The sequence below is a fragment of the Pistacia vera genome, unplaced genomic scaffold (assembly GCF_008641045.1).
Source record: "Pistacia vera cultivar Batoury unplaced genomic scaffold, PisVer_v2 Contig461, whole genome shotgun sequence".
Taxonomy (NCBI): Eukaryota; Viridiplantae; Streptophyta; class Magnoliopsida; order Sapindales; family Anacardiaceae; genus Pistacia; species Pistacia vera.
In genome coordinates, this window is record NW_022196292.1 from 123,958 (window position 1) to 251,567 (window position 127,610).

Consider the following 127,610-nt stretch of genomic DNA (forward strand, 5'->3'; position numbering starts at 1 on the left):
AATCGATACAATGTTGACATAGCTTAGATGTTATTTAGCTTATGATGACCAATTACAACTCTTAACAGTTTCTTAGATGAGCTGTGGATCGTCACTTGGAATATTAATTTTGGTTTTTAACCATCTTTACAAGCGGTGAGAATGTAAAACCCACTCTAGTTTTCGTCCATTGATTTCAAGTATTTATGGCCGTTTATTTTGAGGACAATAATTATGTCAACCAGAGTGGAGTGCAAGTGCCCTTTCAATCTAAATGACCTGACTATTTGATTGATCACTAAAACAAAATCTTGTTGATTTTATGGGATGCTAAAACCATGCTATAGTACAAAGATAATATCCAATATTCTAGAGTGAAAGATGAACAATGTTTTTCTTAACTGAACTGATGACATATACCTACGTCATCGAGGATTTTCTATGTAACATTTGGTTTATATTAGTCTTTTGGAGTCACCACATGAATCTGCACCGATCCATCTAAAATACATCAATCTACACAACCCTTCCAATAGTCGCATCATATAAAGTTATAGATTTCTTGTGTTGATAAAGGGCTACAATTCTAACATGAAACTATGAAAGTCTAGCAAAAACTGGGTACCTCACACTAAATAAGCTTTAGTTTTGTTGATCTCTAGTACCGAGAATAAATATCTGATATTTGAGTGATGACGTTTCTCCGACACATTTCAAATAAGCAATTAAATCAACATAGTCAGCCAAGGCCAGTGAATAAGCATAACCCATGTGTTGTAACTCTTAACAAAATTAATCAGCTTGCAAAGTCTAGCAATTAACAATGATGCTGATGTTTCTATCTTATGGACCACCCACCCCATTAATGATGTAATCCTCTATTAATAACACCCATCACATTCTTCACCTTCTACTCCAATGCGCTACAACTTCTACTTGCTTCTACATCCCTAAAATTATTGGACAATTTCATTTGATAAATCCAAATCTTAATGCGTCAATCTGCTCAGGCGGCGCCTATATATTCTATGATGATCATAGTTCAGTGTGCAATGTTTGTATTTTCTCTAATAGTACCGTGCATATTTTCTAACCCAAATGCCAAGTCCTTAAACTTGTTCATTAGTTTGTCTCAATCTCTTAGTTTACGCAAGTTGAAAAGATTGTCATCGTCTCTATCGTTTGGTTTAATATTCTTGCCTTTATTTAGACAAAGTTTTAAGGATGCCGAAATTAAGGACCACAGGTTACAGACCTAGATGATATTTTCTGCCTTCTGTTGCCACAAATTAAACTTAAAAAAGAATTCATTTCTTTAGTCACCACAGTATGCTGGTATGGGTGTAACACACAAGGGGATATTCAGAATCCATTTCCACTCTCGTTTCAATGCAGAACTTAGGGCCACATGCATGAATGTATCTAGTTGTTAAAAAAATGCCCCCTTCAGCATTCATTGTTGTCCACGACGGAAACTTTGGCACATAAAAGGCAATATCTATGAATTCATCTAACATGTATTCCAAACCTCTCTTATTACTCTAGATGAATTTATAGATATGCCTTTGGAATACATGTTAGATGAATTCATAGATATTGCGTTTTTGTGTGCCAAAGTTTCTGTCGTGGGACAAACAATGAATGCTGAAGAGGCATTTTTTCAACAACTAGATACACGCATGCATGTGCCCTAAGTTCTCATTGAAACGAGGAGTGAAATGGATCTGAATCATCCCCTTGTGTGTTCATCCATACCTTCGTATTAGAGTATGCTATGTGCACTAACAAAATTGTACTAATCCAAGTACTAACAATTGAAATTTTGGAAAAAAAAAAAAATTAGTTTTTGGGGGAACTGACATGGCAATAAAGAGTTTGCCACGTCAGTTAGTACTTGGGTTAGTATGATTTTGGTTAGTATACATAGCATTATTCATCATCACATTATTATTGGATTTTATAACATCCTTTAAAGATGTAAAGAAATGTATTTTTATAAAATATTCATCAGTTTTGACCTACCCTTTTGAAGATGAGAAACAAATGAATAAGAGCTTTTAGAAAGTCTTTATTTATACTTGAAATTTGCTTCAAGGAGTACTTTTCATATTCACTGGTACCTCATATTCAAAGGTAAAAATCTTATTGGAGAAAAATTCAGCCACAGAAAAAGCTCCATAGGTAAAATTTATCTACATGGGCCCATGACCAGTCCGGGGCGTATAAAAACTCATGGGCCTAAAACTGGTCTTTGAGGATTTGGACTCAGGCTCGGGATTGCCTGGCCTTGCCCACCTCTAAATTTATAACATTCGAGACCATATCTTTTTATCATATCAAAATATTAATTATTTGATTAAAAACCAATTTAAAAAGAATAAAAGAAGAAACTATTCATACTCTCCAGTATTTTCTTAGACATTAAATATTATGCCATATTTGGTTCCTCTGAAAGATCTACACATTAAATCAGTCTCAACAAAACGAGTTAAAATGTTTGATTCTAAGATAATACTTATTTAAAATACCAAACTTGATGCCCAATAAAAGTTGGCCTAGTTTGTACTTTGCGATTACTAGTGTTTCATCTTCACCTCTTTTATTTTCCTTTTTTTCTTCTTTCGCTTCTTTTTTTGTTGGACTTAAAGCAGGACACGAAGCCTCCATTCCAGCTTTTGCCTCTAGCAAGAACATCTGGAACCTCATAGTTTAAACCCTGAAAGTTTTAATAGAGAAATAAATATATAAGAGCGTAAGTGGGAAAATCAAAACTGTTGGAATTGGAAGCAATATACTCTAACACTTTACTGAAGGAAACAATAAACTCTCATTATTTTTCATTAATTTTTAACTACTTTTATACAACAAAGGAAATACTACTTCTACTTCAAAACAGATTCTATTTCCTAGTAGATACAAGCAAAACTCTCTATGAACTAATATTCCTAATCAAGTTCTACTTCCCTAATTTGACTCAACCAAATCTCTTATGATAAGAGTTATTCTAAAACTAGAATACTAGAAAACAGGAAAAGAATAAACTGGAACTTTGCGGTACAGGACGCTCGCCGCGGCCACCATCTCCATCGTCGTAGCTGTCTCTTCTTCATGGTTCAGCGTTGCTCTTCCGACCAGTTCTGTCACTGGAGCGATCGGTCATCCTTTTCCTTCGTCACTTTCTGCAGCTTCCCTTCTGCCAACACAATTTCAAGCTCTCCAAAATAGGTTCACACTTTAACACTCCTCCTTGAACCTTTTTGTGCCCATCCCAAGCAAGTTCTTCAATATTCAATCTTGTTTTGGCAAAATCTAGTGAAGATATTTGCTGCTTGAACTTCAGAGCAATAATACTCCAGCTTGATTTCCTTTGATTTTCAGCTTCACGAACAACATGGTACTTTAGGTTATGTGCTTGGTTCTTCCATGTTGGATCGGATTTTCCGCAATGAAATAGCGGTTTTATTGTCACATGCAATCACAGTTGCATCCATTTGCTCCTCTCCCAAGTCTTTCATTAACTTCCAGATCCAAATTGCTTGATAGTGGTAGTTGGCTGTAGCGACATTTTCGGCTTCTACTGTGCTTTGCGCCACAATCTCTTGTTTCTTTGAACTCCTACAGAATACTCCGAACCAACTGTAAAGCATTACCAATAGTCCTTTTCATATCGTTAACACTTCCAGCCCAATTGCTTTCAACAAATCCTTTTAGCCTCCCTCCTCAATTCTTTTGAACATACTTCATGGTCCTGGTTCCCTTTGGTACCTTAGAACTCTCTTCCCAGCAGTGAGGTGTTCTTCACTTGGTTCCTACATAAATCTAGATAAAAGATTAGTTGCAAATACTATATCCGGTCTTGTTGCCGTCAAGTACATTAAGCTCCCAGCCAAGCTTCTATAGCTTCTTCACATCACCTTTTCTCTCCCCATCAGCTTTCATGAGTTTTAAGTTCAGTACTAGAGGAGTTGCTGTAGGTTTGCTATACTCCATTTTAAATTTCTAAGAATTCCTGAGCTACTTCTTTGACTATGAAAAAACCATCTTCCACTTGGTTCACCTCTAAACCTAAGAAGTAGTTCATTCTTCCCGAGTTACTCATCTCAAATTCCTTCATCAAGCTTCGTTTGAAGTCTTGAATTTCTTCTTTTCATTGCCCGTTACTAACAAGTCATCCATACAAGAGAGACAATTCAGGTTCCTCCACCTTGCCTTCACGTACAACGTTGCATCATTCGTACTCCTCCTAACTCCTTGACCCTCAAACCAAGAATCAATTCGGCTATACCATGCTCTGGCGCTTGTTTCAACCCATATAGAGCCTTTGCAACTTGTGCCCTTCTTTCTTTTCCATGGACGACAAACCCCTATGTTTGTATATAAATCTCCTCCTCAAGCTAACAAAGAAAGGCCGACTTGACATCTAGATGAAGTATCTCCAACTTCCTTTGGGCAGCTAATCAATCAAAAGCCTTACGGTGTCTAGTCTAGCAATCGGTGCAACGTATCAAAATAATCCACTCCAGCCATTTGCGTAACCCTTCACAACTAATCTAGCTTTCAACTTTGTATCGTCCCATCCGGATTCAGCTTAGTTCTATACCCCATTTCACACCAATCACTTTTTTCCTTTTGGTGCATCAACAAGCTCCCACGTCTTGTTTTTTTCAATCATAGCAATCTCACTTCCATGCATTTATCCTCCTTGCTCAGGCATGCTTCATCAAACAATGTTGGTTTTAACATGGCACTATTACATCTTTGATAGATATCATCAAGTGATCTAATACCTCTCACTCCATATCATCCACCTCTTCATTTTCTTCAATGTTTTCCTTTAAGGACTCTTCAACTTGCTCCTCCTTTTTTGCTTCCAACTCCATGATGCTTCTTCGTCAAACACCATATCTCTACTCACTGAGATCTTCTTCGAATTTGGGTTATACACCCTGTTCCTTTTGCTTGGCTACTTATCCCATGAACAGTACCTTTTCTGCTTTCTCATCAAGCTTGCTTCTCTTCACTTCAGGAATCCCCATGTAGCAAACACAACCAACACTTAATGTGTTTGAGCGATGGTTTTACCTCCACTCCAACTTCACAGTTTTTTTGTTCTCTACAACTTTTGTGGCAATCTATGTTAGTAAATAAATTGCAGTATTCGCAGCTTCAGTCCAAAACTCCTTAGGCAATTTTTTTTTTCACAACCAAGCAACGAGCCTTTCCATGACAGTCATATTTTTCCTTTCGGCTACTCCATTTTGCTGTGAGGAATAGCTCACGGTGTATTGAGTTGAACTGCATTATTTGCACAAAAGAGTCAAATTCGGTAGAAGAAAATCTTTGCCATTGTTAGTCCTCAAACATTTTAAGATTCCACTTTGGGTTTCCACCTGCTTTGAAACTCCTAAACACACCAAACACATCAGATTTTACTTCAAAAAGTATATCCACGTCATCCTTGTTGCATCATCAATGAACAAAAGAAAATATCTACCTTCATTAGGGATGGCGTCTTCATTGGTCACAATAAATCTAGGTGAATCAATTCTAACCTCTCCTTGGCTCTTCAAGTTGCTGAACTTGGAAAATGTACTCTATGTTGCTTCCCTAGTTGACAACTTTCACACACCTCATTACAAACCCCGATAGTAGGAACATCTTTCACCATATTTTTCTACAAGCGATTTTAATTGAATTGAGATTGAAGTGCCCCAATCGTTTATGCCATAACAATGGCTCATTCTCCACCCTACTACAAAGGCTTTGACATCCATAGAGCTCCAATTTACTACAAAACTCCTGTTTTTCATGGCACACACATAAAATTACCACCACTAGGATCTTTTATCTCACATTTATTATCAGCAAATTCAAGCCTAAAACACTTTTGCATTAATTGCCCTACCCTCAATAAATTTGATCTAAGTCAGGTACTAAAAGAACACCAGTGATAAATTTAATATCTTTGTTGTTGGTACAACTATGGTGCCCTTTCCCTTGATGAAACTCTATCTCCATTGCCAAGTTTGACCATCCCTTTCATGTCTTCCAATGCGTGAATATTTCTCCCTTGCCAGTCATATGCTGAGTGCATCTACTATTGATAAACAAGAGCTTTCTTGTTGTTGAACATCTGCCATCAAGCGGTAAACAACAAGTCTTCTTCATCTTCCTTCCGCAAGATTTACCTTGTTGCTGTTGTGATTGACTGGATTACTTGATGTGTTTCTTCTTTTGATCACAATCTTTCTCCAAGTGACCAGGTTTACTTAGGACCATCATGTCTTTGAGGAATCTCTCTTCTTTTTAATAATAATCAGCTTCTGCATGACCATTTCGCTTGCAATAATTACAAAGGATTGACCTTTCTTCTTACAATCTCCCTGCCCTTACCAAGTTTTTCCCGTTTCTCTGAAATTTGGTTTTGATCACAGCCTTTGTTTGAAACACTCTAACCCGCTCTCATTTCCTCATCTTCCTCCTTTGTTCTTGTGCTTCAAAGCACTTACAATCAGCCCATTGACATTGATTTAATATCCCTGAAATCTTCAAGAGATGAAATCTTGGACTCGAACTTTTTCGGCACACTCACCAGAACTTTTTCGACTAACCCTCATCTGGAAGATTTCGCCAAGATTCTGTCATTTCATCAATCTTCATTAGCCTATCAGAATATTGTGATACACTCTCTGTCTCTGACCATCCTCATACTGTCGAGTTTCGCTTCAACGTGACTATCTATCTTCATGTTCCTGTGTCTTCTCAAAACCTTGATACTCTCTTCTGCAACTTATCCCAAATCTCTTTTGCGATAGTGCAGGCAATGATCTTCATAAGATGTCTTCAGTCACGCCGATGTAGGTATGATAGAGCCCTTGCTCTTTCCTATCTGCTGCCTTTTGTAACTCCATCTGAGCGATCGTTGGATCCTCTGGCAGTTCTTGAAAGTCTCCTCCTGTCTTGGTGACTTCCCCAAATCAGCAGCCTGTAGAAACCCCTACATCTCTCACCTCCAAATATAGTGAGATTACCTGTGAATATAGGATTTGTGGCATTGAATATGATGGAGCCTCTTCTTTTCAGATTCTTCTCTCTTAAGTGTATTTGCTCCCCTCTTAAGAAAACTCCGCTCTATACCAATTGTTGGAATTGGAGCAATATATCTAACACTTTTACTGAAGGAAACAATGAACTCTCATTATTTTTCATTAATTTTTACTACTTTTACAACAAAAGAAATCCTACTTCTACTTCAAAAAGATTCTACTTTCCTAGTTAGATACAAGCAAAACTCTTATAACTATATTCCTAATCAGTTCTACTTCCCTAATTTGACTCAACCAAATCTCTTATGAATAAGAGTTATTCTAAACTAGAATACTAGAAAACGAAAAAGAATAAGCTGGAACTTTGCGGTCCAGGACGCTCGCCCGGCCACCATCTCCATCGCCGTACTATTGTTCTTCTTCACGTTCAGCAGCTCTTCAACGCTCGCTGCAACGACCAGTTCTGTCACTGGAGTGTAGTTTCTCTTTTTTCCGTCGTCACTTTGCTACAGCTTCCCACTTCTGCCAACGACACTTCAAGCTCTCAAAATATGTTCACACTTAACAAAAACAATTGAATATCAATTAATAAGTTAGAAATTGGAAAATCTTACCTGGTCCATCTAAAGAGTAAACAACTATGATGGAATCCAGTGCCAATAAATCCCCGCCAGAGTCGAATACAACAATTCATTAGACTGCCAAGAAAAATATGAAGGCAAGACCTAGGTTGCTTTGGAACTACCTAGGGAAAGCCTAGTTGCCTTCCTTGAAACATTTTCAAAATAGGATTTCCTTCCATTCCTTTTGTGTGATGTACTGAGAAAGTCCAATATAAGTAATTAGAACACAATAAAAAATCTAAAAATGTCTGAACTGTAGGTTTGGAAGATAGAGGCGTACCTTTACCTAATCAAGCAAGCCATCCGCAAGATTGGGAAGATGTAAACTATCAGAATAGCCAGATCTTGGAACCATAGTGGTCCAACAGTTTGGAAAGCTGGAACTTTCTTTGTCATAATTGAATCTATTAGGGGAGGAGGAAGTTACTAGATGACAAGAAACACTAAAGTAAAAGATTAAGTTTAATTAATTATTTGATGGATATTATTAGAAAACAAAATCTTACCGCAAAGTAAAGGGTGAGTGAAGTTAAACATTAATCATCGAGCCAAATATTGACTAATATTTCTGCAATTCTAAGTTTCAGTTAATAAACAGATGTGTGAAAAAATAAAATTCACAAGTGGAGAATGAAACACAAAAGTCATGTAAACAAAAAGAAAATTGTTAAAAAAATACTTACTTTGTAAAATACACGAACAGGAGCACTTGTACGTAGACATTACCTAGAGACATACCGCTCTTCACCTGCAAAGCAAAAGAAAATTGTTAATGTATCACAAAGAATATTTTTTGCACTACATCAAGCCTCACTGTATCACATGGAAAGTCTAGTGTGAACAAATCTCCTATAAGAACTTTCTACAATAGCACAACATTTTGGTCATAGATTCCACCATCCTAGTTTAAAAAATCTACCTAGATGTTGCAAACTGACGAATGACCACAATCTTTGCACGTCCAGCATTGAGTGCAGATAGCAATTTCAAGGATTTAGCAATTTATAACACAGATAGAAGAAACAACCATGATACCTGATGTATCAACCATTGCAGGAATCCTTCTATTGTTGAACCACTGACTGACAGAGCAAACATGATAGCAAAGATGCGCATCTATAATATAAAAGTAATGTCAAAAAAGAAATAGTTGTGGTGGAACCAAAAACGACACATGAGTAAGAGAAAACCCTTCGTAATGAATACTATATATCTTTCATGTTATTGGGGCTGCTAGTTGTAACCAAAAGTGGAACTGTTTCACTCCGTATCAACATAGTAGTCAAACAATGGAAACCCACTTGATAAACTTAATAATCATACACCATCGAATAGGGAAAAAAAAAAAAAAATCCATGGCACTCTGAAAACCTTGCCAGTACTTAGCTAAATAACAAAATATGACTATTGCATTTTCAAAGAGCAATTCTTTAGTTACAAATTTATTATATTAAAGAGCAAATCCAACATATTCCACAATAACCTTAAACTAGCTAAGGCCTTAACATGCATTCCATTCGGATATCAACTAAACAAATGCAAATGATTCCTTACTAGTCAAAGCCGTGAAGTCATGTACCATACTGATCGGCTGCATCACTTCGACAGGAAGGAAAGAATCAGTAGCAGCAACAATAGTTTCATTGGCAACCGAGTCTGGTTAACAACCGCTTGTAAACACGTTCCCCAAACTATCTCTGACATTACTGGACATGGTCTGACAGTAAGCAGAACCAGCACTTGGCACAAGAACAGAGTGCATAGTTCTTGCACCGGGGACAAACAACTAATCCATACAGTTTGCTTCCAAAGAACCTTGGCTGAGACAAAGTTTCGTTAAGAGTTCTGTTTGCGATCGTGAAGATGATGAATGTACTGACTGAAGGATGCTTAACTCGAGCATAAGCGTTGCTCTTGTCAGAGGCTACGGAGATAAGCAGGGCTATAGAAACAACACCTTAAAGAACAAAATAAAGAAATCAAATAAGTTAGAAAACTAAAGTAAAAACATAAGATGTTAGAGGAGGTTGCATAGAGCCAATTAATTATGTAGAATTGACTCTTTATAATATGTTTTTAATCAATAAAATGTCAGAATTGACTCTTTATGATAATGTTTATTAATCAAAAAAGACATTTTTATTTTATTCGTGTAAATCATAATTGTGTGTATTGATATATATGTCCTTAGAATGGGTAGTTCGTCTGAAAGCATAGCTCGATCAGAAGTATGGAAAGCTTGATGTGAGAGCATAGCTCGTCAGAAAGCATGGAGAACTTGAATGAGAGCATAACTCGATCAAAAACATGGAGTTGCTGTGATCTGAGAGCATTGCTTGATCAGAAAGCATAGAGGGCTATCTGAGAGCAAGCTCGATTAGAAAGCATGGAAAGCTTGATCTAGAGCATGACTCGATCAAAATCATGGAGAGCTTGATCTGAGAGCACGATCCGATCAAAAAGCATATATAGTTTGATCTGAGAGCATGCTCAATCAGAAAGTATGAGAGCTTGATCTGAGAGCATTTCTCGATCAGAAAGCAGGGAGAGCTTGGTCTGAGAGCATTCTCGATCAGAAAGCATGGAGAGCTTGATCTGAGAGCATAACTCGATCAGAAAGCATGGAGAGCTTGATCTGAGAGTATGACTCGATCAGAAAGCATGAGAGCTCGATCTGAAGCATAGCAGAGCAGAAAGCATGAAGACTTGATCTGGAGCATTGCTCGATCAGAAAGCATGGGAGCTTGATCTGAGAGCATAGCTCGATAGAAAGCATGGAGAGCTTGATCTGAGAGCATAGCTCGATTAGAAACATGAAGACTTGATATGAGAGCATTCTCGATCAGAAAGGCTTGGGAGCTAGAGACTATGAGCTCTTTTAATATGAGAGATTTAAGCCGTGATCGGAGTGATTGGCACGCGATCTGAATCTGAATATCAAGTGATCTAGCATGCATTTGGCGATCTGGCCACGTGATCTGAGAACTCTGATTTGGAACATGCTTAGTATTTTGATGATAACTTGAGCTGTAGACCTTATATTTGGGATGATTCTTGGACCTTCGAAAAGCTAACCAAGGGCTACAATTCTTATGTTTACCACTTATCTAGATTCAGACTTTATCCTACTCAGATTTTCACATTTGATGACATGATTCTAGATTAAGAAGTGGGATTTTGTGAAGAAGTTAAGACTTGAGGGAAAAACATTGAGAGCTGTTGTGAATCAGGCCCTTCTTCTAGCGCCAAAGTGTTGATACAAAAACTCTCAACCAACCGAGAATTCCGATTGACCCTGTCGGAACCGAATGGATGTGCGTGTGATTGGATAACTAGCAGTGGATAAATAATAAGCAATAAAGTAAATGCAAGAGATTTTTAAAGTGGTTCAGCAAGTTAGAACTTGAGCTTACATCCACTGTTATCTTATGTTTTTGAGAGTTTACAAAGAATAGTATAATTCATAAGAAAATTTCCTTGAACAATTGCCCAGCCCTTCTTGAAAACAAGGTATGATGGGTTTATATAACACCCATTTACATGATAGAGTTGAGATAAGATTCAAATACGTAGGATTATGAATTGCATGATCTTCGCTACCTTAGTTGGAATCTAAGTCAATCTGAAATCTTCCTTCCAATGAGTTAATCTAATGTCTTCTCTCCTAATAGGGAATTATCCTCTCCAGATTGACCGCACAAAGTATGATTACTTAATTCATTATAATATCATTATAGTATGATCACATAATTAATTATAACCATTACATAATGAAATGATTATTTAACTATTATAAACATTATATTACTACATTAGTACGATATTTATTAAATGATTAGAAATTTAATTATACATTACTTATAAACAAATGATTACTTAATAATTATAACATTCATTATAAATATTAGTAAATACTTAATTAATAATTGAAAATTTAATTAATTATAATATTACATTAAAGATTATAGTATGATTACTTAATTCATTATAACATTACATTATAGTATGATCACACAATTAATTATAACATTACATATAAATGATTACTATTATTATTATGAATTTATATTTAAACATTAGTATTTATACATTATACAATACTAATTAAATTATTAGAATTTAATTATATAGCATTACATTATAAATTTATAGTATGATTATTTAATTAATGATTACTGATTAATTCTAAAATTATATTATAAACATTAGTACAATACTAATTAAATTATTAGAAATTATTAATTAAAACATTAACTTTAATTAAATATTACTTAATTAATATAACATTACATTAGATTATAATCACTTAATTAATTATAATTTTAACATTTTAAAACATTAGTAATTTACTATATTAGTACACTCTTAATTAATGATAAAAATTAATTAGTTATAATATTACATTATAGATTTATAGTAGATACTTAATTAATTATAATATTTCATATAAACATTAGTATACTTATTAAATGATTAAAATTTAATTAATTATAATATTAATTATAGATTTATAGTATGAGTTTTTTATTATTGTTTGTGTTTTGGTTTTTGATTGACGAATTTTATGAATTGTGATGAATTGATTGAATTCAAGTGTTGCCTAGAGATTAGAGGATTTATGAGTCACATTGGATACAATGAATGAGTAATCAAAATTTGTTAGGGGTGTATTTGTAAACTTTTAAGGATTTTTTGTCATTTTTAAACAATAGGGGTATTATTTTTTATTTACCTGAGAAGGAACCGGAACTGATTTTAGATTCCGGTTCCTTGAATTTAAGAACCTGACTGTATTGTGCGGTTCCGTTTCGGTTCCTTTTTTTAGGAATCTGCACTGTTGCAATTCTGGTTTCGGTTCTGAAAAATGCAGGTACCAAACCTCACCCCTAGATTTGGCTTGATTTCGAAGAAAGAATTTCGGATTTAAAGGGTTTCAGATAGGCTTGGTTTGCCCTTATAATTGAGGCCAAAGCCTCTTGCATTGTGGTCTTGTGTCTTCCTATATTTCAGTCAGGCCCAAATTGGAGAAAAATTTAGAAGAAATTTAAGACGAGAGAACAGAGAAGAGAGAAAAAGACTGGACTTGACCGGTCATATGGCAGTTTATAGTAAATTCCAAATAGACCACTAAGATTGTGTTTCCATCGATAAAAACATATTGAACAGGGGTGTATGTATAAGTCAAACTGGCGAAAAGTGAAAGAGATACCAACATTACTATAGGTTATCAGATGCACATTACTTTGCTTCTTGTTCCTAATATCATCCAAGACTCTGATGTCTCCAAATGAATTTGCACCTTACTAATCACCGTTCTCACGATTGTTTGCTTTTCTCGTGCAAAATTGAACATGGGCTCATAGTTTATAGTTATGGGTGGGCTTTTTGGATCGTTTCATTCTATTCGGTTGTTACTTTACGATGCCTATTAGATTTCAAAAAATAAAACCGAACTGAACTGAAACCAGTTAACCGAAAAAGATCGTTACGGTTCGAAAAATTCAAAAAACCGATTTTCGTTTGGGAAAAAATAAAAAGGATTAACCGAACCGGTTTTGACAAATATATATATAAAATATATTATATTCATTCATTTCTATTTGTATCAATTTTTATGTATTGTTAGTAGTGGTCAATATGTAATGAATGCATTTAATTTTTATTTATATGTATTGTTTATATTACAATTTAATTTAGAAAAATAAAAAATAAGTTTTATAAAAAAAAAGGAAAAACCGGTTCAAACTTTAACCGCTTTTTTTTAAGTGTTAACTGTTTTTTAACCGATCGTTTTTCCTTAAACGGTTTGTTTGGTGTCAAGAATTTTTCAAAACCGATAAAATGGTTAACGCTTTTGAACACCCTAAATTGCTAAAAACAGTGGTGGGGTGGTTTTGTTTTTCTTCAGGAATCTACAGTGATGGGCTATCTGGGCCGTTGATCTGGGGTTTGAAATTTCAGTAAGGAGTTAGGCCGTTGGATTGGATTGCAGCATAACAACCTTTTCCTCTCCTGTTGTCACCTTTTGCAATACAAATACAACATTATATGTAACAGCTTATGTTTTTCTTTTCTTTTCTATCTCCAAACCTTTCTCACATCTCACCCACTTTGCAACCCTAATTCAAAATTGAAACCTCTTAAAATCCAGAAGTTCCCCACTTTATTTTGAAACTTTGGTTTTCGAAAATGGGAATATGATCTTTAGTCTATTCATGAGAATATTCAATCCCTCGAATTAAAGGAGTTTGATCACTTATTAAGGTCGATGAATATTTTATAAATTCTAAGCCTCAAAGCTATAATGCAAAGTCCAATCATGCTCAACCAACTTTTAACTAACATTTTCACTTTGATGGCTCTATCAAAATTGACTTAAAGGCAGTGGACCTTCTGTCTAAGAAGTTGTTAGATTGAAAAGATATGGAAAGTGTAGCTAACTGAAGGGAAGCCATTAGCTGATATTATGACAAGTGTCAAAACACCTGTCCAGTTTTTGTAACTATTTCCTTTGGTGGTTTTTCTTAAACCCTATCACTGATGTGGTCTGTTCTTCTTCACTTTGATGATCGTGAGATGGGAATATTGATATAGCATTGACATGGACCTCATTATCTTCAACATTTGGTCAATTTGATCTATTATGTTGTATTTTTGGAATATAATTTTCTTTGTAATTGCTCTCTTCGACTTAAACACAGACTTATAGGTATAATAACTCAGTAGCTAAATGATTTGTTATCACCTACAACGCGAGTCAAGAGCATCTGTTAATTGGTGTAAGGTTTGTAATTGTTTGACTTCCAAAGACAAATTTTGGGGTGGTCAAGGAAGGATTCGTTCAAATTGTGATTGTGACATAAATAAATTTACATCTTTATTTTTATTACCAAGTTAATAATGAAAGAATCAATTCAATTAATTAATGTAGTTTCATTATTTAACCAACACCTAATGATAATTATGTTCTGCATGTGATGATTCTAAATTGGATTAATACTGCTATTAACCTACCGAAATGTGCCTTGGCAAATGGTGGTGTAAGATTTATATATATTTGTGTTGCAGAATAAATAACAAATCAAGTGGCGCAGCGGAAGCGTGGTGGGCCCAACCCCCAGGTCCCGGATCGAAACCTGGCTCTATAAAAGAGTGCTTCTGCCCATCTTTTTTTTTTTTTTTTTTGGAGTCGCATATTTGTTGACATAGTCTGAGGAATATGAGATTCCTCTTCTATATAATGAGTTAGACCTATCATTTATTAAAGGATTTACTGAAAAAAGAGAAGAACAGGTCCTGCTTCAACATGTGCAATAACTTTTATCATTGATGAATAAGAAGTCTAACAATCCTATACGATTTTATACATTTGAAGTTATTGCTACAAAGGAGATACAATAAAAATATCTCCACTTCCCTTACAGGAACTATCATTTTTGTCATCATGACAGTAATTTATCAGATTAAGAACGGTCCTTATTTGTTTCTTCATCACAAATACTGAAAATTTACCAACATCAATCAAGATTTCGAGTAATTTATTCGTATCATTCTTTTCTGTTTAATCTTCAAAGAACTTGCAATAGGATCAACTTGAAGGGACTACAGAAAGTTCCAACCGCCCTGTCCATTCTTCACCTGGCTTCAAAGTGATTGGTTTTTCAATTGCTGCCCCATCAGCGCAAAGCATCTGTTTGAATTCTTCATCTCCAAAATCCACCATGGATTTTGATTTCTTCTCCCATGGATTCCATACCACTGAGTAAAATCCAAAGAATGAAGTCAACGTTTGTCATGCTTTCCAATTTTGGGTTGGGGTGGGATAATAAGTGAGGTTTAGTATTACCTAAATTGATAGAATGTCATATGCAGATATGCTTTTCTTTGGTGGGTACTATAAGCTATTAAAGACTACCAATATAGTTTGGCTTCAACATGAGTAGAGAAAAGCTTACCGACATCTGGGAGTCCTTCTTTGCGTATAGTAAATGTCCGTTTTCTTTCATGATCAAATATTGCAATCACATCTTTCGAATTAAGATAAACCCGATCAACCTGCAAAATTGGAAAGCATCTAAAAAAGTGAGAACTTTCTGCAGCAGCACTGATGAAGTATAGTCATGCACATCTATGAGATCTATATAATGTGGTTGCATATAGAAGTTCCTTTTCCTATTTTATCACCAGAAGGTTCCTTTCTAATAAGCTTTTAAATATTACCTCAGATTCAAATGTTAAGGCATCTCCTTGTTCGGTGAAACGTTCCTTTTGACATAAGTTATCAAGATAGTCAAGAGTCTCCAGCCCTTCTATCCGCACTTCACTGTTAGAACAAATAATATGCTTTATTAGTGCTGATCATCATTATACAAGGTTTACTGAAGCTTTAGCAGTATTTCCATCCCTAACAATAGCTTCCAAAATAGATGCTTAAAAGTAGAATCAATCATATTACCACTATGAATATTCATATATACCTGATATCAGAGATGGAGAAATATGTATGGTAGGCAATTGAGAAACTAAATGGCTTGCAATTGATATTCCTGATGCGTGAAATCATTGTAAGATACCCATCGGCTGCCAATGACACCCTAAGACGAAACTCTAAACTGTGAAGGACAAATCCAGTCATTACAATTAAGTACAACTTGACAGAATAATTAGTCAAATAATTTTGGTGAGCAATTGGTCCAGGCTCTACTGTTCAACATTATGCAGGTTAGCATCTTTGAGATGTACTCAATTAATTTGCAGGCGCATAATGGTTTGTAGCTATATAGTTAGATCTACCTGTGTGGCCAGGTCTTCAAATCTTCTTCAGATGACTTAAGCAGCAGATCAACATACGTCTTTCCAAGGGAATCACTGGGATGCAAAGGTGGTGGATTGTCATCAATGACCCAAATCTTGTTCCTGGCAAACCCATGTTGCTCTAGTGATCCTCGGTTCCCAAACTAACACATATTGGAGAGCAAACTCACAAATTAGGCATGTCAAGACTATGACAAAACTAATACATTTGAGCATCAAAATACCTGTGGAAAGCATATGGGTATTCCTCCTCGCACTGCATGTGGCGGCTTGAAGATTGCCTGGATTTAATAGAATTCATAGACAGAAGAGACAAGAAATTGGAAAATCAGTTAATGTTTATAGGATTTATAAGATATATCATGCTTTGACACAATAGTAAAATATCACCCACCTGGAATACCTATACTACAAATTAAGTTACAATGAAATGGAAAATAGAAAATTCAGAAGTTTACCTTAGTACTTGTGAATAACAACTCTTCTCCCCTGTCGGTTCTCCATGAGAGCACCTGTCCTCCATGTAAGCTAATCTGGAAAGATGTCACAGCATCAACTTATGAATCAGAAGATGTATTTTTCTAAGCTAGCCAAAGCAGCAATTGGCAGTCAGAATTTTATAACCGAATGAGTTGGAAAGATTACAAGATTAAAATGAGTAAAAACTAAAGAGGAAAAAGATTCTGACCGTTGCAGAAGCCCCTCGAGGGTTCCGAAGCACAACCTGACCGATTCCATTTCTATCCTTGGTAACTTCAACTGCTGGTCTCTGATCATTGGCTGCCCCAGAATGATTCATAGTGAAAATACAATAAGGACAATATAAGAGGAAACAAACAAGACAGAACTCTCTCGCCCTCCTTCTCAATCCAAAACACAATGATTGAAGCAAACTTTGGAACTCCAAAAAGAAATGGCCTGGGGATTGGTTGGATCTACTGAGTAGTACAAGAGTTTTTGTGATCGAATCCGGTTCACATCAGGTGGGAAATGTTTTGGCCTAAATTTGTGAGCTTGAAATATTAAAAAGAGGGCTTTGCAATCACTCAAGCAGTTGAGAAATCTGAACTTGCCCCAACACTTTTCTTGTGACACACCAATATTGTCGTGAAATGAAACTGAAATTCCAACTACTTTTTAGTCTTTCTTCACCGCCAAAAACACACGTCTCCTCAAAGACTCGGTCTTGGTAATATGATTTCCTTTGCAAACTACCCAGAACTCACTTTCAAACATTATCAATATCTATCAAAGCAACAGAAAAATAGAGAACGAAGACGACCAACAATAATAATTACCCAGATAGACAAAACCTCTTTCAATGTCAAGATAGAAACCAAACAGCGGTTCCAATAAGGCTAACAGTGGCTCTAATAAGCCTAACAGTGGCTAATTCGCACTCAAATTCCTTCAACTGCCCTACCAAATTGTCCTACTGGATTTCTCAATAGACTACAAAGAATACCAAACTGTCCTACTGGATTCTTCATCTTTTTGTCCTGTATTTTTAAATATCAAACATACTTGTCTACTCTACCTAAAGCCTTGAAGATTATACTGTTTATACTATTATAGCATACTTTGGAAGAGCTAGGCCCTCCTCATAAGGAAGAACACTTTTTTGTTTAATTGAAAAACTTCATTGTTATTTATTTTTTTTGAAAGGAAAAAAAAAGTCTATGCTAGGCAAAGTATAGGCTGATGAACAAAGTGATACAGTGAGAACATAAATTCCATGTTATTGATTCTACTCATCATAATTGGGAAAATAGGCTAAATAATTTATATACTATACAGTACTTGAAGAATGCGTCCAGTTTTTGTTCTCCACTCTACCAATAAAGAAGCACCAAAAGCAAAGAGTTATAGTTATGTTGAACTTGATAAAGGTTCAACCAACATGCATAAGAACCAGGGAAATGCTTGACATTCATTGACTCATATGTACACATATCTCTCAGAGTATTTAGTATTTTATCAGATGCCAAAGAAACAAAAGATTATCACTAAAATGGATTTGAATCAAACATATAAAACTGCTTTAAAAGCACTTGCATAATAGAAATTGGATAGGCATGAGATACGCTCTAGCATAGTGGCTCGAATCCACGAACAATGAATAACGAATGCACGAGAAGATGTCGAATTCACGACGAAACAATTCACAAAGGAATCATCAAGAAATTTTATTTAAAAAAAATCATTCATCATTGTTTGTAGAATAACAAGCCCATTTATGCTAAACTAATCCTAATGTTACTAGAACAAGAAATAAGAAAATCCTTATATTATGTATCATTAGAACAAGGAATTATATAATAAGAAAGTAAGGTTTAACTAAATTGAAACTTCCTATATAAACAAAACTCCAAACGAAATGAAGAAACTACTTAAATTCCTAAAATGAAACCCTAAATAACTAAGAAAGGGAAACAACGGGGAATCATAATTTAACCATAATTTTCCTACATCACCAAAGGACTCAATTGCACAAATTCACTTCCACCTTTTCACAGACATCACTCCATCAGATCTGATGTGACTTGATGCTGTGAAAAATATACGCCATCAGATCTAATGGAGTGATGTCTGTGAAAAAAACATTATAGACCATGCCATTTTGATAGACATAGGACCTTTGTACCAGGTAAGTTGGTGAGCAAACACAGATTTCCATTTGTCTAGGGTTTTGAACCATCGGAGAAAAGTCATCAAAGAGCGTAATTCAGGGGTTGAAGTTGACTGGTATTGCGAAATTATTTTCAACATATGATGGATCGGGAATTGAATGGCAATGTGGTATTGGTGTAACATATACCAAAAGAACCATAATAATTCTTCTGGAAATATGATATCAAGACCTGGAGGTAAACAAAAGATTTTTGAAAAGGGAGAATCTGGATGGACCCCTAACATATCATACATGGATTGACTACATTTTTCAATGCATTAAAGTTGGTAAGAAAACATGAGGGTGGTAGCATTTTCATCAATGGTACGAGTTCGAACAAGGTCATCGAATTCAGGAGGGACGTCTGGAGTATGGTTTAGTAAAGAGGATGATGAACAGGAACTAGACTGGATTAATGGTTGGAACATGAAACATGGAAGAGGTTTGGATCTAGGGTTCATGAAACCAACTTGCTTCGATTTAGGTCTGGATAAATAATCTGCAATGGTGTTGGTGCGACCTTTGATATGCTGGATGGTGAAGGAATATTTACTTAACCATTCTGCCCAGCGAAGTAACTGCTGATGCGGAACCTTTTTCTTGTGGAAACGTAGCATTTGATCAAAAGACTTTATATTCGTTTCAACAAAGAAATGATGTCCAACAAGAAGGAATTCAAACCTTTCAATGGCACTTTTTACTGCTAATACTTCCTTGAAAGTAGAATGATAATGCTACTGGTGTGGTTTGAATTGTCCACTCTGGTATCTGCACAAATGTCGTACCTTGTCCTCATCTTGTTCAAAAAGCACTGCACCCCAATGAGTGTCACTAGCATCCGTCTGAAGAATGCGTTTCCCTGAAGAAGGAATCTTCAACCGCTGTGTATGGAAGGATGCGCGCTTGAGACTCTTGACTGCATTTGTCTGCTTTTCAGACCACTCTTGAGGATTCTTCTTAAGCATCTGGGAAAGTGGAGTAGTGAAACGAGAAATGTTGGGAATGAAACTGTGCATGTAATTGGCAATTCCCAAGAATTGTTGAATTTCTTTCTTGGTTGTGAGAACATCTGGAATTTTTGCAATTCATTAGCAATATGAGGCTGAAGATCATACTTGCCATCAACAATCACCATACCAAGAAAATCAATCGTTGTTTTTCCTAACTACATTTTCTTCTCAGAGAGCATGATACCATAAGTGTGGATGATATCAGCAAAGTCACGAAGAAGACGTCTATGAGATTCCTCATCTTTTGAAAAGAGAAGGATATCATCGATATAAATGAGACATGTATGCAGAAGGGGAGCAAAAATCTTCGTCATGGCTTTCTGAACCAGGGAAGGAGCGACTTTAAGTCTAAAAGGCATGACTGTCCACTGGTAGTGTTGATTAGGAATGCAGAAAACAGTCTTATGACGATCATCAGGATGAATTCCAAGTTGCCAAAAGCCAGCTTTGAGATCAAATTTGGAAAACATCTTTGCATTATGGAGAGTTGCAAAAAGAACTTGTCTGGAAGGCAGAGGAAATTTATCATCACGGAGAAATAAATTCAATGGCTGATAATTAATAACAAGTCTAAGTTTTCCTCTGGCCTGTTCTGCCCATTCATTGACATAAAAAGCTTCACATGCCCATTGAGAGTCTGTGGGTTCAATCAATCCTTGAGATAAAAGTTGAGTACATTCTTGTTGAGCTAGATTGAGATGTTCTGGTGATTTGCCGGAATGACTAGCTTTAGTGGGATTGATATATTCGCTCTTGATGAATGGAAGACAAATAAAGAAATCCGAATTCTTCCATAATGGATGAGCACATTTAGTGAGAAAATCAGCATGAGAATCTGCGCAAGAGCGAGAAATAAGCTGGGTCTTGATCTGCTCAATAGGATTGCTTTCAATCTGGAATAAATTAGGCTGAGTGGTCCAGGATTGGAAAAACATCTTGTACCGAACACCATCAGGGAGGATTCTAAGTTTATTGAGTTTAGAGTAAACATCAAAACCTAGAACCATATCTTTGCCAGGTAGATCGGAACCAAGAACTTTATGAAAAGTGAAACATCCTGGGAAAATTTGGATTTTAATGGGTTTGCTGATCAGATGAGTAGTGAAAGTCTCACTATTAGTAGTGTAGAATATTTCCTGATGAGGTTTCCACTGAGAGGCTAGAAGGATCTTAGGGTTGATAATAGTACGAGTAACACCAGTATCAAAAAATGCTATGACTAAAACAGGATTTGAGTACTTTGTGGGGAAGATCTGGACTTTTGCTGTAGGTATGTGACATGAGAAGGCTAATGATGGAAGGGATTGTGGTGCTTGTTGGATATGGTAGAAATAGTGACAATCATCTGAATCAGAGAACTCAGTATCAGTGGCTGCAAACTAGAAAATAGTGTCTGAAGTGGGTTCTTCATCCATGGAAAACCAACTTTCAACATCATCATTAGAAAAAGTTTATATCTGTGAGCTGAGAAAGTTGTTGCATGATTTTGATTGACTGCTTGGGCTTGTTTGGACAAGTTTTGGCAAAATGACCGGGGTGTTTGCACAAATAACACCGATTACACCGTTTGCCTCTGCGTTTCCTTTTCCGAAGAAACTTGCGATGCTTGAAGTGTCGAAATTTATGTCAAGCCGAAGCATTAGGTGGAGAAAACCTGATGCGTCTAGAATGAAACTTCTTCTTGGTAGGACAATAACATAAGCGATCTGATTTGCATTTGATCTGCAAGTCTGGTCGTTGACAAACCTTTGTCAGCTGTTTAGAACGCTTCAGATACTCATAAAAAAATTGTTTTTGAGAACAGAGCTTTTCCAGAGCAAGAATAACAAACTGATAAATTTCGCCAAGAGAAGTGGATCCAAGTTGTTTGTTCTGGGACTGCATAAGCTTGGTTGCTTCATGACTTAGGGATTCAGGAATTGGTGCCAAAAAGGCTTGCTTCATGTTAGGATCATCCATACCCCTGTTGTGTCGTTTGCAACAACTACTAGCAAGTGCACTAGTCTCAAGTAATATAGTATAATAAAATACAGGTTATCATACCCAAGGGATTGCGTAAACAAGTACTGAAATATTATTTAATCTTAACTTTATCTAGATAATCAAAACTTAGAATGGTGATCTTTAAAACTGAAAATATTAAAATCTAAAATATTAAAAACAAATTGCAGTAAAACTAAAATTAAGAATTCAATGAGAGAAAACGGCTAAGACTTCAGGCTCATCTATAACTTCTCTACACCGCTCAATTTACTATGGTCAATGAATTTATTTAATTAATGTGACAACGGGATTTCCTAGGTTAACCAATATTCTCTCTCAAGCAATATTAATTCTACTTCTATTTCACAACCTAGATATCTCTATATAGATTTAATGAAATAGATGAGCATTTAGCTTTGTGAAATCCTCTAGCTTTCAGCAAAAGTTAATTCTGCCTATGACTATTACACGTATCAATTCATATATCTCTATATCTAATTAATCCATGGCCTATATTACTAGAGCACTCATGTGAGATCTCCTCTCGGTCTCAATCACACAAAACAATTCTATCAGAAATTGATCAAGTTCCTAATAGCATTAAGCACATAATATAGACTCATCATTAGAAAAATAATTCACTGACCAAAAAGTAAAAGATTGATCACAGATCCATAAATTGACTAACCCTAGTTTTAGCCTGGGAAAATTAGTTCATAATAAAAGAAACAAGAGTAGAATCCAAGAAATAAATCATATTGAAAAAGTAAAATTAAACTCTTTGATGAATTTTGTTCTTGATTCTCCTTTCTCTTTTGTTATACAATAATCTCCCTTCAAGAATAGGTAAAATTCGGCCCCCTAAGGAGTAATCTTAATCATCCTTAAATACCCAAAAGAGTTCTAAACGAAAAAGGAAAGAAAAACTAATAAAAACCCTAAAAGTGCTCGACACAGCCCAGGCCATGTCTAAATGTACGTCAACACAGCCTAGGCCGTGGTGTTTCCTGTCCTCGTTATTTTATCTTCATTCCACCACCACGGCCGTGGTAAACCACCAAAGCAAGGCCATGGCTTTCAAACTTGTCAGCAAATCTCAATTTCTTCAAGCTTTGAGTTCCAATTTCATTCCAATGCTCCAATCTACTCAATTGATGCCTGAAAATTATAAAATTCTCCAAATCAATAGCTAACCATTCATATTTCAAACTTAACAAAAACTAACATAAAAACACATAAAACAAATGAGAAATTAACTAGAAGGCTATAAAAACAAACCTAAAAATACTAAATTTATGCAACTTATCAACCCCTAAGTATATGATATCGTTTTACCATCTCTTTGTAATGTCTGTCAAGATCTTTCTTTTTTAGAGAACAGTATCGCATCTTAAAATATTCTTCTCTGGCTTGGTTCTTATAAAGGTGAGGTAATCCACAGAATTCATCATACAGAAGATACAGAGCTTGGTTAATATATGGCATTTGGATGAACAAATTTTGTCTATACTCCTGAAGACTTATCCACCAATCATGGAGAATGCCACCAAATCTAGCTGTAAACTACATAAGTACAGTGGAGACTTAGGCATTAGGTTTCAGCATCTCAACTTGTAACAAAGCCTGAAATTCATACATCCAAGTTCTCCATTTGTGTGGAGGAAGATCATCAACGGTAAAAGTGTGGAGCTTTGCCGAAGTTGTATAAGAGTCACGTTCAGCCGTAGTATGACGAGGTTGTCGATACAGAGGCGGAGAGTCTGGAATGAAATCATCACCTTCAGGTATCTCATCATCGACCTCAGAAACAACAGGTGGTCTTGACGATTTAGGTTGATGGGTCATCAGTTGGGGATAAACATTAGGATGTTGATCAGAAGTATTACTGTTAGAGTCAAAGCCATTTTCAAATGATTCATCAGTCGAAGGTATATCAGCTTCTGCTTCTGATTCTGATTGGAAGGTAGATAGAGAATCTTGGTAAATACCCGAAACGGCAAGACGTTGCCTTTTTGCCATGTCTCTAAAAAAAGAGCTCATAAAATTGGAAGAGACGGGATTTTCTGAAGAGTTAGGATTAGTAGAAGGTTGGCGGTCTTCCATCATCATTATGTGCATTGGAGCCTTATCCTTAGATAAAGGACGATGCGGTTTAGGAGATGGAGGATCTGAGTGACTAGAAGAGAAAGAGTCAGGAATATCAGCGGATGGGGTCTGCGGTCTAGCAGAATACTTTTCTCGCTTCTTTTGTTCCCATTCCAGCTTGAGCTTTTCATCACATTCTTTACAGAGCTTGGCATATAACTGTTCAGTGTTGCCAAAAGCTTGAACAACACTAGAAGATATATGAGGAGAGACCAAAGGTTGGCTAATTTTTGGGAAAGGGGAAAAAGAGGGTTGTGGCCATGCTGTTGTGGAGTCAAAAGGGTTTGGTACCAATGACATTTCAGGGAAAGTCTGTGGTTGTCTGAGTTTTTGCTTAAGATATTCTACTGAAGCGAGGCCATTTGGGTTTTTAATGACTTCATTTCTGCTTTCTTCTGGAGAAACTGAGTTGAGTAGCCATGAGAGGTGCTGACAATGTAATGGTTTTGTTTTAGGCTAAAGCATTTTCAGTCAGCTAATTGAGAACTGCTCCAGCTTGAGAGAGTTTGGGTGTAGATCCATCAGACTATATACCTTTGGAAGGAACCACTTTTGGTTATTGAGTAGCAGTTTCTTGAAGAGAAGGAAAATCTGTGTCATAATGGAAATGTTGTCATGTCTTTGTGGGCTCAGGGAATTGGATCATCATAACGGACTGAACAGGTGGAGTATGAGCAAGGGGTGAATGGATTGGTTTATTTTCTTTGGCAATCCATTTGAGAGACTGTTGATAACATGATAAAGGTTGTTTGAAGTAAGGTGATTTAGCAGGTTTGGATAGTTGTAAAGGCATTTGGGTTTAGGTTTCGGAGGGATGTCCCATGAGGGATTAATGGATGGTGAATCTTTCTTGGCTGGTAGAGAATATTTGACATAATAGTCAAATTTACTAGACGGTTAACCAAGAAGACCAACTTCAGGATCATGGTCTTCAAATCGGGAATGAAGATCTGTTTAACTGCAGCGAGCTGTCTGTTTTTTCTGTTTGAAATAGTTTCATCTTGGAAGTTAATGCTCATCTATTTCCCAAATAGGATCATCATGGCATTCCGAGCATTGGCAGTCAAGATCAAATGGAGTATGACTAGTGACTGGATCATATTGATGATAAACAGGAGCACCAGATTGTTGAAATGAATGAATGGAAAGTCCAGGTTCCCGTATTGCTGCAGTGGGTATAACCGGAGTAATCATGAATTGAGTTTGTCGAAAACTCAAAGGTGGAGCACTGGGAGTTGCTGGAGACTTAAATCTGATAGTTGTTGTTCTGTCACTGTTATCATGCATGGTAGATTCTGTAGAAATCACCGGAGTTTCTTTTTTATTAAGAGACTCGTAACTCTTCACCCAAGAGTCGGGTAACAATTTAATCAAATCATCTCTGGAAATTTGCCTGTGAATATTGATGCAGTGAGGAGTATTCTGAGAGTCAATAGTAAGGAGCAGTGCATCATTAGTTGTAGGGATAGCGAGATCAAGAGCATGGTCTTGGATTCGCCAAACCATTTGGTAATGCAAAGTAGCTGCAATACACCTTGGATTTAAATTTGCACCAACGATCTGTAATTGAACTTTAAGAGCCTTTGAGTAATGAACATCAGAGAGGGACATGTTAAAATTAGGAAACAATGTCATAATGACTGTCCCAACATTCAAAGTTGTCTGTGCTGTCCTTATACAAGCATGTTGATATTGACAAATCTAGTGTTCAATAAAGCAATTCGAACAGAGACTGGGAGTCCTTTTTTGCCATGATAAGATAGGGCAAGCCGGATAGCGCCAAAGTGTACATGAGAGTATCCGTCACGGATCCATTGAGTAATGGATTCTTGAGGGATTTCCAAAGTGACATATTGTTCTTGGGTTGTGGTTGGAATTTGACACTTATCAAAAGTACTAGTCTGGACATACTCTTTGACTGGCTTTCTGGAAGGTCTGACAAGAGTTTTAAAGGTTTTAGACAAAGAAGACGAAGACTTGGAAAAGGCTGTATAAGGATTTACAATGGGAGGGATAATGTCTTGGATTTTTTGATTTTCTAGGATATAAGATATTTCATACAAACTGTCTACCTTAGAAGAAGATCTAGATAAGCTAGTATTTATGGGAGCAGTAAACGTAGATAAAGCTGAAGAGGATTCCATATGCGTAAGTTCAACCTCTTGGATGTGTAATATCACCTCAAATGATAAGGATAGCGCAGGACCCAAATATTAAACATAAAATCAAACATAACTTATTAAACAGAGAAATAAAACATAACCAAAACTTAAAGGAGCCAATATCCGAGGGGAGGTAATCCTCCGCACATGCAGAAATTGGAATCGATAAGGAGCTTAAAGAAGCCAACATCCAAGGGGAGGTAATCCTCCGCACACGTAGAGAATATTTATTTTTAACTATGGATAAATAAATAAAACCTTCTTTCTCGTCGACCATTCCAACAAAGAGAAGTCAAGAGAGCAGAAAATATGCAGAAAGTAAACTGCACAACTATAATATTATAATCAGTTTTGGTATTATTTTTCGTTCTTAATAATTCATTTAAATGTAGTATTCAAGTCCAGTCGCTATTGTCGGAAAAGTACGATGGGTTTTGTGCAAGGGTTAGCCAATTGACTCAGACAACATCATTGTCGAAGCATTCTTCAACTTGGTCTACCCCAATAGCAGAGACACGTGCCCATCTCTCAAACAAGCCCCTGAACACTGCAGCCATGCGTTTCCCTGATCGTTCATCTCTTGCCTTAACCGTCAGTATCTCTTTTCTTATTCTTTAATTTTTTTTTTTTTTTTAATAAAATCTTTCAATTTCATGATGCCTTGTTGAATTTGTGCAGTTTATCATCTAAATAAAAAAGTTTATAAAATTTTTATGACTTCAATATTGATTTGGGTGGGTGGAGGAACTTAGAAAGTGTAGGAGTTCAATCTGGTTTCCTTTTGAACTTGTTTAATTCTTTTTTCAATAAAGAATTGCAGTTACCACGACAATGCATTTGTTATTTCTCATGCTTTGCACATTGTAAACATGCTAAATTTTACCTCAACTTTCCACTTGTTGGAGTGGTTCTTCAAACATCATGTTAAGACTCACAGCATCAATGGCATATTATTTTCAAATTGCAAACTAGTTAATTGTATTTCTCTAATAAGTAACAAAAGATTCAATCTAAAAAGAGTTATAGAAATTGATGAGTACACCTACTATGTTTGTGTTAATTTATATTTTAAACATCATACACTTTGATATTCGCTCAAGTTTACGCCTAAATTCTCGTTTTCACATTTGATAGGTTTTATATAGTCAATCTTCGTAGTGCTTTTATTGATTCATTATTTTAAAGTTATTTAGGTTGCTAGTGATTTGAGGGATTTGTAGTGAGTATGATAGTGATGGAGTTTCGTTAGTGAGAAAAAAGTATATGAATCGATACAAAGTGTTGACATAGCTTAGATGTTATTTAAGCTTTATGATGACCAATTACAACTCTTAACAGGTTCTTAGATGGAGCTGTGGATCGTCACTTGGAATATTAATTTTGGTTTTTAACCATCTTTACAAGCGGGTGAGAATGTAAAACCCACTCTAGTTTTCGTCCATTGATTTCAAGTATTTATGGCCGTTTATTTTGAGGACAATAATTATGTCAACCAGAGTGGAGTGCAAGTGGACCCTTTCAATCTAAATGACCTGACTATTTGATTGATCACTAAAACAAAATCTTAGTTGATTTTATGGGATGCTAAAACCATGCTATAAGTACAAAGATAATATCCAATTATTCTAGAGTGAAAGATGAACAATGTTTTTCTTAACTGAACTGATGAACATATACCTACGTCATCGAGGATTTTCTATGTAACATTTGGTTTATATTAGTCTTTTTGGAGTCAAACCACATGAATCTGCACCGATCCATCTAAAATACATCAATCTACACAACCCTTCCAATAGTCGCATCATATAAAGTTATAGATTTCTTGTGTTTGATAAAGGGCTACAATTCTAACATGAAACTATGAGAATAGTCTAGCAAAAACTGGGTACCTCACACTAAATAAGCTTTAGTTTTGTTGATCTCTAGTTACCGAGAAGAATATATCTGATATTTGAGTGATGACGTTTCTCCGACACATTTCAAATAAGCAATTAAATCAACATAGTCAGCCAAGGCCAGTGAATAAGCATAACCCATAAGTGTTGTAACTCTTAACAAAATATAATCAGCTTGCAAAGTCTAGCAATTAACAAATGATGCTGATGTTTCTATCTTATGGACCACCCACCCCATTAATGATGTAATCCTCTATTAATAACACCCATCACATTCATTCACCTTCTACTCCAAAATGCGGCTACAACTTCTACTTTGCTTCTACATCCCTAAAATTATTGGACAATTTCAATTTGATAAATCCAAATCTTAATGCGTCAATCTGCTCAGGCGGCGCCTATAATATTTCTATGATGATCATAGTTCAGTGTGCAATGTTTGTATTTTCTCTAATAGTACCGTGCATATTTTCTAACCCAAATGCCAAGTCCTTAAACTTGTTCCATTAGTTTGTCTCAATCTCTTAGTTTACGCAAGTTGAAAAGATTGTCATCGTCTCTATCGTTTGGTTTAATAATTCTTGCCTTTATTTAGACAAAGTTTTAAGGATGCCGAAATTAAGGACCACAGGTTACAGACCTAGATGATATTTTCTGCCTTCTGTTGCCACAAATTAAACTTAAAAAAGAATTCATTTCTTTAGTCACCACAGTATGCTGGTATGGGTGTAACACACAAGGGGATGATTCAGAATCCATTTCACTCCTCGTTTCAATGCAGAACTTAGGGCCACATGCATGAATGTATCTAGTTGTTAAAAAAATGCCCCCTTCAGCATTCATTGTTTGTCCCACGACGGAAACTTTGGCACATAAAAAGGCAATATCTATGAATTCATCTAACATGTATTCCAAACCTCTCTTATTACTCTAGATGAATTTATAGATATTGCCTTTGGAATACATGTTAGATGAATTCATAGATATTGCGTTTTTGTGTGCCAAAGTTTCTGTCGTGGGACAAACAATGAATGCTGAAGAGGGCATTTTTTCAACAACTAGATACACGCATGCATGTGGCCCTAAGTTCTGCATTGAAACGAGGAGTGAAATGGATTCTGAATCATCCCCTTGTGTGTTACATCCATACCTTCGTATTAGAGTAATGCTATGTGCACTAACAAAATTGTACTAATCCAAGTACTAACAATTGAAATTTTGGAAAAAAAAAAAATTTAGTTTTTGGGGGGAACTGACATGGCAATAAGAGAGGTTTGCCACGTCAGTTAGTACTTGGGTTAGTATGATTTTGGTTAGTATACATAGCATTATTCATTCATCTAACATATATTATTGGATTTTATAAACATCCTTTAAAGATGTAAAAGAAATGTATTTTTATAAAATATTCAATCAAGTTTTGACCTACCCTTTTGAAAGATGAGAAACAAATGAAATAAGAGCTTTTAGAAAGTCTTTATTTATACTTGAAATTTGCTTCAAGGAGTACTTTTCATATTCACTGGTACCTCATATTCAAAGGTAAAAATCTTATTGGAGAAAAAATTCCAGCCACAGAAAAAGCTCCATAGGTAAAATTTATCTACATGGGCCCATGACCAGTCCGGGGCGTATAAAAACTCATGGGCCTAAAACTGGTCTTTGAGGATTTGGACTCAGGCTCGGGATTGCCTGGCCTTGCCCACCTCTAAATTTATACATTCGAGACCATATCTTTTTATCATATCAAAATAATTTAATTAATTTGATTAAAAACCAATTTTAAAAAGAAAATAAAAAGAGAAACTATTCATACTCCAGTATTTTCTTAGACATTAAATGATTATGCCATATTTGGTTCCTCTTGAAAGATCTACACATTAAATCAGTCTCAACAAAACGAGTTAAAATGTTTGATTCTAAGATAAGTACTTATTTAAAATACCAAACTTTGAATGCCCAATAAAAGTTGGCCTAGTTTGTACTTTGCGATTAGCTAGTGTTTCATCTTCACCTCTTTTTATTTTCCTTGTTTTTCTTCTTTCGCTTCCTTTGTTTTGTTGGACTTAAAGCAGGACACGAAGCCTCCATTCCAGCTTTTGCCTCTAGCAAGAACATCTGGAACCTCATAGTGTTAAACCCTGAAAGTTTTAATAGAGAAATAAATATATAAGAGCGTAAGTGGGAAAATCAAAACTGTTGGAATTGGAAGCAATATACTCTAACACTTTTACTGAAGGAAACAATAAACTCTCATTATTTTTCATTAATTTTTAACTACTTTTATACAACAAAGGAAATACTACTTCTACTTCAAAACAGATTCTACTTTCCTAGTTAGATACAAGCAAAACTCTTATGAACTAATATTCCTAATCAAGTTCTACTTCCCTAATTTGACTCAACCAAATCTCTTATGAATAAGAGTTATTCTAAAACTAGAATACTAGAAAACAGGAAAAAGAATAAAGCTGGAACTTTGCGGTACAGGACGCTCGCCGCGGCCACCATCTCCATCGTCGTAGCTGTCGTCCTTCTTCATGTTCAGCGTTGCTCTTCAGCGACCAGTTCTGTCACTGGAGCGATCGGTCATCTCTTTTTCCTTCGTCACTTTGCTGCAGCTTCCCACTTCTGCCAACAACAATTTCAAGCTCTCCAAAATAGGTTCACACTTTAACACTCCTCCTTGAACCTTTTTTGTGCCCATCCCAAGCAAGTTCTTCAATATTTCAAATCTTGATTTTGGCAAAATCTTAGTGAAGATATTTGCTGCTTGAACTTCAGAGCAATAATACTCCAGCTTGATTTCCTTTGATTTTTCAGCTTCACGAACAACATGGTACTTTATGTTGATGTGCTTGGTTCTTCCATGTTGGATCGGATTTTCCGCAATAGAAATAGCGGTTTTATTGTCACATGCAATCACAGTTGCATCCATTTGCTCCTCTCCCAAGTCTTTCATTAACTTCCAGATCCAAATTGCTTGATTAGTGGTAGTTGCTGTAGCGACATTTTCGGCTTCTACTGTGCTTTGCGCCACAATCTCTTGTTTCTTTGAACTCCTACAGAATACTCCAGAACCAACTGTAAAGCAGTATCCAATAGTCCTTTTCATATCGTTAACACTTCCAGCCCAATTGCTGTCAACAAATCCTTTTAGCCTCTCCTCCTCAATTCTTTTGAACCATACTTCATGGTCCTTGGTTCCCTTTAGGTACCTTAGAACTCTCTTCCCAGCAGTGAGGTGTTCTTCACTTGGTTCCTACATAAATCTAGATAAAAGATTAGTTGCAAATACTATATCCGGTCTTGTTGCCGTCAAGTACATTAAGCTCCCAGCCAAGCTTCTATAGCTTCTACCATCAGCCTTTTTCTTCCCATCAGCTTTCATGAGTTTTAAGTTCAGTACTAGAGGAGTTGCTGTAGGTTTGCTATACTCCATTTTAAATTTCTTAAGAATTCCTTGAGCATACTTCTTTTGACATATGAAAAAACCATCTTCCACTTGGTTCACCTCTAAACCTAAGAAGTAGTTCATTCTTCCCGAGTTACTCATCTCAAATTCCTTCATCAAGCTTCGTTTGAAGTCTTGAATTTCTTCTTTTCATTGCCCGTTACTAACAAGTCATCCATACAAAGAGAGACAATTCAGGTTCCTCCACCTTTGCCTTTCACGTACAACGTTGCATCATTCGTACTCCTCCTAACTCCTTGACCCTCAAACCAAGAATCAATTCGGCTATACCATGCTCTTGGCGCTTGTTTCAACCCATATAGAGCCTTTTGCAACTTGTGCACCTTTTCTTCTTTTCCATGGACGACAAACCCCTTATGTTGTTGTATATAAATCTCCTCCTCAAGCTAACCATTAAGAAAGGCCGACTTGACATCTAGATGAAGTATCTCCAACTTCCTTTGGGCAGCTAATGCAATCAAAAGCCTTACGGTGTCTAGTCTAGCAATCGGTGCAAACGTATCAAAATAATCCACTCCAGCCATTTGCGAATAACCCTTCACAACTAATCTAGCTTTCAACTTTTGTATCGTCCCATCCGGATTCAGCTTAGTTCTATACACCCATTTCACACCAATCACTTTTTTCCTTTTGGTGCATCAACAAGCTCCCACGTCTTGTTTTTTTCAATCATAGCAATCTCTACTTCCATTGCATTTATCCATCCTTTGCTCAGGCATGCTTCATCAAACAATGTTGGTTTTAACATGGCACTATTACATCTTTGATAGATATCATCAAGTGATCTAATACCTCTCACTCCCATATCATCCACCTCTTCATTTTCTTCAATGTTTTCCTTTAAGGACTCTTCAACTTGCTCCTCCTTTTTTTGCTTCCAACTCCATGATGCTTCTTCGTCAAACACCATATCTCTACTCACTGAGATCTTCTTCGAATTTGGGTTATACACCCTGTATCCTTTTGCTTGGCTACTATATCCCATGAACAGTACCTTTTCTGCTTTCTCATCAAGCTTGCTTCTCTTCACTTCAGGAATCCCCATGTAGCAAACACAACCAAACACTCTAATGTGTTTGAGCGATGGTTTTACTCCACTCCAAGCTTCACAAGGTGTTTTGTTCTCTACAACTTTTGTAGGCAATCTATTTAGTAAATAAATTGCAGTATTCGCAGCTTCAGTCCAAAACTCCTTAGGCAATTTTTTTTTTCAGCAAACAAGCAACGAGCCATTTCCATGACAGTCATATTTTTCCTTTCGGCTACTCCATTTTGCTGTGAGGAATAGCTCACGGTGTATTGACGTTGAACTGCATTATTTGCACAAAAAGAGTCAAATTCGGTAGAAGAAAATTCTTTGCCATTGTTAGTCCTCAAACATTTTAAAGAGGTTCCACTTTGGGTTTCCACCATTGCTTTGAAACTCCTAAACACACCAAACACATCAGATTTTAACTTCAAAAAGTATATCCACGTCATCCTTGTTGCATCATCAATGAACAAAAGAAAATATCTACCTTCATTTAGGGATGGCGTCTTCATTGGTCCACATAAATCTGAGTGAATCAATTCTAACCTCTCCTTGGCTCTTCAAGTTGCTGAACTTGGAAAATGTACTCTATGTTGCTTCCCTAGTTGACAACTTTCACACACCTCATTACAAACCCCGATAGTAGGAACATCTTTCACCATATTTTTATCTACAGCGATTTTAATTGAATTGAGATTGAAGTGCCCCAATCGTTTATGCCATAACAATGGCTCATTCTCCACCCTACTACTAAAGGCTTTGACATCCATAGAGCTCCAATTTACTACAAAACTCCTGTTTTTCATGGGCACACACATAAAATCTACCCCACTAGGATCTTTTATCTCACATTTATTATCAGCAAATTCAAGCCTAAAACACTTTTGCATTAATTGACCTACCCTCAATAAATTTTGATCTAAGTCAGGTACTAAAAGAACACCAGTGATAAATTTAATATCTTTTGTTGTTGGTACAACTATGGTGCCCTTTCCCTTGATTGAAACTCTATCTCCATTGCCAAGTTTGACCATCCCTTTCATGTCTTCCAAATGCGTGAATATTTCTCCCTTGCCAGTCATATGCTGAGTGCATCTACTATTGATAAACCAAGAGCTTTCTTGTTGTTGAACATCTGCCATCAAAGCGGTAAACAACAAGTCTTCTTCATCTTCATCTTCCGCAAGATTTACTTGTTGCTGTTGTGATTGACTGGATTATGCTTGATGTTGTTTCTTCTTTTGATCACAATCTTTCTCCAAGTGACCAGGTTTACTGTAGGACCATCATGTCTTTGAGGAATCTCTCTTCTTTTTATAATAATCAGCTTCTGCATGACCATTTCGCTTGCAATAATTACAAAGGATTTGACCTTTCTTCTTACAATCTCCCTTGCCCTTACCAAAGTTTTTCCCGTTTCTCTGAAATTTGGTTTTGATCACAGCCTTTGTTTGGAAAGCAACTTCTAACCCGCTCTCATTCCTCATCTTCCTCCTTTGTTCTTGTGCTTCAAGAGCACTTATCAAGTCAGCCATTGACATTGATTTAATATCCCTGAAATCTTCAAGAGATGAAATCTTGGACTCGAACTTTTTCGGCACACTCACCAGAACTTTTTCGACTAACCCCTCATCTGGAAGGATTTCGCCCAAGATTCTGATTTCATTCACAATCTTCATTAGCCTATCAGAATATTGTGATACACTCTCTGTCTCTGACATCCTCATACTGTCGAGTTTCGCTTCAACGTGACTATCTTCATGTTCCTTGTCTTCTCAAAACCTTGATACTCTGTCTGCAACTTATCCCAAATCTCTTTTGCGATAGTGCAGGCAATGATCTTCATAAAGATGTCTTCAGTCACGGCCGATTGTAGGTATGATAGAGCCCTTGCTCTCTTCCTATCTGCTGCCTTTTGTAACTCCATCTGAGCGATCGTTGGATCCTCTGGCAGTTCTTGAAAGTCTCCTCCTGTCTTGGTGACTTCCCACAAATCAGCAGCCTGTAGAAACCCCTACATCTTCACCTTCCAAATATAGTAGAGATTACCTGTGAATATAGGAATTTGTGGCATTGAATATGATGGAGCCATCTTCTTTTCAGATTCTCTTCTCTCTTAAGTGTATTTGCTCTCCCTCTTAAGAAAACTCCGCTCTGATACCAATTGTTGGAATTGGAAGCAATATACTCTAACACTTTTACTGAAGGAAACAATGAACTCTCATTATTTTTCATTAATTTTTAACTACTTTTATACAACAAATGAAATACTACTTCTACTTCAAAACAGATTCTACTTTCCTAGTTAGATACAAGCAAAACTCTTATGAACTAATATTCCTAATCAAGTTCTACTTCCCTAATTTGACTCAACCAAATCTCTTATGAATAAGAGTTATTCTAAAACTAGAATACTAGAAAACAGGAAAAAGAATAAAGCTGGAACTTTGCGGTCCAGGACGCTCGCCGCGGCCACCATCTCCATCGCCGTAGCTATTGTTCTTCTTCACGTTCAGCACTGCTCTTCAACGCTCGCTGCAACGACCAGTTCTGTCACTGGAGTGATTAGTTATCTCTTTTTCCTTCGTCACTTTGCTACAGCTTCCCACTTCTGCCAACGACAACTTCAAGCTCTCCAAAATATGTTCACACTTTAACAAAAACAATTGAATATCAATTAAATAAGTTAGAAATTGGAAAATCTTACCTGGTCCAATCATAAGAGTAAACAACTATGATGGAATCCAGTGCCAATAAATCGCCTGCAGAGTCGAATACAACAATTCATTAGACTGCCAAGAAAAATATGAAGGCAAGAGCCTAGGTTGCTTTGGAACTACCTAGGGGAAAGCCTAGTTGCCTTCCTTGAAACATTTTCAAAATAAGGATTTCCTTCCATTCCTTTTTGTGTGATGTACTGAGAAAGTCCAATATAAGTAATTAGAACACAATAAAAAATCTAAAAATGTCTGAACTGTAGGTTTGAAGCAGATAGAGGCGTACCTTTACCCTAATCAAGCAAGCCATCCCAGTCAAGATTGGGAAGATGTAAAAACTATCAGGAATAGACAGATCTTGGAACCATAGTGGTCCAACAGTTTGGAAAGCTGGAACTTTCTTTGTCATAATTGAAATCTATTAGGGGAGGAGGAAGTTACTAGATGACAAGAAACACATAAAAGTAAAAGATTAAGTTTAATTAATTATTTGATGGATATTATTAGAAAACAAAATCTTACCGCAAAGTAAAGGGTGAGTGAAGTTGAAACATTAATCATCGATGCCAAATATTGACTAATATTTCTGCAATTCTAAGTTTCAGTTAATAAACAAGAATGTGTGAGAAAATAAAATTCACAAGTGGAGAATGAACACAAAAGTACATGTAAACAAAAAGAAAATTGTTAAAAAACTACTTACTTTGTAAAATACACGAACAGGAGCACTTGTACGTAGACATTACCTAGAGACATACCGCTCTTCACCTGCAAAGCAAAAAGAAAATTGTTAATGTATCACAAAGAATATTTTTTGCACTACATCAAGCCTCACTGTATTCACATGGGAAAGTCTAGTGTGAAACAAAATCTCCTATAAGAACTTTCTACAATAGCACAACATTTTTGTCATAGATTCCACCATCCTAGTTTAAAAATCTACCTAGATGTTGCAAACATGACGAATGACCACAGGCTTTACACGTCAAGCATTGAGTGCGGATAGCAATTTATTAACCAAGATAGAAGAAACAACCATGATACCTGATGTATCAACCATTGCAGGAAATCCTTCTATTGTTGAACCATGACGCAGAGCAAACATGAATAGCAAAGATGCGATCCATATATAATATAACAAAGTAATGTCAAAAAAGAAATAGTTGTGGTGGAACCAAAAACGACACATGAGTAAGAGAAAACCCTTGCAGTAATGAATACATATATACTTTCATGTTAGTTGGGGCTGCTAGTTGTAAAACAAAAGTGGAACTGTTGCACCTCCGTCTCAACATAGTAGTCAAAACAATGGAAACCCACTTGATAAACTTAATAATCAATACACATCCGAAATAGGGAAAAAAAAAAAAAATCCATGGCATCTCTGAAAACCTTGCCAGTACTATAAGCTAAATAACAAAATATGACATATTGCATTTTCAAAGAGCATATTCTTTAGTTACAAATTTATTATATTAAAGGAGCAAAATCCAACATATTCCACAATAACCTTAAACTAGCTAAGGCCTTAACATGCATTCCATTCGGATATCAACTAAACAAATGCAAATAGTTCCTTACTAGCTAAAGCCGGTGAAGTCATGTACCATACTGATAGCATGCTGCATCACTTCGACAGGAAGGAAAGAATCAGTAGCAGCAACAATAGTTTCATTGAGCAACCGAGTCTGGTTAACAACCGCTTGTAAAACGTTCCCCAAACTATCTCTGACATTACTGGACATGTGCTGACAGTAAGCAGAACCAGCACTTGGCACAAGAACAGAGTGCATAGTTCTTGCACCGGGGAACAAACAACTAGATCCATACAAGTTGCTTCCAAAGAACCTTGGCTGAGACAAAGTTTCGTTAGGAGAGTTCTGTTTGCGATCGTGAAGATGATGAATGTAACTGACTGAAGGATGCTTAACTCGAGCAATAAGCGTTGCTCTGGTCGAGAGGCTACGGAGATAAGCCATGGCTATAGAAACAACACCTTAGAAGAACAAAATAAAGAAATCAAATAAAGTTGAGAAAACTAAAAGTAAAAAACATAAGAATGTTAGAGGAGGTGCTATAGAGCCAATTAATTATTGTAGAATTGACTCTTTATAATAATGTTTATTAATCAATAAAATGTCAGAATTGACTCTTTATGATAATGTTTATTAATCAATAAAAGACATTTTATTTTATATCGTGTAAATCATAATTGTGTGTATTGATATATATGTCCTTAGAATGGTAGAGTTCGATCTGAAAGCATAGCTCGATCAGAAAGTATGGAAAGCTTGATGTGAGAGCATAGCTCGATCAGAAAGCATGGAGAACTTGATATGAGAGCATAACTCGATCAAAAAACATGGAGTGCTTGATCTGAGAGCATTGCTTGATCAGAAAGCATAGAGGGCTTGATCTGAGAGCATAGCTCGATTAGAAAGCATGGAAAGCTTGATCTAAGAGCATGACTCGATCAAAAATCATGGAGAGCTTGATCTGAGAGCACGACTCGATCAAAAAGCATAGATAGTTTGATCTGAGAGCATTGCTCAATCAGAAAGTATGGAGAGCTTGATCTGAGAGCATTTCTCGATCAGAAAGCATGGAGAGCTTGGTCTGAGAGCATTTCTCGATCAGAAAGCATGGAGAGCTTGATCTGAGAGCATAACTCGATCAGAAAGCATGGAGAGCTTGATCTGAGAGTATGACTCGATCAGAAAGCATGAAGAGCTCGATCTGAGAGCATAGCAAGAGCAGAAAGCATGAAGAGCTTGATCTGAGAGCATTGCTCGATCAGAAAGCATGGGGAGCTTGATCTGAGAGCATAGCTCGATAAGAAAGCATGGAGAGCTTGATCTGAGAGCATAGCTCGATTAGAAAACATGAAGAGCTTGATATGAGAGCATTGCTCGATCAGAAAGCTTGGGAGCTAGAGAGCTAGTGAGCTCTTTATAATATGAGAGATTTAAGCACGTGATCTGAGTGATTTGGCCACGCGATCTGAAGCTGAATATCAGAGTGATCTAAGCATGCAATTTGAGCGATCTGGCCACGTGATCTGAGAACTCTGATTTGGAACATGCTTTAGTATTTTGATGATAACTTGAGCTGTAGACCTTATATTTGGATGATTCTTGGACCTTCGAAAAGCTAACTCAAAGGGCTACAATTCTTATGTTTACCACTTATCTAGATTCAGACTTTATCCTACTCAGATTTTCACATTTGATGACATGATTCTAGATTAAGAAGCTGGGATTTGTTGAAGAAGTTAAGACTTGAGGGAAAAACATTGAGAGCTGTTGTGAATCAGGCCCTTCTTCTAGCGCCAAAGTGTTGATACAAAAATCTGCACCAACCAGAGAATTCCGATTGACCCTGTCGGAACCGGAATGGATGTGCGTGTGATTTGGATAACTAGCAGTGGATAAATAATAAATGCAATAAAGTAAATGGCAAAGAGATTTTTAAAGTGGTTCAGCAAGTTAGAACTTGAGCTTACATCCACTGTTATCTTATTGTTTTTGAGAGTTTACAAAGAATAGTATAATTCATAAGAAAATTTCCTTAGAACAATTGCCCAGCCCTTCTTGAAAACAAGGTATGATGGGTTTATATAACACCCATTTACATGATAGAGTTGAGATAAGATTCAAATACGTAGGATTATGAAATTGCATGATCTTCGGCTACCTTAGTTGGAATCTAAGTCAATCTGAATATCTTCCTTCCAAATTGAGTTAATCTAAATGTCTTCTCTCCTAATAGGGAATTATCCTCTCCAGATTGACCGCACAACAGTATGATTAATTAATTCATTATAATATTACATTATAGTATGATCACATAATTAATTATAACCATTACATAATGAAATGATTATTTAACTAATTATAAACATTAATAATTTACTACATTAGTACGATATTTAATTAAATGATTAGAAATTTAATTAATTATAACATTACATTATAAACAAATGATTACTTAATTAATTATAACATTCCATTATAAATATTAGTAAAATACTTAATTAAATAATTGAAAATTTAATTAATTATAATATTACATTAAAGATGTATAGTATGATTACTTAATTCATTATAACATTACATTATAGTATGATCACATAATTAATTATAACCATTACATAATGAAATGATTATTTAACTAATTATAAACATTAATAATTTAAAATATTAGTAAAATACTTAATTAAATAATTGAAAATTTAATTAATTATAATATTACATTAAAGATGTATAGTATGATTACTTAATTCATTATAACATTACATTATAGTATGATCACACAATTAATTATAACATTACATAATAAAATGATTACTTAATTAATTATGACATTATATTATAAACATTAGTAATTTACTATATTAGTACACTGCTTAATTAATGATTAAAAAATTAATTAGTTATAATATTACATTATAGATTTATAGTATGAGTACTTAATTAATTATAATATTTCATTATAAACATTAGTACAATACTTAATTAAATGATTAGAAATTTAATTAATTATAATATTAAATTATAGATTTATAGTATGATTGTTTAATTAATTGTTTGTGTTTTGGTTTTGATTGACGAATTTTATGTGAATTGTGATGAATTGATTGAATTCAAGTGTTGCCTAGAGATTAGAGGATTTATGAGTCACATTGGATACAATGAATGAGTAATCAAAATTTGTTAGGGGTGTATTTGTAAACTTTTAAGGATTTTTTGTCATTTTTAAACTAATAGAGGGTAATTGATTTTTTATAAGATACCTGAGAAAGGAACCGGAACCTGCATTTTAGATTCCGGTTCCTTGAATTTAAGAACCTGTACTGTATTGTGCGGTTCCGGTTTCGGTTCCTTTTTTTAGGAATCTGCACTGTATGATTCTGGTTTCGGTTCCATTGAAAAATGCAGGGTACCCGAAACCGCTCACCCCTAGATTTGGCTTGATTTCGAAGAAAGAATTTCGGATTTATAAGGGTTTCAGGATAGGCTTGGGTTTGGGCCCTTATAATTGAGGCCCAAAAAGCTGCTTTGCATTTGTGGGTCTTGTGTCTTCCTATATTTCAGTCAGGCCCAAATTGGAAGAAAAATTTAGAAGAAATTTAAGACGAGAGAGACAGAGAGAGAGAGCAAAAAGACTGGACTTGACCGTGTCATATGGCAGTTATAGTAATATTCCAAATAGACCACTAAAGATTGTGTTTCCATCGATAAAACACATATTGAACAGGGGTGTATGTGATAAAAGTGCAAACTGGCGAGAAAGTGGAAAGAGATACCAACATTACTATTAGGGTATATCAGATGCCACATTACTTTGCTTCTTGTTCCTAATAGTCATCCAAGACTCTGATGTCTCCAAATGAATTTTGCACCTTACTAATCACCGTTCTCACAATTGTTTGCTTTTCTCGTGCAAAATTGAACATGGGCTCATAGTTTATAGTTATGGAAGTGGGCTTTTTTGGATCGCTTTCATTCTATTCGGTTGTTACTTTACGATGCCTACTAGAGGTATTCAAAAAAATGCAAAAACCGAACCGAACTGGAAAACCAGTTAACCGAAAAAATGATTCGGTTACGGTTCGAAAAATTCAAAAAACCGAATTTTCGATTTGGGAAAAAATAAAAAACGGTTAACCGAAACCGGTTTTTTGAACCGGTTATATATATATATATATATATATTAAATAAAAAAATAATTTCATTTCGGACTTTTATTTGTATCAATTTTTAATGTATTGTTAGTAGTGGTCAATGGATATGTATGAATATTTAATTTTTATTTAGCTATGTATTGTTTATATTAACAATTTAATTTAGGAAAAAATTAAAAAGAATAAGTTTTATAAAAAAAAAAAGGAAAAACCGGTTCAAAACTAATTAACCGCTTTTTTTAAAGTGGTTAACTAGTTTTTTGGTTAACCGAAAAATCGGTTTTTCCTTTAAACTGGTTTGATTTTGGTTCAAAAATTTTTCAAAACCGAAAAATCGGTTAACTGCTTCTGAACACCTCTAAATTGCCTATAAAACAGTGGTGGGGATTGGTTTTGTTTTCCCAGGTCAGGAATCTACTAGTGATGGGCTATCTGCGGCCGTTGACTCTGGGGTTTGAAATTTCAGTAAGAGAGTTAGGCCGTTGGATTGGATATGCTAGCATAACAACCTTTTGTCCTCTCCTGTTGTCACCTTTTGCAATACAAATACAGACATTATATGTAACAGCTTATGTTTTTCTTTTCTTTTCTATCATCCAAACCTTTCTCACATCTCACCCTACTTTGCAAACCCTAATTCAAAATTGAAACCTCTTCAAAATCCAGAAGTTCCCCACTTTATTTTGAAACTTCTGGTTTTCGAAAAATGGGAAAATAATGATCTTTAGTCATATTCATGAGAATATTCAATCCTCGAATTAAAGGAGATTTGATCACTTAATTTAAGGTCGATGAATATTTTATAAATTCTAAGCCTCAAAGCTATAATGCAAAGTCCAAATCATGCTCAACCAACTTTTAACTAACATTTTCACTTTGATGGCTCTATACAAAATTGACTTAAAGGCAGTGGACCTTGCTGTCTAAGAAGATTGGTCGAAGATTGAAAAGATATGGACAAGTAGTAGCTAATGGAAGGGAGGCCATTAGCTGATATTATGACAAGTGTCAAAAAACCCATGTCCAGTTTTTGTACACGTAATTTCCTTTGGTGGTTTTTCTTAAAACCTTATCAAAGTGTTGCAAGTACTTGAATGTAGGTGACTGATGAAATTTGTTTGTTCAATAGAGGTATTATCATTAGTTCAACAACTATTATTGTCATTTGAATTATCAAATTTAGTCTCTTCCATTTTAGATGGGGAATATTGATATAGCATTGACATGGACCTCATTATCTTCAACATTTGGTCAATTTTGGATCTATTATGTTGTATTTTTGGAATATAATTTTCTTTGTAATTGCCTCTCATGAGACTTAAACACAAGACTTATAGGTATAGCTAACCTCAGTAGCTAAATGATTTGTTATTCAACTACAACGCGAGAGTCAAGAGCTAATCTAGTTAATTTGGTGTACAGGTTTGTAATTGTTTGACTTCCAAAACAAATTTTGGGGTGGTCAAGGAAGAGATTCGTTCAAATTGTGATTGTGACATAAAATTTACATCTTGTTATTATTTTATTACCAAGTTAATAATGAAAGAATCAATTTAATTAATTTAATAGTAGTTTCATTATTTAACTCAACAACTAATGATAATTATGTTCTGCATGTGATGATTATAAATTGGATTATATACTGCTAATTAACCATTTAACCTTTACAGAAATCGTGCCTTTCGGCAAATTGGTGGTGTAAGATTTATATATATTTGTATTGCAGAAGTAAATAACAAATCAGAGTGGCGCAGCGGAAGCGTGGTGGGCCCATAACCCACAGGTCCCAGGATCGAAACCTGGCTCTGATAAAAGAGTAGCTTCTGCCCATCCATTATTTTTTTTTTTTTTTTGGAGTTCTGCATGATTTGTTGACTATAGTCTGAGGAATATGAGATTCCTCTTCTATAGTATATAATGAGTTAGACCTATCAGTTATTAAAAAGGATTTACTGAAAAAAGAGAACAGGTCCTGCTTCAACATGTGCAATTACTTTTATCATTGATGAATAGAAGTCTAACAATCCATATACGATTTTATACATTTGAAGTTATTGCTACAAAGGAGATACAATAAAACAGATATCTCCACTTCCCTTACAGGAACTATCATTTTTGTCATCATGACAGTAATTTATCAGATTAAGAACGGTCCCTTATTTGTTTCTTCATCACAAATACTGAAAATTATACCAACATCAATGCAAGATTTCGAGTAATTTATTCGTATCATTTCTGTTTAATCTTCAAAGAACTTGCAATAGGATCAACTTGAAGGGACTACAGAAAGTTCCAACCGCCCTGTCCATTCTTCACCTGGCTTCAAAGTGATTGGTTTTTCAATTGCTGCCCCATCAGCGCAAAGCATCTGTTTGAATTCTTCATCTCCAAAATCCACCATGGATTTTGATTTCTTCTCCCATGGATTCCATACCACTGAGTAAAATCCAAAGAATGAAGTCAACGTTTGTCATGCTTTCCAATTTTGGGTTGGGGTGGGATAATAAGTGAGGTTTAGTATTACCTAAATTGATAGAATGTCATATGCAGATATGCTTTTCTTTGGTGGGTACTATAAGCTATTAAAGACTACCAATATAGTTTGGCTTCAACATGAGTAGAGAAAAGCTTACCGACATCTGGGAGTCCTTCTTTGCGTATAGTAAATGTCCGTTTTCTTTCATGATCAAATATTGCAATCACATCTTTCGAATTAAGATAAACCCGATCAACCTGCAAAATTGGAAAGCATCTAAAAAAGTGAGAACTTTCTGCAGCAGCACTGATGAAATATAGTCATGCACATCTATGAGATCTATATAATGTGGTTGCATATAGAAGTTCCTTTTCCTATTTTATCACCAGAAGGTTCCTTTCTAATAAGCTTTTAAATATTACCTCAGATTCAAATGTTAAGGCATCTCCCTGTTCGGTGAAACGTTCCTTTTGACATAAGTTATCAAGATAGTCAAGAGTCTCCAGCCCTTCTATCCGCACTTCACTGTTAGAACAAATAATATGCTTTATTAGTGCTGATCATCATTATACAAGGTTTACTGAAGCTTTAGCAGCATTTCCATCCCTAACAATAGCTTTCAAAATAGATGCTTAAAAGTAGAATCAATCATATTACCACTATGAATATTCATATATACCTGATATCAGAGATGGAGAAATATGTATGGTAGGCAATTGAGAAACTAAATGGCTTGCAATTGATATTCCTGATGCGTGAAATCATTGTAAGATACCCATCGGCTGCCAATGACACCCTAAGACGAAACTCTAAACTGTGAAGGACAAATCCAGTCATTACAATTAAGTACAACTTGACAGAATAATTAGTCAAATAATTTTGGTGAGCAATTGGTCCAGGCTCTACTGTTCAACATTATGCAGGTTAGCATCTTTGAGATGTACTCAATTAATTTGCAGGCGCATAATGGTTTGTAGCTATATAGTTAGATCTACCTGTGTGGCCAGGTCTTCAAATCTTCTTCAGATGACTTAAGCAGCAGATCAACATACGTCTTTCCAAGGGAATCACTGGGATGCAAAGGTGGTGGATTGTCATCAATGACCCAAATCTTGTTCCTGGCAAACCCATGTTGCTCTAGTGATCCTCGGTTCCCAAACTAACACATATTGGAGAGCAAACTCACAAATTAGGCATGTCAAGACTATGACAAAACTAATACATTTGAGCATCAAAATACCTGTGGAAAGCATATGGGTATTCCTCCTCGCACTGCATGTGGCGGCTTGAAGATTGCCTGGATTTAATAGAATTCATAGACAGAAGAGACAAGAAATTGGAAAATCAGTTAATGTTTATAGGATTTATAAGATATATCATGCTTTGACACAATAGTAAAATATCACCCACCTGGAATACCTATACTACAAATTAAGTTACAATGAAATGGAAAATAGAAAATTCAGAAGTTTACCTTAGTACTTGTGAATAACAACTCTTCTCCCCTGTCGGTTCTCCATGAGAGCACCTGTCCTCCATGTAAGCTAATCTGGAAAGATGTCACAGCATCAACTTATGAATCAGAAGATGTATTTTTCTAAGCTAGCCAAAGCAGCAATTGGCAGTCAGAATTTTATAACCGAATGAGTTGGAAAGATTACAAGATTAAAATGAGTAAAAACTAAAGAGGAAAAAGATTCTGACCGTTGCAGAAGCCCCTCGAGGGTTCCGAAGCACAACCTGACCGATTCCATTTCTATCCTTGGTAACTTCAACTGCTGGTCTCTGATCATTGGCTGCCCCAGAATGATTCATAGTGAAAATATAATAAGGACAATATAAGAGGAAACAAACAAGACAGAACTCTCTCGCCCTCCTTCTCAATCCAAAACACAATGATTGAAGCAAACTTTGGAACTCCAAAAAGAAATGACCTGGGGATTGGTTGGATCTACTGAGTAGTACAAGAGTTTTTGTGATCGAATTCTGTTTACATCAGGTGGGAAATGTTTTGGCCTGAATTTGTGAGCTTGAAATATTAAAAAGAGGGCTTTGTAATCACTTGAGCAGTTGAGAAAACTGAACTTGCCCCAACACTTTTCTTGTGACACACCAATATTGTCGTGAAATGAAACTGAAATTCCAACTACTTTAAGTCTTTCTTCACCGCCAAAACTGCCAGCAACGCACAAGTCTCCTCAAAGACTCGATCTTGGTAATATTGATTTCCTTTGCAAACTACCCAGAACTCACTTTCAAACATTATCAATATCTATCAAAGCAACAGAAAAATAGAGAACGAAGATGACCGACAATAATAATTACCCAGATAGACAAAACCTCTTTCAATGTCAAAGCTAGAAACCAAACAGCGGTTCCAATAAGGCCAACAGTGGCTCCAATAAGCCTAACAGTGGCTAATTCGCACTCAAATTCCTTCAACTGCCCTGTTTCAAACAAAGACAATTATGACCAAAGCCGTTATGTGAATATGTCTACCAAATGGGAAGAAGAATTCTAAGGCAGCAACTTCTTAACTAAAAGTTTGAAAGGTCAAGAAAATGTTTCTGAATAAAGACTCATCCAATATCTGGTCCGCCTTTATCCCAAAAATAAAGAAACAATTGAAAGGTCAGATTTTGAAGAGATCATTATAATATCATCCTCATGTATATCTAAGAAGGTGATTTGACTGATAATTTTTTGGTATTTCTTTTCTGTACGAAATTATTAAAATATTTTTAACAAAAAAGAAAAAAAAAACACTCTGCGTTGAAAGTGGAGGTGCGGTGGCTTCATCACCTGATGTAGACTCCAGTCTGAACATGCGACCATGATTAACTGAATTAACTACCCTTTGAAAAATAAATAAAAAATACAAAGTTTTGGTGCCAGAAGATTCCGCATTTGCGATGTAACTTCAAATTTTGGAAGTTTTCTTCGATAAAACCAAATCCATGCGTCAATTTTGCTCAGGCGGCGCCTATAATATGTATTTCTATGATGATGATCATAGGCCAGCATGCGATGTTTGTTTTTTTCTCTGATAGTAGCGTGCATATTTTCTAACCCCAATGCTAAGTTCACGAACTTGTTCCATTAGCTTGTCTCAATCTCTTAGTTTACGCAAGTTGAAAAGATTGCCATCATCTCTATCGTTTTGTTTGATTATTCTTGACTTTATTTAAGCCAAGTTTTAAGGATGCCGAAATTAAGGACCACAGGTTACAAACCCAGATGATATTTTCTGCTTTCTGTTGCCACAAATTAAACTTCAAAAAGAACTTAAAAGGAAAATCAAAACTGAGGAGTCAATGTTATCTAATTGAGGATGATTCCTTTCTTAGTCAACACAGTACGAAGGCATGCATGTAAGCACAAGGTTCAATGCAGAACTTAGGGCCATATGCATGTATCTAGTTGTTGAAAAAATGCCCCCTTCAGCAGTCATTGTTTGGCCCACGGCAGAAACTTTGGCTCACAAAAAGGCGATGTCCATGAATTCACCTAACATATATTCCAAAGGTGGGCAGATTATAAACATCCTTTAAAGATGTAAAAGAAAAAGTATTTTATAAAATATTCAATCAAGTTTTGACCTAACCTTTTAAAAGATGAGAAACAAATGTAATACTAAAAGCTTTTAGATTATTTCTACTTGGAATTTGCTTCAAGGAGTACTTTTCATATTCACCGCTACCTCACATTCAAAGATAAAATCTTATTGGAGAGAAAATACCAGCCATAGAAAAAGCTCCATTGGTAAAATTCAAAAGGCATTTAATTTAGAAACGCAACAAAGTCCACATGGGAGTACTAAGAAATTAGACGACAAAAAAGTACCAGACCTTTGAAATATTAATAGCTTTTTGTGCTGCCACGACATTCATCTGTTTGCAAAGCAAGCGAAGTGAGGTGCACAAAAGTACAAACGTTTCTTGCACATCACGTGAAAAATCAAACAAACTTTTGTTAAGCTTTGTCATTTACAATGGTTGACAGTAACTTATCAGACTCTTCTATCACCAAGCAAAACTCTTCAATAAATTTAATGAGAATCAAGTTGGAATACAGAGCCATTACAATACACCTTGTGTGAATTCTTTCAAACTTTACAAGGATTGCATCTATGTTACCTGATTCTGGAGCTTTCGGTGGAATCCTATAGTGTACGGGTATTTTTTCTCACAAAATTCTCTTAAATAAAAAATCCAAGCTTGTACCTGAAATAGACTTTTGGCAGGTGTCGATGCTGTATTCTTCATTTCATCGCAAACAGGCATTCAACATAACGGACAAAAGAATGGCCTCGGTAAATATACCAGCTATGTTACAAGTTAATTGGCAAGGCAGATCACACAGCTGCACATATGGCTCCTGGAATATTAAAAACGTTAAAAGTACTTTTTACATAAAGCTTGTTAATTTTTTGGCATTTATTCTACTTGAAAGAGACCGTTTGTCTTCCTTTGAAAATCAATGCATCTTGTGCATAATATGTGTGTCGGTGTCTTTATGGATGTGCATATGTATGTGGAAATAGAGATAAACCTGGTGACCGGGCATAGCAGCAAAACTTCCAGTCATTAACATATGACACGTCAAGCCCAATAAACCATGATCCAGCACTGATATCATCATGTGCATATGTTTGAAGAAGAGATCTGCAACACCAAGATTGGATGGTCAATGTGGTCTAGCCTATCATGTCTGTGTTTCTGAGTAGCATATAATACCGATATAGAGACAGTATCAAAAAGTGGAGTAAATTGCACCTGTTAATTGAAATAAACTGTCCCAAAGCTCGTGAAAAGGCAAACATGTCACTTGCAGCATGTCGAAAGTATCTAAACCATCAAGAACATGTTATGTGATCGATATAAAATGCATATGAAATTGCAAAATTTCAAGAACAAGTAGTCACATAATTGCCATTTCAAGTGATGCATGTAGATTAATAATGCATCTAACAACAGTGCGACACTCCTGTTAATATTTTGTTATCCATGGAACACAAGATCTCCGCACAGCAAATTCATAAGTTTCAGTGGTTAATAATATGTCCTTTATGTTACTTCAACAGAGTAATTCCTAAGTTGGATTGCAGTGATAATCATATACCATAACAGAGCAATTTCCTGAATGACAAAAATACCCCTTAAATTTTACAACCAGCCATGCCCAATGCTTCCCTATCAGCAATGAACCAAAATTTAAAGTCATCGATATGAACACACTGAATGTCACCACCTAGGATGACTCTTAAAAGAGCTATTCTTAAAGGCAAATGATGCACAACAAATATTTTCCTCACTTCATCTGTCCCAACAAACATTCATGAGTGTCAGAGTGCCAACTCTTGTCTATTCCAAATACCGCTTCATTATGATCCCTAATTTTTCCTAGAATAAATTTTCTTATGCTTAAAATATTTCACAAAATTTAAATCTCCAAGAAATATCAAGGTACTTTACAAAATAAGACGATGAAGCATACTTCAATTAGATGAGAACAGTATTAATTTTTTTTAAGATGAACCAAACAACTACCAGCAATAAATATGCAGAAGCATACAGACAACTAGAATTGTCGCCTTAAAGATTCACAAGCAAGTCACTCTCATCTCAAATTGAAAGCCTTAATACAACAGAACTATCACACTAAAAGGAGCAGCATAAACTATTAAACCGTATTATGTTTACATACCCTTTTCCATCACCAAATTTCCACCAGTCTGGTTCATACCATTGGTTGGTCCTACAAACATAGATAACATCAGTAGTATAAATAACACTAAAATTAAAAACTACCACTTCATTTCTGAAACAACTAATAGCAAATTGTGACATTTTGAGGAACTCACGGCTCAGAGAATACTTTGCCTGATTTCATGCATCCAATATAAACACGAGGTTCACCCAAATGCAGAGAAAGCATGGCTCCCAGGGCATCTGTATGACAAATGAAGAAGAATCTATATGAACAGTAAGGAAAGCAAACAGCTTGTTGAGTTTCACACAATTTCCCCATTTTTAAAAAATAGCATTCATTTTTCATTTCTTTTCCTTTTGGCCTTTCAAAATATATCCAGTATGTATAGACTTGTTTCCCTTTCCTTGGTTTTTTTATTCTTTGTGGATACTTGGTCCACAATAGTATAGATCTATCTTTTTACTTCAAACCAAAGTTTATAGTTTCTTATCAAAAAATAATTTCCACGTGATGAAAAGAGGAGCAACCTAGAGTTTCAATCAACGGCTTCAGATAAATATGTTCACAGGAAAGCATAACCTTGTTCATTATGTGATGAAATGATTAAGGACTACATACCAATATTAACATAAACATCATCATTGACTTTAGCATAAAACTCAGCATCCCAGTTCTCCACAGCATGCACAAAGAAAGATTTTATCTTCCTTGAACGCTCCTCAGGTGTCTCCACCTGACCATCCTGCACAAAAGAAAGAAAGAAAATGCCATGTTAATTTTCACTCGTTCAAATTTGCACGCTAAAGCATATTAAATACTCTTTCAATAAATGAGATAATTACCAGAATATTTAAAAATGTTAATTGGGGGTCATTAGCAGACTAGAAAAAGAGAGAGTATGGAAGCCATATATGTTTATGGATATGCACACATATGCTGCACAAACATAGAAATGAGAAAAAGGGTAAAGGGCTGACATGGCTTAAATGCTATTGCGAGTTAGTCTGGTTCATAGGTTTTTGGTTCTTATAGGCACAAGCTCAAAAGTATCAACAGTTTAATGTAAAAGATACCTCTTACAAGCAAAGTATCAAAGAAACTACATTTTCACTTAGGAAAATGTGAAGCTACTTCAATGATCCAGCATGAGGATTTATCAAAAGTTTAAACCCCAGTAAATAATCTTGAAATAACTTCAATTAACCAGTTGACATACAAGAACAATGAAGTCGTTGTTCTGCCTATTTTCATCGTCAATCTCCCTGTCTGAAACGTTTCCACGATTTGCACTGCAACATGTATGTATAATTTTAACTTAACAGAAAACAATTTTTTTTTCTAGTGTAGATAAAAATCACAAAAAGAGAGACCTTCTTCCGACAACAAATCGCACAATTATACCCTTTTCAACCTCCAGTTTTCTTAAAGTTGCACCTGCACATATAGCATCTCTAGATTAACTAGTACTTAAAGCAATTAAGTTGACATTTATGGTAGCAAGATACTTGGGGAACTTATGAATTTATGAACAATTTGAAATTCCATTGAATAATCATTCAGATAACAAGCAATGCCACTATACCAGAAAAGAATCCATCGTTTCAGTCTAAACATAAATCAATGGACAACTTACATGTAATAAAAGTGTACCTCACAAGCTTAAACAGGAAAGGTATGACAACGAAGAAAGTGAAAGTGTGATGAGACTAACAATACCTTGGTATATAGGAGGAAAAATAAGGGCGCAAACAGAGGATTGAGGGACTCAGGTCAGGCTTTGAGCGTGATGGAGGGTGGTTTTGGGTTTATGGGAAAGTGACAAGTGGCAAATGCTGAGTGGTTGGGGAGCTGAATTCAGTTACAACAATAGAGCACGAAGAATAAAAGGCAGTGGGAAGGATCTGTGGAGGAGGGAATTTTGTAGAGGGAAGGGATTTGGCGAGATCCTGGCTCTCGAAGTCCAGTGGGTTCTTATTGTTGGCAGAATCATCCTGGATGAGCTGCTTTTCTGGTTTAATTGATTATTGCTTTATTTGAGTTGTAAAGAATTGTTATCTTAATAGAATTTAATTTGATCTGTCATTGAGTACAATTATCAAATCTGTCCAGCATTGTTGTGTTCCACTGAGAGTAGTATTTTGATTAGAATTGGTTGACTGAAAATTCTGGGTTGATAACCAGCAGAATTGAAATAATCTGGGAAGTGTCTGTGAGTTGAGCGTGACAGAGGTAGGCCAGGTTTCTATCAAAGTGCAAGTATAACTGGTGTCTATTCATTAGAAAGGATGAACAGACTATATAATACTTAAAATTTATTCTAAAACCTCATAACCAAAAAGTGGTTTCTAGAAGCCGAGAAAGGTATTTTTCCAAAATTCAAAATACAAAGCCAAAAATTAGAACAAATAAACAATTAAAGTCCAAAATAAAGATAATAGTTTACAAAAATATTCTAACAAAGAAACTGCGAAGAAACAAGGAAAGTTACCAGTTGGCATCCATGCCTTTCGAATTGCATCTCTATTTTTCTTGCGGCCAAATGTTGTGATTATTCCTATAACAGCCAAAAGCCTTTTCTTAGAATTTTTGTCCTCTTTCTGAGGCAAGTGATTCGAAACAAAACCTTCCTTTCTAGCTTCAGCCAACTCCATCTGAAGGGCTGATAACTTTTTGCGTTGTTCCCTGACAAACAAAAGAACCATCACCACAACCTTAATACCACAGTTCATCATACTTGACCCAAAAATATTAAAAATAATAATAATAATAACAAGAAAACTACCTGCAGCTTATAATTCTTAGTGTATCATCAACAGATACGGCAGATTGATTCTGAAGTTGATTAATAAGAAAAATCAGTGACATTATCAATTTTTTCTATAAAAATAAATCAACTCAACAAACAAAGTCCAGTTATATACATATCAATATCCCATTAAAACAAATTTGATATAAACTAAATCATCATCAAAATTTTCAATAAAAAAGCAACAAATAATATTACCAGACCAATTCTCTTATCAAGCTCTTTAACTAAATACTCCCTATTCTCCGCATCTTGCCACAAGCTATATAACCAAACACATTCTCATCAAACATTCTTCAAACTTAAAACTCCCAAGAACTTGGAAATAACAAAACGTATATAAATATGAAATTGAAAACTCACCGGCTAGCAACGTAAATTGTAGCCATGGAGGCGAACATGGCTAGCATAAGACCTGCGACTCGAGACTCAAAAGCCGAGTTCGATAGCCGGTTACTGGATCCCCGGCTTTGCATCTCTTCTATATTTGATTATATACACAGAAAGAGAAAAAAAAGAATTTTAAACAATTCTCATGAATATTTTTCTACGTAAATTTGTGCGTTAGATCTAGAGGAAGAGAGGCGTTTGAGATTTTTGAATCTGAAAATGATGAGTGTTTGGTCGATGAATGAGACATCGTACTCATCGATTAAATTGTTTTTAGTTGAGATAGTGTTTTCCGGTTTCATTTACATGTGTTAACTTTTAAATTAACGTGTAAATTGTTTTCATTAATTAATGGGAATAAGCCAATATTGGTAATAATTAATTAATTATCAATTTTCGTCTCATTAATCATGCATTTATGACATTTAAGCAGGATTAGTGGATTTACGAGTATTGAAGTTGATAAGAGAAAATCCAAACAGGGTTTGGAAGATGAAATGGGCGCTATCATTTTGATGGTTCCATCCGGATCCAAAACCCATTGGGCCGGGTTGGTTACCCGCTTAGTCTCCACTAAAAATTGGAAGCTTTCATAAGGGAAGTTTCCTTGTAAACTTATGTCTCTCCACTAAAATTTGGAGGCTTTCATAAGGGAAGTTTCATCATAATAGTCTATTGCATATGAGAGAAAATTATGAGCTATCCGTCACAGATCCCATATTGAAAGTGTATTAGGGAGGTTTTGGGCTTATAAAATGAGAGTTCCTCCACCTAATGGATTAGTCTTTTGAATGTAAAATTTTCAACTCAACTTAGGTATCAAAGCATATCTATACCCGATCCGTCTTTCAGTATCCCACCAAACGCCCATGCATAAGGATATCCACATGTGATAGTGGATTCACTCAAGTGAAATATGGTACCAATAGTAGCATTTTATTTTATGACTAAATCTAAAATAACTCGTGGTAATCAATCGTTAGTGTCATGCCAATGCGCATGACATAAACACGCTTTATAATTGGTTAGTTGTACATCTTTATAAGATATAGATTATTAAACCCATGTGAAGGGATATAGAATATTAAACCTTATTTCATATATGCTATTAGATTAATCTTTGCATTAATTTCTTAAGTGACCCTTATAGTTGATTTAATGGGATATAATAACATTTAAAAATATCAATATTATTAGTTTTATGATATTATGATAATCATGTATTACTTCAAATTTCCGATTTAAATCATATTTTTCTTTTAGATGAGAGAAATCATGTTAAATTACTCTCACAAAAATAATGCCCTTATATTTCGTCAGAGAAATTATACTCACATAAGCCGCTAAAATAATGAACTGATGGGTATTTATGTTATTATTTATATAAAGTAGGCTACTCTTATAATTTAAAAAAAATATTGAGGAACTTATGTAATTTAGAATACTATAGGGGAGATCAACAATATTTCCAAAAACATAAGGAAGCGTTCGGATCCGGAAGATATTCCAAAAAAAAAAAAACAAATAAATAAATAAAAAGAAATAATGGACAAACAAACAAGGGACTCGTGATCATAATTCGCTGATATCCAATTATATCAGAGTATAAAAGCAAAACTCATCTTCACTTGTACAGTCTATAACGATCGGAGGAACTCGAAACTCTTCTCTGATTTTGATATCAATCACATCGAAGATCCGCGAAAATGAACGACGCAGATGTCTCCAAGCAGATCCAGCAGATGGTGCGGTTTATCCGCCAGGAAGCCGAAGAGAAAGCCAACGAGATCTCCGTTTCCGCTGAAGAAGTAAGCCGATCTAGTTCACCGTTATTTTCTATTAATGTTAGAGGTTATAGTTTTTAATAAGAAATACTGAATTTAGATTATGTAATTATGTTGATCTAGGTTGTAATTGTGTTATACATTTATTTAATTAGTTAATTACTTGTGGTTACTTGAAATGTTGTAGGAATTCAATATAGAGAAGTTGCAGTTGGTGGAGGCAGAGAAGAAGAAGATCAGGCAAGAGTATGAGCGGAAGGAGAAGCAAGTCGATATTCGAAAGAAAATGTAATTTATATTTTTAATGAAATTCAAGCTATTAGATTTATGTGTTTTTGCTGGTTTTGATTGCTTCATTTAAGGTTAGATTGGTTGGCTGAGTATTAATGATTATGATTGCTGTTTTGTGCAATTAGTGAGGCTAAACCTTGAGCAAATTGTTCTTGAGAAGGTGGATATTGGAATTTGAATTTAATTAGTTGTTAGATTTTGAATTGTGGGAAATTCGACTTAAATTATGGAGATTGGAAAATTGGTTATTTTGCAGAGGATGGGGCTGTTTAGTGATTTTACTTTTTCTAAAATGGAAAATTGAATGGAAATTGGAAAATTCTTGATTTATTGCTGTTTACTACTTAGTATGCTGAAGAGTGAGATTTAGTTATATTGGGTAATTGATCCATAATCTGGAGATACGGAAAATGGTTTGATGAAAACTGAGTGACCAATTTGAAAAAATTCGTGTTATTTTTGTTGAATAGGTAGAACATTTGAAGAAACTTTGGTTGTCATCTGTTTATTACTTGAATTCTAGTTACCAATGTGTTGTAATGTGATTTTTCGTATTGGTTTGTGGTAGTGAATACTCCATGCAGCTCAATGCTTCTCGAATCAAAGTTCTTCAAGCTCAAGATGACTTGGTTAATTCCATGAAAGATGCAGCAGCAAAGGAGCTTCTGAATGTGAGTCGTGATCACCATTCATATAAAAAGCTTCTGAAGGAACTCATTGTTCAGGTCAGTAGAACTCAAGTTTGTTTTCCTGGTTTTGTATTTTGTCAATCAATTACTCTTTGTAGATTTTACTGACTTAATTTCTTCAAGGATATTATTGAGTTCTATGTGTATGTATTGATCTTCTAGTTTTAGTCTATGGTTTTTTCAGTTGATATTATCTTGAAATACTTTCAATAAAGTTATTGAATGTAATAAAAATAAAAGGGCACCTCAATTAAATTTAGATTCATGTACTATGCCCAGAAAGAAGTTGGTCTGTAAGGTAAATGTGATAAATTACTTCGACATGATTTAGAAAATAAATTTATGTGGTGATTTTTCTGTTGTCTCATTGTTGGCCTGAGTTTTTAGTCCTATTTGTGGCAACTACTGCAAGCTTTTAAATTCTTCTGTGCAGAGTTTGCTGAGGCTGAAAGAGCCTGCAGTCTTGCTTCGTTGCCGTGAAGATGACCGACATTTGGTAGAATCTGTTCTGCACTCAGCGAAGGAGGAATATGCTGAAAAATCAAATGTCCATCAACCAGAGATTATAGTGGACACTCATGTCTATCTTCCACCTGCCCCTAGCCATTATAATGTCCATGGTCCACACTGGTAAATTTTTCTCGGTTGAAATTTGAAGAAATAGCTAGATCTGAGTTACTTATATATGTTGACTAAAACATTGGTCTGACTGAGCTAACCTGTATAGCATAAGTAGAATATTTTTTGCAGCATTTATGAATTTCATAAAAACTAGCACTTTTCATGCATTAGTAGAAGGTTTATTATTATCATTATTATTTTATTTATTTATTTATATATGGGGACTATTGGTATATTATAAAGCAACCTTTGCTGTTTTTGTTAATAACTAATGGCTGGCCAGTTTATGGAACTATTATTGTCCTAATTACCGGAGCTAGCCTTTCTAATTTTATCTTCTTAAACAGTCTTCTCTTTTATTAAGAGAATGGTGATGGAAAAGGTTGCTGATAATAATGTTGGTCTTATTGAACAGCTCGGGAGGTGTAGTGCTTGCTTCTCGAGATGGGAAGATAGTCTTTGAGAATACACTTGATGCACGATTGGATGTTGTATTCCGTAAAAAGCTTCCAGAGGTAATTTCTGTTGTAGAAATCTGTTACTTTTATTATCTTTTTTTTGCTGTTTGCTTTTATTGTAATTACTCATCTCTTAGGGGATACGAAGTTTGTTTGTTTGTTTTCTTTTTTATTTTTTTATAAGAAGGAAGAAACTAACATTATCAAAGATAGGAGAAAATTAACTTTGTTTCTTTTATAAGATAATTGTATTAAAATACAAAATAAAACCAGAGAAGTTAGTTAACTTGTATTTTGATTTTAGAAAATGTAGGAGCTTCTGACACCTTATTTATTCACTGTTTCATGGTTGTGGATCATTTGGTAATTTTGAGATAATTGAAGATTTAGAATATGTGATCAATACTTGATGGTCTGCCTTTTCTTGTCTCCTCCCCCAATTTCTATTGAAAACTGACCTGAGATGACAGACCAAATGATTGGCAGGGTGAAGATACATTGTTACTTGAAATTTTCTCTTGATTTTGGAATGGTTGCTTGCCTCCTCCTGCTTCTCTCTTTACTTTTTTTTTTTAATGAAAAGTATTAGTACTTCATCATTTTATAATCTCGTTCTTGGCAAAGTGTTTTGCAAATATCCGATTGATGGGCTTCTGGATAGGCCAATCATGTGGTGTTAAACATTATAGTTGGGTTTGTAGGTCAATAATATTTGCTATAACTTTACGTGGTGTGTTATGAATAAAAAAAACTTGTTGCTTTATAATTTATGTATATTATCATTATGTAATCCTGCCTTGACAATGATCGTATATGATTGCTAACTTTGTCAATTATATCAACTTTTTACTTGTTACTGCAGATCCGGAAGCGGCTCTTTGGTCAAGTTGTTGCATGATGGGTTGGATAATTCTTTCACCCCTATGATAATTTATGTTCGAAGCTTTAAGATTGGTCCATGACCATAGAATCTATGGTTCCGTATGTTTGGCAAATTTCAATTTTCAGGTTTTCTGCATACCTGTATTTGCAGAAATTAGTGAAATGTTCGTTTAGTTTGGTGCTCATATCTGTGGGGTTTCGCGAGGCACTCATTTTCATATATATAAATTACAAAAATAAATGTGTTGTTCTAATTTATTTTTCTTTTTCCGTTGAATTTTGAGCGTGATTTTAGTTGGTATTTGAAATAAAGACTGAATGGACAGAAACGGAATGCTCTTTCTTGTTTGTCACAGTGATGGCACAGCCAGTCTAGCCGACTAGCCCTATCCCTTCGCTTGATTGCAGTTAAAATTTATTTTTAAAGTTTGTGCGATAATATATAAATACCATGGAGGAACCAAGTTGGAAAGGAACTCATTTATCATTAATATGGACGGTCTTCTAAGTTATAAGGTTAAATTGCACTCTGAATTTTTAAGGGGAGTGTGAATACTTTGAGGAGAAAAGCAAAAACAATTCAAAATGGGTATGTTTTTATACTAAAGAAGACGTTTACAGATCGATAGGTTGGAGTTGGACTCTTCAAATCCAGTTCCATTACATTGATTTGCAACCCATCTTCCTGTTATTTAAGCATATAATAATACATAAAGCAGAGGGAGGCAAATAAATGGCATATTAAAAATATTTGGTTGTTTGCTTAGTGCTAGGAACTCAAGTATTTAAGGTCTCACCTAAAAAGATTTCAGAGGTTTGTAAACTTTACACTGAACATTTCTGATGTCAAATGAGTCAATGACCCGCCAGTCGCCACGGCCATAAATCTATTTTTACTAGAAAGAACACCTGCGTTTCATTAATTCATTATTGGTGAATGAAGTTACCAAAACGACAGCTAAATCAGTTATTAAACATGTAGTAGTAGATTTAGCCATCCAATATATCAATTGCCGACGATGAACACAGCCAACAAGCTGAAACAACAGGTCATAGATAAAGAGTGTCCATCAATGACAGTCATTTTCAGTGGTTTAATACATCAATGGGTAAAAAATTATTTATTAAAAAAAAAAAAAAAAACCATTTTAATGAATCTAGGCAATCTACCGGTCTTTATATGACAAGAGCATAGTGGCCCTTGAAATTAAGTTGAGAAATATAGCAGAGTATCAGTAGATTTTTTCTTTATTGCCAACTTTATAATAACCGAGAGAGTGAGTGGATAGTTGGTAAGATCAATTATGCAGCATTAAATAAAAAATTATATCACATCTCTTAATTNGATAAGAGCATAGTGGCCCTTGAAATTAAGTTGAGAAATATAGCAGAGTATCAGTAGATTTTTTCTTTATTGCCAACTTTATAATAACCGAGAGAGTGAGTGGATAGTTGGTAAGATCAATTATGCAGCATTAAATAAAAAATTATATCACATCTCTTAATTGTTTTGACTTATTTGTTATCCAGCTAGCAGAAATATGATTGAAATGAAATCAATTCTGGATTCTGAAGGAAACTTTGGACCGTTTTCATTTACAAGAACACAGTTAAAAACATGCAAAAAGTAGAAATGGGACCTGCCCTCTTAATTAGAATCTGTCAGGAATGCATTTACGTATTTGATTGCTGTGCGAACTATGATGATTAATATTTGGTCCTGCCAAATAACTTCTGCCAAAGAGCTAAACCGAATCGATCATTTTTGTTCACACAAAATATATTTTTTCGATGTAAAATAGGAAATCCCGGAGTCATAGGTAAAGCCGGGTTCCAAATATTCGGACAGATTGGACAAAGTAGACGTGGAATAAATCACATCTCGTGGCCGGCTGGAAAACAAAGGGCATGGCTTGTTAGTGACCCTTAGATCTTGAATTCAAATCGTAAAAGGAAGCCATCACTTATCATAATTATGCAATTATCTTGATCACATAAGCTAGTAAGTTACTCCATGAGTCCTAAGGACTAGTTTCAGACTCGGATCTCGAGCTTGTCAGTGAACGCTGATACCTCAATTATTATATCACATTTAAAATAATTAATATTATATAAATGTGGATACCTCAATTATCATATCACATTTAAAATAATTAATATTATATAAATTTCTTGTACAAATTAAGGGTTGTTTGATAGGGACTTTTTCGAGTAGAACTTATGGAAAAAGTGTTTATTAGAATAAAACTTATAAGAGTAGAGTTTTAGTAAAAAATTTATTAATTGTTTAGTTAGAAAAATATAAAAGAGTTTTATAATATCATTTACCAAAAAAAGGTTTTAATATCCTATAATAGATCAATTCAAAGTTACAAAATAAAATAAGAATATTTTTGAAATTATTACATTTTAAATTTAAAAAAGAGTTTATTAAAATTCTCCTCTAAGATATAAAATTAGCTTATTTAAAATCTTGTAAGCATTTTTTAAAGAAAATTTGTAGATATGCAACTAATATTTATTTAAATACACATTTGTTATTTCTTTTAGTAATTCAAACATGATCTGTAGAAGACTTTAAATAAAGTAGAATATTTCTAAATTAAAATAAAATAGATACATAATATAATGGGATTGATGTCATATTAATATTTAAATGTAGATAAAATGGTTTTTAATAGAACAGGACAGACATATCTGGTTTGAAGGTGGGCTAGTTTATTTCTTTTGCAGTTATATGTTGACTTCAACTCGTTCCATATGATTATCTCTTGTATGTTATATCAATGCAACTCTGATTCATTTTCAGAAATTCTTAGATGTTGCTTGCCATCAATATGGGGGTTTGATATTTTGAAAGGGATCATAAACATGTTGGAGGTTTTATTATCTGTGTTTTGTGGAACTTGCAGTCATGCAGAAGAAAGAAGATTCAATTCAGTTCATGTGTCATTTGCATGTTTCAAAAATGTCTCAATTATTTCTGTTGATATCCTTGTTTTACTAATGATATTAATCTTCTTCATGCTTGGATTATTCTCCAAAAGGATTGAGAATTCTCTAAATTCTCATGGATTACTTCCAGTGCAAATAACCTCAGCCATTTACAACGTTGTACTGGGGTTGGTCCAGTTGGGACTGGGTTTATGGATTCTTGGAGAGAAAATTGGTGCAAAGAAGACAGTGTTACCTCTATACGAGTGGCTAGTGGTTTTATTTCAAGGCTTTACATGGATGTTGCTGAGTTTTACTGTTAGCTTCAAGCTGCAACAACTTCGACATACCATCATAATGAAGCTTGGTTCAATTCTTGCCTTCCTATTATCCATGTTTCTCTGCATTACATCTGTTTGGGAAGCTATCCGGCAAGAAACAACATCAGTTAAGATGGTTTTGGACATTCTATCTTTTCCAGGAGCAATCTTGTTGCTTTTCTGTGCCTTCTGGGGGCCCAAATATACAAACTACAATCAGGATGTGAACAATCATACTTTATATGCACCTTTGCGAGATGAAGACATCAACACTAGTGGTGAATGTGCCAATGAAGATGACAATGAGGAAGGCCTTGTGACACCGTTTGCTTCTGCTGGACTGCTTAGCAAGATGACATTTTGGTGGTTAAACCCCTTAATTTTGAAGAGGAAGAAAAAAATCCTTGAGGAGAAAGATGTGCCACAATTGTGTTTGGCTGATCGAGCTAAAACTTGCTACTCCTTACTCATAGGGGAATTGAATAACCGGAAGAATAATAGATCATCTGAACATCCTTCTATTATAAGGAGTATAATTTCCTGCCACTGGAAATCTATTTTATCCTCCGGGTTCCTTGCATTGATCAAGGTGATTACCATATCCTCTGGCCCATTGTTTCTCAAAGCTTTCATTTCTGTTGCTGAAGGGGAAACAATTTTCAGGTATGAGGTCTATGCACTGGCCTTAGGACTCTTCTTGGTGAAATGCATAGAATCACTGGCGGGAAGACACTGGTACTTTCAAAGTAGATTGATTGGACTCCAAGTCAGGTCTTCCCTTTGTGCAGCTATTTATAGCAAGCAGCTAAGACTTTCGAATGCTGCTAAAGTAGAGCACACTTCAGGTGATATAGTGAACTATGTTACAGTAGATGCATATAGAGTAGGTGAATTTCCATACTGGTTTCATCAGATATGGTCAACAATTCTTCAACTCTGCATTTCATTAGTAATTGTCTATTACTGTGTGGGATTGGCAACTATCGCAACTATAATTGTCTTAACATTGACGGTATTTGGAAATTCTCCAATCGGCAAACTTCAACATAAGTATCAGGCAAACTTCATGATTGCACAAAATCAAAGGTTGAAGGTCATTACAGAGGCCTTAGTGAACATGAAGGTGTTGAAGTTGTATGCCTGGGAGTCCTACTTCAGGAATGTTATAGAGAGGCTAAGAAGCGAGGAATATAATTGGCTCACAGCACTGCAGCTTCAAAAGGGGTACTACCTAGTGTTGTTCTGGTCGGCATCAGTATTAATAGGGGCGGCGACCTTAGTCACTTGCTACTTCCTGGGGATTTCTCTTAATTCTAGTAATGTTTTCACCTTCCTAGCGATCCTACGAATCATTCAGGGACCTATCAGATCACTTCCTGATGTTTTGGGAGTGTTTATTGAGGCAAAGGTTTCAGTAGATCGAATTGCCAATTTTCTTGAGGCGCCAGAGCTGAAGAATTCAAATATTCGACAGATTATCAATGAAACAGAACTCAAGCCCTCAGTTTTAATAAATTCTGCTGATCTATCATGGGCATCTGATCTTTTGAAGCCAACTCTGAGAAATATAAATTTGGAGATTAAACCTGGTGAAAAGGTTGCAATTTGTGGAGAAGTTGGTGCAGGAAAATCAACCCTTCTGGCCGCAATTCTTGGAGAGCTTCCCAGCATAGAAGGCTATGTAAGTTTTATCAATCTTATCACTGCCTTTTACTCCAGGAATGTTAATATAGATGGTATATTTAATGCAATCCACTTTTTGAGAAATGCTGATTTTGGTTCCATTCTGCTGCCTTAAAACTATATAGTGTTTTGAAATTATTAGAACTTTCAAATTCATTCCTAGACTCCAGTCTGTTCAGGTCTATGAAGTGCTTTGAGAGCGCCTGGCTAAGTTTCTTGTTTTTCCTTCTTTCTGTTGTTCAGATTAAAGTTTATGGAACGGTAGCATATGTATCTCAAACAGCATGGATTCAGACAGGTACCATACAAGAAAATGTCCTTTTCGGAACCGCCATGGATCATTGCAGGTATCATCAAGTGCTTGAAAAGTGTTCACTAGTAAAGGACCTCGAGATGCTTCCATTTGGTGATCTTACTCAAATAGGAGAAAGAGGTGTTAATTTGAGTGGTGGGCAGAAGCAGCGTATTCAACTTGCCCGTGCATTGTATCAAGATAGAGATATCTATCTTTTGGATGATCCATTCAGTGCGCTTGATGCACAAACGGCAAAAAATGTATTTACTGTAAGTTAAAACGCAAGTATTATTCAATGAAACTTCTGCTGTTCGTTTCTTTTCAAGGTAAAAGCTTATACAGATTTTTGACAGGAATATGTCATGGGAGCTCTTTCTGGGAAAACTGTGTTGCTCGTGACCCACCAAGTTGATTTCCTTCCTGCATTTGATTCTGTCTTGGTCAGTTAATGTAGATCAATAAACAATCTTTGGGGTTTCATTTCCCTTGCCAGTTTTTAGAAAACGGGAGATTCAAAGATATAATGTCAATCTGACTTTAAAATTAGAAGCTAAATTAATATGTTCAATATTCTTCGTTTGCAGTTACTATATGAAGGGGAAATCACACATGCTGCTAAATATGACCAGTTGTTAGCCACTAGTAAAGAATTCCAGAACCTTGTAAATGCACACAAAGATACAATGGGTGAAGAAACTCTTCTGGAACTTGCTCCTTCCAAACATAATAAACATTATGATGGAGAAATCAAGAACATAAATTACGAGGAACAGTCGAATGCAGCTGTAGGGGATCAGTTAATAAAGGAAGAAGAAAGAGAAACAGGAGATATAGGTCTTAAACCTTACAGAGACTACTTTAGTCACAATAAAGGCCTCTTGTACTTCTTTTTGTCAAATTTAGCGCACCTTATGTTTTTGGTAGCACAGATACTGCAAAGCTGGTGGTTAGCTGCATACATCAAAGAAGGAAGCACTAAAACTTTGAAACTGGTCATTGTATACTCGGGGATTGGAGTAGTAATGATAATCTTTTTGCTCATAAGATCCTACCTTGTAGCTTATTTAAGTCTTGAGGCATCAGAATCCATTTTCGACAAACTGCTGACCTCTCTTTTCCGAGCGCCAATGGCCTTCTATGACTCAACACCTGTGGGAAGGATACTCAGTCGGGTAAGAGTTATGAATTTAGAAGCAATCTTGCACAAATTATGTTTTTGGAAACTCAAATTTATATTCTTTTCATCAGGTATCTTCGGATTTGAGTATTGTCGACCTCGATCTAGGTTTCAAAGTTCCTTTGGCAGTGGGATCAGCCATGACTGCTATCTCCACCTTTATAGTGTTGTGTGCTCTTTCCTGGCAAGTCTTGATAGTTGTTATACCCGTGGTATATCTGATAATTCTCTTGCAGGTACTGCTGCCACCAAAACAGAATCATTACTACTTTTTGGGATTATTTTTCCAAACAAAATAATTCTTGTGAAACTTGTATTCTTTGGTAAATAGAATTACTACTTTGCTGTGGCGAAGGAGTTGATACGAATCAATGGCACTAGAAATTCTTTGCTTGCAAGCCATCTAGCTGAATCTATTGCAGGAGCTGTGACAATAAGAGCTTTTGAGGATGAGGAGCGATTCTTTGCCAAGAACCTTGACCTTATCGATAAAAATTCTACTTCATCCTTCCACAGCTTTACAGCAAAAGAGTGGTTGATCCAACGCCTGGAAACCTTAAGTGCAATTGTTATTGCCACCTCAGCTCTGTTTACAACTTTGCTTCATCAGGGATATGCGGGGTCTGGTTTGTATCAATATTTAAGAGTTCAAGAGCATGGGTTTAATTCACAGAATGTGTTCTGTCTATGCACTAGAGTACCCTTAAGCTTTGTAGAACACAAGTATATTGTAGGCTTATCAATTTCTGTTGGCAGGTTATATTGGAATTGCGCTATCATTTGGTCTTACAGTGAATGAATTCCTCGTATATTCAGCAAGTGAACAATGTGTTGTGGCAGACCTAATCGTTTCAGTTGAAAGGCTAAATCAGTACATCCATATACCTAGTGAAGCCCCTGAAGAAATAGAAGAAAATCGCCCGCCACCAAATTGGCCTGCTACTGGCAAAGTTGAGATTAATGATCTGCAGGTACGAAAAATGACATCAATTGATTATTCGCCATTCTAGAACTAAAAATTTCACGTTGATGACAACGTCGAAACACTTTCATGCAGATAAGATATCGGCCTAATGCTCCACTAGTCCTCCGAGGGATAACTTGCACATTTGAAGGAGGGCACAAGATTGGGATTGTTGGTCGAACTGGTAGTGGCAAGACAACTCTGATCAGTGCATTGTTTCGCCTGGTAGAGCCTACAGGGGGCAATATCATCATAGATGGTCTTGACATCACTTCAATTGGACTTCATGATCTCCGGTCAAATTTGGGGATCATTCCTCAGGATCCAACTCTTTTTAGTGGGTCTCTGCGATATAATCTAGACCCCTTGTCTCAGTTCACTGATCAAGAAATATGGGAGGTAACATATACCCTTTTGTTCTTGTGTTACGTGGTTGCAGTAAAAAACATTTTGATCAACTTTGGACAGGCAGTGTAGTTAATAGTTGATAACTTGCTAACCCTGACAAAAATAAATTTCATTACTGTCAAAGGTGCTTGAGAAATGTCATCTTCGAGAGGTCATTCAAGAGAAACAAGAGGGGCTGAACTCCTTAGGTATGAAGCATAAGCAAGGTTTTATCATTTATGTATGCTATTAAGATTTTGAACTGTAAGTAATGATCAACAACTCTGTGCAGTTGTACAAGATGGCACAAATTGGAGCGTGGGACAGCGACAATTAATCGGGTTGGGGCGTGTTTTACTGAAGAGATGCCAAATACTAGCGCTTGATGAAGCCACTGCATCAATTGACAATGCAACAGATTCAGCTCTGCAGAAAACCATTAGAGCAGAATTTGTTAATTGCACTGTAATAACAGTGGCACACAGAATACCAACTGTAATGGACTGCACAATGGTGCTTGCAATAAGTGATGGTGAGTTTCTCATTCCAAGGCCTTGTTCTGAAGAAAAAAACATCTAATGCAAATATGAATTTTGATTGAAACAGGGAAAATAGTGGAGTATGATGAACCAATGAAGCTATTACAGAGGGAGCATTCACTATTTGGGCAGCTTGTTAAAGAATACTGGTCTCATGCTGCAAATAAAGATTCTGCCTTATAGTTGCTGGGAAATAAGTAATAAGCTCTAGAAAATTGATCTTGGAGCCTTAAGCAGATAATGTTTTAAGCACTCATGTTTCTATATGATAGGAAAATGATTATATATCTGTATCGACTATTTTTATAAATTCATTTTCTTTTATACAAATTGCTATTACATGTGTATTATTGTTCTTATCAATTTTCCCTATTAGCCTCAGTAATATTTACAAGAAATTTAATTTGTTATTACTATTAGAACAATATTACACATACAAATGTATGTGTAGTATATGTCAACTCATTGCATTTTTCTTTGAGTAAACGACTTTTTTCACCCAAGGTTTGCTTATTGACACTTTCCCACAAAAAAGTTTTAAAATATCACTTTTCCACCCAAAGTTTATATTCCGTTACTATCTAAAGCTGATTCATGCGGCGAAAATTCTCTCAGTCATCACCATGTGAACCTCTAGTCTCCTCTCTACGAAACCCCTCTCATTCCGGCACCTGATTTGTCACCAATTGTCGACCACCACAAAGTTAGGATTTCTTATTCTTATCTGATTTCTGGCTGATTCCAGTGACGAATATTCAATTGGTCACCACAATTCGATCAATCGGTCTCCACTCTACAAAACCCCTCTTATCTTGGTTCCTGGTAACTCGTCCAACTTCGGCTAAGAAAGTGAAGGGTATTTTGAGTACTAACGGAATATAAAGTTTGGGTGGAAAAGTGATGTTTTAAAACTTTTTGGGTGGAAAATTGCTATCAACACAAACCCTGGGTGGGAAAAAGTCGTTTACTCTTTTTCTTTCCCTATTCCATTTCTCTGGGATAAATGTCCAGGACTCTGTGAAGTTCTATGAAACTAGATATCGATCCTTCAATTAATGAGATTAGTCTAATGTTACAAATTCAATTTCAGTTCAATCTAGAAAAAATTTCATCTCAAGTCGAAGGGCTGATGTCTGATGGTGGCTTGGTCAACTGCTTACAGCGCACAATGACAATTTGGTTGGTGGTGGGTGCGTCCCCATCATTGGTCTTTTAACTTTTCCAATTTCCATGTTGCAGATAGAAACAGACTCTCAGCAAAATCCAAAACATGGTAATTGCCAGAGGTCATGATGAAAATTATTAAGGAAGTTAAACCAAACTATTTGCTAAAGCACCGGCAATGACATGCAAGCATACAACAGATATAATAAACAAATGAAGAAAGAGTTATTTGCTGAAGGCCTCGAGATCACTTCTCTATATCCTCTTGTAATCTCAAGTTGTTCATTCTATTGCAACTGCTAATGATTTAGATGGTGTATGCCCTTGTTTCTGTAGTTAAGAAGCTCCACAACAATCGTTCGCGGTATGAAACCGGTACTCCTTGACAAGCTGCCCAAATAGGGAGTGCTTCCTCTGCAATAGTGTTGAAGTTTGAATCCTTTTGGTAGAAGAGGAAGACACAATGAAGAAGAAGAGCGATAAAGAAGGCATGGCCAAAGAATTTCAGTTTTAGATCAAATTGAATTGCAGTTATTTTTAAATTATGAATTTGAATTTCTCTTAACTGCTAAGTGTAGTTATTTAGTTTTATCCCTATTATGTATCGATCGAAGAAAATGAATAGATAATGTTTTCTTCCTCTTCCATAGTTACAACATGGTATCAAAGCTTTTTTTCTTAAGGGACTTGTGACAGTGAAGTTTGGAAAAGACACTTCAACAGAAGATTGGAGGAGAGCCATTCCAACAGAAGATTGGATGGAAAAGAAGACATTCCAATAGAAGATTGGAGGAGAGCCATTCCAATAGAAGATTGGATGGAAAAGAACCACTCCAACAGGAAGATTGGAGGGGGCAGGAATCAACATGTTTGGCAGCAAGATTGGCTGAAGAATGGTAGCAAGATTGGTTGCAAGTTTGGCTTGAAAAGCCATGAAGGTATTAAAGGTCATGCATGAAGTGAAGAACATGCTTTGATGTTCACTACCAAAAAGATTCAAGGAGGAGTGTTGAAGTTTGAATCCTCTTGGTAGAAGAGGAAGACACGATGAAGAAGAAGAGCGATAAAGAAGGCATGGCCAAAGAATTTCAGTTTTAGATAAATCTAAATTGCAGTTATTTTTTAATTATGAATTTGAATTTCTTTTAACTGCTAAGTGTAGTTATTTAGTTTTATCCCTTTAAAACTATAGAAAGGAGAATGTATTATGTATCGATTGAAGAAAATTAATAGATAATGTTTTCTTCCTCTTCCACAGTTACAACAAATAGCTTCATTGGCTTATCATACTCCATTATTTTTCCTGTTAATCCAATAAACCATATCTTCATAAGATATTGATCTCTCACTTCTCAATACAAGATGCTTAAAATGAGAAACTCACTGTCACTTATTGCAAGAACCATTGTGCAGTCCATCATGGTTGGTATTCGGTGTGTCACTGCTATCACAGTGCAATTAGCAATTTTCTCTCTCATGGTCTTCTAGAGAACAAAAAAGCATAAGTATTTGACGTCTCTTCAATAAAACACGCGCCAAGCCAATTAATTGTTGTTGTCCTACGCTCCAATTTGCTCCATCTTGTGCAACTGGACCAAATTGTAGGTTATTACTTTCATTTCAAAGTCTCAAGAACATACACATACCTTTCTTATGCCATACTGATACGTTTACAAGTCCTAAAACACTTGTAAACATGATTGGACAAGGAATTACAAGTCGTAAAACACTTGCTAATTCAATTGGATTGAAGAATTTTACTCTAAGTCCTAAAACATTTGGATTGTGGAATGTGGAAAGCAATGGATAAAATTCGGCCCAAGTAAGTTCCAAGGAGGGAGAGAGTCCATTTTGGCCCAAACCATTCTAAGCGCAAGCTCAACAAGGGAAGCTCAAGCCCACTAAGAAAGAAGTCTAAGTGTTGAAGTGGTCCAATCTAGCCCAAGTCTCATTCCAAAGGGGAAGATCCACATGAACCCTTATTGGATCCATTTGCATGATTCTCAAGACCCAAACTCTTACACCCTTATTAGTAGACTTAATTAGGATCATTGATCAAGTTTTGATCTAATGACATAAGCTTATTTCAACTAATAAGGTGGTTAAAGACATAAATCCTAGAATTAGGGAATTATGTCTCTTTGCATTAAATAGGCATGGCTTTGCTTTTGAATGAATGGTTTGTAATATTAGTTAAGTTTATTTTCATTTTATTGTATTTGTCAATTACTTGTTTATCCTTGTATTTCCCTATATAAGGGCAACTATTTCATTGTAACAATTAGCTTATGAAATATATAAAATTGGTTTATCCGTTTGAGAGAACTTTTGTGTTCTTGAGTGTGCATTCTTTATCCAAGTCTTGGCAAGGGGATTTGGTGGTGAATCAATTCAAGTTGGTGGAGTAATCCTTTAGGCTTGAAGTGTTTCTACTTGTCTTGGTCCGGATTTGCAAGTAATTGTAATTTAGTTCATGTTTTTAATTTGGCCGAATTTCTACTTGATTTTTGGAGTATGTTGTGTTGTTGAAATTGGTTGGAAATGGATCACATACCTAAGGAGTTCAGCCCCTCTTGTTTCTTTTGGATGATCTCGCAAAGATGACATTTGTCAAGCACCTTTGTCATTAAAGAAATAAATTTCATCAGCATTAGCAGATTTATCTACTATTAATAAACTACCAGTCTACAACTAACCACATTGTTTCCTGTAAGTGTTTTTATCCATAAACATATAAAGTTGATAACAAAATTCACAACCGAAAGATTGAAGTTTGAGAACGAAAACAAGATATGGAGGATCATTTATTGTAATCTTATTGCAGTGCTTATGATCTCTGGAATAAACTTTTGGACCAATTACTGTTCTGCAAATACATAACAAATTTTGATGTAAAAAAGAATAGACTACTAAAGCTCACCTCCCATATTTCCTGGTCTGTAAATTGTGACAAGTGGTCTAGATTGTATTGCACGGGCCCATTAAAAAGAGTTAGATCCTAGGGAATGATCCTAAATTTCGACCACAGATCATGAAGGCCAATCGAAGTGATGTTTAGGCCATCAATGATTATCCTTCCCCCTTTTGGCTCTACTAGGCGAAACAATGTGCTGATCAGAGTTGTCTTGCCACTACCTGTCCTACCAACAATTCCTATCTTGTGACCTCCTTTAAATGTACAAGTTATCCCATGGAGAACAAGTGGAGCATTAGGCCAATACCTTATATGATAGAAAGCATTGTTTTTGAAGGAATCATCGATATGAATTTTTTAGTCTTAAAGTGGTAGAAAATCGGTTGATGTCATGTTTAATACCTGCAAATCATAGATCTCTACTTTACCAGTAGCAGGCCAATTTGGTGTAGGATGATTTCCTTCTACAACTTCAAGTGTTTCACCTGTTACGTAGGCATATTGATTTAGTCTTTCAACTGAAACAATAAGGTTTGCCACAGTGCACTGGTCGTCTACTAAATTTACCATGAAAATATTCACTGAAAGACCAAATGATAATGCCATTCCTACGTATCTTGCCATCAAAAGATTGATAACCCTATTATATGAGTCAACATTTTTGTGCCATCAAAACTAATTATTTGAAGCGAAAATGAACAAATTTTGTGATTTGACAATATTTATCAGTGAATTCTTATGTAATATTGATAAAAAGAATTCAAAAGGTTTACAATTATTTGAAATTGAACAATGTAATAGTACAAACCAGAGCCCATTATCCTTGATACAGCAAAGTTATGAAAAGAGCTGAGGCGGCAAGAACAACTACACTTAAGTTTCTAGTCATTGGATCAACCACTCTTGTGCTATAAAACTGTGGAAGAATGAAGTTGAATTTGTATCAATAAGTTTCAGGTTCTTGGCAAGGAGTCGATCTTCATCCTTGAAAGCTTTTATTGTCATAGGTCCAGCAAAGGATTCAGCTAGATGGCTCACAAGCAAAGAACTTCTTGTGCCATTGATTCACATCAACTCTTTTGCCATAGAAAAGTAGTATTTCTAATTTTCCAAGAATACAAGTTTCATTAGAATTATTTTCAGAAGCAAAAAGAATCATAGTAAGGAATAATGATTCTGTTTTTCAGTGAGTAGTACCTGCAAGAGAATTGTCAGAAACTGCAAGGGTATGATGACTAGCAAGAGTTGCCAAGTAAGAGCACACAATACCACAAAGTAAGAGACTATAATCATGGTTGATCCAACTCCCAAAGTGGATTTGAAGCCTAGATCAAGGTCAACAATACTCAAATCCGAAGATACCTAAGAAAACGAATGCAAATTTGAGTTCCCAAAAACAATAACTATAGTAGATGAACATCTACTTCATAAGACTCTTACTCGACTAAGTATCCTTCTTATAGGTGTTGAGTCATAAAAGGCCATCGGTGCTCCAAAAAGAGAGGTCAACAGTTTATGAAAAATGGATTGTGATGCCTCAAGGCTTGAATAAACTACAAGGAAGGATCTTATATGCAAAAAGACCATCATTCCTACTCCAATCTTTGAGTATACTATGACCAATTTCAAAGTGCTCATGCTTCCTTCCTTTATGTGTGCAGCCAACCACCAACTTTGTAGTATTTGTGCTACCAGAAACATAATGTGTGCTAAGTTTGCCAAAAAGAAGTACAAGAAGCTTTTTTTATGGCTCAAGTAATCTATGTAAGGTTTCAAACCTATATCCCCCATTTCTTTTTCCTCTTTCTTTATCAATTGATCCTGTTGGGTCACATTTGACTCTGCCTCATAATTAATTTTCTTGAGTTCACCATCACGAGGTTTATTTAGTTTTGAAGAAGCAAGTTCTGAAATTGTTTCCTGACCCATTTTATCTTTTTGTGCATTTACAAGGGCCTGGAATTCTTTACTGTTGGCCAACAACTGGTCATATGTAGTAACATGTATAATTTCTGTTGATAGCAGTGATGTTTTACTAAAAACATGAAGATAGCCAGCAAGTTTACAAGTTTTTGGCGCTAGGTTTGAAGGTTGAAAGGCTGCAATTGAATGATAGAGCAGTTAGATTTTTTAATTGTAATGTGATGACTTTAGGTGATAGCAGCCGGTTGTTAAGGCTTTAGTACCAACATTAGTTTTAAATGAATGGTTAATAATGCATTTTGCAAAATATCCTTGTAATATTAGGTGGAACAGTAGATGATATTTTGTATAAATCACCCATGTTTTATGAATGAAAAACAGAGCAAAAACTTCAGTTTAAAGTTTCCCTCTCTACATCTCTCTCTCACATTTGTTTTGGTCTCTCTCTTTCCTTAGTATTCTCTAGCTAAATACCCTACAATTGGTATCAGAGCCACCATAATTCTCAGGGCCAAAAACACAACTCTATAACTTAGCTCAACCCCATTAAAGGTCTTCTTCATGGCAACAAACCTAACTCCTCTTTCTCCACCCATCTTCAATGGTAAGCAATTCCATGTTTGGGTTGTCAAAATGAAGACCTACTTGAGAGGCCACGGTTTGTGGCAATATATGGAGAAGAGAGACAAGTCCCTCAGCTTGGAGCAAGGCCAACACTGAATCAGATAAGGATTCATGAACAAGAGCTAGCAAAGGCTCCAAGAGCCCTGTCTTGCATCCATTCACTAGTAACCGACCAAGTTTTTACCATAATTATGGCATGTGAAACTCCTAAAGAGGCTTAGGATAAGCTTAAGGAGGAGTTTGGGGGCAGCAATACAACACGCAGCATGCAAGTTCTAAACCTGAGAAGGGAGTTTGAAATGCTTAAAATGTAGGAGACTGAGTCTGTTAAGGAATATGTGGACAGGTTAATGAATGTTGTGAACAAAATAAAACTACTTGGAAAGGAGTTGAGTGATAAGAGGATTGTGGAGAAGGTTTTGGTTAGCTTGCCCGAGAGATTTAAAGCAAAGATCTCTTCACTTGAAGACTCCAAAGATTTGTCTTAGATCAGCCTAGCAGAACTTGTGCATGCTCTTCAAGCACAAGAACAGAGGACGTTGCTGAGGCAAGAAGATTTAAGTGAGGGAGCTATGTTGCAAGCCAAAAAATGAGGGGATTTCAAGGTGAAAACAAGAGGTATGCTGGAGAGAAGAAAGGAAATGAGGAAGTTAACAACCAAGGAGAAAAGAATGCATGAATGAGAACCTTTCCTCCTTGTTCTCACTGCAAAAAAACACAACCACCACTGAAAACAAATGTTGGTTCAAGCTTGGCATACAATGCAAGTCTTGTAAGCAATTTGGACATATAGAAAGTGTGAAGAAGATGCACAATGGACAAATGGCAACACACCAAGGAAACTGTGAAGAAGATGCACAGTGGATAGATGGCAACACATCAGGGAGACGACACTGGTGACATGTGTCTCCATCCTCCAGCTTTCTAACAAACTGAGATTCTTGTGGTCCTATAATTGTTGTGTTGTCATTCTCTCATTACTATTCTTGCCCACCAAGTTTTGTAAATTGATCAGGAAGCTTCCTGAATTTGTAACGTAAATGTGTATAAATGAATTGTTTTACAATAATGAAAAACATCTTCCCTTCAAGTTTAATATTCATTCGTCTCTCTCTGGCTACTCTTTTCTTTTCTCTCTCTTGGTATCAGAGTAGGTTGGAGAAGATGATAGACTCCATTCCTGGTGGTTCTAACATGTCTACTCCACAAACTACAAATACCACCAACACCACCCTTTCAAACATGTTCCAACCTACCAACTTCAACTTTACTGTACCTACTAAGCTTGATTTCAAAAACTATCTTTCATGGAAGACTCAGGTAATACCTCTAATTAGAGCCAATGATCTTGAGGGCCTGATTTATGGAACTAAACCAAAACTAGCTCCCCTCCTCACACCAAGTCTAGGGACAACAAAGATTGTCAATTTATCAAATCTAGACTATCTAGTTTGGAAAAGGCAAGACCAGACCCTCATTGGCTGGCTATTTTCCACCATCTCAGATGGTATACTGAGAAAAATTAACAAGTGCAACACCTCTCGAGAAGTTTGGGACATCAAACATCTTTGAAGCTTAGTCACAAGCTAGAGTTCTTCACCTAAAACTCCAAGTCCAAAACAGCAGGAAAAAGGCAACTGCAAATAACCAAATATTTTGACAAAATGAAGGATATTGTAGATGAGTTGAATCTAGTTGGCCACACGTCCTAGAAGATGAACTCATCTTACAAATACTAGGTAAACTAAGGATTGGGTTCGAAACTGTGGTCTCAATTGCTACCTCTCTCAGAACTCTTCCCTTAGTGCAAGAAACATATACCTTACTTCTCAATCATGAATCTAGATTGGAAAGAATGCACACCAACTCAACATTTGAGATGCAACAAAATCCTTCTACTCAGTTTGCCAAAAGTAACAATTCAAGGCAGTTTTCATCTCAACAAAATCCTAATTATTACAAAAGGAACCAAGCTAACATAGGAAGCGACAGGGGGAAATGCAAAAACACTAGAAATAGGAATGGTTCAGGGACCAAACCAACCTGCCAGCTATGCCTGAAATATGGCCATTCAGTTGAAGTTTGCTATCACAGATATGACAAGAACTTTGTTCCTCCAAGCCCAGCAAACCAGAACCAAAGAGGATCAAACCAAGCTTATATTGCAGCCTCCAACCAACCATTTTCACCATCCGAATTCTCAAGTGAAGGAGGATGGTACATGGATAGTGGAGCATCAACACATATCACCAACAACTTAAGCAACTTGAGCCTAAAAAGTGAATACCAAGGACCAAAGAAGATGACGGTGGGAAATGGCCAAGCTCTCAACATAACTCATTATGGTAAAGGATTCCTAAACTCTTCTTGCTCTACTCCAATATTGCTAAAGAACATTCTTGTTGTCCCTAAAATCACCAAAAATCTCTTGAGTGTATCTCAAGTCACCACTGATAATAATCTGTGTGTATTGTTTCATGAAAAATATTGCTCCATCAAGGACAAGAAGGGGACAATTCTACTGGAAGGAGTTGCTGAAGGAGGGCTTTACAAGTTGAACCATCACACTGGAACCAGACTGCAAAATTCTAAGGAAAAAAGGACTAGTGCTATCACTTTTAGCTTTCCAAGAAGTTGATTGTCAACATAATTCCTTTCTAGTTACTGGAAAAGAAACAAACCTTGTCTCTCCTTGTTGTAAACCTGAAAAGGACCACATTAATGAAAATTTGTCTATTTCAAACTCTTGTGTCAATGACAAAGTCACACTTGACCTGTTACATAGATGTTTTGGACATCCAAACCTTAATACTTTAAACCATATCCTAAAGTCATGCTCCATCAAAATTCACATCTCTAAGAAGACCTATCTTCTAAATTTCTGCCAAGCATGTAGGCTAGGGAAAATGCATGAAATTCATTACCCTATGTCTAAGAAAAAAATCAAGTCACCCTCTGGAACTAATTTATGTTAACCTATGGGGTCCAACACCCATACCTACAACCAATAGAGCTAGGTACTACCTCAACATCCTAGATGATCACTCAAGATACACATGGCTTTATCCTATCGCACTAAAATCTCAAACCTTAGACACCTTTAAACAATTCAAAACCATAGCAAAAAAAATAAAATAAAATAAAATAAAAAAACAATTTAACAAGCCCATGAAAACCATTCAAACAAACAGATATGGGAGGAGAGTTCATTGCCCTTTCCCATTTTCTCAAAGAAAATGGAATTGTCCATAGATTCTCTTGCCCACACACTCACTATCAAAATGGAAAAATAGAAAGGAAGCATAGGCACCTTGTTGAAACAAACCCTCTTAGCCCAAGCCAACATGCCTTTGGACTATTGGTGGGAAGCTTTCCTCACCTCTGCATACCTCATAAACAGAATGCCTTCTCCAATCATTGACAACCTATCACCCTATGAAAAACTTACTCAAAGTAGACTTGATTACAACTTCCTTAGATGCTTCAGATGTGCCTGTTATCCATACCTAAGAGCCTACAATAGACACAAGTTTGACTCCCACACCAGTAAGTGTATCTTCATTGGCTACATCCCAAACCATAAAGGCTTCATATGCTTGCATAAAACTAGCAGAATCTACATCTTTAGAGATGTGGTTTTTGATGAGAATGACTGGTAGCATGCCGAATGCACCAAATTAATTAACCTTACTAACCTAACTACAAAATTGTATATAGGGTGAGCAAGGGTCGATCCCACAGGGAATGATTCGATTAAATCCTATATTCTATGCCAATAGCCACAATGAAAACAATAAAACCCTAAACAGTGAACATGATAACACAACAGAGTAATGAAAGGGGTTTGATCAATGCAATCTAAATTGAAAACAAATAATGGTAGAAAATATCAGATTAAAACACCAGTTCTCAGTTCAAGATCCACCTAAACATGCATTGGATATACTAACTGTAACATTATTTTGTCTCGTTATTATGGAACTATTAACCCTAGGAAACAACAAGCTCTGTTACCCGAATTTTCCCTTAATTGTCACTACTGAAATAAGCTCTTCAAGTAGATCCTAACCCTTGAACAACCTAGAATAAGCTCTCTAAGTTTAATTCAATGGCAGCCTTAAGAAATAGGAAAATAGATCAATCTAAGCAACAATCACTCAAGCTCGGATTATTTAACTTAGGCTATGCTATTCAAGATGACAGAATGAAAACTTGTCCATAATTATCTATCATCATGTGTTACTGATTGAATAGAAAAAGAACAATTATGGATCACAATTCCTAATTCTAACAGATAAAATTCTGATTAAACAACTCAGCATGCCATTACTAAATCACTCAAACAGAAAATTATAAATAATTAAAACAGAATAACATAAACAATTCCAATAAAAACAAGATTGAGAACAATGTTACTGAAGTTAGGCTACACCAATGACATGAATTTAGGCTTCAAAATCCCCTTGAACTGAAAAAGAAAGATCAGCCTCACATCTTGATGTAGAAAGTAAAAGAAAACCGAAAAAACTAAAAACTACTGATGTCTCTTCTCCCCCCTTTTTAACCTCACAACGCCTCAATAAATAACATGTTTTTCTCCTAATTTTACCCTAGTAATCATGGAAAATCTTTGCTAGATGTTTCCTAAAAGATAGACTTCCAGATTTGTCAAAATCTTATCGGATCTGGAAAATAGAATTTGTCTCCAGATTGCACCAAGATTCTCACAATGTAAAAGATATTTTCTAGGCTCGATCACTTCACAAAAATTGTAGTCCTAGATGTGTAGATAAATCAAGGCTTTTGAATCACCCGCTTTCGATATCTGACGCTCCAGTTAGGCCAGTTCGAAGATTCAATACTCGGCCAAGGAATCCTTCTGCGACTAGAATTCTAGGTCCGGTTTTGCAACAACTACTGGGAACCCAAACGAACTCTGATTCTCGCCCATAATACCTTCCTGAAAAGCTTGATTTGTCTATTTTATTCTTCTGAAGGACACTTTTGCAATCGAGAAATTTAACTCCATGAAAAACCTGAAAAACACAGCACTGGTCAGAATAACACAAATTATGGAATTTCCTAATCTTTTATCACTTCTTTCCTAAAGTCTATCCAACTATGCCAAACTCGCAAAATAAACTCTAATCAACTCAAATAGGCATAAAACATAACAAAAAACATAATATGGAAGGAATAAAAATATATAAATTACACTCTTATCAATGACTTTCCCTTCAATAAAATCATGAACAATGTTTTAAAACCCGGCCCGACCTAGCCGGTTCAATCTGTTCAACCGGGACCCGGAAGCTTCAACGGGCCGGGTTTAATTTTTTCCTATTCACCTAATACTGTAGGATTTCTGGTGATGATCGGCGAACAATTAATTGTCGGAATGTTGGGGCTTTTGAAGAGCTATTTCCGGTGAATGTAATGATGGTGAAAGATTTGATTTCCAGTGAGTAAATCGATCGAAAATCGAACAAAACTGGCAGCGGCAACAATGAGATTTTTCCCGCGATTTACAAGGCTAACGGGGGTGGGGTGAGGGGGGTTTTGGTCGGGAAGAAAAATGGAGTAATTCCGGGGTGATGGGAAGGGTTGTTGTTGCCGGAATCAATGGGATCTGGCTTGGAATGTCGACGTCAACATCAGTGAGATCTGCCTGAAATCGAACCTATTTCGGCTAGATCTTGGGTATATTTTGATGGAAATGGGCTCAAGGGACGATTGGGGTTGCATCTGGGTGTCGTCGCCGCTAATCAGTCACCGGTCGATTTGTAGTTGGGGTGTGTTTGATAAATTTCAAACCTATAGGGACTTACCTATAATTTTTAGGGGTATATTTGCTAAATTTTAAAAGTTTTTATCAATCGGTTTGACCAACGGTCAACCCGGTTAAACCGGTCAACTCGGGACCCAGAAGCTTTGCCGGGTTTCCCTTCGGGTTGGGTTTTAAAACATTGATCATGAACAAACTACCACAAAGTCTAAACAACATATCAAACACAACCCTTACCACCCAATTCCTAACAACCTGCAATAACATGAAGCTCCACCAGTGTGATGGTTCAACAGTAAGCAGTCCACCAACGACAACTCTTCAAGTAAGTTCTGCACCTTCTCTGTCTCACAATTATGATAACCTATTCAATTAACCTCAATCTAGTTCTCTAGGCAGTGATCAGGCCCCTACTCAATCTAGTCCTTCAAGCAATGATCAAGCCCCTGTAATCAATGATGAACTAGTAGAATCTGATGAAACCACTTGATGAAAAGCTCCCCAAAACACTCACCCCATGGTGACAAGAGCCAAGGCTAGAATTTGTAAGCTTAAGGTCTTTCAAGTGACTTCTGATATAGTCCTAACTCCATCATGTATTCAAGATGCTCTAAATCATCCAAAATGGAAAGAAGAATACACTACACTATGTAAAAACTAAACTTGGACTTTGGCTCTAAGAAACTCAAACATCAAGACTATGGGGTGCAAATGGATTTACAAAATAAAAAACGATGTAGATGGAAGTGTGTCAAGGTACAAGGCAAGATTGGTGGCCAAGGTATTTCTACAGACTGCAGAGGTAGATTACTTCGAGACTTTTAGCCTTATGGTGAAATGTAACATAATTAGATCAGTGTTAAGCTTAGGCACAACACTAAACTAGGAAACAAGGCAAGTGGACAACAATAATATCTTCCTCAATGGAGATCTCACCAAGGATGTCTTCATGGACCAGCTAAAAGGTTTTGAAAATCCAAGACGACCAGATTTCATATGCAAACTCAATAAAGCACTCTACAAACTCAAACAAGCTGCAAGAGCCTGGTTCCACAAACTCAAAGAAGCTCTTAATAGTTGGGATTTCAAAGGATAAAAAACTGACTCATCTCTCTTCTACCTACACCAAGGGAAAGACTTAATAATCTTCTTGGTGTATGTGGATGACATCATCATCACTGGAAGTTCAAGCTTTTTGATAATCAAGTTGTTCAAGAATTGAAAAACAGGTTTGCTTTAAAGGACATAGGAGAGCTATCCTACTTCTTAAGAATTGAAGTAACTAGACAAGGGTCCTCAATGCATATGTCTCAATGCAAATATATTCAAGACCTTCTCATTAAATCCCATATGGAGCTAAGTAAACCATGTCCTACACCAATAATCACTGGGCACAAATTTACAAGTAATGATGGAAAATATCTGCCAAATCCTTCCTTATACAAGAGTGTGATAAGGTCTCTGCAGTATGCAAAGATTACAAGACCTTACATTATAGTGTGAACGAGTTAAGTTAATTTATGCAACAACCCTCTGAAGATCATTGGCAAGGAGTTAAAAGGGTCCTAAGGTATTTAAAGGGAACTTTGGAGTACAACATTCTATGCAACCTAGGGGGAAAGTGTGAAATCTAAGCCATGTAGATTAGGCCTGTGACACTAAGGACAAGATCTACAGGAGGCTACTGTATTATGTTGAATGGAAATCCAGTAGCATAGAGCTCAAGGAAACAGAGAGGGGTGTCTAGATCAAGCATTGAAAATGAGTACAGAGCTCTTACTCAAACTGGAGCCGAAATAGCCTAGCTAACTTCCCTGCTCTCAAAACTAAAAATCTGTAGTAATTCAGCACCAAGAATCTAGTGTGATAATGTTAGCCCTCACTCTAAATCCTATCTTGCACGGGAAAACCAAACATATTGAGGTGGACATTCATTTTATAAGAGAAATGGTGAGTAATGGAGAAATTGAAGTCAGCTACATTCCATCAAAGGAATAGGTAGCAGACATATTCACTAAGCCAAGTCCCAAGGACCACTTCGAATGGATGAGAAACAAACTTAAGGTCGTACACAGAGACCTTAGTTTGAGGGGGAATGTGAAGAGGATGTACAGTGAACAGATGGCAACACACCAGGGAGACAACACTGGTGACATGTGTCTCCATCCTCCAACTCTCTAATAAATTGGGATTCTTGTGGTCCTATGATTGTTGTGCTGCCATTCTCTCATTACTATTCTTGCCCACCAAGTTTTGTAAATTGATCGTGAAACTTCCTGAATTTGTTACGTATATGTGTATAAATTAATTGTTTTGCAATAATGAAAAACATCTTCCATTCAAGCTTAATATTCTTTAGTCTCTCTTTGGATGCTCTTTCTCTTTTTTCTCACTGAAAGGTTATCCAAGAATAAAGGAGGGCAACAGGAGCATCAATCCTAGGCAGTGGATAGGAGCATCAATCTAGGCAATGGAGAATCAACAATAGACTCAAGAACCCAAAAAGTTATTTGTGGCTTCAGGATGTGTAGTTGATTATGATCAAGAAGTGTGGTTAATTAACAGTTGTTGCACCAACCATATGTCACCAAACATGTCCAAATGTTAATTAACAGTTATTGCACCAACCATATGTCACCAAACATGTCCAAATTTGTGAGTTTGGATCAAAGCTACAAGTCCAAAGTCAAAGTGGGAAATGGTGAGGTGTTAGAGGTTAGAGGCAAGAGAAATGTTGTTGTCCGAACCAAGGCAGGAACCAAGATTATAACTGATTTTTTGTTTGTTCTCGAGATTAGTCAAAATTTGTTAAGTGGAGGCCAAATGCTTGAGAAGAATTATTCTTTGCATTTTGAAAAAGCGTCATGTTTAATTGTAGAATGTGATGGGAATGAACTAATGAAAGTGAGGATGCAAGGAAAATTTTTTCCTTTAGTGTGGGATAAGACTGGTTTTGAAGGCCATTTGGCTAAATTAGATGAGTCAAACTTATGGCATAGGAGATATGGGCATTTTCATTATCAAGCTCTTAAAGAATTAAGACTCAGAAACCTTGTTCAAAACCTACCAAAGATAGAACAAGGGGAAGGGCTGTGCAATACATGCCAAATTGGGAAGCCATCTTTTCCAGCAAAGAAGGCATGGAGAGCAAGTGAGAAACTTCAACTTGTGCACGCAGATGTGTGTGGACATATGCAGCAAGCTTCCTTGAATGGAAGTAGGTATTTCATTCTCTTCATAGGTGACTTTTCCAGGCTGACATGGGTGTATTTCCTAAACCAAAATAGTGAGGTTGTTGCTGTCTTCCAGAGATTCAAGCTACTTGTTGAAAACCAAACAGGTTTGACACTCAAATCTGTGAGGAGTGATAATGGGACTGAATATGCTTCAAATGAGTTTGAAGAGGTGTGTAGGGGAGCTGGGATAATGCATCTATTCAGTAATCTATACACTCCACGGCAAAATGGAGTCAATGAAAGAAAAAAAATAGGACTACAATGGAGATAGCCAGGTACATGTTAGCTAAGAAAAATCTACCCAAAGTCTTCTAGGCTGAAGCTGTCAACACTGTCATTTATTTGTTGAATAGACTTCCAACAAAAGCTCTTGAGAATATGACACCTTATGAGGCCTGGTATGGTGTAAAACCAATGGTGGATCACTTGAGGATATTTGGAAGTGTGTGTTATGTATGTCCTAGCAAACAAAAGAACCAAGTTGGATGAGAGGGCTAAAGTGGGAATCCTAATTGGGTACAACAGCTAATCAAAGGCATATAGCATGTACGATCCAATCAACAAGAAAATCCAAGTTAGTAAAGACGTCAAGATGGGAGTGTGCTGTTTGGAATTGGAGAAATCAGGTTGAAGTCAAGCCAAGCTTCTAGCAAGATAGAATGCCCAAAAACCAGATTGGGGAAATGAATTCAGATGAAGTTTTAGTCAGAGGCACAATACCATTATTTGAAATTTATGAAAGATGTAATATGGGTGAGTTAGAACCAACAAGCTATAATGAGCCGATCAAATTTGATGTTTGGAGAGCTACAATGAAGGAGGAGTTTTCCTCAATAGAAAGAAATGGAACTTGGGAGCTGGTTGATAGGCCTATAGGCAAAAAAAAAATTATTCAAGTCAAGTGGATTTTTAAGAGAAAATTGAACCCTGATGGGTCAAATAACAAGTACAAAGCAAGGCTTGTTGTGAAGGGCTTTGCACAACAATATGGGGTGGATTTCATGGATATCTTTGCACCAGTTGCTAGACATGACACCATCTGAATGTTTCTTACCCTTACTGCTCAATTCAAACAGAAAATCTTCCAACTTGATGTAAAATAAGCTTTCCTAAATGGGTGGCTAGATGAAGAGATCTATGTTGAGCAGCCCTAAGGACATGAAGTTAAGGGGAAGGAAGATCAAGTTTATCTACTGAGAAAGGCCTTGTATGGCCTAAAGTAGGCTCCTAGAGCCTAGTACAACTAAATTAATGAGTATTTGGGTGACTTGGGGTATGAGAAGAGCCCAAATGAGCATACTCTTTATGTAAAGGTGTAGAGAGGTGAAGTAATGATAGTGTCTCTGTATATGGATGATCTATTGGTCACCAAAAGCAATGTTAATTACCTATTAGAATTCAAAGAGGCAATGCAGAAGGAATTTGATATGACTGACCTTAGGGAAATAAGCTACTTTCTTGGCATGGAAATATTTCAAAGCTCCAATGGTATATTTGTATGCCAAAGGAAGTATGCAAATGAGGCCATAAAAAGTTTGGTATGGAGAATAGCAAATCAGTGGACACACCGTTGGGTCCAGGTCAAAAATTGAGTAAAAATGATGGTGCAGAAGCAGTTGACGAGGCTATTTATAGAAGTTTAATTGGTGTTTGCTATATTCAATAGCAACCAGACTAGTCATCATGTACTCTACTAGCTTGTTGTCTAGGTTCATAAGCCAGCTAAGTGAAACACATTTCAAGGCAGCCAAGAGGGTATTAAGGTATATCAAGGGTACTGTAGACTTAGGAATATGGTTTAAGAGGTCTGAAAATTTTAGTTTGAGAGTTTTTTCAGACAGTGACTGGGTTGGTTCCATTGATGATATGAGGAGCACTTCGGGTTACGTATTCTTCTTGAATGTAGGAACCTTCAGTCGAATGTCTAAAAAGAAGGAGACTATTGCACAATCCACGGCTAAAGTAGAGTATATCTTTGTTGCAGCTGCTGTGAACCAGGCTATCTGGTTAAGGAAAATTTTGGATGATGTAAAGCTTAAACAGAGCAGTCCAATAGTTATCCTTTGTGATAATCAATCGACTATGGCAATAACAAAAAATCCTATGTTGCATGGTCGAACCAAGCACATTAGGATCAAGTATCATGCTGTAAGGGAGGCTGAACTAATTGGAGAAGTTAATTTAGTTCACTACAGAGGAGAGGACCAAGTTGCAGATATTATGACTAAGGCTTTAAGCAAGTCCAAATTTGAAGAACTTAGGCTGAAGCTTGGTGTTTCTAGTAAAACATCAAGGAAGAGTGTTGATGGCAGTGATGTTTTATTGAAAACATGAAGATAAGTAGCAAGTTTGCAGGTTTTTGGCACTAGGTTTGAAGTTTGCAGGGCTGAATTGAATGATAGAGCAATTAGATTTTTTTGAATTGTAATGTGATGGCTTTAGGTGATAGTAGCCGGTTGTTAAGGCTTTAGTACCAACATTAGTTTTCAATGAATGGTTAAGAATGTATTTTGTAAAATATTCTTGTAATATTAAGTGGAACAGTAGATGATATTTTGTATAAATCACCCATGTTTTATGGAAAAAAAAAAAAACATAGCAAAAAGTTCAGTTTAAATTTTCCCTCTCTACATCTCTCTCACGTCTGTTTTGGTCTCTCTCTTTCCTTGGTATTCTCTAGCCAAAAAACCTATAGAAAATTCTTGACGATGAAGATATCCCATAATTAACGCCAACAGATCAAGCATAGACATGCTACTCAATGTACATGGAGCAAATGAACAAACAGAAACAAAAAGGATCATCAGAGCCCTCCTCATTGTTTTCAATAACTTTGTTGTGCCAATGGAAAGCTATTTTAGTTTCTGGATTCTTTATTTTGATCAAGGTTCTTACACTCTCCATTGGCCCACTATTTCTCACTGCCTTTATTGCAGTTGCTTTAGGGAATGAATCCATTAAATACGAGGCTTATGCATTGACTAGAGCTCTCTTCTTAGCCAAATTCTTAGAATCATTATCAGAGAGGCACTGGTACTTCCACACCAGATTGATTGGAATCCAAGTAAGATCTTTGCTATCTATAACAATATATCAGAAGCAACTCTGACTCTCAAATGCCTTTAAGCTGGCTCATTCTCCTGGCAAGATGGTGAACTATGTCATAGTCGATGCTTACAAAATTGGTGAATTCCCATATTGGTTTCATCAAATATGGTCAACAAGCCTACAAATTTGTCTTGAATTAGTTATTGTGTATTATTCTATAGAATGGCTACTATTGTAGCTTTAATAGCCATCATATTGACTATGCTTGTAAGTTATCCATCGACTAGATTACATCACAAGTATCAAGCAAAGTTTATGGTGGCACAAGATAGGAGACTGGAGGCCCTTACAAATATGAAGGTTTTGAAGTTGTATGCGTGGGAGACACATTTCACGAAGGTTATAAAGGTCTAAGGAAATAAGAATTTAAGTGGATATCGGGAGTTTTTTCACAAAAAGGGTACAATCTAGTTTTGTAGGTCATCTCCTATTATAGTATCGGTTGCTACTTTCTAGACATGCTACCTACTTGGAATACCTCTTAATGCAAGTAATGTTTTCATATTTCTAGCAAGTTTGCACATTGTTCAAGAGCAAATAAGGTTGATCCTTGAGGTAGCTAGAGCGTGTATTAAAGTAAAGGTTTCATTTGATCGGATCGTTAAGTTCCTTGAGGCACTGAAGCTGTAGAACACAAATATAGGGCAAAATTATAAGGGTGAAAATATTGATTGGTCCATTTTAATCAGATCCTTTTGGTTTTCCTGGAGAGTGCTAAGTAGGATAAGAATTCAGTAAAGAGAGAGAGATGGTTGGCTGAATATTGCTCTATTTTGCATTCAATAAACATGGGTGATTTATACAAGAACTAGTCTACTGTTTCACCTAATATTTTACAAATTTGAATTTGAACTAAGCATATTCAACTAATACACATACAAACATATCAAATACATTACTTAACCAGACCTAATTCACCTAAACACATCACTAACATCATTCTAAACAGTGACCAAAAAAACTACTGCTCTATGCATAGTAAAAGTTCAAACCTTGGTGCCAAAAACTTGTAATTCTACTTTCAGTCAACTTCATCATTTCTAGCATGATATCACCATCTTTAACACTCCTCCTTGATATCATTGCTGGAAACACTAAGTATGAGCCTTAGATATTCAAACTTGGCTTTGGATAAAGCCTTGATCATGATGTCTACAACTTGTTCTTCATCCCGACAATGCATCAACTCAACTTCTCCATCTTGATCAACTTCCTTTACAGCATGAAACTTTATCTTTATATGTTTGGTTCAACCATGATGAACTGGGTTTTTAGCCATAGCTCCTGCCAATTGATTGTCACACAAAATTGCAGTGGAACTCCTCTGTTTCAGTCGTAAATCACCAAGAATTTTTCTTAACCAAATGGCTTGATTCATAGCAACAGCAGCTGAGATATACTCTTCCTCTGTTGTGGATTGAGCCATAGTTTCTTGTTTCTTAGAAAGCCAGCAAATAGCACCAAAATTCAGGAAGAAAACATACCTTGAAGTGCTTTTCATGTCATCCACGAAACCAGCCCAATCATTATCAAAATATCCTATTAATTTGAAGTTTTCTGACCTTGTAAACCACACTCCAAAATCAGTGCTTCCCTTTACGTATCTCAGCACTCTTTTGGAAACTTTAAAATGGACTTCACTTGGTTGACTCATGAATCTGGAGAGAAAACTGGTAGCATACATAATATTTGGTCTTGTGGTTGTTAAATATAGTAAACAACCAATTAGGCTTCTATACAACCCTTCATCAATCTTCATTGCACCATCTTCTTTGGAGAGTTTCTTATTTGGAACCAAAGGAATGTCCATGGAATTGCAACTTTCCATACTAAATTTTCGTAGGACTTCATTGGCATACTTCTTTTGGTTGACTAAAATTCCACATGGAGTTTAATTAATCTCCATTCCAAGGAAGTAAGCCATCTCACCCAAATCAATCATTTCAAACTCAACATGCATAGCCTTCTTAAATTCTTCTCATTGAGCAAGATTACTCCTTGTCACCAAAAGATCATCCACATAAAGAGAGACAATAGTTACGTCTTCATCTATCTCCCTTACATATAAGGTGTGCTTATTTGGACTTCTTACAAAGTCCAAATTGATTAAGTGATCATTGATTCTACTATACCAGGCCCTTGGTGCCTGTTTTAGGCTGTATTGAACCTTCTTCAGGAGGTAAAATTTGTCCTCTTTTCCTTTAATTTGAAACCCTTTAGGCTGCTCCACATAAATCTTCTCATTCAACTATCCATTTAGGAAGGCTGATTTAACATCCAACTGAAAAATTTTCTGGCCAAATTGAGCTACCATAGTAAGCAATAATCTAATTATATCATGCCTAGCTATCGATGCAAAGGTGTCCAAGAAATCAACTCCATATTGTTGAGTAAAGCCTTTGACAACTAACCTAGCTTTATGCTTATGAACTGAGCCATCCGGGCTGAGTTTTCTCTTGAAAATCCACTTAACTTGGATTACTTTCTATTCTCAGGTCTGTCCACAAGCTTCTAAGTCTGATTTTTCTCTATCATTGCTAACTCCTCCTACATAGCAACTCTCCAAGCTTCTAATTTTGCTGCTTCAAATAAGTTTGTTGGTTCAAGTGAGGCTATGTTGCTTCTCTCATACACCTTAGCTAAAGGTCTAGTGCCTCTAACTGAGAACTCCTCTTCTGCATCACTCTCATTTTCTTCAAAAATTTGATTGCCAACAAGTCTTATCACTTGCGGCCTTACTTTTACATCAGCTTTGCTTTCTTCCCAATTCCACACACCATCCTCATCTATTTTAACATCCTTGGAAATCAAAACATTCTTGGACTCTGGAATATACACCCGATAAGCTTTGAATTTGCTGTTATAACCAATGAAGATTCCAATCAAGGCCTTATCAACCAACTTGGTTCTTCTTGCGGCTGGGACTAAAACATAGCATAAACTCCCAAATATTTTGAGATTATCCAATGATGGCTTCACTCCATACCAGGCCTCATATGGAGTTTGATTAACTAAGGTCTTCGTGGGAAGTCTATTGAGCAAATGGACTGCAGTGTTGACAGCCTTTGCCCAAAAACACTTCGACAACTTCTTCTCAGCAACCATACATCTTGCCATCTCCATAACTAACTTGTTCTTCCTCTCACTAACTCTGTTTTGTTGTGGAGTATAGGGATTTCTGTATTGGTGCTTAATTCTTGCTTCTTTGCAAATTGTCTCAAACTCCTTTAAAGTATGCTTAGTCCCATTGTCACTCCTCACTGTTTTAATATTGAAACCAGTTTGGTTTTCAACTTGCAGCTTAAATCTCCCAAACACAGCAGCAACTTCACTCTTTTGTTACAAAAAATGAACCCAACACATCCTAGACCAATCATCAATAAACAAGACAAAATACTTGCTCCCATTCAATGAAGGTGTTTGCATAGGTCCACACACATCTGTGTGGATGAGTTGGAGTTTCTCAATAGCCCTCCAAGCTAGCTTTACGAGAAAAGGTTGCCTACTCAACTTGCCAATTTGACAAGCAGAGCATACAGCCTTTGTTTCTTCAATTTCGAGTAGATTTTGGATCAGGTTTTTGGTCTTAATTTCTCTAAGGCCATGGTAATGGAAATGGCCAAACCTCTTATCCCATTTTTTATATTCCTCTACTTTAGCATTATAGGCCTTAACTTCTTATTTTTCCCCTCTAATGGGGAAGCTTTTTCCCACCATTTTTACCCTCATGAGTTCACACCCTTCATTATCTAGGATTTTGCAAGTTTGGTTTTGGAAATACAAAACGTGGTTCTTCTCTAACATTTGTCCTACACTAAGCAAGCCTTGGCTTATTGTTGGTACATAAAGGACATTAGAGATTAGCTTAATACCTGATGGAGTCTGGACAACCACTTCGCCCTTTCCTTTGATATCCATAAACTCACCATTTCCAATCTTAACACTTGCATGATATGTTTGATCCAGGATAATAAACTTTGCAAGTTTGGCATCATATGGTTTATGCACCCACTATCAATTAACCAGGCTTTATTGCAAACTTGAGTTGCATAACAAGATGCCACAAATAGTTGCTTAGTCTCCTATCCTTGTTGTTGGTCTTCAACCATTTGAGCTTGCTGCTGGGAATATTCTCTTTTGTTTTTGCAAACTTTCTTTATATGATTGAATTACTTGTAGGCCCTACATTGAATTCCTGGCCTAAACTAGCATCTCTTCTTGAAATGGACCTTCTTCTTACAGTGAGAGCACGGTGGATACTCTTTCATCCCACCTGATTTGTTCCATTGACTATTGGCCTTTTCCTTCCCCTTTTTATCTCTAGAATTCTTCTTATTGCCTCCCTACATAAACTTGACTTTGTAGGCTACCATTATATCACCCTCACTTGCATCTTCTTGTCTTAAAAGTCTCCTCTGCTCTTGAGTTTGTAAAGCATGGACCAGCTCAGTGAGAGTGATTTGATACAGGTCCTTAGAGTTCTCAAGAGAAGAGATTTTGGACTCAAACCTTTTAGGTATGCTCACCAACACTTTCTCTACTATTCTTTTATCTGTCAACTCCACCTTAAGTAGCCTAATTTTGTTAACCATACTCATTAACCTATCAACATACTCCCTCACCTTCTCAGTTTCTTGCATTCTTAGCATTTCAAATTCCCTTTTTAAGTTCAACACTTGCATGCATGCTTCTTGTTATGCCCATTCCTATAAACTCCTCTCTCAACTTATCCCATGCTTCCTTTGGTGTTTCACACGCCATAATCCTTGTAAAAACAAGGTCAATTACGGTTGCATGGATATGAGACAAAGCTCTCGGTGCCTTGGGAGCTTCTTTTTCATGTATCCTGATCTAATTCAGGGTGGGATTTGGTCCCAGCTAAGTTGGTTGATGATTTTTCCTCTACATATTGCCACAAGCCTTATCCTCGGAGGAATGCCTTCATCTTGACAGCCCACATGTGACATTGTCCGCCACTGAAGATTGGAGGAGTAAGGGAAGCCGTAGTTTATGCCATTAAAACAGGTTATTTGGAGTTTGACAGTGAAGATACCATAACAGGGGTTAAGAAGTTGGATAAGGAAGATGAGTGTATCAAACCCTTTAAGATCAATATGAGCTATGATACAAATTGTTGGTTTTTCTGGAGAGTGCTAAGTAAGATAAAAATTCAGTAAAGAGAGAGGGATGGCTGGCTGAATATTGCTTTGTTTTGCATTCAATAAACATGGGTGATTAATACAAGAACCAGTCTACTGTTTCACCTAATATTCTACAAATTTGAATTTGAACTAAGCACATTCAATTAATACACGTACAAACATATCAAATATATCACTTAACCAAACCTAATTCACCGAAACACATCACTAACATCATTCTAAATAGTGACAAAAAAACTATTGGTCCATGCATAGCAGAAGTTCAAACTGTGGCGCCAAAAACTTGCAATTCTACTTTCAATCAACTTCATCATTTCCAGCATGATATCACCATCTTCAATAGATCCAACGAAATTTGGTGGGACACTAATTCTTCATCAAAGGGCAGATTGAGGAAAATCAATTTGGCAGTTAAACTAGGAGAAAAGGTTGCTATTTGTGGAGAGGTCAGTTCAGGCAAATCAACCCTTCTAGTTGCAATTCTTGGAGAAGTTCCAAAAATTGATGGCACAATAAGTCCATGAATTAAACAAATCTTCCCTGGCACATTATTACATTTGTTCTTTCTTCAAGAACAAAATTTGTGATATAATTGGAAGAAATCCATGGCTCGTATGATATTTTAATTTCTATATTATGATTCCTTAAATTTAAATGCTTCCTAAATATGTAAACATATTTAGATGTTTTGAATAAAATGTACATAATTCTTTCAAAAGTCTTAACAATTTATAGAAACTATAATTGCGAGTTAGATTTCTAATGGAAGCTTCTGATTGCTATATTTTAAGGTTTAAGTTTACAAAAAGATAGCATATGTTGCTCAAACTGCATGGATCCAAACAGGTACAATACAAGAAAACATTTTGCTTGGCTTTCCCATGGATCCAATCAGATACCAAGATGTTCTTGAGAAATGTTGCCTCGCAAAAGACCTTGAAATGCTTGCATTTGGGGACCTCACTAAGATAGGAGAAAGAGGTGTTAATTTAAGTAATGGGCAAAATAGTGGGTTCAATTAGCTCGTGCATTGTATCAAGATGTAGATGTGTATCTCTTGGATGATCCTTTTAGCGTTGTTGATGCACATACTGCAACCAGCCTACTTAATGTAACAATTACTTTTTTTTCATTCTTTGCAATCTATTCCACTAATAATACCACTCTTTATGTGGAGCTAATATGTGTGGTTACAGGAATATGTTATGGAAGCTCTATCAGGGAAGACTTTCTTACTTGTGACTCATCAGGTGGACTTCCTACCAACTTTCAATTCAATTTTGGTTAGCAACCACTGCACTATTTTTATTACTATACTTTTCTGAAACTTTGACAAAACTTGATACCAAACTTCAGTTGTCTCTACGTATTTGTTTCGATTACCTAAAGATATTGTTTTAGCAGTCGGTTCTTAGAAATCTTATTTTCATGGTAATTGATGTCTAGAGGGGAAATCCTACAAGCAAATACTTATGATCAGTTGTTGAATTCTTCCCAAGAATTTAGAGGCCTTGTAAATGCACACAAAGATAGGACTAGCTCTGAAAGGCAACTTGAGGTTGTGTTGGGCATAAAACCTATAACTTCTGAAGGAGAGATCCAAAAAATTAAAATTACTAAAGAGTTAAAAACACCATTAGGTGATTAGTTGATTAAGAAAGAAGAAAGAGAAACTGAAGACACTGGTCTCAAGCCTTACATACAATATTTAAAGCATAAGAAGGGTTTTTTGTACTTCTCCTTAGCAGTAGTACTCCACCTCATATTCATAATTGTTCATTTGATACAAAGCTATTGGTTGACTGCTAACATGCAGAATTCTCTTGTAGGTAGAGCAATATTGATTGTAGTTTACTCAATCATTGGTTGTATCTTAGCAGCCCTTTTGCTCCTGAGATCTTATTCTCTAGTTATTTTAGGTTGCAAGTCATCAGAATTTATTTTCTCTTCTTTGTTGAGATCCCTTTTCCGAGCACCAATGTCCTTTTATGATTCAACACCTCTGGTAAGAATACTGAATCGGGTAAGAGTTTCAAGGCATTGCTCATTGCCATCTTTACTACAACTTACTGAACTTGCATTTGCATTTTTATTTTCTGTGATAGGTTTCCTCTGATATGAGTATTGTTGACCTTGATTTGGCTTTCAAGTTATCAATTACAGTCAATTCAGCTATGAATGCTTACTCCAACTTCATAATATTGGGAATTCTTGCTTGGCCAGTCCTATTTGTCATCATACCCATGATTTATTTCACTATATTCTTTCAGGTATTACATACAACCAATCCCATTTTTCTATAAATAAATAAGAAAAACCACCATAATTTGCCATCTCTAATTGATCTCCAAGCTCATAATATGCACATATTGGTTGGGTGTGCTATTACATATACAAAGGATTTTGTATCAAAGTTTCCTTTCTCCCTTCTTCTTAACTAATATTTTTGTTTTCATCTTTTTTATCTGAAATAAAAGAGATATTGCTTTGCCTTTACTAAAGAGTTGATGCAAATGAATGGGACAACAAAGTCTTCACTAGCTAGTCACCTTGCTGAATCCATTGCTAGAACCATGACAATCAGAGCTTTTGAGGATGAAAATCGATTCTTTTCAAAGAACCTACAATACATTGACATGAATGCAAGTACAAGCTTCCATAGTTATTTTGCAAATGAGTGGTTAATCCAATGTCTAGAAATGATATGTGCTATTGTTCTCTCATCCTCAACCTTTGCCATGACTTTGCTTCCTCTTAGACCTTCTGCCTCTGGTTAGTATTCATAAGTTTTAACAACAAACCATTTAACTGTGTTTTAAGTTTTAGTTTAGATGAAGTTACATACTAACAATGCAAGTAATTTTTGTAGCATTGATTTTCAAAACTCAAGCTGAACACAATAGTTCTTGAAGGTGTTTTGGTTGGAGAATTCTAAGGAAAAGAAAGAGAGAAACTGAAATAGAGAGAAGGTTGATGCTGATGTTCCATTAAACTTCAAATTTATACAGCAAAACAACCCAAAATATCCATTGTTACAACAACTTCTACAGGGATATTTTACATATTTGAATTTAAACTTAAACATTCAACTAATACATGTACAAAGCCTTTCAATTACAAGTCTTAATCACATCTAAACATATCAGCAAAATACCCAAAATTCAGCAGCTCAAACACGTCAAGCTGCACTGCAAAAACATAGAACATTTGGTGCCAAAATTTTTCGAACTCCTAACAGAAATTTAGTTGCATTTCCAGCAAAATATCATTGCATCAACACTCCTCCTCGATATTTTTGCTAGAAACACCAAGTTTGAGCCTAAGATCTTCAAACTTGGCTTAGGACAATGATTTGGTCATAATATCAGCAATTTGATTTTCACCCTTGCAATGAATTAAATTAACTTCACCATTATATTCAGCTTCCCTCACAACATGAAACTTTATCTTAATCTGCTTGGTTCTGCTATGAAATACAGGGTTTTTTGCCATGGCAACTACAGATTGGTTGTCACACAAGATTAGAGTTGGACTTCCTTGGTTTTGCTTCAAGGCAGCAAGAATCTTCCTAAGCCATATGGCTTGGTTCATGGCTGCAGCAGTAGATATATACTCCGCTTCTGCTGTGGACTGAGCCACGGTCTCTTGTTTCTTTGATAGCTGATGCGTGTTTTCATAAACATTCATATGTAGCAAGTGCACTGATCGCAAAAAATAATAAAGTGACAAGTAAAGTATCGTTCCCACGAGGATAGTGTTACTAAGTACCGATTTCTCTAGTTTAAGTCCTAATTGAAGCAACAATAAATTGGATTGATGGAAAATTAACAAACAAAATATAAATGAATGATAATGAAATTAAAGCAAAACCCAATAACTTAACTAGTTAAAAAATGCTAGGGTGTTGATTTCACCTAGATACGCTAACCCAAATCATAGAATCTATTACCCAAGTTCTAATTCCTTGATTGAAAATCGAATTCCCTAAGTTATAAGACATACCTTCTCAGGCTATATTTTCCTATTTATTCCTATTAAGCTTCCGCACCCAACAAAATGAAGATTAATAGTTCAAAGTCTTTTAAGCTTTATGGAATTCTATTTAGATTTCATAGATCACATTTATCTATCTCTAACTTTCGCTCAATCTATGGTATTTATCCTAAGAGGCATAATCACAAATCACTTCTCAGTCTCATTGTGAACAACATACATTTGAATGGTGATCAAGCATCCAAAAGTCATTAAGCAAAGAGATAAACACTCAATCATGAAATTAAAACTCAAAGTAAATCAATTCATATAAATTTGAATCACTGTATCAAGGTTACATCAAACCCTAGCTAAACAACTCAGTTCATACTCAAAAACAAAATAAAATAACAAAAACAAATTGAATCAAGGTTCATCATTGAAAAACAAGTAAAAGATGGAGAAATCTTCTCTAATTTGAAGCCGAAATATTTAATAATCTTCTCCTTCCAAGAGTTGCCTTCCAAATGATGAACCAAGACCCTTTTCCCTTCCTTTTAATGCTAATTTATACCTCTCTCACATAAGGATAAAACCCTAGCAAGCCAAAATGCGTTGTTTTATTTTTCACATCTAATGCATTTTTGCCGCGACGAGAATCTTTCTGGCCAAATTTGAAGATGATAGAATCTGAATCTGGAAAAGTGGTAAACATATGAATTGTATAAAATTCACTCATATTTCTAATAAGAATCAGCCCAATCCAAGGTCTACAAATCAAGTTATGGCCAAAATATTGAAGCATGTCCAAAGACATTTTTCTTCAGTTCCCAACGTACTGTTCACGACTCCAAGCCAAGTTTTCACCCTTGTCCAGTCCGAATTAGGAAAACCCCAAAGATGAAAGTTATAGCTCTGCTTCTTATATTTCCAAAGCTTCTAAATTCAAATCATTCTGAGTTTCCAAGCTCAAGTTATACAATTTATGCTCAAAACTATCATTTATGCTCAAAATCATCATTTAGGCCTGCAAAGAAAAATTAATAGAATTAGGTAGCAATTATGATCCAAATTGTATGAGAAGTATCCTAAATCCTATCAAAATTCAATGCAAAATCATAGGGAAAAATAGGATTATCAATAGCCAACAAATTGCACTAGAGTTTATGTAAAACACATAACCAGAGGTGCTCTTCAGGTCATCAAGAGATCCACCCCAATCACTATCAGTATACCCCAGCAACTCCAGGTTTTCTAATTTTTTAAACCAAATACCAAGCACGGTGCTCCCTTTCACATACCTCAATACACTCTTGGCTGCCCTGAAATGCAACTCACTCAAATTGCTCATGAACCTGGAAAGATAACTGGAGGCAAACATGAGAGCAAGTCGTGTAGTGGTCAAGTAGAGAAAGCATCCAATCAAGCTTCTAAACAGCCCCTCATCCACTCTCATTGCACCATCATCTTTGCTTAACTTCAGATTGGGAACCAATGGAGTGTCCATTGGTTTGCAATTCTCCATGCCAAATTTCTTAAGAACTTCATTTGCATACCTTTCTTGGCACAAAAAATTCTTATCACTAGACTGATTTATCTCCATGCCAAGGAAGTATGTCATTTCCCCTAAATCAGTCATCTCAAATTCATTTTGCATGGACTTCTTAAACTAATTCAATTGTTCAACATTGCTCCCTATAATCAGTAGATCATCTACATACAAAGAGACTTCAATCAAGTCATCTTCAGCCTTCCTAACATAAAATGTATGCTTATTAGGACTTCTAGTATATCCTAGGTTGTGTAGATAGTCATTTATCCGGCTGTACCAGGCTTTGAGAGCCTTCTTCAGTAAATACACCTTATCTTCTTTACCCTTGACTTGATAGCCTTCGAGTTGCTCCACAAGTATCTCCTCACTCAGCCAGCCATTTAGGAATGCTAACTTAACATCAAGGTAGAAAATTTTCTAGCCAAATTGGGCTGCTAATGCAAGAAGTAACCTGATAGTGTCATGCTTGGCCACCGAAGCAAAAGTGTCTGAAAAATTCACTCTTTACTGTTGTGCAAACGCCTTAACCACTAGCCTTGCCTTGTGTTTGTGGACCAATCCATCAGGATTAAGTTTCTTCTTGAAGATTCACTTCACTTGGATCACTTTTCTATTTCTAGGTCTGTCAACAAGTTCCTAGGTGTTGTTCTTTTCTATCATTGATAGTTCCTCCTGTATTGCCTTTCTCCAGGCCTTTGACCTTGCAGCTTTAGTGTATTTCCTTGGTTCAAGCACAACCATATTAATCCTTGCATATACATCAGCCAAAGTTCCAGTCCCTCTAACTAAGAACTCTTCATCCTTTTCAATTTATGCCTCATCAATCAGGTCTTCGGTTGGCTATTGTGGTCTGAATTCTTCATCAATCTTCTTCTCTTCCCAGTTCTAGATTACTCTCTCATCAACTTTTACATCTCTTGTAATCAGAATTCTCTTAGAGTTAGGAATGTAGACCCTATAGCCCTTGGATTGACTGTTGTACCTTATAAAGATTCCGACTTCTACTTTTTCATCCAATTTGGCCCTCTTGTTTGTTGTAACCATCACACAACAAATGCTCCCAAACACTTTGAGATTAGTCACTATTGGTTTGACTCCACTCCAGGCTTCAAATGGAGTCTAATTCTTGACAGCCTTGGTTAGGAGTTTATTAAGAATATAGACCCCTGTGTTGACATCTTCAGCCCAAAATATCTTTGGCAACTTTTTCTCTACAATCATACACCTTGCCATCTCCATGAGTGTTCTATTCTTCCTTTCACTAACTCCATTTTGTTGTGGAGTATATGGAGTAGTAAATTGATGCTTGGTCCCTACTTTTATGCAAATTGAATTAAACTCATTTGATAAGTATTCAGTCCCATTGTCACTTCTTATAGCCTTGATACTCAGTCTTGTTTGATTCTCCACCATTAGCTTAAAACTCTTAAACACTGTAGCAACTTCATTTCTTTGCTTTAAGAAGTACACCCAAGTCATTTGTGTGAAATCATCAATAAACAACACAAAATACTTGCTTCCACTCAAGGATTCTGCTTACATAGGGTTGCATACATTATGTGGATCAACTAGAGTTTTTAAATTGCTCTCTAGACCTGATCAGAAGGGAAAGGTGGCCTACTAAGCTTACCAAGTTGGCTAGCATTACAAAAGCTCTTCTTTTCTTCTATCTCAGGCAGGTCCTTGACCATATTTTTGCTCCTAAGTTCTTTGAGGCCATTATAGTAGAAATGGCCAAGCCTTTTGTGCCAAAGCTCAGACTCTTCTAGCCTACTGGTTAGTGCAAGAGTTTCTTATTTTTTTCCACTCAATCAAGAAGCTTTTTCCCAACATCTTCACATTCGTCAATTCATTTCCCTCGCTATCTAATATAACACACGATTGATTTTGAAAATGTAGAGAATAATCATTCTCTAACATTTTTCCAACACTAAGTAAGTTTTGATTAATTTTAGGTACATACAAGACTATAGGGATGATTTTAGTACCTGATTGTGTTTGGACAGCAACATCTCTTATGCCTTTGATCTCCACAAAGTCACCATTCCCTATCTTAACTCTAGAGCTATATGACTTGTTCAGGTTGATGATTTTTTGCAGGTTTACAACCATGTGGTTAGTGCAGCCACTGTCAATTAGCCAAGCTTCATTGCTGATCTGAGATGCATAGCAAAAGGCCATAAAGAGTTATTCAGCCTCCAGACTTGCGGTTGATCTTCTCCAACTTGTGCTTGTTTTGGTGGCAGACTTCCCTTGTTCTGCAAACCTTTTCTATGTGCCCAAACTGCTTGCAACCCCTGCATTGTATCCTTGGCCTGAACCAGCACCTCTTCTCGAAATGCCCTTTCTTTTTGCAATGAAAGTAAGGTGGATACTCTTTCATCCCACTTGGTTTTCCCCACTGACCATTACTTCTTTCTTTCCCCTTTTTATCTATAGCATATCTCTTATTATTTCCTTATGCATGCTTGCCTTTGTGAGTTGCCATCATTTCACCCTTACTTATGTCTTCTTGCCTCAAGAGTCTTCTTTACTCTTGAGCTTGCAAGGCATGAACTAACTCAGTAAGTGTAATCTGAGACATGTCCTTTGAGTCCTCAAGAGAAGAAATTTTGGACTCAAACCTTTCGAGCAAGCTCACAAAAACCTTCTCCACAACTCTCATATCTATCAACTCCACTCCAAGCAACCTGATTTTGTTGACTACACTCACCAGCCTATCAACAGACTCCTTCACCTTCTCTGATTCTTGCATCCTCAACATCTCAAACTCCCTTCTTAAGTTCAGCACCTTCATATTCCTTGTTGTGTCACTTCCCATGAATTCCCCTTTCAACTTGTCCCACACCTCCTTTGTAGTTTCACATGCAGGGGTGGACCCAGGCCCCTTGAGGGTAGGCCCAGGCCTGCCCTCAGGTTTTAAAAAAAATTGCAAAGTTTTTTTTGGAAGATTAAAAAAAAAAAAAAGGTTAAAAACTGAAAAAGTTAGGTTTCGTCTTTTCCTTATTCAAATTTTTCTTTCCCAGTTCCCAACTCCCTTTTTCATGCGGCTGAAGCTCAACCTAGAAATTAAAAAAATCCCCCTTCTCAACTTCTCTCATCTGCGTCTCCTGAAGCCCCTGAACTCTGAAGGTCAGTAATTAGTATTTCCTTATTTAATGACATACTACCTGCTTTTGAAGAATTTTATTGATACCTTTAGAGTATTGGGTTTGGCGTTTGGGTGAAAAAATTTAGCAGTGGTGGACCCAGTTTTAGTGAGACAAATAATAAACTACTGCTTTTGAAGAATCTTATTGATGCCTTTAGAGTATTGGGTGAAAAATTTTAGCAGTAGCAGACCCAGTTTTAGTGAGACAAATAATAAACTACTACTTTTGAAGAAAATCTTATTGATGCCTTTAGAGTATTGGGTTTGGCGTTTGGGTGAAAAATTTTAGCAGTGGCGGACCCAGTTTTAGACTTTTAGTGAGACAAATAATAAGTTAAAGAATTTTTTTCTATGATCTTTGACTTTGTTTTCCTGGCTCTTGTTTCAAACATGTCTTATGTAATTAAATATTTGAATGTATTATATATGGTGATGTGTTAAATAGGTGTGTTAAATTAAAATATGTCTTAACTATCATGTATCATGAATTTAAATATATCATGGTTTGTTCATGTATCTTATTCAAGAGAAAATTAAGTTGCTAAATTAATTCCTTTTTTTTTTTTTTAATAGGAATCTCTTTGTCTCTTATTTTTGGGATCCCACTTTGGTACTAATTTATTATATGTTTATTGGATTTGAAATCCAAAGCATTAACAAATAAGATTATGATATCCAATTATTTTAAGAGACTGAAGAAAAGTCCAGCAAAAAATGTTGATGGAGACTCTACTGATGTTGAGGTTAATCAAACCCCATTAGAAGAAGAAACCTCACAACAGCGACAACAACACCAAGAAAAAGAAGCTCAATGTTCAATCAGGGTGTTCAATTTAGATGAGCTTGAAACTGACCTAGGATTGAGGATACCAATTAATGAGCTTTGTTGTACTGACAAACAAAAAGAGGAAGTTCGAAGAGCATACTTGTTGAAAGGTCCTTGCAAACCTAAAGATCATAACTTTCCTTTCACTCCTTTTGGAGATAAAAAGCATAGGTTTACATCAGAGTGGTACAAAGAAGGTTTATGTTGGATGGAATATAGTGTGGCAAAAGATGCAATCTTCTATTTGAATTGTTATCTTTTCAAACCCGATTATAGTGACCAAGCAGGTGGTGAAGTTTTTGTGAATAAGGGATATAACAACTGGAAAGATAAAGCAAAAGTGAAAAAACATGGTGGTGATCATTCTAGTACTCATAACCAATGTCATGCCAAGTGTGTTGATTTGATGAACCAAAGGCAACACATCGATGTAAATCTTGGTTGCGTGTCAAAAAAGGGCAAATTGGATTATCGTATTCGCTTGAATGCATCAATTGATTGCATTAGATTTCTTTTACATCAAGGATTAGCATTTCGTGGTCATGACGAGTCGGTTGAATCTGAAAATCAAGGTAACTTTATGGAACTATTGAAGTTTCTATCCAATCACAATGATGACATAAAGAAAGTTGTGCTAGGAAATGCTCCGAAAAACCACCAAATGACGGCTCCCAAAATCCGAAGGCAACTAACTAGTGTTTATGCTCATTTGACGACCAAGAAAATTATTGCAAAAATTGTGAGAGATAAACAACCATTTTCTTTACTAGTTGATGAATCTCGTGATGTGGCAGAGAAAGAACAAATGGCTATTGTTTTTCACTATGTGGACAAAATTGGTTGTGTTATCGAACATTTTATTGGGATTGTGCATGTTAAGAATACTTCTGCAAAGTCTTTGAAAACTGCAATAGATGCCTTTTTTGTAAAGTATGGATTGAGTTTGACAAGTTTACGGGGCCAAGGTTACGATGGAGCAAGCAATATGAGGGGTGAGTTCAATGGTTTGAAGACTTTAATATTGAGAGAAAATAAATTTGCTTTTCTACATTCGTTGTTTCTCTCATCAACTCCAATTGGCGCTAGTCAAAGTTGTAAGTAAACATTCAGCATTGGGTGAATTTTTTCAAACTCTTTCTATGTTATCAAACACTGTGGCAGCATCTTGCAAGCGCAGAGATCTTCTATGTGACAATCAGTATGAATATGTGATATCTTTGATTTCTAATGGTGATATTCAGACGGGACGCGGTTTGAATCAAGAATGCACTATTAAACGACCAGGAGATACACGTTGGGGTTCACAAATAGGGACAATTCATAGTGTAATAAACTTATTTTCTTTTGTTGTTGGTGTGCTCAGAGTGATTGAGATTGAAGGAGATGATTGGTAAAACAAAAGTCAAGCAAGGAGTTTATTACGAATCATGGAGAATTTTGAATTCGTCTTTTTGTTATTCTTGATGAAGAAAGTATTGGGAATCACATATGAACTGTCACAAGCATTTCAAAGAAAAGATCAAGATCTCCTTAATGCCATGCAGTTTGTACAAATTTCGAAGCGTCGGTTGCATAAATTGAGAAATGAAGACACTTGTTTCGACATATTGTTGAAAGAAGCTTATGATCTGTGTAAAGATGATGACATACCAATCCCAGAGAACATGGAAGATAATTTTGAGAGGACAAAACGAGGGATTACGCCAATTACGAATAAACATCATTTTAAGGTGGAATTGATGTACATAGTTTTAGATAACATTCAAGAAGAACTCAATAATCGTTTTGATGAGGTAAACATGGGGTTGCTTCAATGTATGACATCTCTTGATCCAAGTAACTGTTTTACTGCATTTAATAAAGACAGATTACTTGAGTTTGCAAAGTTCTATCCTGTCGATTTTCCTCAACACGATATTTGGTTGCTCGATAATCAACTTGAAAATTATTATGAGGATGTTAGCACCAATGCCAATTTTACTCATGTTGATGGGATTGCCGATCTTGCAAAAAAAAATGGTTGAGTTTAAGAAGGATGTTGCTTACGACAAAGTTTTCTTGCTTATTAAATTAGCACTGGCTTTGCCTATGGCTATTGCAACAGTTGAAAGGGTGTTCTCTGCAATGAATCTTGTTAAGAATACTTTGTGTAGTCGAATGGGAGATGAGTGGATGAACAATTGCTTAGTAGTTTACATTGAAAAGGAAGTTTTTGCTACAATTCAAAATGAAGATATCATTGAACATTTTCATAACATAATGAAGTGGAAAATCGTGTTAAATTGAAGATCTTCAGATATAATATTCTAACTTGCTTTCATCTTTAAATAATCAATATTTATATTATTTAGATCTTTAGGTATACCATTCTAACTTGATTTTTGGGTCAATATGCAGAAGATATGTGGATCTTTAATATAGACGGTTGAGTTAGAATGTTAACGTCTGGATCTGGATTTGGAGTGATTGTAATCCATCTCTTTGTTAACCTTTGTGTATCTTACTTTTGTTAGAGTTGTAATTGAGCTCTAAATTTGTGTAGAATATTTTTGGTTGATTTGTAGTTGTTGTAAACTCTTTTGATTATATTGGATTTAAGTGGGTCGTTAGATTCCTGTGGTTTTTTTATCTCTTCATATTGAAGAGGTTTTTCCACGTAAAAATTTTCTTATGTTTCCTTGTGAATTATGTTCTTATGTTTTCACTACTTGATTGGCAAACAGTGGCGGAGCGAAGGGGCCCCTCGGGCAAAAATCCTAGGTCTGCCACTATTCACATGCCATTATCCTTGGGAATACAAGGTCTGTTACAGTAGCATGAATTTGGGACAACGCTCTCGGAGCCTTAGCAACTTCTTCTTCAAAGATTCTAATCTGATTTAGAGTTGGATTTGGTCCAAGTTGTGATGGCTGCCTATTTTCTTCTACATATTGCCACAAGCCTTGGCCCCAGAGGAAAGCCTCCCTTTTTTATGCCCACATGTGATAGTGTTCACCATTAAAAACTAGAGGTGACATCAAGGTTGATTGAGCAGCCATCGGTTCAGATAAGTGGTCTAAAACAAGGGAGTTCTTGGAGACAAAGTAAAAAGTTGATCGTTAAGGAAGAGTTTTTTAGGTTTTTAAGCTAGCTCTAATACTGTTTGAAGGTGTTTTGGCCAAAGAATTCTAAGGAAAAGAAAGAGAGAAACTGAAATAGAGAGAAGGTTGATACTGATGTTCCATTAAACTTTGAATTTATAAAGCAAAATAGCCCAAAATATCCACTATTACAATAACTTCTGCAGGGATATTTTACATATTTGAATTTAAAATTAAACATTCAACTAACACATGTACAAATCCTTTCAATTACAAGTCTTAATCACACATAAACATATCAGCAAAATACACCAAATTCAGTAGCTCAAACACGTCGAGTTGCACTGCAGAAACAGAGAACATTTGGTGCCAAAAATTTTCAAACTCCTAACAGAAATTCAGTTGCTATTCCAGCAAAATATCATTGCATCAACAGTTCCATTGAAGTATATAATTCTGAATCACACTAGTCAGGCCGGCAATACAATCCCTCGCCTTTTTTCGGCCTGTTTGATTATAGGCCTTCACTGGAACTCTTGAGTACTGACATCACCTTCCCTGTGAAATTTCTCCTGCACATTTGGTCATTTTCCTGAACATGAACTTACTTAACTAAAGCGCATTTACTACCCATTCGGACTACTTAAGATCCACTACTCTTCTGAATCATCTATCAGATTTCTGGGACAGATGGATTATAACTAACAATTATGCTTATATTAATCATTTGATGGCAGGGTTTATTGGAATGGCATTGTCATATGGCCTCGCACTGAATGTAATCCTTATCTTCTCCATCCAATTCTAGTGCTCTGTAGTAAATTTAATCATTTCTGTTGAAAGACTAGAACAATATATGCATATTCCTAGCGAAGCTCCAGTAGTCATAGAAGACAATCGACCACCTCTCAACTGGCCAACTTTTGGTAAAGTAGAGATCAATAATTTGAAGGTAAATATGTTCTCTCAAAAAGTAATGCCTATCTATCCTATGTCAAAAAACTTGAATATTTCTGCAAAATTCTATATTACAAAGTAAATGTCAAGCAAGTCAGATATCAACCAAATGCCCCACTTGTCCTTCAAGGAGTAGGCTGCACAATAGAAAAAGGGCACAAAATTGGGATTGTGGGGCGACCTGGTAGTGGAAAGACAACTCTTATCAATGCTTTGTTTCATTTGGTAGAACCAACAGAGGGAGAAATTAACATTGATGGCCTTAACATCTGCACTCTTAGTCTTCATGACAAAAGATCACATCTCGGCATCATCCCACAAGATCCAACATGTAAAAGTGTGAAGCTAACGTTTAAGTCTAACACTACCATTTTGGTCCAAGCTTCATGCAATCTTGATGGTTGATTCAAGGTTCATCCTATGGCTGAAATTTCCCTGAAAAGTCAAAGGTATAAAAGAGGGCAGCTCTCCAATTAAAGACACTATAAAACAAAATTAGTTTCTCTCTTCTTCTTCAACTCTGTAGCATTCTACCTTGCTGGGTTCTTTGGTTTACTTTAATTCTTGTAATCTTGGTGCAATCAATTGGGTTGTTGAGTGAAGGTGGTGTTTCCTTCACGGGTAGAGAAGCTTAGGGAGTCTTTCTCTTGGGTTTGAAGGTTATGGTAAAAGAGTTGAGTTACAGATTAGCAAAGTGAGTTGGGTTGTGTTTGAGATTCTGAAATTGTTCTCTGTAAACGATATTGATCTTCTTAGTGCAGTGAGCCTCGGTGTTTCGGAGCTCAACGTGGACGTAGCTTGAGCAAGCGAACCACGGTAAACTCTTGTGGGTGTTTGCTTGTTCTTGATTTCTTTTGTGATTAATTGGTCAATTAGTTTAGTTTAGTCTCAAAACGCAACACAACACTTTTCAGTGGATCTCTCAGATACAATCTTGACCCTTTATTAGAGCACACTGATCAGGAGATATGGGAGGTAGAGTTTCTTAGAATTATGCTGGTACATCAACATCTATATAGTGATCACATTCCCAAGTTCGACAAACTTGAACCTTTTTTTCTCATTTCTTTGTAAAAGGTTCTTGGAAAGGGTCAATTGCAAGAGGTCATTCAAGAGAAAGAAGAGGGTATAAATTCTTTTGGTAAGAAATTAACTTCTTTGATCTCAGGCACAACATATGTCCATAATTTTTTTTTAAATCTGAATTAGAACTGGTAACCTATTCCTCTACTGATTGCAATTTTTCAAGATGGATCAAACTAGAGCACGGGACAATGACAATTATTTTGCTTGGGACACGCATTACTTAAGAGGAGTCGAATACTGGTGCTTGATGAAGCTACAACATCAATCGACAATGCAACAGACGTTATACTTCAAAAAACTATACGAACTGAATTTGCGAAGTGCACTGTAATTACAGTGGCGCATAGAATTCCAGCAGTGATGGACTGTAATGCAATGCTAGCCATAAGTGATGGTGAGTTTGAGCTAAACAACCCCAATAGCAATTTCATCTGTTATGTTATGTATGTATAATAACTGAACAGTAATTTTTGTGATGCGTTGAACCAAACAAGGAACTTGATAGAACATGATGAGCCATTGAAGTTGATGAATAAGGAGGGTTCACTATTTGGGCAGCTAGTCAAAGAACACTGGTCTCACACGCCAAAGTGAATTGTCCTTTTGGAATACTAGATTAACACAAATGTGCTAGTTGAACTTGAAAGTTTTTCACTTGTTATGGTATTAAATGATAATAAATTGAAAAATCTACGTTTACAACTCAATTTCACAACTTTCTCTTACAACCCTAAAGTGTTAGCAGATTGGCATAGTCACATCAACTCCAACACTCAAGGCACTACGAGAATCAAAAGGTTGTTCCTTCAAAAGCAACGACATTCCTTAAGGAACAGCGTTGTACATTGTTCCTTGAGGTGGGAAACAACCTTGTTCCTTCATAAGAAACAATCATCATGAGAAACGATCATTCCTTCATAAGGAACAATCGTTTTTTTAGTCTAATCAAAATTATTTTATGCTTGGATGTGGTGTAGCCAACGTAATAGTACCAACTCAGATAGGTTGTGGGCCTTGATACATTAGGCTGCTTTTACATGTAAAACGGTGCGTTTTGAGTTCTTTAAAAAAAAAAAAAAAAAATTCCACTGTATAAATTAAATAGTACGCCGTAATGCATTGGGGCCATTTTATTGTCCCTCGAAATCATCGAGCCTCTGGGTTGGTGGTTAAGTCAGTGGCTTTTCGTTCCCTCGACGAGTCCGTCACTCTTCAACCGCCCCATTTTTCTTGCTTCCTTTTTTTTGTTTTATATAAATTCTTTGCAACTCCTCGCCACCTCATTTCTCTTCCCTTCTCTCTCAACTCAATCTCAATCCCTCCCAAATTTATCTTCTTTTCTCTCCATGGAAGCCTCAACTGCTCTCTCTCGCATCGGCCTGGCGGGCCTCGCCGTTATGGGCCAAAACCTGGCCCTAAACGTCGCCGAGAAAGGCTTCCCAATCTCCGTCTACAACCGTACAACATCCAAGGTCGACGAGACTCTAGATCGGGCCCACCGTGAGGGTGAGCTCCCTTTGACTGGCCACTACTCCCCCCGTGACTTCGTTCTCTCCATCCAACGCCCCAGATCTATCATCATCTTAGTTAAAGCCGGTTCCCCCGTTGATCAGACCATCGCCGCGCTATCCGAACACATGGCTCCTGGCGACTCTATTATCGACGGTGGTAACGAGTGGTACCTAAACACCGAGCGTCGTATCGAAGAAGTTAGCCATAAGGGGTTACTTTATCTCGGCATGGGCGTGTCCGGCGGCGAAGAAGGCGCGCGTAACGGCCCATCGTTAATGCCTGGTGGGTCTTTCGAAGCGTACAATAACGTGAAAGATATTTTACAGAAAGTGGCTGCTCAAGTTGAGGACGGGCCGTGTGTTACCTACATAGGTGAGGGTGGTTCTGGTAATTTCGTGAAAATGGTTCATAACGGAATCGAGTACGGAGACATGCAGTTGATTTCTGAAGCTTACGACGTGTTGAAACACGTGGGAGGGTTAAGTAACAGCGAGTTGGCGGAGATATTTGCGGAATGGAACAGGGGCGAGTTAGAGAGTTTCTTGATTGAGATAACTGCGGATATTTTTAAAGTGAAGGATGAGTTGAGTAATGAGGGTGAGCTTGTGGATAAGATTTTGGATAAGACTGGAATGAAAGGGACGGGTAAGTGGACGGTGCAGCAAGCTGCGGAGCTCTCGGTGGCTGCCCCGACGATTGCGGCTTCGTTGGATTGCAGGTCCTTGAGTGGTTTAAAGGAGGAGAGAGAGAAAGCTTCTGAGGTTTTGAGAGAGGCGGGGTTAAAGGATGGAGTGCTAAATGTTGGAATAAATGTTGATAAGAAGAGGCTAATCGACGACGTTAGACAAGCTTTGTATGCTTCCAAGATTTGTAGCTACGCCCAGGGGATGAATTTGTTGAGGAGTAAGAGTAATGAGAAAGGTTGGAATTTGAATTTTGGTGAATTGGCTAGGATTTGGAAAGGTGGATGTATTATAAGAGCTGTGTTTTTGGATAGGATTAAGAAAGCTTACCAAAGGAATCCTAATTTGGCGAGTTTGGTTGTGGACCCGGAGTTTGCCAAGGAGATGGTGCAGAGGCAGGCAGCGTGGAGGAGAGTTGTGGGGATGGCAATTTCAGCCGGGATTAGCACGCCAGGAATGTGTGCTAGTCTTTCCTATTTTGATACATATAGGAGGGCAAGGCTGCCTGCAAATCTTGTTCAGGCTCAGAGGGACTTGTTTGGGGCTCATACTTATGAGAGGATTGATCGCCCCGGTGCATTCCATACTGAATGGACCAAACTTGCTGGCAAGAGTGGCACTGGTGTTGGTGCATTTAATTGAGCTCCTCCTGCTTGTTTATCTGTATTTTTGGTTCCTTGTTGAGTTGTATGTTTCAATTGGGTGTTGACAATGTTGGTATTTAAGTGAGGATTGTATGTCTCGTTGAGAATTCAATGCTAAGCATTATAAAGGCGTAGCAAAATCATTGTTTAGCCTCACAGTTTTTGCCAATAATAAGAAATGCATGCCTTCTTCATATGCAGTACACAAGATAGAATTCGCTCATGCCTTTTGTTAATTCTTAGCTTTCACCATCATGTTCCTGTCAGTTTATTTCAAAGGAAACTAATACTCATCCCTCTACTTACTTATGGATGTTAGAAATTTATGAAATATTGTATTTTCAATCTCTTTTATCATATAAGATATGTAAGTAGTTGGTTGAAAATTAGGTTTATATAGCAATGATAGTTAGCTTGGAAGTTTATGGAGCAGAAAGCTCTGTGTATCGGTCATTTGATTTCTTAATGCTGGAGCTCGAGTATATTCTTTGGGTGGACTTTTATGGTGGTTTGGTTGGCCAGTTACAAGTAATGGAAGAATTGGTATGATTCTTTTTAATCATAGGTATGTGTTAAATATATGATGCTATGTGTCATCAGAGGACATCTGATTGCGTTAAATATGACTTTGCTTGTATTCTTAGAGATCACATTTGGTTTAGCGTGTTATCACTCTTCCCTCTTAGTTACAGGATCTTATAGTGTTTCTAGTGCTTAATCATTTGACTCCTGATGCTCACTCTCTATCTTCGGTTTGCATACCTTTTGGCGTAATTTTGTCATAATTTATGACATTTAAAATCTGTTTCTTGAACTTCTGATGATGCCCATGGTTGAAATGGTATTAAAATGTGGAAGCTATGGTTGAAATGATATTTAAAATGTGGAAGCTATGGTTGAAATGATGTTTAAAATGTGGAAGCTATGTACAGAGCCTATAGTATATTTGCATGCACTTTTAGGTGAGTATGAATTATTTGACATACGCAGGCCAATTGGATTCCTGAATAATGAATATTACCTGGGCTCTTTGTGCAAGATGGATGCACCAAAATCTCTAGCTCTTGCGAGGCCTGTTAAATCCTCAAGTTCCCATAATGTTTCAAATTTTCGTTTTCAATTTTATAACTATCATTTATTGCTCATGCAAATCTGAATGCAAGTATCACATTGCTGTATAATATGTAGATAGTATATTGATGTGATAGAACAGAAAGAGCAGCATGAGGCTAAAACAAAATTTCATAATGTGGAAATAAGTACTATGGGAAACCTCCATCCTCGAGGGTTGGCTGAGTTCTTGTCACCGTTGCAGAGGGCATTTTGCTCCTACCAACCCATACGGTATCAAGTACGAAATCTTCATCAGCCTGTCTCTCCATTACTTGAATCTTCTTTGTCTTCAAAGCTTTCATTGACAAAATCCCAACGTAACCTATCAAAATCAACCCAGCAAATCCAAGCCCAAACCCAATCACCCACAAATACCACAGAGCATGCTTCTTCTTCAAATTCAATGGAACTACTATGGAGAAATGACCCTGATCTTGAGAGTAACATACATTAGGCTCACTCATTTCAGTCATGAGAAGAGTACCATTTGGGCTAAATGTTACACATTTCGCTTTTGAGACCCTTCCATCTGATAATGATGAATTGAAGAAACGAATCACTATAGGCTTTCCCATTGTATTGAGACTAAGCTTTCTTTTAGCCCGTATATTCCATGCATCAAAAACCATGAAACCAATCACAGGAGTGACGATTGAGTAACCTGGAACACTGTAGTAGTGGGAAGACCAATTGCCAAAGTCTTGGTAGACTATAGCCAGCCTTCTGGCATGAGGCTCTGTTATGGTTCTAGATGGGATATGAAAGTTGCTAAAATTAGCACCGATGTTCCATAACCTCCGGCTTCTGAGCCTTACAATTGAAACTCTCGTACCTGACAGATTAGCCGGGAGAATTGGTTTGTATAGAGCGCCCGAATGGTGAGGCCGGTGATGAACCAAAGTTTTGAAAGCAAAATCCTGAAGATATTCGTCCAAAGAATTGGTAGTGTAGTTTTTTGAGCTATCCACAAAGGGAAAGAAATATAAACAGGGAACCAACCAGATGATTTTGAAGCTCATGTTGAGGCTAAAAAGAGTGGCAAACCAAAATGTTTATACCCTGCTAATGAGAACAATGACAAACAAGACATGGAGTTGAAGTATCAGGAAAGTTGAGGAGAAGAGGCTACAAACGGCAACTTAGTTTGTGGTTTGTTGATGATGATAAATTTCTGGGCATGGCTGGAATGGGACCCTGTAAGAGAAAACTAAAGTTGTTTACATCCTGTAACGAGTTTTGCTGTTTGACTTGAGCCGTTGTGATCCCCATCACTCGTTGAGGTAACAGCGGCTTGATGCTTTAACCACTCCTGTTAATCATTCCCGTCAAAAAAGAAAGAGAGAAATTCCAGCCCATGAACTGCGGGATGCTAGCACTAAAAACGTGCGCTGATTGCTCTCTTCTCTTCACTGACTTACGGGAATAAGCTTTTTGTAGGTGTAGGGTCTCATGGGCACTTGTGTTGGAGTTATGACTAATAATTTCTCAAAGAAAGAAATACATATGAGAAGTATATGCATCATGTGGGCACCTTCTATGATTCTCTTGCACTAATGCATCCCAGAGCCTCTGCCTTATGATGATGCTTGTCTTTCATGAGCAATGTTCTTATGTTTCCTCTCATTTCATTACATGTGTTTAATTTTTAGTTCTTACAATTAAAATTTCCTTTTTTTCGACAACATTAAACTGCAAGCTTACTAATTCTCAGTACTTCCATTGAGGAATAAACATTTTATTTACAGTTTAATTTAAGATTTAGAGAACAATAAGACGAGCTTTGGATGCCTTGAATACGCATAGGTTTAGATTAGAGGTGGGCAGAAATTAGTGCCTTTGAAAAGTAGCCCTTTTGCACATGTTTGAACTCACAAACTTATGACACGGCTTAGCTCAAAAGAACAATTGTAATGCTTGTAACTTTGAAGCAAAAATTTGAAAGTCCAATGAAATTTGCCTCCAAATTTGCATAATTTGTTAACTCTCAACAGAAAGTTTGGGCTGCTTTCTTGTCCAAGTCATTTAGATCTATTATCAAGTCAGAAAATAAATAAATAAATACTATCAGATATATTCTAATCACAATACAATAATACATTTGTAAAATGATGAATTATTTTCTCTGAAATTTTAGTTTTTACAGTGCATAGCCCAAAAGCACCTATACCTGCTGATATTTTCTACAAAGGGCCGTTAGACAAGCAAAAGACCAATCGAACAGGTCTCTATACCCAACATTTTGTGAAAAATACTTATTGCCTGATGGTAAGTTCAGCCCTTAGATGAAGAACTCCATTAATAAAAAAAAGGCTGTCCTCCGCCATAAATGTTGTCCAGTGTACACCAAAAAGATTTCTATACCCAACAGCCTTCCCTCCTGTGAAAGTGTAATTCCCTTTGTATTTGCTCAAGTATTCTTCAGATGGCTTTGTTCTTGCAGCAAACTCATAGTCCACAGTAAATGAAACTGATCCTTTCTCTTGCATCCCCAAAAACAAACCAAAACAGTGAAACGAGCTTTGTTGGTCCATATTGCAGTGTGCTGATAGAAAAAAGCCCTGCCCACCAAGGTGAAATGCCTGTGAATAAACCCGTCCAGCTGGAAAGAGATGTGCACACTCTTCCCGCTTAAGGTCCAGGTACACAATACACTGCTGACGAGGCAATTCGAACTCCACCACCTTCACAGGACGATACTTGTAAGCCCGCTCCACAAAGCGACGATGGATTGCATTGGCCTCCTCTGCTGCAAGAGAGCGCTGCCGGTATGGTGTCTCAGCCTTGAAAAAGAGAGACTCAAGCACAAGCTTGGATGCAAAATCAGGATCAAAGTCATTGCAGGTTAAAACCTTCTTCAGCTTTCGACAGGTCATGTATGGAAAACGAATTAGTCGGCCGAGTCGAGAGCCAAGGACCTCTCGTCGTTCCTCCAATTTTGGATAATGAGTCCGAGCCCACTTCAGCACAAAATCATAAACAGCATCCTCTGAAGCTATCTGGAGATCATCACTGGATAATACTGCCTCAATACCAGCCAAGGGCAAGTGAAGAACCTCTTCCGAAAACCTGCAAAGAAAGACACTGTCTTTAACACTGATTCATAAATTACGAAGGTTTTAGTCAACTAAAACAAAGACATGAATAGCGCATGATTTTCCACTGATTTAACAAGTAAACGAGTGCCACAAGCAGCCCTTTAAACAAAATGTGGTCAAACAATTTGCTCCAATATTATCAAGCCAGCAAAGTAAGAGAAATTTTTGCCAGATAGTATATCTTCACCCATCACATCATATTGATGAACACAAATCAAAATTATCATTGTACCAAAAAAGAAAGAAATTCATATTCAAAGGCAAAAGAGACAACACATTTTTAACGATCAAGAAATTGCTCAAAGAAAGAAAAAGGATATGGATTGAAGAGGGGCTCACTTAGTTATGTCCTTGTATCGTGCAGCAAGAAATTGTTTTGCAGCATCTGTCAGTGGCTGCACAGCTTCAGCCATTAAAACACTGGAAGGGAGGTCCAGATACAGTAAAGCAGACTCACAGGTCATTGGCAAGTCCCTTAATAACCTGCTGCAGTATCTCATGCATGATGCAACCTCAAATTTGTCAGCAGCCATCAGCACGTCCAGCAAAGCAGTAGGAGTGATTGTTGATAAGGTTCTACTATACATGAAATTAAGGAGGTCCATAAGGGCTGCTTCTTCTGCTCAAGGGAAAACAAACAGAGAAGAGACTGAATTATAAATGTTTGTACCAAATTTTTACCAGAAAAGTTCAAAAAATATCTACATTAAGACAAACAAAAAGCATACAGAATTTCACATGTAATTGAATTTACCAGAGGCATGTATTCGCAGAGTTACATGTCGTTGCTCTGACTCTCTCATCCCATTAGAAAATAACTGCAAGAAGCGACAAAGAAGACAAGTCAATAAAGGGAGACACGGTACAATTACAGACAACAAAAAACAGGCCAAGACCACGCACCTTATAAAAAAAGGGACTCTTTGCAGCTAAAATAGGAGAGCTAATATGTACAGTCTTGACCCTAAGAACTGTTGAACAATCCATGCTCCATGATGCATCATTGCTCTGAGTGGCTTCCTCATCTAAAATACATTATATATACAATGAATACAAGATCCCACACAGTGCAATCGAGCAGTAACTAATACATTACAGAAGGTTTGGCCAATATTAAGATCCCAAATATTAATACGAAGGTGGTAAACCCAAAAAAATATGAGAATTAACACTGTTGATTCAGACTAATAATGAAAACAATAATACNATCTTTGATTTCAGACATTTCTTTGCTTGGTATGAGAGTAATATAAGATTACAGGAATGTTTCCTTCCCAATAGTGAATATTGTTGGTGATTTTGGGGGTTATCAGATCACCTAGTCCAAGGGTGTTAATCTTTTTTTACTAGGGTTATCTTTTTTTTTTTTTTACCGAATTTGCCCTTAAATAAAAGCCATTTCAGACTGAATTTCCCTCAAATGTCTACCAAATAACAATTACCCCAGACCCCCTACATTTGAGAATTTAGCTAAAACACCTTAGCCACAAAAAATTTAAAAGTTAACAAGATATCCCTAACCACCAAAGACAACCATCGGCCACCAGTAACAATCACTAGATCGACGCACGACCATTGGGATTTGGCCAGTCGTGTGCCAATCTGGCTGTTTTTGACCATATCGAAGGTCGAAAACGGCCAACTTGTAGTGAAAACGGCCAACTTGTAGTGAATCTGGCCAAAAACAGCCAAAATAGATTTGGCCATTTGTGGCTGTTTCAGCCAAATCCATAATAATCTGGCAATTTTTGGCCTTCAGTCTGGTTAGAAACAGCTATATTAGCATGGATCTGGCCATTTTCGGCCGGATGTACGACGATCTAACTTTTTTCGACCTTCGATCTAGCAGAAAACAGCCAAATCTTGACGATTGTGCACCGTTTTAGTGACTGCCGCTAGCAGTCGGTGGTGGTCTTGGGTGGTTAGGGGTATTTTGTTAAAATTTAAACTTTGTTATTAAGTGTTTTAGCTAAATTCTCAAATATTGGGGATTAAAAATAATTTATTTAAATAATAATAATATAATGATATTAAAAAGGAAGGGCAATTTAGTAAAAGCTTCTGCCAATAATATTTTATTCTTCCCAACCAAACATCTTAATTATTTATACCCACTAATCTAACCAAACATATTGATATAACATTCCCCCATAATCTTCAAGGTAATCTATCTCACTGGTAATCCTACCTTTTCAGCAATAAAACATTCTCTAAACCAAACACACCCTATATGTTTTATATTAGTTACAAACTAAACACTGCGTTTTGCATTTCATCCCAAGACTTTACAAACTAACCCCATATTGACTTTGAATAATTATAAAAACACACTCCAAGATTCTTTACTAAACTACATATAATATCTCCTCTTAAGCTAGACCTACTTTACTTGAATTTATTCTCAATTAAGAATAAAAATAAATTTCATATTGTAATAAGTTACAATTTTTCTAGGTCTCGTCTTAAGGAACTTGCCTCCACATAGTAATAATTGGTTGATTTGCTAGAGGAAAAAGGAAAGGTATCACTTGAATTGGTTGAAGATTGCATGAGTTTTGTTATAGTACAATATATTTATAGAATTTACATACAGAGAAAAACATTGAATAGAATACAAAATTTTAGACTTTTAAGATGACTTTGCACATTCCCAACACTACATGGGTACATGTACTAGTTTTTTCAAACTATGTCTATCTTTTTTATCAGTGTATATACCTTAGATTTAACACAGTGATGTAGTCATAAATGAAATGTAGGGGGGTTAAAGTTGGAAGAACAATATAATTTTAAATTAAAATAAGCAGAAGTTTTGTATTTATAAAATTTTCATCTTTTGAAAGTATTGGATAATGATTGTATTATCAATACTATCAAATACATCTTTCTCTATATACACAACTAAACTATTATTCAATCATTGATCACTCGTTCTATTTCGCAAACAATTCTTCACAAAATTTATTATTGAAAATGCTCTCTCTACACTAGCAGTGGCAACAGGTAGAATCAATGTTAATTTCATCAACAAATAAACTAATGAAAACACTCTATCCTTCTTAGTTTTAACCATTATTTTTACAAGATCTTCAATCTCATACATTTGACATTAGAGTGCATATTCAAAATATAAACATCAAGTTGAGAATCAAATGCCATAAGTTCTAAGTCAGAACAATCTTTTGAATAAAGTTCAATAAGGCATATCAAGTTTTGTTTATCAAAAGCAACAAATGATTTATTTGGACATAAACATGCCAAAAAAAATAAGCGATTCAGTCATTGAAATGATTGTTCAACTCTTGAAGCTGTATATCTAGGACATTATAAAAAAATGGGTACAGTTTGTGGTCCCAATGGCAATTTCTTCATCCTAGATCCTAATCTATAATTTAACCTTAAACTTTCAAAATAAAATAATACAAATATAAAATGTATTGATATTACCTGACAAATTGAAGAAAAAAGGGGTTTGTCGGCTTGATAGGTGGGAGAAAAGTGCATGTGTGTGGATAAAGTATTAAAGTTTAGGAAAAATTTTGAAACCTAAGTTNAAAAAAAATTGCGCACGTGAGACCACCAGGACAGTCGCGCGGTGATGGTTGCAACACATCCAAATCGATAGGCCGTCTATCTTTGATCATTCATCTGTTGGTGGTGGCGCCAGAAGCGTGTTGAATAATCACTGACTGACGTCTTTAACCAGTGGTTGACTTTAAAAAATTTATAATTTTTTTATTTAAATAAAATTTATGTTTTTTATATTGTAATGAAGAAATTAATAAATAACTATATCAATATAAACATTATATTGCATTGACAAACAATATTTTATATTATTTAGTATTTATCATTACAAGTAAAATCATAGTATGTATTAGATAACATTAATAATATATATTATTTGTGACATTAATTGTTTTTTTCTTATCTTTTTAAATGGTACTTGCTATTAGAAACCTTTTTTTTCTTGATGACCGGGGGTTATCTGAGTCAGCTTACACGCACCTCAACTAATCTTTCGAGATCTTGAAACTACCAACCGAATAAAAGCTCCAATGGCTATCCCTATTAACACTCGAGAAGAGACTCAAACTTAGAACCTCTTAAATAATACACCCAATGGTCCATATCAAACCACTCGACCACCCAAATATAGTTTATAATTACGCTTTCACGTTATTGTTATAATATTGGTAAATTAAAACATACAATATAAGAAAAATAATAGATTAATTACTTACAATATTTGATTTTAATTTAAGTATTTATGAAATATTTTTAATCATAAGGTAAGTTTTTTACTAAATAATTGGTAATAGAGTATATTGCTTATTAAAGTGAACATAAAATCATTTCAACTTAAGGATATTTTTTTCCATATATTATATATTTTATTTCGTTCCCTCAATATTTTTTATAAAAAGTAAACAAGACAATCCAATATATTCTCTCCTTCATTCTCAATCTCATCCCCTTTCCATCCCCAATCTCATTCCATTTTTTGTCAAATCCATTAAGTAAACAGAGCATTAATATCTTGAATCATGCTAACTTAGACCGGTACAAATGCAAAGATATGCATATACTGTACTAAATAAAAATTTTATTTTACACTACATAAACACATGATATGCATGGCGTCCACGTAAACATAATTTGGTCCCCATATGTTGTAATTAATCGTAATGTCATGTCTATCATATTAAGATTAATTCCAATTTTAGATGCAACAAATCTAACTATTTAAATGTTAACATCAGTGTTCTGAAAACCGGACCGAACCTTGACCTGTTCAAAGATCCGGTTTCCAGTTTGGCCGGTTGGATTGGTCGGTTAGACCGTATCCTATAAAATCATATTGTAGTCCCTAAATGTTTGAAATTCATAAAAAACACTCCTAAATAATTACGCATGACTCCCTTAAGGTTTGAAATCTATCCAAAACACCCTTATCGCGCAAAGAGACTAGTGAGTGGTGGCGGTAGTGACGATCGACTACTAATTGAAGTTTGGAATCATGGGGCTTTTGATGTATAGATTCCGACGAATCTTATGGTGGTGTCAGGGAGTTCTACCGATGGCAAAATTTTCTGGAATCAAGAAGGAAGGTCGACGGTTGCATGAACAATAGGTGGATGAAGATCGACGGCCAATCAAAGTTTGGAATGATGGGGCTTTCGATGTAGAGGTGCTGGCGAATCTTATGATGGTGTCAGGGAGTTCTAACGGCGTCAAAATCAAGAAGGAAATTCGACGGTTGCGTGAACGATAGGTGGATAGCGAGCGACGAAAGGTTGGACGATAGCCACCAAAAATGGATGGGTTTTGTCACGGAGATGCCGTCAAGTCTTATGGTGGTGTTATGTCCCTCAAACGATGCTAGAATCCAATGGGATTGACTCACGATTGGACCGCAATTCAGCACTATTCTGATGGTCCAACCGCGGCCCAATCTGGTTTGATTAAGAATACCAATTTTCAAGAGAAACCAGACTAGAGATGACGCTAGTTCCTAGTTGAAATGGTCCGACCGTCCAGTCTGATCCGGTTTTCAGAACACTAGTTAATACCACATTTTCGATAGGACAACTATACGAGGATCAAAAAGTATTAAAAGAAAAACTCCTTATAAGTATCAAAAACCCTTTTAAAAATATCAAATTATCTCTTACAAAATTATCAAAAACTCTTTAATAAAGGATATTTAATACTTTATAAATAAAATAGATGAATTAATACTAAATAATTTCGTAAAAAGATACAAACATTTAATGTCACACCGAAAATTGAAATCCAAGGGTCTGTTTGGTAGATTATTTGAAAAATGTTATTCTGAAAAACAATTTTTAAGTTGGGTTGAGTTATATTAAATCAAATAGGATAGAATTTTGAGAATGCGTTTGATATAATATCTAAAAATTATATCAGAGTTGGATAAAATGTCAAATAGTTGTTTGGTACATTTTTTGAAAACATTTTCTAAAAATATTTCGGTCATTTTTTAACCCTCTACATTCATTAATTTAGCTAATATCATCCCCCCTCCCCCCCCAAAAGAAAAAAAAACTTTAAAAACAAAAACACCCCAACCATCCAATGGGACAGCTGGCCACCACTGTCAAACGGCAGTTAGCAGTCGTCGAAATGGTACACGACCAGCTAGATTTGGCCGATCATGCATCGCTATGACATTTTTCAGTCAAATCCACCGTGGATCTAGCTGAAAAATGCTAGATCTGCTGCCGTAATTTAGTCATTGTTAATGGCCAAATAGATCTGGCCATTAACAGATGGATCTGGCCAGAATCTAGCTGTCAACAGCCAGATCTCTGGCTATAAATCTGGACAAAAATAGCTAGATTGACGCATGGTCGGCCAGATCTGACCGGTTGTGCGTCATTCCGATGCCAATGGCGAGCGATGGCTAGCGTCGATTGCTGGCAGGTGGTGGTAGTCTTGGGTGGATTAATTTTCATATTGAAATGAGTGAAAGGTAATTGTTTTTAGTTGAATAAAATTGAAAAAATATTTAGAATAGTATAATAAAAAACAAGTCCTCCCGTCTTTTCATTTTTAATAGAAAAAATTTATTTAATTCAGATTAATTTTTAAAATAATGATCTTAATAAATAAATAAACATATATTCTATTTTTTAATTAAAATAGGATGACCGAAAAATGATTTAAAAAGTTAACAAACAAGCCAAACTTTTGGCGTACATATTATTCTATAATTTTTATACAGCGCCCATGAAAATTAACAAGGGACCCACGTATACAAACCAAATTAAAAGAAGAGATTTGCTTTAATTTCTATTTCTATTGCATGTGTCCGCCCTATTTAACTCAGTTTGTCTTGCTTGGACATATCTAAGTAATTACTTCAAAAACCCTTTATAAATAGCCAAATGGAATCTGATCTCTTTTTAATTGGGCTTAATAGATAAAATTATTGATACATTTTCTTTCCACTTTTACCCTCTTCACTCTAGTGCTCGAGTTGTTGGAATCTAATCCACTCTAGCGTTAAAGTCCAGTTGACTCTAGCATTAGAGCAAAAAAGTTTTAATGTTTTTTCATTTCTTGTTTTTTGAAAATAAAAATAACTCTTATATATATTTACTATTCCTTTTAAAAACAATATATTTTATTTCTTAATTTTTTTAATAAAATATAGTTAGTTAATTTATTTGTTAGTTTAAAGAAATTTTAATATTTAATTTCCAACAAAAAAAAAAAAAAAAAACCTATAGTAATTCTAGTGCTAGTCACATGGACTCTACTGCTAGAGTTTCTAGAGTGAGGGCATGGAAGTGTGAAGCAGTAAAAATGGACAAAAAGTTGATGAAAGGTCTTTTAAATAGTTTTCTCAATAGAATATTCATGGCAAGCTACGGAGGACCCCATGACGGACCCTTGCTAGTGTATTTGGTTATTAGTATTTCAAAGATGTAGGTTGGCATTAGATACAATCTTAAAAATTTTAATAATATCCATTTTAATGATTACAAATTAAATATCTAATATTTTGCGATTAAGAGTACTTGTAGTATCAATAAGAGCATTGGCTCTAGACCATCTCAACCCATTGCACATTTGCACCAATTTGGTACAGTTTTTGGTATAAAAAACTATTGCATCTCCAATCCATTACACAAATATTACACAAAAAATAATATTCCTAAAATATTCTTTAAAATAATTATCTTTCTTTTATTGTAATAATCAACAATTAATCTATTTCACTCATTATTTTTGTATATATTAATTAAATATTGGGAATGATATTTTTATTAAATAATAATTACTTTGAAAATTATACTAATTTAATAAAATTCAGCATTTATTTAATCAAATAAACATTACATTTAATATAGAAAAACATTACATCTAATATAAAATGATACAAAAAAAAAAAAAAAAAAACAACAACAACATAAAAGTAGAATTCCATATTGATAGTAATTTAATTTTCTGAATTAGTATGTTCTTCCCACAAATGATCAATTAATGCATTTCGAAGAGCATAGTGAGCCTTTGTATTGTCCATTCAAGCTCAAAAATATGTGTTGTCCATTCAAGCTTTTTAGATTTAGTGTTTTTAAATTAGTGTTAATTTTTATTTTGACTTATTATGGTTTAATATTTGCATTGAATAAAGTTTTATTTTTAATTTTTCATAATTTTTTGAATTATATCATTATTATAAATGTATTATTATAAATAATAATCAAATCAAATTAAATACAAATAATTAAATTTGGTGTGACTTTTGGTGTAAAATTTAATAATAAAATTAACTTAACCAAAAAAATAAAATAAAATAATGATGCTACAATGCTACGCCAATTTGGTGTGGCACTACAATGCTGCACCAAATTTGGCACGACACTGTAGCGCCACGCCAATTAGCGTTGGGTTGGAGATGCCAACACTGTAGCGCTACACCAATTAGCGCTGGGTTGGAGATGCCCTTAGAGAAAGTGCATTTGGTGAGCCATATTAGTTTAGAATAATGCATTTTAGCCTAGTGCAGTGCAATACTCCCAACCAAAAGCACTGACTAGTATGGATTGAGAAGAATTCCGTAGAGTTATTGAAGTATTAAGCTGTCAGTTTGAAGGGAAATGTTGAGAAGAATTCAACACTGTTCATGGAATGCCTGTTCCACATTAAGGAATACAAGTTCCTCTATTCAAGCAAGTCGTTCCATACGGAACGACCCCGTTCCTCAAGCTATTACACACTCTGCCCAACCTAAGCAAAACTCCAAGCAAGCCGTTTTATACAAAATGACCTCGTTCCTCAAGCCATTACACCCTTTGCCCAATTTAAGCAAAATTCCAAGCAAGTCATTCCATATGGAACAACCTTGTTCCTCAAGACTATTTGTCATGGAACGCCCGTTCCCCATTAAGGAACATTTGTTCCTGTATCTTCCAAGTTGTTAAGTTGCAATCTTGAAAAGTAGCCTAGGTTAAGTTGAAATATGTAAAACTTAGTCTGGGTTAAAGTGTCAGAATTATAAGCTTATATATACGACTATATAAAAGAATGTCGCGTATTTTTTTTTTTTTATTTTAGTTAGACAGTTGTGAAAACCCTAATATGGCAAATACTCCTAGAGGACAAGTGAATAGGAGTTTAAAAAATTTAATGTGGAATAAACAAAACTCCAACTACCCAAATGATATGAGCACTAAATCAATACTAGAGGCAATAATTTTTTCTTTTTTTGTTTTGTTTTACAAGGTAAGAATTAAATCAATGAGACAAAATCAATATACAAAGATATGAGGAGCATACCCCAAGTGAAGACAAAAAAGTATCAATCAAAACATGAAAAAAAACCAACAAAAGCCACAAGCGGCACAAAAAGAGCACGCAAACTACCCACAAAAACTAACAAGGTAAATGCCATATCGAACGGAGTTGGGCCAAGATCTCATACTTAGGCGCTAAACCCAAAACCTTGGCCTGAACTAAATCACAGATAGTTGTCACAATATCCCTGCAAGAGGTTCAATGCTGATGGAACACACGATTATTCTGTTCATACCACATAATATAAATTGTAGTAGAAAGGACTAACCGCGAAAGAAGGTGCCTAAAGTCCCCTTTGCGCCTAAGATGCAAGCTAGCCCACTAGAGCAAAGAGAACCAAGAGAAAGATGGCCAGACAACGAGCGTAACATAAGAAGAGAAGTCATAGCTAAAGAACAAAAGCTCATGAGTCTCTATAGCAAACCTACACAAAAGGCACATAGAAGATGCAATGACACCGTAAGAATGAAGACTGTCCATGGTGCAAAGTCATCCAAGAGAAGCAAGCCACAAAATGAAGGAGTGGGGTGGAACATGCCCCTGAAACCACAAGAGATGATGAATAGAGTTCACATCCCGTTTGTCTCGTAACACATTCCAACCTGAATTGATGCAGAATCTGTCAAAAGAGTAACCCTTCTAGACAAAATGATTAGGAAGACCTTGTAAGATCCTATGCTATTAGAGGTAAATATGATGGAAACAAGGTGAAAATTGGCGTAACATGAAGTAAGGTTCATATGGCATATAATTTAAACTTAGTTGGGTGGAAATTGTTACCTTTTATGCTTTACAACTTTTGTAACTTGAAAAGAAGTTCAAAATCTTCAACAAATTTGATGAAAATCCTCAAAGTAAAGACCACCCCAAGATGAAGAAGAGAGAGTCGGCCATGAGAGCTCAAGAGAGATATTTTCAATCAAATGAAAATTAGGATAATTTGGGGAATATCACTTATTTATATACAAGGACTATTTTGCAATAATTTGAAATTGTTCTTAAGTCCTTGAATTAATATGAATCCTATATTAACACTTAATACAAATTCAATATTATTTTCAAGTCCTTGAAATAATTTCAATTTAATATTAAATCATTATTGATCTAAAGTCCTTGAAACCAATGTTTTGAAAACTGGACCAGAGCTTGACCCGTTCAAGGGTTCGGTTTTCAGTTTGACCGGTTGGATCGGTTTGTTAGATTGTGTACTATAAAATTTTTTTAGTCCCTAAATGTTTGAAATTCATCAAAAACACCCCTAAATAATTATACATGACTCCTTTAAGGTTTGAAATCTATCTAAAACACCCCTATCGCGCAAAGAGACTGGTGAGTGTGGTGATAGTGATGATCGACGGCCAATCGAAGTTTGGAATCATGGGGCTTTTGATGTATAGGTTCCGACGAATCTTATGGTGGTGTTAGGGAATTCTACCGGTGCCTGAATTTTTCGAAATCAAGAAGGAAGGTCGACGGTTACGTGAACAATAGGTGGATGACGATCGACAACCAATCAAAGTTTGGAATGATGGGGCTTTTGATGTAGAGGTGGTGGCGAATCTTATGGTGGTGTCAAGGAGTTCTAATGACGTTAGAATCAAGAAGGAAGTTCGACAATTGTGTGAACGATAGGTGGATGGCGAGCGACGAAAGGCTGGACGGTGGCCACTGAAAATGGATGGGCTTTGTCGTGGAGATGCCATCAAGTCTTATGGTGGTGTTATCTCCCTCGAATGGTGCCGGAATCTGGTGGGATTGACTCGCGATTGGACCACGATTTGGCATTATTCCGATAGTCCAATCGCGGCTCAATCTGGTTTGATTAAGAATACCAGTTTTTAAGAGAAACTAGACCAGAAATGACAACGATTCCTAGTCGAACCGGTCCGACCATCTGGTCCGGTCTGGTTTTCAGAACACTGCTTGAAACAATTTTAATTTAATATTAACTACTTAATATTAAATCCTTGATTTAAACAAATTTATAATCAAGGCATATAAAATAATCCCATTTAATATCTAACCATTTATTGAATCCAATTCTATAATATATCTTAGTCCATTATTGAATCTAATCCAATAATGACCAAATTACCTTATTACTTGTTCGGACATACAATGTTTAATCATTCGCAAGTGCACAAGTTGCAATCACAGCATAGTGCACGAGTAAGGGTCAATCCCACATAGATTGGTAGTGCTCTCGTGATCCTAGAAACTATGCCTTGATGAAAGTAACAAGATTTGAAATAAAGAAAAAATATAAACTACATTAAAGTAAATCTAGATCTAACTATCTACAAAAGAATCCTAGGGCTCCAACTTCATCATAATTATCAGGCTACGTGTTCATCATCGAACTATCGTTCTCTCCACTCCATTCTAAGGTTTGTACATCATCGGGTTCAACTTAGTACTTTCATCATTCAAACTAGCTAGTGGCGTGTAGCCGAGTTTAAACAACAAAGGAACCAATTCGCATAGACACAAATCATCCATTCACAGAGCTAATCAAGATAGGCATGATGTCTCTCGCTTCTAAGGTATTACCACAACCATTCGGAATAACCTAGTGTTTCGATCAACTAAACTAGCTAGTGGCATGTAGCCTAGTCTAGTAACGAAAACCCGTTAAGCACAAGACGATCTTAAAGACAATAACCAATCTATACTTGGGCAAGGCTACAAATCAATCATTGAACATCCAATCTTGTCTCATACAATCAATTAACTAATATCAAGGTTGATTAGGCCCTAATATCAACTAAAGATTGAATTAAATGCAATGAATGAATCTAGAACATAATAGAATGGATCAAACAAATAGATTAACAATAAAACACAAGCCTTGGTAAGTTCTAGCTTTCCATAAGTAATCATTCCTTATGAATACATAAATTCGGATGCACACATTTACAAGTGAACATCGTTAACCTTTAACGATATGTATTACTCTCTTTTCTCATACTTGTTTTAGGTGTGATCACTTAGGTTCACTATAACCTAGCCATGGGCCCAATATCGCAATTAGATATATTTCGTCATAACTCTTTATGATTAAAACAACCACTGATCATAGTAGGCATCTAGCAATGCTCCATAGCCCCTAAGCCACAATAAAGTTAAACTCCAATAAACCTTTTTCCCGATCATACGTTCTGTGTAGTAAAGTTCCTCCATCGTCTAATCCCGATTAAGTATAGGTTTATGGTATGTAAAAACCCTTAACTTAATCTTTATCCAAATAGTCAATTAATACAATGGATTGTGTCATCAAGAAACTCCTTTTTCATATGATTGTTTTGTACTCTGGCCAGAGATTTCCTTTTTCGAATGTTTATTGACATTCGTCTAGGAACTCCAAACCAAACTATTTTGAGTCAACAGATCCCATCTTAACCATAATTTGTCCTTGCACATGAATAGTATATGACCAAACCGGCTTCTTACACAAGACATGACTAGTCTTAGGTTTATACACCATATGAACCATATGCATCATATGTTGAATCCAACCATGATGTCTCAAGTCTAAGGATCAATAGTACATTAGTACGACTTACGATGTATCATTGATCACATTCTAAATGTCCATGTGATTCATCGTAATTGGTCATATTCGATAAACAATTCACCAACCATTTGTCCATGCTAATGCCCAAGTGATATAACTCTTATAATCACCCACACTAATACCATCACATGATATTCAATGGAGACATTTAGCATGCCTACTATGCAATATTATTGTCCAATTAACATTACTTATGTAGGGAATGCTTCGATGATTTGATCTTTTAAAGATCCGTACCATCCGGACATTTCACATGCATTACAAATAATATAAATGAAGTAGTAAACAATATGTGAGATCAGAACTTGTTGTTCCATTCTTAAAATAATATTTACAAGATATAATGCCCTAAAATCGATAACACGACTGGTTCCTAGGGCATACACTAACAGACCCACTGAAGGTTGCATCGTAACAAAGTCCTAGATATGCTAAAGACCTGCACTACCCAAAGGAAAAACCCATTATCCATCTCGAATGATATCCAAAACCCAAGCATCCTAAGGCAAACTAGTAGAAGTCAGAGTCTTGTAAGAAAATAAATCACATAGAGGCCCCTATGGTAGCCAATAATCCTACCATAAAGAGGTATCTTTGCCATCACCAATACAAGTCACAATAAGACCACAACGCCAATCCTTACTAAGAAGGATCTTCCTCCAAGACCATGTAGTTCCAAAGGTAACTAGAATCTGCTAGAATGATCGACCATGGAGGAGAACCAAACGAACCCAACAAGACCAAATAGAGGAACGATTACTAAGAAGTCTCCAAACATGCTTAAGAATAGCTACCCTATTCCAATCCTAAATCCTTTTTATCCCCAGACCACCTTGTCTCAAAGGATAGCAAATAAAAGACCATGCAACCTTGGCACCCGAAAGGGACAGAGAAATACCCTTCCAAAGGAAATATGTCAAAATACTCTTATTCCACCTAACAGTAGCTGTCAGAAGAAGAAGCATAAAATACCAATAAACCTGAATGGAAAAAAGCACCAACTTGTTTAACTGAAATGAGCCTACATAGGTCAAAGATACTGAAGTCCATGACCTAATCTGAGACAAAATCCGCTTCAACAAAGGCCTACAATCAGAATGCTGAAGCCAAGAAGAGATCAAAGGAACCCCCAAATGTTTGACCAGTAACACCCCCAACTGGAATCCCAAAAAAGACTGTAACCCAACTCTCTCCTCATATGTAACTCCAGAAAGAAACAACTAGCTCTTCTCTGAATTAGTGACCAAACCAGAAACCTTAGCAAAAGAATCCAAGGTTGATTTAATCAAACTAATAGAGGAAACATCTGCACAATAAAACACCATCAACTCATCCACAAGACACAAATGAGTAACAACTGCCTGACTACATCTCCTATGATAATGGAACCCAAGGCTTTAAAAGGTTTCCCAAAGAATACCAGCCAAACCCTCTATAGCCAAAACAAAAAGGCAAGGAGAAAGAGGATCTCCCTGCCAAACACCCCGAGAGGATTGAAAAAAACCGTGGAGCTCTCCATTCAGGGCAACAGAGAAAAACTGTGTAGAATACATGTCATAATCCACCTCACCATATGCTCAGGAATCCCAATAGTGCGCAAGCCCAATAAAATGAAATCGTAGCTCACAGTGACAAAAGCTTTCTGAATATCAACTTTAAGAGCACATCGAGATGAAGTACCCTTAAGATGATAACTCCAGAAAAGTTCCTGAGTCAACAAAATGTTATATGAAATCCATCGCCCTGAAACAAAAGTCAACTAAGAACTCCCAATGACATCTAGAAGAACTACTTTAAACCGATTCACAATCACCTTAGTAATGCACTTGTATAGTACATTATAACAAGATATCAGTCTAAAGTCTGTCATATGACTCGGGCTCTCCACCTTAAGAACCAAAGCAATCTTGGTAGCATTAACACATCTAGGCATCTCATTAATAGCAAAGAAATACCTCACTGCATCTCTAAAATCAGCACCAATAACATCCCAAGCCCTCTTAAAAAACGTAGAAGTGTACCCATCCGAACTAGGAGCTTTATCATCCGAGGTAGAAAATAAAGCAGTCCTAATCTCATCATTTGTGACAAGAGTAGTCATAAGGGATATCATATAGAAGAACTGCCAATCGCCCTAAATCCCGATGGTCATAACATAAGTACAATCATCATCAGTCAAATCGTGGATGTGATTCTGAACCCGCCTATGAATCAACGACTTATGAAAGAACTTAGTATTTTGATCCCCTAAAATCAGCCACTGAATATGAGACCGCTGCTTAAAAAAAGCCTCCTTATCTCTGTAAAGATAGAAATACCTATTAGTAAGGTCTCTTTCCTGATAGATACACTCAATAGAAAAAGGGTTCTTGTCTAGGTTAGCTTGGGCTACTGCCATTGAGCCCAAGCCTCAATCACCTTATTGGAAATACGGCTAGAATCTAGAACATGTAAAGATTTGAGCTTTCGTTCCAACAACCCTAGTTTCTACGTAAGCTGAAACATAGGATTGCCTGCTATAGGCCCATCCCATACTGCCTGAACAATATCCATAAAATCTACGCAATCAGCCCAAAAATTCATAAATTTAAAAAGGGTGGATATCTTTCCTTGGCTAGAACCAAAGCAAACAACCATATCATTATGATCCGAGACATCACAAGGCCAAAACCCTGATATTGTGGTTGACCGATCAAGAAACCAAGAAAGAAATGTAAAGGCTTAATCAAGCTTTTGTAAAATAGCCCCATCACCCTATTGGCCATTATGTCATGTATACCGAAGTTCGGTATAAGGAACCTCAATCAACTCAGCATCATGAACACACTGACTAAAATCATACCATTCAAAATCACCAGCCACTCTATCTGAAAGCCCCAATAATAACATTAAAATCACCCAACACAAGCCATGGTAAACCCGCGGAATCAAACTCCACAACCTGATCTCTAAGGAAATCCCATAGATCATGGTGATTCCCAGGGTCATTAGAACCATACACAAAAGTAACTCCAAAAGAGAAACCCTAAAAAATGCAAGTAACCCTATAGGTAACCTCTTGAAAAAGAGACATGAAGGCTATTTACGGAGTAAAGAGAAGAGTTCCAACATACTAGAACTCAACAAGCAATAAAATCTATCACATTTTACAAAAACTGCTAAGAAGGACAAACTTCCGAAACCATGGATTGGAAATGAGACTGCTCAACCTTAGTCTCCAACAAACCGTTCAAACCCAAAGAAGAATCAAATATCCAATTCCTCACAACATGTTATTTCAAGAAGCCATTAAGGCCTCTAATATTCCAACTTCCTATCATAGGAATTGAGAAAGAAACAAGTTAAACTAACACTAGGGCTAAGGCCCCCATTGTCCCAAACCCTTCCCTCTTTCCTTGGTCGGACAAGCAGGGATGTCAAGGAAACTACACTAGATAATGTGACATCTGGCAACAGAGGATCATCATCATGCAAAAAAAAA

The 127,610-nt window shown here is 36.0% G+C and overlaps 8 protein-coding genes, 1 non-coding gene and 2 pseudogenes across 14 annotated transcripts; 5 read left to right on the forward strand and 6 right to left on the reverse strand.

The window, feature by feature from the left end:
- Positions 1-15,206: 15,206 nt before the first annotated feature.
- LOC116145356 (putative glucose-6-phosphate 1-epimerase) lies at positions 15,207-17,389 on the reverse strand. Of its 2 annotated transcripts, none has more exons than XM_031430810.1 (8): positions 17,151-17,389; positions 16,921-16,995; positions 16,687-16,743; positions 16,442-16,605; positions 16,126-16,242; positions 15,869-15,971; positions 15,604-15,703; positions 15,207-15,406 (listed from the first exon to the last, which is right to left on the reverse strand). In XM_031430810.1, the coding sequence occupies exons 1-8, from the start codon at positions 17,259-17,261 to the stop codon at positions 15,237-15,239; spliced, it is 897 nt and encodes a 298-aa protein (XP_031286670.1). In that variant the 5' UTR covers positions 17,262-17,389; the 3' UTR covers positions 15,207-15,236. The 2 variants fall into 2 exon arrangements, with proteins under 2 accessions (XP_031286670.1, XP_031286669.1); XM_031430809.1 differs by having other exon boundaries at positions 16,126-16,260; positions 17,151-17,388.
- A 25,583-nt stretch (positions 17,390-42,972) lies between these two features.
- On the forward strand, positions 42,973-43,044 carry TRNAM-CAU. Its single transcript has one exon. It is a non-coding gene; the product is annotated as a tRNA-Met (tRNA).
- Positions 43,045-43,248: 204 nt separating this feature from the next.
- LOC116145328 (putative glucose-6-phosphate 1-epimerase) lies at positions 43,249-46,335 on the reverse strand. Of its 2 annotated transcripts, none has more exons than XM_031430775.1 (8): positions 45,414-46,335; positions 45,184-45,258; positions 44,950-45,006; positions 44,705-44,868; positions 44,389-44,505; positions 44,132-44,234; positions 43,867-43,966; positions 43,249-43,669 (listed from the first exon to the last, which is right to left on the reverse strand). In XM_031430775.1, exons 1-8 carry the CDS (start codon positions 45,522-45,524, stop codon positions 43,500-43,502), a joined length of 897 nt encoding a protein of 298 aa, XP_031286635.1. In that variant the 5' UTR covers positions 45,525-46,335; the 3' UTR covers positions 43,249-43,499. The 2 variants fall into 2 exon arrangements, with proteins under 2 accessions (XP_031286635.1, XP_031286634.1); XM_031430774.1 differs by having other exon boundaries at positions 43,257-43,669; positions 44,389-44,523; positions 45,414-46,329.
- A 1,324-nt stretch (positions 46,336-47,659) lies between these two features.
- LOC116145327 (hydroxyproline O-galactosyltransferase HPGT1-like) lies at positions 47,660-52,899 on the reverse strand. Of its 4 annotated transcripts, none has more exons than XM_031430770.1 (12): positions 52,591-52,899; positions 52,426-52,489; positions 52,204-52,253; positions 51,910-52,103; positions 50,792-50,855; positions 50,638-50,710; positions 50,040-50,163; positions 49,592-49,660; positions 49,416-49,466; positions 48,485-48,556; positions 48,261-48,373; positions 47,660-48,086 (listed from the first exon to the last, which is right to left on the reverse strand). In XM_031430770.1, exons 1-12 carry the CDS (start codon positions 52,701-52,703, stop codon positions 47,976-47,978), a joined length of 1,098 nt encoding a protein of 365 aa, XP_031286630.1. In that variant the 5' UTR covers positions 52,704-52,899; the 3' UTR covers positions 47,660-47,975. The 4 variants fall into 4 exon arrangements, with proteins under 4 accessions (XP_031286630.1, XP_031286631.1, XP_031286633.1 ...); XM_031430771.1 differs by having other exon boundaries at positions 49,573-49,660; XM_031430773.1 differs by lacking the exon at positions 52,426-52,489 and having other exon boundaries at positions 52,591-52,719.
- Positions 52,900-54,162: 1,263 nt separating this feature from the next.
- LOC116145342 (V-type proton ATPase subunit E) lies at positions 54,163-57,619 on the forward strand. The gene is made up of 6 exons (XM_031430795.1): positions 54,163-54,425; positions 54,589-54,689; positions 55,261-55,417; positions 55,815-56,011; positions 56,418-56,517; positions 57,323-57,619. The coding sequence occupies exons 1-6, from the start codon at positions 54,324-54,326 to the stop codon at positions 57,356-57,358; spliced, it is 693 nt and encodes a 230-aa protein (XP_031286655.1). The 5' UTR covers positions 54,163-54,323; the 3' UTR covers positions 57,359-57,619.
- A 2,699-nt stretch (positions 57,620-60,318) lies between these two features.
- Positions 60,319-65,933, forward strand: LOC116145383 (ABC transporter C family member 10-like). The gene is made up of 11 exons (XM_031430849.1): positions 60,319-62,277; positions 62,523-62,843; positions 62,928-63,014; positions 63,159-63,746; positions 63,823-63,987; positions 64,083-64,377; positions 64,508-64,722; positions 64,809-65,114; positions 65,248-65,311; positions 65,395-65,634; positions 65,709-65,933. The coding sequence occupies exons 1-11, from the start codon at positions 60,349-60,351 to the stop codon at positions 65,822-65,824; spliced, it is 4,326 nt and encodes a 1,441-aa protein (XP_031286709.1). The 5' UTR covers positions 60,319-60,348; the 3' UTR covers positions 65,825-65,933.
- A 2,098-nt stretch (positions 65,934-68,031) lies between these two features.
- On the reverse strand, positions 68,032-70,343 carry LOC116145406 (annotated as a pseudogene).
- Positions 70,344-84,054: 13,711 nt separating this feature from the next.
- On the forward strand, positions 84,055-104,775 carry LOC116145407 (annotated as a pseudogene).
- A 539-nt stretch (positions 104,776-105,314) lies between these two features.
- LOC116145343 (6-phosphogluconate dehydrogenase, decarboxylating 3, chloroplastic) lies at positions 105,315-107,225 on the forward strand. The gene has a single exon (XM_031430796.1). The coding sequence runs from the start codon at positions 105,528-105,530 to the stop codon at positions 107,016-107,018; it is 1,491 nt and encodes a 496-aa protein (XP_031286656.1). The 5' UTR covers positions 105,315-105,527; the 3' UTR covers positions 107,019-107,225.
- A 972-nt stretch (positions 107,226-108,197) lies between these two features.
- Positions 108,198-109,532, reverse strand: LOC116145367. The gene has a single exon (XM_031430823.1). It carries the CDS (start codon positions 109,150-109,152, stop codon positions 108,283-108,285), a length of 870 nt encoding a protein of 289 aa, XP_031286683.1. The 5' UTR covers positions 109,153-109,532; the 3' UTR covers positions 108,198-108,282.
- Positions 109,533-110,217: 685 nt separating this feature from the next.
- LOC116145365 (BTB/POZ domain-containing protein POB1-like) lies at positions 110,218-112,288 on the reverse strand. Its single transcript, XM_031430822.1, has 4 exons — positions 112,132-112,288; positions 111,983-112,046; positions 111,568-111,847; positions 110,218-111,199 (listed from the first exon to the last, which is right to left on the reverse strand). Exons 1-4 carry the CDS (start codon positions 112,213-112,215, stop codon positions 110,386-110,388), a joined length of 1,242 nt encoding a protein of 413 aa, XP_031286682.1. The 5' UTR covers positions 112,216-112,288; the 3' UTR covers positions 110,218-110,385.
- Positions 112,289-127,610: the final 15,322 nt, after the last annotated feature.

Coding starts and splice junctions, on each gene's coding strand:
- LOC116145367 (XM_031430823.1), bottom strand. CDS start 109,152: ATGAGCTTCAAAATCATCTGGTTGGTTCCCTGTTTATATTTCTTTCCC.
- LOC116145365 (XM_031430822.1), bottom strand. CDS start 112,215: ATGGATTGTTCAACAGTTCTTAGGGTCAAGACTGTACATATTAGCTCT. Junction 111,848..111,982: donor TCTGCGAATACATGCCTCTG/GTAAATTCAATT, acceptor TCCCTTGAGCAG/AAGAAGCAGCCCTTATGGAC. Junction 111,200..111,567: donor CGATACAAGGACATAACTAA/GTGAGCCCCTCT, acceptor CTTTCTTTGCAG/GTTTTCGGAAGAGGTTCTTC.
- LOC116145356 (XM_031430809.1), bottom strand. CDS start 17,261: ATGAATCATTCTGGGGCAGCCAATGATCAGAGACCAGCAGTTGAAGTT. Junction 16,606..16,686: donor TACCCATATGCTTTCCACAG/GTATTTTGATGC, acceptor AATATGTGTTAG/TTTGGGAACCGAGGATCACT. Junction 15,972..16,125: donor TTCTCCATCTCTGATATCAG/GTATATATGAAT, acceptor TTGTTCTAACAG/TGAAGTGCGGATAGAAGGGC.
- LOC116145327 (XM_031430770.1), bottom strand. CDS start 52,703: ATGCAAAGCCGGGGATCCAGTAACCGGCTATCGAACTCGGCTTTTGAG. Junction 52,490..52,590: donor ACAATTTACGTTGCTAGCCG/GTGAGTTTTCAA, acceptor TTGGTTATATAG/CTTGTGGCAAGATGCGGAGA. Junction 50,711..50,791: donor CGATTTGTTGTCGGAAGAAG/GTCTCTCTTTTT, acceptor TACATGTTGCAG/TGCAAATCGTGGAAACGTTT.
- LOC116145343 (XM_031430796.1), top strand. CDS start 105,528: ATGGAAGCCTCAACTGCTCTCTCTCGCATCGGCCTGGCGGGCCTCGCC.
- LOC116145342 (XM_031430795.1), top strand. CDS start 54,324: ATGAACGACGCAGATGTCTCCAAGCAGATCCAGCAGATGGTGCGGTTT. Junction 54,426..54,588: donor TCTCCGTTTCCGCTGAAGAA/GTAAGCCGATCT, acceptor GAAATGTTGTAG/GAATTCAATATAGAGAAGTT. Junction 55,418..55,814: donor TGAAGGAACTCATTGTTCAG/GTCAGTAGAACT, acceptor TCTTCTGTGCAG/AGTTTGCTGAGGCTGAAAGA.
- LOC116145383 (XM_031430849.1), top strand. CDS start 60,349: ATGATATTAATCTTCTTCATGCTTGGATTATTCTCCAAAAGGATTGAG. Junction 63,015..63,158: donor CTGCATTTGATTCTGTCTTG/GTCAGTTAATGT, acceptor CTTCGTTTGCAG/TTACTATATGAAGGGGAAAT. Junction 65,635..65,708: donor GGTGCTTGCAATAAGTGATG/GTGAGTTTCTCA, acceptor TGATTGAAACAG/GGAAAATAGTGGAGTATGAT.
- LOC116145328 (XM_031430774.1), bottom strand. CDS start 45,524: ATGAATCATTCTGGGGCAGCCAATGATCAGAGACCAGCAGTTGAAGTT. Junction 45,007..45,183: donor TGTTATTCACAAGTACTAAG/GTAAACTTCTGA, acceptor TATTAAATCCAG/GCAATCTTCAAGCCGCCACA. Junction 43,670..43,866: donor AGAAGGACTCCCAGATGTCG/GTAAGCTTTTCT, acceptor GATTTTACTCAG/TGGTATGGAATCCATGGGAG.